This window comes from Cynocephalus volans, chromosome 11, assembly GCF_027409185.1.
Source record: "Cynocephalus volans isolate mCynVol1 chromosome 11, mCynVol1.pri, whole genome shotgun sequence".
In the NCBI taxonomy this organism is placed as follows: Eukaryota; Metazoa; Chordata; class Mammalia; order Dermoptera; family Cynocephalidae; genus Cynocephalus; species Cynocephalus volans.
Window position 1 is genome coordinate 116,524,590 of NC_084470.1, and position 144,179 is coordinate 116,668,768.

Here is a 144,179-nt window from a genome sequence, read left to right on the forward strand (position 1 = left end):
TCACATGATTAGGAGCTGGAAGTATCATTTGTCACTTTACAGGTCAGGAAACTGTGCTGAGGATAGGAGAGAAGGGATTTGCCAAAGGTCAGATCAAATTAGACCCAGAACAAGGGTAGAACCCAGACCCTTGTCTCCAAACCCAGTGCCTCTGCATGCACACTGCCCTGTTCCCCCATGCTGTTCTGCCCATTGTCATAAAGTTTGAAATACTACATAGTTATCTTTTTAATGAGTTTTGCCAATTACCTTTCCTTTAGTAAAAGAAGATAGTTAACTGACTATTGGTATTTGTAGACTTAGCGCCCATCAGATTGCCTAATATGGAATTGACACTAAAAAAGTCCCTGTAATATGTTTACCCATAACTACCCATACAGAGACCCTATTGGGAGTTGAAAAGTAGGGGATCATTTTGATTTAAGTTGGACCTCACGTTTAGCAGGTCTTCCTATCCATTATCTTGCCTAACCCCTATTCAAATACAGCTATACTTTCTGGGATATTTTTGCATTCATAATTCTTGACAGGCAAATCCTCCCACCTAATCTTCGCTTTACTTCTTTGTTTCAGGAGATTATTTAGCATGTGTAATAAAGCAACAAGTCATGTCCTGTGGCTCCAGGCCTGTGGTCCCACGACATACCCAAATCAGCCACGAGCCTCTGCTTCCAATCTCTCCCATGTCCAGAGTGAGATGGGCTGCCCCCTGGGGAGATGGAGTCTATGATCAAATAGGTTTGCTCTTTCTTAATTTCTCCAGGGTTCCCCAGAGAGGGAGCATCCCTGGCTGATGGGCTACAGAGAGTTCTGTGATTAACTTTCAGTGAAGCAAAACCAGGTCAAATCTAGGGAAGAATTGCCCATCAGAGGGTTGCTGAAATATTGGTGAAATATCACTTCTTGCTATTTAATTCATTCAACTGAGATAGGAGAGGCACCTCTTGGGGATGATTTAGGTCAGTGCTATCCAATCTTTCTAGAATGGAGAACACATTTTAATCTAAAAAATTTATAGACTTGCGGATAAAAATACACTCAAGAATGTATTGGTAGAACAGATGCTTAATAGTAGACAGAGACTATGATCTTTAAAGGAGTTTGAATTTAATTAATCACAACCTTATCTATATGATATTTCAAATCCAGGTTACTGCTCTCACTCTGTTTCTGCAGCTCTTTGTGCCTGTATTCACCACTGGACTGGGAGCCCCATGAGGGCGGAGTTGGTCTGGCTTGTTCACTACTTGTTGTATACTCAGAACCCAGCACAGCTTCTGACACAAAGTAGGCACTTTAAGTGTATTAGCAGAATAAATAAATACATTACAAGTGTTAGAATATATGTGTGTGAATCATGCTATTTAGTTAATCTATAGGCACTGATTCATGCAAATTTGCTACTCCCAGGAGATCCCAGGACCCAAAGACTGGAAACCATGGATTTAGATTTATACCTTAGTGTCTAATATTTTGTTCCATTTTCCTCATACAGAGCTTAATGTTCAAGAGACCACAAACATTGGTCTCCGGGTTTAGAGACAAATGGTGACTGAAGGCAGGAGCCTGGAGCAGGTGACCCCACATAGTCCTTTCCAAAATGGAAAGTCCATGAAGAGGACAGAATGCCTGGCTTAAAGAAGGCTGAAACTTCCTGACATGCATGGGGACAGGGATGTTGATGACAGCTTCTCTCAAGAGCCAGCTTCTAACATTTGTAGAAGCAAAAAGTAAACGAATCCCCGGGAGCCTTTAGGCAGTCTGGTTGTTATTTCAACCCCAAACAGGCTCACAAAGGTATTTTGCCTGTTTCCTCTGTCAATCTATTTGTGTGGAGTGTTGATAACTGAAGTGACACACAGTAAATATTCTTTGTCTTGTAAGACGTTTGCTGGGAGTGAGATGAGCAGGGAAATACAGGAGTGGGAAGAAAGAGTGCCTAGTTTAAAATACGTGCGTGTGTATGTGCCTCTCTGAGTGCGCGTGTGAACATTTAATGCTGACATCTCTCTTCCCTCCTTAGACAGCAGCTGCGTCTCCTGATTCTCCTGCTCCTTTCCACCCTCTCCAAACAAAGAGAGAATGATATTCCAGGTGTGAACACATCAGGAGGTTTCCTGTTTAAGATTCAGAAATTCATAGCCCTGAGGAAACGAGTAAAAGAGAGGACAGGAGAGAGCAAGAGAGATGAAAAACAGAGTCTTTGCCACCTGCTATTTAGTGATTAGCTCCCAGATAAGGAAGGCAAAGGCACATTCCAAGAGCTCAGGACTTGCCCAGACAGAGCTCAGAGTAAAGGAGGGTTTGGAAACGCGTGAAGCCAGAAGTTGAAAGGGGAGGCTGGGCTACCGAAAGCATCATCTCTCAATTTTCTCTCAAAGCTCCTCTCTTGGATGGAGTTCTTAAAAACTGCAGCCCTTCACTTCATCTTCTTTTTCATTTACCCTACCTACCCAGCTTTGGTTTATGGAAGGGAATCTTGTGAAGACTAGCCCTTCCACTAACTAGCCGTGTGACCCTGGGCAAATCACTCACCTTCTTAGCTACAGGTTACTGGCTGCTATCTCTTGAGTTTAAATAGCTTAATCCAAAAGCATATGGAAAGCAGCCAACAACCACCACCCCCAGTACAAAAAAGTCTCCTAATGCTGGGCAGGAGGAACCTGGTGAGTTTCTGGGTGAGCAGCCACTGCTCTAGCTCCTACACTCACGCACGCCAGGCTGTTTGACTAAACCACAATGAAAAGCAAGTGCTTATTCATTCGCCTGTTGAGGAGCAGGCGGCTCAATTGTGGTGTTTTCCTTTCTCAGTTAGAAGAGGTGAAAATAATTTCTGTTCAGACTTCCCTTCTGCATGGGGCACCCGTGGCTGCAAACAAGACCCCATGTTCTGAGCAGGGGGGCAGGAGGCTGCGTACTTGTCAGGGGAGCACGGTCTCTTTCCTCATTAGCCTTTCCTGCTCCCTTTGTTTGTATGACTGAGAGTGTCTTGTCCTTGACAACACTGATGTGCTCAATTTTTCCAGCATGGTGAGGTCAGCACACTGCCTTCTAGTCTCCAGAACAGGTAAAAGCCACCAAGCCTTGACAGATACAAGATCAAGTTACTAATTCACCTTGATTTTCATTTTTCATTGTCTCTTTTAAAAAACAAACGTGGGGAAAAAAAAAAAAATGAACGTGGAGCCATGAACAATTACGCAAGTGTAGAAAATAAATACTCTGGCGATTAAAAACTGGAAATCACTAGCTTTGAAATTTCTCCAAAAATATAGCTCCAGATGTCATACAAACTCCAGTCAAACATGGGCTGTAAAACTCAGACTGTAGACATTGCCCTGTAAAGCGTTCACAGATGTAGCAGTAGAAGAAATTCTCACAGCTTGGAAAAGCAAGACTTGTGCTCTTTTCCTTTCTTGCTGTCTTTCTTTTTTTGAGGTGGGGGAGGGAGAAGGGACTGTGCCTCAAACTGTTCATTTCAATATATAATTTGCCTCAAAGAATTTCTGACCTAATTTATTTTCTCACCCACCTAAATCCAATTCAAAAAACTTTTATTGAAACCCGAACAACCTACTTTTGGTTGACGCGTGCTAATAGGTGTGATGTTACCCCTGTCAACTTATAAGATCAACTGCTGAGCTTGGAGACAAACAGGAAAAAGGAAATTAAACTGGAGTTCGAATATGTTTCCTTCTAAATTCTCAGCCATAGCTGGAAGTGTATGGTGCTTAATGAGAAACAAATTGCATTGTGGGATTTTCTCTATTTGAAAAAACAAGTTTTTAAAAAATTAAAGTCGGAAGATGTTTACATCTTAATGTTGAATGCACCCCTAATGCAGAGGTGATATGTCTGCAGGAAAAAACAAATGGTGTCCAAAAGTCTGTTTTTCAACACCTCTGTGCTAGTTCTTGGATTAAACAAATATTTCCAGTGAAAAATGATAAAAAACAGTTGTTTTCGGACCCTGTTTTATTTTTTCCAGGAGACCAGCCTCTCTGCTTTTTCAGCTTCCACGGATAGGTGGATTTCCCTGAGAAACTTAACAACATCATGTCATTTTTAGCTTGAGAGCTGTGTTGTGGGTATCTCATAGACAGGAGGCAATAGGAGAGTGTGGGCTAGCGTGTGCGCGCGCTTCCTTACACGTATGTATACAGAATCGAAGGTGATGTATCACTACTGGACTAAGACTAAAATCCCACTCTACGTCTTTGGATAAATCAGACAATTTGGTCAAATGATTAGCACAACATTTTCTCCTTTTCCCTTTTGATTTGTAGCTAACCAGAAGAATGTAGCCAATTAAGTGTAACATTCTAGGCTTTACTGGCCAGTAGCGTCCATATCAAATATCTCCTCTCTCTGCAGACTACGGCTGTGTCTGTAAGGCACAACCAGAGTTCAGTTGCTTTTTATTTCATTCATTCCTTCGTTCATTCATTCATTCACTTATATAAAAGGGAATAATGAAGTACCAGCTCTGTACCAGGCAGTCTTCTAGGTGCTGAAGATACCACAGAGAATAAGACAGAGAGGTCCCTAACCTCAGGAGGCTTACGTTCTGGTAAGCCAATAAGCAAAATAAGCAAATAAATAAGATAATCTTAGGTCTCAATAATCATCATGCAGATTGAAAAAACAGAGAGATCTGATAGTCAACGGATGTGTGTATAGGAGGTGCTTTTGTTTTTATTTTATTATTTTTTTAAATTTTATTTTGTCGATATACATTGTGGTTGATTATTGTGGCCCCTTACCAAAACCATAGGACGTGCTTTTGGATAGTGATATCAGAGAAAGTCTCTTTTTATAAGGTGATGTGTAAAGACAGCCAGGTGGGGGTGGGTGGCATGCAGGGAAGAGAGTTGCACCCAAAAGAAACAGTGGAGCCATAGCACCTCAGAAGGACGAGTTTAGCTTGGCCAAGAGAGCTGTCCCCGTGCTGCACTGCTACAGAGGGGATTTGCGTGACCCATTTGTAAGCCAAGTGGGAAGTTTTACTCTAATAGGGATGAATGTGAGGATTGGTAGTACTTTATTGAGGAAACCTGAAGTGTTGCTCTCCTTACAGATGGAGAATTTGGAGAATTTTCTGGAGAAGTTGAAAAACTTCAGGGCTCTGTTTCTACTTTTGACAATAACAGATTATGTACATTGGATGAGTCGCTTGTCTTCTTTGATTTTAGTTACTTCTTAAAGTAAGGATGATGAATTCAGTTATATTGAAATTCCCTTCCAGTGCAGGTGATCTCTGATGTCTCCTAAAAACAGAAGCAGTCGCTGCACAGTCCTGCTTGAAACTACACTATTAATATAGATTTACTTACTGTGAGGTTCAAAGCCACACCCTGGGTAAAAACAAGCATATGAACTGTACTAACACTTGGTCAACTCTTCCTAGAGTCTAAAGGAGCCATGTTCAGACACTTGACATCACTTATTCTCTTCAATTTAATCTGCACTATGGCTTTAGTCAGTAGGGAGCCCTGATGATAGGCAACCAATAGAGAGTTCCGTACAGAGAAATGAGGCATCCTGTCCATATGCAACTGTGTGAGAAGCGGCAGGTCTGACCACAGAGAAGGGCCAGACGGGGGACTCAGGGTATCAGCCTTCAGTAATAGATGATCCCTCCTAACAAAGAATGTTGGTTAAATGTAGCTCTTTACTGCGATCTCCTGGCTTCCTGACATGAAAACAGCTTTCTCTGAATCCTGCCATAATATGCAGAGAATCTCATGGCTATTTACCTCTTGGTTGGGTCTGTTGGAGGGTGTTTTATCAGTTCAGGGTGAGAGATATCCCAAAGCCCAGTAAAGGTATAGGACAGGGGTATCATTCATACATATATTTTGAACATCCTTACCAGGTAGAAGACATCTAGAGAGACACATAGTGAATCAGATATAGTCCTTGACCGCAAAGAATCCCCCCACCCCCAAGACTCCTATGCAGATACCTAACACTAACACAAGTCAGAGAGAAAGGAGTGATGGGTGTAATGAAGGGGTTGGTGGGTGAGTGATCCTCATCCTCAGTGATGACTAGGACTTCGAAGTTCAGAGATAGGGGCAAGAAAGGGCATTCTCTGCCAAGGGAACAGAACAAGTAAAAGTCAGCCACAGCACACAGGTTCCAGGAAAAACAACAATTTATCCAGGTTCCAAGGGGAGGAATGCTTAAATGCCAGGAACTTGACACATAGGAAGCCAGAGCTCTGCCCCATTGGAATGCAGCTACTTTCATCCCTGGTGTCTCCAGCTCCCAGTCCAGAAGCACAGCACCTTCCTTCTCTCCTCCCCATGACCCCCAACCACACATACAAGGAACCTACAAGAAGGGCAGGGCTGTCATTTTTAGTCACTAAACTTGCATCATTTGTGATGAGGGAAATATTTTAAAATTGTACCCATTTTGGAGTTCTGATGATTTGCTTTAGAGCTGGAAATCAACTTTAGTAGGATGCCTCATTGTTCCTTTACTGCAATTCCCAAATGCCGTTCAACTTTACATCCTTCCAGACATGCTGCTTCATCTCAGACATAGGTCTTCGTAAATTTCCTTTTTCCTCTCTGATTTTTGTCCCTGGGTTTCTGCAAAGATGGCCACAGGTTTGCATTCCCACCTACCAATCTTTGTCATCCAGATGCCTGTGAGAAACGAAAACACACAATTCCTGACAGCCATCCTGATCTAATCAATTACACATCAGCTTTGTCCCAACTTAATCTACCTTGTCATTCCCATCAATATTCTTTTCATCTCAGCTCTGTGCCAACCAATTGATTCTTGTTTACTCTTCGTATGTAGTTGATGAACACACAGAATTTTCATTAGCTCATTATGTTCTGGTCTACTTAGTTTGTGATCTCTATATTCCTTCTCTTGACAGTGGCACATTGCTAGTTAAACAAAATTCCCTTTGATTATTATACTTGTGGTCATGTAGTAATGATAACTGTAATGAGGAATCACTTTGATCATGTACTGCTTTAATAAAAGACTATCACTTCTTCAACACTGAAGGCAATCTGTGAAGCAAATTATTCCATTTTACAAATGAGAAAACTGAGGCTTAGGGAGATTAGATGACTTGTTTAAAGTCACTCTGTTAGTCACGGATAAGGCTCAAACACAGGAGTATAGAATAGTTGGTGGATATGAAGCATGCTATATTCTGTTCTGGTCCACCTGTGCCTCCCGGAGATCCTCCAAGTCAGAGATTCACAAACTCCAGTGGGTTTCAGAATTACTTGGGGGCTTTTTAAGTTTTGTTTATATTTATTTAACTTTCCTTTAGCTCAAAGATAGGGGCTTTTTAAAAAATGCCGAATGTTTCCCCTCCCAGTATATTCTGATTCTGATGTGATGGAGACCTAGGATTTACATCATTAACACAGACCCCTGATGTTATTGATGGGAGAGGCTGTGTTGAGAAATTGCCAGGCAAAGTAGAGAACAGCCTAAAAATGTCCTCTTTTTTCATTTACTCTTCATTGTATGCAACTTTGAGTTCATTCAGGGAAAGATAGTTTGTATTCTGCTTTAGTTCTTATAAAATATCACTTTAATCTTATTTTAAATGGCTGCATTTCTGGAAGAGAGCATTTTATCTTAAAGAGAATTTCATTTCTGATCATTTCAGATATAGTTCTCTTATTTTAATTCCCCTTTCCCTTCTTTTAATATGACATCATAATCCTTTTTGCATCTAGATTTTGTGTTATATTGGTGTTTTTTCATGGAATATTGCCAGAGCTGGCATTAATGATTGAGATGTCAGAATTGTATTCTAAATGAGAGTAAAATTCAAATAAGAACCCAAATGGAAAATACGCCTATAAATATTTGAAAAGACCTCTTTTTTCGCAGTTTTTTTCCTTTTAGCAAAAGGAAATGTTGATTTATACAGGTATCTTAGGGAATGCATTTCACTGTTATATGTACCATCTTAAGGAATATTCAGATAAATCCTGCTTGTCAGAACTCCAATAGAGGTCAGAGCAGTGGATAAAAAATGAATCCAGCTTTGATTTCCTTATGTAAATGTTTTCTCTAGGAATGTTCATTATGCCAAATGTGATGGTTCTAATAACCACCCAAGATCCATCTAATTCAATTTAATGCCCCACGATCAAAAAAATGCAAAACAACTATGTGAGAGCCAGAGATTAGCTCTATTTCTACAACTAAAGGAAATGAGAAAGGTATTAAAGAGATGGGATCTCAGTCAGAGCTTCAATATCGATCGCATCTCCCTAAAGTTTGATCTCATGTATAGTACATAGCGTGAGATTTGGTATGAAAATACGCTTTTGTAAGGCCCAAGGAAACTGGAATAAATCATGCATATTCATCCCCTGTTTGGTGAGCATATTCCTTCCCACCACTTTCAAATATTTGGGATCAATGCAAAGATCCAGGCTCTGTTCTCTGAAGATTTCAGATCACTGCCTCATCGTAATATTTTCTCATAAGCTATGGTTTTGCCTCCTAGCACATTGAGATAAGATGCTATATTTCGCATAAATATCTTCTCTCCATAGAATACAATGTAAACTGTCTCCTTATATATTTAATTCTTTTGAGAAAACGAAAGAAGCTGTGTCTTGGACAACGCATTTCAAGCCCAGTCAAGTGGAAGACATCTTTTGGTCATCTACATCCCTGCTCATGTCGATACTCCCTTTTCATCCCCCACCTGGCTCTGAAACCATCTTGCAGACTTTATGGGATTCTTTTCGTCACCCTTCCACTTGCTGGCTCCACCCATGGTGAGCTGGTGTATGGGCTTGTGTATTTGCGTTTCCTTTGGGAACAAGGTTCTTCATGCAGAGGCAGGAAACTTGGCATCAGTTAATACATGCTCTGGGTGTGGGGGCTCTGCCAGGCTCTGGGAGCACAGAGAAGCGTGAGATGGGTCCCCCACTCTTTAAAATGATTATCTCTAGTTAGAGGTCATGGGCCTCACAATAAAAATAGCTCCTGTTCATTGAGAGTTAGCTTTGTGCCACCCACGAAGCCGAGTCATTTCCCAAATGTGATTTTCATCTTCACAAGAGCCCTAGGACTAGGTGCTGTTATTTCCATTTTTCAGATGAGGAAATTTGGGCTCCCAGTTGTCCTAGCCCCCGGTGAGTATGTGTCAGAGCCAGCATTAAAACCGTGATCTGTCTGACATCAACACCTTTTCCCTATATGCTACACTGGCTGAAAATATAAATAATAGCCGATGACTGAGGACCAGGAAAGATCAACAGAAAAAGAAATTCATCTCCAGGGTCAGAGGGATTAAAGTAGAAGCTGGAAGGCTTTATCCATTCCGGTGTGGCAGTGCCTCCTCTTTTAATGACTTCCCCTTGCAGGCGAAATTCTCCAGAAGAATGCAGTTGACAGCCCTCGATGCATCATGAATTACGTCCCAGGTGCTCCAACTTCCCACCGCAGTCACACTCTTCTGGGAGCTTTGCAAAAGCCTTCAAAATTAACCCCCTCTCAGCTGACCTTCCTTCTCATTTCCTGCCCCCCATTTGGAATCCAGTGTCATTGGCCCATCTTTGCTCGTTGCTTTGTAAGTGTGCTAAAATATTTTTGGTAAGCAATTGTTAGTTCACATGAGTGTTACTTACACAGAGTCAGGCTCTATTGCTTCTACATAGTTAGTATCTAACAATTCTGCAAACTTTTTGTTTGTTCGTTGGTGGGAGAGAAAAGTCACCTAACCTGTAAGTTCCTTGAAGGCAGGGATGTGGTTCGTTTCTGTATCCTGGACTGTAGCTGAATAGGGTCCAGGACAGGTGCTCATAAAGGTCTGATGAGCTAAAGCAAAGGTGGAGCCGATTGTCCTAAGCTCTGTGACAGGGAAATATAGAAGACCTGCAAATAAATCTCATTTAAGGCAGGAAAGACTTGAGTGTGGAGATCAATTAAGGTAAGTATACATATAAGGATGACATAACACGGAACAAGATAAGATAGCATAAGAGGGTTACCAAGTGCTGGAGCACTTCAGAGGTTAGAGAGATCTCACCTGATTATCTAAATGGGGGTGTCAGAGGGCTTTAGATACCCACTGAAATGATCATAGTCCTTATACCTGGGAGGTACTGGGCTGTTACTCTCAGTAGATGTGGTGGGAGGTATGGCATGTAGAAAATTTTTACTTCATATTTTCCTAGTGAGACTGAGTATTGTTATGATGCATTCATTCCTCTTGTGATTAAAATTAAAAAGAAGGAACTTCGTGGTGAAGCTAGCATGAGACTTGGTTTGCCTTTCCAAACCTGTGGATGGGCTGATGGTAGGAAGAAGAATTCTAGACCGAGGACAGGGCACAAAGAAAAGCCCAGAGAAAGGCAAACACTGAAAAGGTTCAGGGAGCCAGAATCAGGAAGGTTGGGCTGGAGAGCAGGACATGGGCAGGGGCACAGTGGCAGGTCATGCCAGAGGGAAAGTTAAGGCCATGTTGTGCTGGTCAAAGAAGCTGTCACTGAGATCTTTCAACCATGGAGCTTCTTGGGGTCTTCTGAGCTGAGCAAGACGTAATCATGGCCGGGCTTGAGAGAAGTCATCCTGCACTCTGCTCAGACTTGGATATGTGCTGAAGGATCATGAGCCTAATGGCCTGGAGCTCCTCAAGGCCAAGGGCTGATCTCTCCTCCGTGTGCCAGACCATCCGTGCTACCACCCAAAGGAGTGACTCATGATGGGTTTTCCAAGAAATATGACTGGAGCAGAAGGGAGATGGTAGGCATCTTCATAGCACCCTTCCAAGTACCACAGGTTCCCCTCTCTCTTGCTGGTTATGGAAAGTCAAGGTGGACATTGAGGTTTTCTCAGTTTCATGAGGTATTCTTTACTTTGAGAAAATAATGCTTTCTTAAATACATGTGTTCTTGCTCTGCTCCTTTCTATTCCTCTCTCTTCTGTTTAAATGTCTCAAATATAAACACATACACACTTACATATTCAACATAGCACTCGCTCACTATACCCCCTGCCCCTGCTACCCTATTTCTGTTGGGAGCAATAAGGGCAAAAACTCAATTAATTTCTATGAAATATCCATCTATTGTGTTAGCAAGTAACAACTTTTCATCTGCCAGGGTCTCCATCAGCCACCTCCTGTGGCTTTAATCATTTCCTATCATTGTGGTTTGTTCTGTGCTGTGCAGTCTGAATGCCCAACTCCCCCTCCCCTCGCTTTTGTTTTACATTTTTTTTTTTTTTTTTTTGTAACTCTGAAATAAAAATCCATTACGTGGTCCTGGAGCCTAACTCCTTCATGGATGCACTTTTACATTTCAAAGTATTTCTTTGAGTAATCTATTTGTTTTGTCTACTAAAGATTTTTTGAATAAAGAAAACCTAACTGCAAAAAAAGGTTCCTACGTGAATATGATTCTCTTGCTGGATAAGACTGTGAAGGTCTTTGTAATGGTTAATTTTATGTGTCAACTTGGCTAGCCACGGTACCCAGATATTTGGTCAAACATATCTGCATTGGCTGTGAAGGTCTATATTAGATGAGATTAACATTTAAATCAGTAGACTTTGAGTACAGTACCTTGCCCTCCATAATGTGGGTGGGCCTCATTTAATCATTTAAAAACCTTCAGAAAAAGAGAGACCTCCCCCGAGGAAGAGAGAATTCTCCAGGCAGTGGCAGGCCACCTTCAGACTCAAACTGTAACATCAGCTCTTCCCTGAGCCTCCAGCCTGCTACTCTACCCTGCAGATTTTGGATTTGTCAGCCTCCATAATTGCGTGGGCCAATTTTGAAAAACAAATTTCTCTCTCTCTCTCTCTCTCTCTCTCACACACACACACACACACACAAACACACACACACACACATCTTTTTTGGTTCTGTTTCTCTGGAGAACTATTACTAATTGACTAAAATAGTCTTCATGTCCATATTCCATTTTTCCAGAAATTTTACAATTTCTTCTTCCATATAGTTACTGGATATCCACTAGGTGCTGATAAAACAGCTCATCTTTTTTCTTTTTTTGTCTTTTTGTGACCGGCCGCACTGTGCTCAGCCAGTGAGCACACCGGCCATCCTTATATAGGATCCGAACCTGCGGTGGGAGAACTGCTGCGCTCCCAGCGCCGCACTCTCCCGAGTGCACCACGGGGCCGGCCCAAAACAGCTCATCTTTAAATGGACAATACTCCCTTTTGCCTCCTCCGTCTCTCTTCCCTGCATGAAAACCTACATGCATGAGAACTCCAGTCATCACTAACTCTCACCTTGCTTCCTGTCTTCTCCTTTGTTTTTTTTGTCAGTGGAGGAAAGCACAGCTTGGCAGCCACCACCGATAAAATAGACTTTCACATCCTTGAAGACCCCTGTCATCTAGTTGGAATCTTCATGGCTTCTCAGTCTCTCCCTCATGGGTCCCATGCAGCATGCTTGACACATCTTCATTCTCTCCTCTGAGCCTTCTCCACATTCACCATTTGACTTTTTTGGGACATTCGCTTTGATCTCGATGATAAATCTGATGAGACTACACTGTATCCCTGGGATGAAGGAAAGGGTTGGACATTGCCAGGATTTCCCACAGAAGTCTATTCCTGCATGAGGATTACATCAGCCTTAACCATAGGAGTCACTGCCGTTTACCGGTACTGAGTGCCCCCACATGCTAAGGCTCTGCAGTAGGTGGTTTACACCCATCATCTCATTTTACCCTATACATTAGACAGGACAGACTAATTTTCCCCAATATCTTCCCTCCCTTTTAATAAAAAATGGAATCTCTAAGTTTTAGCTGGGCACATGGCCACTAGAAATAAAACTAAACCTTCCAGCCCCCCTTGCATAGAGATGTGGCCATGTGACTCCGTTCTGGCCAGTAGAATACAAGAGGAAGGGTTCTGCAGACCTTCTGAGAGGTGTCCTTAAAGGGATGTGTTCTCCTGCCCACTGGCTGGAACCTGGACAGAGCACCTGGAACCTGAGGTCTTCTTGGACCATGTGGTATAAGTCAGTGTTGGAGGAAGACGGAACAACCAGATAAAAGAAGCCCGAATCCCTGATAATTTGTGGAGCCACCCTACCAGTCCAGAACTATTTGCATCCAGATTATTTTTATTCTCTTTAACGTCTCGTTTAAGTCACTTGGGTTTTAGAGTTTTTGTTGCTTGTAGCTGAATCTAATACTAATTGACATAGCAGGTTCAAATTAGTAGGTTAGATTCCATTGAAAAGAGGAACAACACAAGGCTCAAAGAGCTTAAATAACTCTTAAAATTATGTAGGATGAGAGTTGTAAGTGGTGGAGCTTGGTTCTCTCTGATTCCAAAGCGCACAGCCCAGAGTCTCCTCCTGTTCTACCCTCCTTCCTGCCAGTGAGTACAGGCCTCTAAAATGAACTTCATGTCCTCTTTCGTGGTCTGAAGATTCTTCCACGTGACCAGAGTTTGGTTGAATTGCGGCTGCCCAGAGAGAGTTTCAGAGGCCAATTCTCTGCTTCAAAAGATATTCCAACCAACATTTGTATCCCTGACCATTCAAGAGACCTGGATAAACTTATCCTTTCACTACCCAATATGTTTGCCAAGTAGCTCATTCTTAAAATGCAAGTAGGGTGGATATCTTGCACACCCTGTCAGACCGCTAAGCCTGCCTGTCCAAACAAATCTACTTTGCTGTGACTTTATTCCCCCAGCGTGTTGGTACACATGCTTCTCCCCTTGGGGCTTGGGGCCCAAGCACGTCTGAGAAATTGAATGGCAGCAAGTTTTTCTGCCAAGACTGAAGCAAACATCTCTGGAAACAAGGAAAGGGAGAGCCTTGCAGTGAAGTATCCTGGCTTCTGTGTGGATCTTCTGCCAGAGGATTCCAGAAACTTCCTCCAGATGCACAGATCCTCAAGGTCCCTCAATGCTCAACAACAGTCTATGGCACAGTCAAAAACACAATTTCAGCAGAGAGAAATGTGCCTGCTTTTTGCTTGTGTGGAATTACAGGGATCCCATATACTGGCTCTAGCTTGCTGTGTGACCTTGAAGCAAGAAAATATGTCGTGTTGAAAGGGTACAGGGTTGAGATTCTGAAAGCCTGACTGCTGGCTCTAGCTCCGACACTATGCAGTTCAGTCTTAGGCAAGTCACTTTGCCTCTCCCTATGAACCTCTCAGCTATAAGATCAGGATTCATTCATTCACCCACTTCTCCATCCAGTCATCCATTTATCCATCTAATTCATTATTTATTAAATGTGCAGTGTTCTGGGTTCTGGGCACACAAAGAAGAATAAGACATGTCTTTCCGGCTGAGAGAGTTCACCTACTACCTGACAGGTTACAGTAAATTTCAAACTGTTAATGAAGAAAATCGTACTTTAAAAAGCATAAAACCGTACAAACAGCCAAAGGGTAATTTTTAAGTCACAACTTTGGAACCTCAATTTCTCCTTCTCTAAGGTGGCCACGAACCCCTAAGTGCATACAGGGAGTTAATGGGGAAAGTAGCACAGAATTTGTGAACTGGCTGCTGAGGCCACTAGCAACAGCTGGATCATAGAAGGGGCATGAAACGGTGAATGTGGACCCATCCTAGGAAAGCTATGTGCTGAGAAGTACCTTGAAACTTTCCATCTTCAGGGCCCTTGTCCAACCTCAGTATCTAATAGGAGCCACAGGTCACAGACTTCTATCCTTATGATTGGGAGATGTCTCTGTCAGCTAGGAGAGAAATTTCAATATTTTATTGAAAGCATTTTGCAGTGGGAAATTCTTTTTTTTTTTTTCCTTTTCACTGGTGCCAGCATAATTTAACTATGATTTAATAGCTTCTTTCATTTACTTGTTAAATCACGCCTCTCCATCACCTTCCCTTTGGGTTTTCCCGCCTTGCCGTCCTACAACCTCCCGTTATTTATTAATGCCCCATAATACATGATGGAGGTGGGCAGAAAGCAGTAAGCAGCCATTTCACATTGATTTAGGAGGCTCCTGGTAGTGAAACTGCAAGAGCAGAAGCATGCCCTCTGAGAGTCTCCCCTGTACTTGCTGTTTTGGAACAGAGCCCGATAGTTCTTAGCCATCATCTACGTGGGTCCTCCCCTCCCCTTCCCATCCCATCCCCTTGGCCATTTTCCTGTCCTGAGCAAATTCAAAATACTTGGCTCAAAATGACTGGTGAGTCACAGCTCATGTTTTTTCCAAGTTCCAGCTGCCAGACTGAGCATGCTCCTCAAAGCTGTGCTTAACCTAAAGAGACACTAAGCGGTGATTTGGCTTTTCTTCCAAGGGAGGAGCCCTGTGTGGAATTAGGAGATCCCAGGTCATCTGAATCTTTAGGGAGTCAGTTCTTGAAAGGAAGCCTGAAACAACTAGGTGGACAGTCCTTGCAACAGCCTGGCACATTTTGACTCGTGGGACAACTCTCCCAGGGAATGGAGTTAGACTGAGTAGTCCCAGAGTGCAGATGGGGAGACAGAGGAGTTTCATGACTTACTCAAGGACACAGATGGAGTCTAGAACTTCATTACGATTCTACTCCCCTCAGGCATGGTGAGAGGCACACTATTCACTTTCCCGAACTAGGTTTCCTTTTTCTCATCTCTTGCATTCATGCTATAGACTAAACCAGCACCCTTTCTGTGACTCAGTGGATGAAGTAGGGAGGCTCTGCCCATGACAGAGACAGTGGACACTTGGAGAAGTGCACTGACCAACCCAATATAGTACAGTTAAAGAGTAGCAGAGCCAGAATTAGAGCCAAGCTTCCTTTTTTGACTGTAAACCTTTATCAAGTAGGTTAGTATTTAATCTCTTAGAGCTCTTGGAGATAATATATTTCAAGCTCTTAGCATAGTGTCTGGCACTGAATGCATGTCTGCCGTCCTGTTACTACAGACCACAAAACTGATACAGTGCTTAACAGGAGGGGTGGCGTTTTATGTGGACGGATCCCTGGAATGAGACGTGGGCTTTCACCCTGGCTATCCACATACTGGTTGGATAAACTTGGAGGAGCTGCTTTGCTTTTCTTGGCCTTAGTCTTCTTATCTGTAAAGCAGAAGATTAGGTAAGATAGTCTGAGATACTGTCCTGCTGTAACTTTATACCTGAGACTGCCTTAGTTGAGGTTGAGAATGACTTAGAGCATAGAATAGGGCTGCAGAGTCCTGGTAATGAGTCGCCTGTGTGGAGTAAAGGGGTCATGACACGGTCAACGTGCCTGGAGCTTTATGATTGCTGTATTGGGTGATGGTCAAATCAAACAGTATTTCTTCTGCTTCTTGGCCAGTCTGGCTTCTTACTCCCTCTTCCAGGTCCTAGATGTCACTTGGCATATACTCCACTGTGTCCCCACTGGTTCCCTTTCCAGTTTTTTTGAGAAGCATGGTTGCACTAAAGGCTGGCATGCTTACCGTTTTTCCTTCATCCTTGAGTACACTCACCTGGATTGTCCCTCCAGATGGAAGCAAGAGCCGTGGAACTGGGCATTGCACCCTCAGGACCTGTCCTGATGTTCCCCAGAGGCCTGGGCAGCCATTCTCCATCTGGTGATCTAGAATTAAAGCCCAAGGACAGAAGAGAAGATCTGAGATAAAATAACAGCTGGAATAGTGATTCTGGGCCCTCTGTCTCTCCATGACCTTACCTCCCACACCAGCCTTGCCTTGCAGAGGGTAGCAAATGCAGTCAGTCAGAGACTGGAGCTTTCTGTTTCCTGCTCACCCTCAGTTCTATCCTTTGCAGCAAGCCTGACTTTGTGATGACCTCTGCAATTCTGCCGTGCCCCAGGTTTGCAATGACACGCTCCATTCCTCCAGAAGTTTTCATTCCTGTGGCGCTAAGGCTCGGGGACTTCAGAAGGCTAGGCTGTTCTGTAACTAACATAAATGTGTAATCTGCCTAAGCCTTGACTAATGCATTCTTTGCATTATTAAACACAGATTAAATATATATGGATATTTAAATGTAATGTGTTATTTTCCTAAATCTAGCTTTACTCGCTGTTCCTTTGACTTACTACTTTTCATTGCTCATAATTGTCTCAGGGATCATGAATTACAGGCAGGAAGGAGCTGGAGCTCCCTCAGCACCAAAGGCTTTGCCATCCCATTACATTTGCCCAAGAGATGCAGCAGTGGTTCTCCCGCCCAGAAAATTACTGCTGGGTTCTTTACACGGGAATGTATTTTTTCCCCTTCCTAGACAGTATAAACACTTGCTAGTGATTCAAAGGCTAAGACAGCCAGAGCCTGGCAGACTTGTGGGTTTGTTCCTGTTCTGCAGGGAAGCTTGTGTCTTGGACAAGTCAATGAATAACAAATTCGGACAGACTCTGTGCCTTCACACTGGTGGTACGTTTACCCCTCTTCCTCAGCTGTATAGACAGTCAGTTATTTGTCCTCTATGGGTGCTTGGAGAGCCCCAGTGAATCCTGATTGATTTTCTATTTTAATCATCTAGTTTAGTTGCAAGGTTCCTGCTCAATACCTCAGCCTAATGGCAGAGAAACTGAAACCATCCACCAAAGGGGTATGCTTGAAGCAGAGGCCATTTAACTTATTCAACTCTTGCTCCATTCCTGTCTAAATCACTCCATTCCACTTCTCCAAGGGGCAGGGAGGGGGACTGGTCTTGATTATCTCCAGAGTTTTTGCAGACTCTCATGGTTCTTTCTGCTTTTGAGGAACCAGAACGGGCAATACAGCCAGATACTGCTCTCTACTTAGCTGTGCATTTGTTTTCCCGGCTGCCAATAACATATGCTCCTCTTTGAATCTTGGTTAAAGATATTCCATTGGATTCCAATCATTCAATTGATCAGGAGATTCTGCCTGTGTATCCGGCGTTTATCTGTATCAGTGTATTAGACTGTAAGCCAGTGGTGTTCTGGAGTCATCTCATACTACCTAGCAAGAGCTGACCATGTGCTTTCTTCCCTTCTCCTCGCTCAGTGATTTCCTGATGGTGTCTTAAAAGTCAACAAGTGTGGGAATACTTACATCATGGAAACAGGCAAAATGTAGAAAGCACAGCTTTTCTTCACTTGGAGAACTGGTTGTTAAAGTTTACCAGCATGCCACTGCTGTAAGTTCCCCAAGGGCACTGATCAATTCCTATAGCTCTTTTTATGTATTACTAAGCACATATTGGGGTTTACTGAAAGCTTTTAAGATGAGCACAGGAGACATGTCAAGTCCCAGATTGACTGTAAATAAGTTATAACTTCCATTAAGTGCCACAGTCCTCCAAACTTGCCCCCTTTCTACAGTAGAATATTACTGGTGTTTTTTTTCTTCACTGGGGAGACATGCTTAATCCCATCATCATTCAAGCCTTCCTGAGTGGATTTTCCCTCCACACCACTGCATCAGTCACATCTCCCTGAATTAGGAATCAAGGGGGTTGTTTAAGGAAGGACACTTGTTTTCTATCTTCTCCTGGACAGAGGATAATTACTGATAATCTCCCAACAGAAGAGTTTCTAGAGCAAAGTGACCTAAGACTTGTATGGGAGGGATGAAAATAGCTGATGTTGGGATTTTTGGTGAGGAAGAGTGGTACTTGGCTGGACTGACTGTAACAGGCATCACACTTGTCAGCTGGACTCAGGAAAACCTCAACGAAGAAAAGGAAAAGACCGTGTCTGGTGGTCACGAATGTACAACTTTCACTGTATCTGTCGTACAATCAGCAGCATGTGGAATCTCACATTTCCTGGGCCTCCTGACTTGGAAGTTCTTTGTCATAGTTTAATCTTGGTTGTCCTCCCTAAATGCCTAGACTTAAACCTAAAACATGGTAGGCATTCAATGATTATTTCTTGAATTAGTGAATAGTTGTATTTGACATCCACAGTTCTCAGGGTTTGGAAAATAAATGCAGCCTGTGGTTAGAGAGCACGGAGGGTGTCGAGGGGATGTGTCCTTTCCCTGAACCCTGCTTTACTCCTTATGCTTTAGTCAGAGTGGTAACAAGGACCCTCAAAGGAAAGGAGGTAACTTTCAAGATGTGAGGATACAAACACAAGAGAAAGGTTAAGGTGGGAGGGACAATGGACCTTTGTGCACTGCCAGTTCTAACTCTGTGCCTTTTAGCAAAAATGTCTGCAGCTCAGGTAAGCAGGGAGTTAAGGTCTGAGGAGGATGGAATTTTCCCTGTGGTTGTGCAGACTTGTTTTAACCACAGGAATGAGCACAAGATTCAACTTGCTCCCTCAGCTATTGTCTGGAACTCCTTTCCCTCCAGCCGCCGGCAGCTGAGGTTTTAATGTGACATTTTTCTAAGTATTATGGTTGCTCTCTGGCCTTCCCTTTATAGTTTTTTTGCTTTCCTCCTCCCAGACTCTCACCTCTCTAGCCTTCAAATGCTTTCCAACAAGCGAGCTCTCTCTGTCTGCTAGGCAGGAGAAGACATGTGGGTTTGGTTTTCTTATTTTTTTTTTTTTAAAATGTGTGTCTCTTCTTCCTGAACCCTCATCTTGCAACTCCTCTCTGAAACCACAACGCGCCACCTCACCTCTTCCCAAATCCCAAAGCTGGTGCAGAGATGCTTGTAGGATGGTTAGCTAAATGCATCTGCTGTTCAAGCCATCCTAGCAAGTGTCTTCAACATTCTCATCACTGCAGCAAAAGGAGAGGCACATTTCCCCTCAATTAATTATTGTTGCCAGGCCCCAAGCATTAAGTACCTGCTAAGCCTTACTTAGAGGTCTTATTCTATGGATTTTACTTGAGATTTTCTAGTCTCTGAGTGACTCCCTTTAATGCCCCTACCCAATCCCAGCCCATCTTCATCCATTCATCATTAATATCAGGGAGCTGGGAAAAAGTGAACCCAAAACTGATTGATAGATTGGGGGCAGGAGGAGATGGATTATTTCACAGATCCTCTTCCTCGATTGCCTTGATATTCTCACTGCATCTTTTTCACCTTTTTGCCTGTTTTTTGAGTTCTCCCTGTGTCTGAGGATGACAAATGGCAACAGAAAAGTCAGCATGCCTTGGAACTTCAAGCCAGCCAAAAGCTCGGTGCTCACTTCTCCCTGCCAATATTGCAATGGAAAAGCCTCTCTGCAATTTTTAAAATTTTGTTTTAAAGAAGCATTAGAGAGATTGAAACAGATTTCTTTCCAAAGCACTCCCCTTTGATGAGTGCGAAAAAGGTTAAACAAAAAGCCAAACTTTGGTTTCAAATATAAGACACCTTTATTCTAATTATAATCATAATGATCCAATGTGTTTGGGATTTAATTATTTGGAATTAGAATAAAAAAAGACATCCTGTAATTATTATTGAACTTATCTTGAGGCATAAATCTAATAATTATACACTTTTATATTTCATTCAGTGAGTAATTAAAATAGAAAAAAAATGCTGTGGATTCCTTTCCACCTCTGTAAGGAGAGTTCTAAAATTATAAATGGATTTCAGTGAAAATATCTAGAAATTATTGTGTATAAAATATAATTGTTAACAAAATTAAAATTCATTGTCTTCTCCTCTGGTGATCAGGGTGTTTGAATGGGTGAGAAATGACAGAGTTAGGAGTTGGATCTGAATGAAAAATTTTTCCTCCAAGGAAGTCAGCTCCCTGAGTTTTAGCTTCATTTTTATCATTAGCAGAGAAAGGGAAGCAGGTCCTGTGCAATTTTTATGAGAACTGAATTCTGTTCTCTGATCAGTTTTGGCAAAAAATAGCAGTCCATATGCTTTCCCCTCTTGGAAGTGGATCATAGGCATGAGGTTTGGCAGGAGCAGATACTGTAACATCCAAGCAGAAGGTCTTGGGAGACAGCGTGCTTAAAGGAATATAGTCTGTTCATGGGACTAGGCCCCAAATGTGAGCAAGCCAGACTCATCATCTCTGGACGGGGAAGCGGAGGAGCTGGCTGGTGTGGGAAAATGTCTGTTTATGTGGCATATTCTCTTGGAGCTGTGATGTAAGCTCATTCCCTCACTCACCCTCCCTGGGAACAGAAATTGGGGCATTGGCATTGTTAGGAGGGCAGATAAGAAAGAAAAGGAATGAAGGCTCAGACGAGCTCATCGATCAGTGGCATGGCTGATCTAACTGGGTCTGAATGGGTCAAGGTTGTGTCTCCCCAAGCATCTAAACCCCTTTGACATTCCATGGCCAGGAAGTCTGTAAAATGCTTTTTCCCTGGGGAGGGGCAATGTATTAGATAAAGAAAACCACATATGAATGCTGCCTGAGAACTTGGACTTACAGAGAGAAATTTAGAATCCATGCAGGGAGCTGCCAGGGGAGGTGGAAGAGTGCCCCAAACAACAATAACCGTAACAAGAATAGTAATAATAATAGCAGCTAGGCACTTTACCCACACCTTCCTCATGTAACCTTTATATGGATCCTGTAAGGCAAGTGTTATCTCCCTTCCAAAGAAGAGGTAACTAAGACTGGAGAGGTTAAGCGATTGCTCGGAAGGCACACTTGCTGTCAATGCAGAGGCCAGATTTTCTATCAACCACTGCAGTGTGCAGCAGGGTTCTCAAATAGGGTGCTCCCAGGATCACCCAGACAGCTTCAGAAAGTAAAGATTTTGCATCTTACCCAAATACCTGGCGGACTAGTTAAAGGAAGTGCAACAAAGAAGTTAGAGTTTGATTTTGGGAGCCAGACAACCTGGATTTGTTTACTGCTTGTTAAACCTTGACAAATCATTAAACCTCCTCGAATCTTAATTCCTCGTGTATAAAATGGGTATAATGGGTACCTGCATCACATGGTTATGGGAAAGAGATAATATATAGAAAGTGCTTAGTACAGTGCCAGGCACCCAGTACACACTCAATGAATTCAAGCTATTGATAATTGTTTCATATAAGAACCGTGTTAGACCTTGAAGAATAATGGTACTTTAAATAAATGAAGGGAACCTCAGAGAATACTGCAGGTGAAGGAAAAATGTCACATGCAGATGTGATACTGCTTTATCCTGGTCTTGTTTCCTGTTCCTGCTCCTTAAATTGTCGACATTACTTAAGGTTCTGTTATTGATTCTCTTTTATTTCTACCCTTTGGGCATCTCATCCATTCACATAATTTCCATTATTTCATTAACGTGAATAAACCCCAAAGTTTTATCTTGGGTGCCATTTTCCTAACCTCCATTCCCCTGCTCCTAATTCCTTCTGGATGGGTCCTCGTCCTGGGATCCCCATCCCAGCATGTCAAAAAGTGGTTCTCCACAGTTTTCTGTTTGCTTCAATGGCCCCACCATACTCCAAGTCACCAAGAATAAGTCCTCTTTGACTTCTCCATCCCCTTTCTCACGTCCAATCAAGAAACAATTTGGGTCCATTTTATTGGCTCCAGAATTAAGGCTGTTCTTTTCAATATGGATGATTGCATTGCTTTCTTAACTGCATACCCTCTAAATTGCATACAATCACCAAGTTGATCTTTCTAAAGATAATTCTAATAATATCAGTTCATGCTCAGAGAACTTTGATTTCTGAGGCTTTAAAATTAAAAAAATATTCTATTTTGTTAACAGCTCTGCTGGAGTTTGCTATTTTCTTTTCTCTGGACACAGCCTGATTTTCCCTTTTCTTTGAGTGGCTTAATGCTCCATCTTCCACCAACTTTTCCTGACCATTCCAGGTTGACAAGACCTCTTCTTTCTCTGCATTGCTGAAGCATTAGGTGTCTCTTTTATGATAGTGATATTGTCTTATGTGTTATGGTTTTAACCAATTAATACAAGCATGAGGAAGCTAGAGACCTCTTACTCATCCCACGAGTTATGTCGGTTAATCTGCCAAACAACATCCTTATGTAGGTTAGTTTATTTTCGTTTTTTAGATGAAGAAGCTGAGGCTCAGAACTATTAAGTCAGTATTCCAAAGGTTCCAAATGTACAAAAGGATTAGGTGGAAGAATCAGTTTAAACCCAAGTTCACTTGGTTCCAAAGCCACTATAAAATACTGGTGGGTAAATGGGGTTAAGGGAGGAAGAGGAAGAAGAGATAGGAAGGTTGAATTGATGCTGAGAAAGGCTTTAAGTTAGAGGCAGATGTTGAGTTGGACCTTGATAATTACGCTCTCATGGCATGCTGGGCAGGGGACAGCAAAACAAGGCGTGTAGGGAGGCCCTCGATGACACCTGCTGAGCAAATGGACTGAAAAGCAGGTGTGCACCACTTTCCTACTTCCCTTAGCAATGAGTCTTTATCTCTAGTAGATTCTCCACTCTCACATTTGCATATCTAGGGAGGGAGGAGGCTGTTCAGCCTGGAGTTCCTCTATTCAATGGAAAGTTCTGGAACTCAGATTTTCAGAAAAGTAGAAGTACTTTTATCTCTAAACCTTTAGGATTTCAGAGTGCAGGGAAACCTGTCTGATAAGCAGAGTACCCTCCACACCAGCTTGGCTTTCCCGCTTCTGCCTGGCACCAGCCCCGACTCAGCAGGAAACCTTTGCTGAGTGAGCCCACAGCTACCCCTCCAGGTGAGGAAGGAATGCAGAAATGTGTACCCCTGAGCAGTGGGCAGTAGGCCATGGGCCTTTTGCAATAACTTCTTCAAGTCCTACTTTTCTAAGCCCTTCACTTCCTGATTCCCTTTGGCTTTAGCCTAGAGCAGTGCAGCCAGAGCCAAGAACTCCATGGGCCTGAACCCCATCTCATAGAATCTCTGCCCACACCTCAGTGATCCAAAGAGCAGGGGAAATAAACAACATGGAAAATTAAACTTCTCCACCACAAAAAGCAGGAGCTGCATCATATTTATCTCAACTGAATAGAAAGAAGATGAAGGTTCTCTCTCTCTGAAGACTTCTTACTCCATTTAAAAAATACAATGAATTAGGACCTCATTCATAACGCCAATTAAAGACACGGCTGCCCGGGCTTTGGACACAACTACACAATATGCTTGTTACAGAAAGCCTGATGTCAACCCCACAGGAAGTTGCCTCTTTATGTTTCAAGTGCTGCCTTAACTGAGTCCTTTTAGCAAGTGGCACTAACACACATTTTAGGTAAAACAATCAAGGTGGATTAATAACCCTACCAGAGAATATTTATATAATATTAGGATTGATGAGGCTTGTGATACCATGATACCACGGTTCTTAGCACGAAAGGTAAGGCAGACTCTATAAATAAAAAGATCGATAGATTTAACAACAAAACAATTGAAACCCCTGTGTAAGAAAAACTCAATAAATAAAATTTTAAAAATTTAAAAAGCACCAAACAAAATTATTTGCAGCAAACAACATAGTGTTAACATTCAGATTTATTAAAACATGTTAAGAAAAATATAAGCACTTTAACAGAAAGAAAGGATATAAAGTGTAAGTAACAAAAGAGTTGTAAGTGGAGAATAAATATATGAAAAATGCTCAACGATACTGGTTATCAACGAAATATAAATTAAAATAATAATGGGATTTCAATTCAGTCTATCAGTTGGTAAGGAACTGAACATCTGATGATCCCAGCCAGGGTTCTGATCACACGGGGTAACAGTCTCTGGCTCAGCGGCCGAGGCTGTGAACTGGTACAAACTTCCTGTAGGGCACAGTGGCCGAATGAATTTAAAGCCCTAAAAGCAGCCACAGCCATTGGCCCAGCAATTACATTTCCGGGAACTCACTCTCAGAAAATATCAGACAAATATACAAATATGCATGAATAAGGATGTTGACAATATTTATGTGTACAGGAAACTGGAAACAACCTACGTGTTTGGAAATTATAATACAATATCATAGCAGAACATCATTGTACACTGATTAAAATGCTCATATATAGAGTTATATGTTGACGTGGGAGGATCGTGATATTCTGTTGGAAAGTGAGAAAGGTGTGTTAGAGAATATTTAGTTAGGTTTTCTCTTTTCAAGATCAGAGTAGAAATATTTTGAAAGTGTTTTCTTTTAATGTGCTAATTTTAACTTTCTCGATGTTTTCTAATTTTCCTATAATTTTTAAAATTTGTGCTAAAAAACCCCAACAGAAACATAACATGTGGTAGGCAGAATAGTGGCCCCTTCCCCAAAATGTCCACATCCTAATTCCTGAAACCCGTGAATACGTGAGGTTACATGGCAAAATGGACTTTGTAGCTGTGGTTAAGGTAAGGATCCTGAGATGACAAGATGATCTTGGATTGCCTGGGTGGTCTTAATGTAATCACTATTGTCCTTCTAAGAGGGAGGCAGGAAGGTCAGAGTCATAGAGATCGGAAGATTGTATGCTGCTGATTTTGAAGATGAAAAAAGAGGCCACCAGCCTAGAAATCCAGGGAGCTTCTAGAATCTGGAAAAAACAAGGAAACAAATTCTCCCCTAGAGTCTCTAGAAGGCCACACAGCCCTGCCGACACCTTGATTTCAGCCCAGTGAGACTTCTGATGTAAGAACTATAAGAGCATAAATTTATATTGTTTGAAGCCACTAAGTTTGTGGTAATTTGTTACAACAGCAGGAACAAACTAATATAACACATTTCTCAGACCCATGAAACAACTGCCCGCAGTTGGGCACTGCTGTGTGGAGGGGTGGTGGAAGAGGGTGTGGAAGAGCTTTTGGTTGAGGGATAATCCTTCGTGGGTCACAGTAAGTTAAAGCTGGGGAAAGTGCATAATCATCAGCAGATTGAGATATCCTCCATAAGAAGAATCGCTACTCCTTAAACTTGGCTTCAAGAATATTTTTAGTTGATTAATTGTTTCCTTTCTCTTTAAGCTCTGGGATGTCAGAGATCCACGTTTGCTTTGTCGGTCCCTGTATCCCTAGCACTTAGCACCAAGCGCAGCAGCTGGTCAGCCTGCCATCGTTTGATTTTGAATGAATGGATGAAATACATGAATGGAATTCCAAAAGCTACTGTCTACTCTCTGAAGCACACCTTCCATAGGAAGTGGGAAGTCAGCACCGATTTTCTTCTCTTCTTCTTATGTAGATGCTGTAGAGTTTAAAGAAAGTACGGTCTTTCCTTCACACTGGGATGGTTTTTTTCCCCTAGATTTCAGAAGCCTAGGACTGAGGTTTTAGCATTTGGACACCCACCCACCCACATTTAAAACCACAAATAACCAGGGCACCGAAGGGGTAGTTTAATACTTAGTGTGTGGAGGTATATACATAGGTCTCTGTAAGATCCTGGTTTTAAACATTTTAGGAAGGCCATTAGATGGCCTCTACAAAGAAGAGTTCCAGAATTTCAGTACAGGACTGAGCCCTGGCAAAAAAGTGGTTGCCTACTGTCTTCCAGGCTCAATTGTCCCTTGAGTCCTTAGACTAACTTCTTTCACAAAAGTCTGGAACCCTTGGTGGCATCTGGAGGGAATGCAGTGGGGCTGGATGTCTGTGCTGTCTGTCCATAGAATGTTGTCTGTTCCCTACGGAGTCCTCCAGGTCTGTGTAAGGCACCCACTGGTGTCTTCAGTAGAGAGTTGTCAAATGCCTACTCCCAAATACAGCATCACTCACTCATCTTGGTTTAAATCTTGAAGGGATAGTAGAAGGAAGAACTTCCCTGCAGGTGTTCACCACTTATGGGAGGCAGGCTGCCTCAGAAAGTTGCAGCCTCCTTGCTCAAGAAGTAAGTACTGAGGCAGAGTCGGAAAGAGCCTTGTAAAGAATTCTCTAGCTCTGGATGAAGCTAGATTCTATTCCCAAAGGCTCTGCCAACTCTGTGATCCCGTAATCCTTGTGTATAGGCTGGGTCACATAGGCTTCTACTAAAATGTGGTCACAAAATTAGTTAATGGTGGACCAGTGCGGTTGAAGATATAATTAAAGAGCTTCAAGAATAGATAATGGAAGGGGGGAAAAGAGAGACTAGTTGGCAGAATAAAACCTCCTGTGTCCTAAATCTACAGAAATCCACAGAGGTGCAGAATTGCAAAATCACTCCGTAAGTAACAAGGTGGCCCAAGAGATTTGCTTCTGTTCTTCTAGAGAGCAGGAGGATAGATTAAATGCTCTCTGTAGCTTCTTCCACCATGAATTTGCCACTTCCTTCCCTGGTCCAATTTGTCCTCACTTACCCAAAGCTGGTTATTTCTGCATCTTCTGGTTTTCCCTCTGTGCTCCCATACCAGGGTGTTGGCTGACCCTGTTAACCAGAGGCACAGTCCGGGTGGGAGGAGCAGGGGATTCCTATTTGCATGTTGTGTCTGTGCTCCAGGAGCTGTGCGAGGGTCTTTAGCATTTTTATCTCATGTCATTGAAAGTCATTCGCCATTACCCTCTTCTCTTCATCCACAGGAGGGATTCAGGGAATGAAGGGCATGAAACTGGGTGTTGGCTGCTGGCCTGTTAGCAGCTACAGCTGATTGCTGTGGGAGGGCGGGGGCCTTTTCTTAGGAATTGCACTAGACAATACACTTGACCAGGAGTTTTTTGTTTTTATTATATTAAAATGAAATCTTGGTACTAAGGTGTAGTAGATTCTGGCCTGTGACTTTTCTAGATATATTCAGCAGATTGAGGCTGCTACTTTACGTGGAAGTAACTAAAGGACCAATCCTTATAGTGTACTGATCGTCAGAGGTGACCAGATCCAATTATTCCTCGTGTTTTCTTTTTTTCCATGCATTCCTCTGCTTTCATGCCTACCCACAGAAGCGGGAACTAAAGGCATCAAGCTCAGGATCTAGGAGATTTTCAAACACTTCAGACTTAGGGAAATGTTAAAGAGCCTCCTTCCCATGCAAAACCCCACACTGGATCCATAATTCAAAAAGAAAACTGCAAAATCGAAATTAATAAATGTTTAACTAAATGTCTATAAAACATAACATGTTAACCAGTTCAAAAGCAGCTCAACTCAACACTTAAGTTTCATTAAATTTATTTGGTGTGGGATGTAGGTGCATGTTAACATCTTTGAAGGGATTTTGAATGACACCTCTGAAATAAGCTTGCCTGAGGCCTGGGGAAGCTTTGCAGCGTTCTTCTCTGCAGCTTCGGGAAGGCTCCAGCCCCTACTTTGGCTTCCATGTGCATCAGGCCTTCAGCAGCTTCTCCTGGGCCTGCGTTCTGAACACTGGGTGGCAGCACAGAACTTCCTAAGCTTCTCCAGAGGCTGAATACAAACCTGGGCAATTCCACCTTAAGAAGGGCCATGCACAGAACCATGCAAAAAGTGCAGTAATTCTTGGACGTGGCTAATCTCTATAATTCACCCGATTGCAGATACAAGTGACAGCTGCAATAGGGGTGATGTTCTCTCATTCGCTGTGTCACTGGGATGCTATTTCAAATCTTCCTGAGATTAGAAAAAGGATTACAATTGCCCCAAGGGCCTTGCTGTGTAATTTTTATCAGCCTTGATCTGTGAGTTCCCCCAGGCAGTGCTTGTGCCTGTGTGTGTGTTTGTGTGTGTGTGAACAGCCCATGTTGGGATGTAAGGATCTTGTGGACCACATGGCCCGTGTTTCTTACCACTGGGATTTTATTTCCAGATTTGTCCCTAACTCCAAGACTCTCACCTTCTCACTTTTGTTCATTCCCTCGGACTCAGTGACTCAACACCAGCTTCATGGCTGCACAATCTGTGCAGCTGTGCACAGCCTGGGGCTCAGAAGTTCCCTCTCTGTAGTTCAATGCTTTGCTATCACTGTCTTGAAATTCTGAATCGTTTTTCAGAATAAAGAGGTCTTGCACTTGCACTTTGTACTGGGCTCCTTATGTTACATAACCAGTCTCGCTCTGGGGAAATATGGTCAGAGGTAGATTTCTAAGACTTTGTTCTTTCTCAGCCTCATTTCAGGATCTGGCTTGGCTTAGAATTGAGAAGGCAAAAAGGATGGGCTTTTGGTCAAATGTACTTGGGTGCTGGTTGGGAGCCTGCCACTAATTCCTATGTGACCAGCAGCACATTTGTTAACCTCTGCAAGGCCCCCTCAATCATTAGAAGAGCACAGTTGTTCTTACCTCATTGGGCATGGTGAGCATTAAGGGCGAGGACACCTGCAGAACGGCCTGGCACACTGCAGGTATTTAATAAGCATTGTGTGCCTTTGTCGACTGCATCACTCCTGGAAATCAGCATCAATTCCTCCACATCCTCTTCCTTGTCAAGAGTAGCAAGCCCTAGCTGGAGTTAAAACTTGGTTTTATTTACAATGGAGCAGGTTTGGGGAAAATGTTCTGTCTCCAGCCTAGCTCCCCATGAGTTAAAAGCAGTTTCTTATTCTGTTCAGGTCTCTGTTCCAAGGAAGAGATGCATGGCCAAATTGTGGTTATGATTTCCACTCCATGGGGAAAGCTGGCTATACAGAGCCACCTACTGTTTGGGAAACCCCTAAAGAGAGCTTCTGATTGAAATGCCATCTTCAAGGAATTTCCCTGTACTAATTAGCTTAAAACGTTGCACTTTTTAATGGCTTTTTTCTCCAGGGATCTGTGGACACTTGGCAAACAACCGTCAATCACACTGTACTACTTTGACGTCAGGTGACAACAATGTGTGTTGACACATTCATCTCCCTGCCTAGATGGAGTTGGAAGGCCCTGGGTCTTAGGCCTGCCCCTGCGCAGGACTCTTTTGTTTGGTCTTGAACAACTTTTCTGGACCTCAGCTACTTCATATGTAAATTGAGGTTAATAAGTTCTATTTGGAAATTATTCCTATGAATAAATCCTATAAAGATGAAATAGCCCCTGAATGAAAACACTCTTTAAAGACTAGAAATCATTTCATAATGCAAACGACTGCAATATTACATTTTAGTAGTTAAATTCAACTTTAAAATCCAGTGCTCTACTGAACAATATGCTTTTGTAGGCATTGAAATTTCCTCTTGTTAAGACTGGAGTCAGATGTCCAAGAGGCAAATGGAAAATTCCTTCACACACTGAGATGTTAATTGGCTTTATAATAATGTTCTACGAACAGTCCATTTTCTCATCACTGACAAAATGTTGAGGAGATACCAGAAGTTCAGTAAATTCTCACTGGGACTTTTCAGAACTTTCTTAAGTCAGAGTGACTCTATGTCAGAGTGATTTTTCCTCCTCTGAATTATTCTAAGTTTCAATATCTATCACGTTTATGGGGCATTGAGGTCAGGCGGACTTGGGTTGCAACTTGTGACTTGAAATGTCACCCTGTCTTCTCATCTGGACAGTAAGGTCCTTGAGGGAAGGGATGGGGTAAAAAGACATTTGCCACCACCTACTGAGTGCCGTGCTTTGCATCAATCAATAGGCCCTCCATAGTGACTGCCAGTGGTGAAGAGGATGGCTGAGTTGGTCTGCCACTTCCAACCTTGCAGGCTCTACAAATTACTGAAGTAGTGCCTCTGAGTGGTCTGAGTTAAAGTTTCCCATCCGAAAACATCTTTTCTATACCAGGCTGATGTTAATTTAGCCTTTAGTCTGCAGGGTTCCTTAATCAATGTAGTCATTCCTGGCGATTTAGTCTTAGGAAAGATGTTTGTGACTTGTGTGGGAAAGTTTATCAAAACTATACCCAACCAAAATCTTTCAAAAAAGCCAAAGTACAATTATCCTACTAAAAACCAGGTCTTTCAATGCAAGTATTGAGAGCATAAGTGTGTAAGTTATAAGTAGCTGAAACTTCTCACTATTAAAACTAATTACAGATAAGATCTCAGACTGCTTTGTTTTTAAATTCATTATGCTAAGTATATCTATATGAATTTCGATTTCTATATTCTTGTATTTTTGTATGTTTCTCAACTTTTCTGAGCCTATCACTCCCCACCAACATGCACAGTCCTTTCTATAGACATCATACAAGAAATGAAACTGACATTGTATATTACTGATCATTAAAGATTGATACTATCTCTCATTTAATGAAAGGAGATAGCTATTTACAATATTGATTAAGAGATGAATTTAGTGTGCATCTTGTAAGTTACAGGAAGAATAGGCAATAGACCTCCAGCCCTCTGTTGCTGATTAATCAATTTGTTATAATAATTAAGGCCATGGTCTTTTTTTTATTTTTATTTTTTAAGTGGGTATCTCAAAGGGAGGGCCTGGAATCTCATGGCATTAAATAGCCTCTCAGGCAAAAGGCCAGTTCCTTCTAGCCCCAAATTATGAAGTCTCCATTATTACAACCCTCTCACTCCTAGTCCCAATTGTCTCCTTCCCTGGCAGGAGGAGGCTAACCTTGACCTGCTCCACAACTCTCAAACTCTGCTAGAGGTGGAGCGATGTCATTGAAACCTTTTGCTGGTGAGGGGTAGGGACGGGATCTTTATTTTAGGATGAGGTTTTTCCTGAAGACTATGAAGCTAATGATCCCTAGAAACAGCTTGATTTACTCTCAAGCTTTGAATAATCTACTTGTGGTGGCAAAAGGAGGCACAGTCAGTCACCAAGTCCATTGCTCTGTCTCTGGCTGTATTATAGATAAAAAGTTCCAGAAAGGTGGAATAATAACAATCCCCATGCTTGACAGCACTTTAGTGTTTACCAAGCATTTTACATACATCATTTCATTTACTGCTTTCCCCAAATACTTCAAATTAGTTATTACTATCTCCATTTTACAAAGCAAATTGAAGGTCAGAGAGGTTGTCACATGCTGGAAGCTATGCTGTTGGTAAGTGTCAGAGCCTGGGCTTGGACCTTATCAAATGTTCTTTCTACAACATTACTGCACCAATTTATCTGGGAGGTTTAGGTTTTCTCCCAGGCAAGAAATTTCTGCCACTTCCTTTTAAGTCCAAGGGCCCTCCAAGATGTCTACTTCTGCACCTAAACCTCCCTGCTCCTGTACTTAAACCTACAGGATTAGTTCTCTTCCGATGTAATGCAAATGGGTTTCCATTCTTTAAATAATAATCTTAGGCCAACCTAAAGTTTATAACAGCTGTTCCCCTAATCCTATCTTCTCAAGGCTGAATACTTCAAGCTTCTTTAGCAATTTTTTCCCCACTGGCTTTGGAGTCAACCAGTTTTCTCATTGGACAAGTCATTGAACTGACATAGGTTTTTCTCACCTGCAATAAGGGATGATGTCACATATCTCACAGGATTGTTGTGAGGAGTAAATCAGAAAATCCATGTGAAGAGCGCTTAAGGAATGCACAACAAATCAGTGTACTTAAAAATATTTTTCCCTTTCCTACCTTTCCTTTACCTTCCTCTCCGTCTTATTTGTTGTCCTTGCAGATCCCCCAAGAGAGGGCATACTCCCCCCTTATGGGCATAAATTGGTAGCCTGGCACTTTTCCAGCAAAGGAGCTCTACTTTCGATAAACTTCCCCAAACAAATCATGGAGAGAATCTTAGAAATACTTGAGGGGCTCATCAAAGGTTAGCAGTCTCTCTGCTGACTTGATGCCTTTTATTCTCATATAATCCATGTGCACCAATTATAGGCCTAAAAGATAGCCACGAGGCACCACCTAACAGTATTTGATTTATTAGTTTTATTAAACACAGATGCCTTTAATGTGGGGTTGTTTGTAGTCTATGCTGGATGTCTAGCTACTTTATCGCATCTATTGGCCAATGTATGAATTATGTTCAAAGGACATGGCTTTTGCTTTTTATCACACTTTCTCTCCAACTACCAAGGAAGAGGTCACTTGGGAAACACATCCTTTCATGGCAAGAAAGTAGCCTCGTAGATCAAATGTCTGTTTGTTCTGGAATGGCAAAGCAGCCAGGCCAGGCCTGGAGGAGGGGCCAGATTCACTCAGAAATCCTCATCAATCACTCACCAAATGGGACCCATGGGTGAAGGCTTTGTTGGGAGATGAGTCTAGGGAACAGTTAGTGGAGGGAGGGAGGGAGTGCTGTAGGAGGTGTGGGTTTCAAATCCTGTATTTGCAACATATTAGTTTTGTGACTTTAGAGCAAATTACTGAACCTCTGAGCCTCAGATACCTTATCTCTAAAATGGGGTTAATACTAGATTTCTCCTAGCATACCTGTAAGCACCGAGGAAATAGTCAATGAGTATGAATTCCCTTCCCTTTCCCTTGGCTAATTACAGCCGCAGCTCTGGTCATTAACCTTGAGGGCTGGTGTTGGTGAAGGGGACCATGATGGGAAGGTCAGGAGTCTTTGTTTTGTTGCAGTTTGATGTTTGTATTGTGCCCAGCCCTTAAAAAAATAAAAAATAAAAAGGCTTTTCTACAACTTGTATTAATATTCAACACTTATTTCATTCTTCCATCTTTTCCTATTAAGTTGTATAAAAGCAATGCCCTGTTTTTATCCATTTCTGACTTTCCAACGACACCTGGCACACAGGGCAGTTGGTCAGAAAACATTTTTGAGATAAAGTCAAAGGGACTCTTTTTTGCTCCTCTGTGATCATTTTGGTTTCTATCTGGCCCAGAAGACACAGGAGGAAGGTTCCAAGGATATTCACTGCTGCAATAGCTTTGGAGTTTCAGGCAACGGCCTGGTATTCTGATAAAAACACTGAATGGTGAATTGAGACCAAGGATCCTGGCCTCAAGTTAGTGAGCTTGAGTTCCAGCTCTACATGAACACGGGAAAATTACTTAACCTCTCTGAGCCTTAGTTTTCTCATCTGTAAAATGGGGGTGATAGTAATAATGTCTACCTTACAGGGTTGTGATGCAGATTAAATGAGTGACTACATTTAAGATCTTAGAATCGTGCCTGGTCATAGTGAATGCTGTCTGTGTTCCTTGCTGTTACTCCTCCTCCTACTACTATTACTGACTAGTTGTGTGATGAGTAGGACTAGTTGGGCAGGGCTAAACTCTTCTAGCTATCATATACTGTGACTTTGATGAGTTCAGAGGGAGTAAGAAGCAAGAAAAACTTGTGCACGAGTGGTCTGAATCTGAGTCTCTCTTCTTGGGTGATGGATTCTGAACCAGTGTGTGAGTTCGTAATGGTGACATCACTGAGGATTTAAATCTGGCATGGCATCACTTGCCCCGGAAGTTGCTTTTCCTTTGGGTTGGATGCTGAAGTTACTAGATTAAGTCCTATGATACTCTTAGCAGAGGGCTCTTCTGGCTTACAGAAATCTAAATTCATAAATACTGGGAAAAAAGTTCCAACCCTCTAAAACTGGCAATAAACTTCAAAGATGACAATCAAGGTGGGAATTCCTATTCCACGAATGTTCCAGAAAGTTGAAGATCTTGAGTCCAAGGCTTAAAATTTTGGTTAGAATTCTTCAGGTTATGTTATCCCAAACAGCCTTCTACCTTGAAAGAGGATGAAGCCAAAATAGAAGTGTGGGCTTAGCTCTCATTTCTGGCCTTTAGCACATTATGTCATCAAATACCTGATACTTTGGTAAATATGATGCTATGGGATTGAGTGGTGGGGGCAGGTGGGGTTCACACAGCTTCTTGCTTCCAGCAGCAACTGTCTTCAGGATGGATGTACCTTCAAAGGAATAGCAGAACTTGACACCTGCCATGGAGTTGTGGAATGCGGCCCCAGGAGAAACACACAAAAGAAAGTGGCATTTATAACTTTTGTGGGGTGGGGCATGGGTGGGGGTAAGAGTACAGTAATGTATTGCTGACAAAGGAATGTTTTTCTTCCATCAAAAGTAGAATTAATTGTCTCTATAATATGTGGTATATCCAGATTTGAAGAGCAGCATTTTGTTGGAGTTTTTGTGCTTGGTACATCCACTCCAGATGCCAGAATTATTTAAAATATTAAAATAAATATTTTTCTTTAAAATGAATACATACTATTGTAGAACAGCAATGCATGGAAACATAAAAAAAAATTAAAATTTTTTATCATCTGACTACCGAAGATAAGCAATTAGTATTTCATTAGAATTTTATATATTTCCTATAATTTTTAAACTTGGTTCAAAATGGCACCGAAACATTTTAATTCTCACATTTAAATTGAACAATTAAGCATAAGCATTTCCATGTTATTAGAAGTGTTCATAAAATGATTTTGGTGGCATTATAGTATTCTATTTGTTTCTGTACTTGAATTTGCTAAACCGTAATAATCCTGGCAAACACTTCATGTCATTTTCTGTGTGCCAGCTACTGTTCTAAGTGTTTTAGATACATTAACTTATCTAATTTCCAAAACAACATTATAAGGCTTGTGCCACACTTTACAGAGTAACTGCCAGAAGTCACTCAGCTGCAGAGTGATCAGGCCAAGATTTGAACCAAGGCAGTTAGTACTCGAGGGGCCATTCCTAACTCCTCCACCAACCAGCCACTCTACTTCTGTAGGCCCTCAGATATGGCTATTTTTTATCAGCACCACACTCTCCCGAGTGAGCCACAGGCCGGCCCCTATATGGCTATTTTTTAAAAAAACTGAAAGTGCTATGAAGGAGGTATCCTCTCTTCCTTACATGCGAGACCTTGGGACACTGAACTCAGGCTGGCTCTTGGGGCTGAGGCTGGCTGCAGGGCTGGTGGGGCTGCCCAGCTGGTGGGCAGTGTTTATGTGAGTGACAGAATTCCAGGGGCAAACCCCAGCACGAAAGCCACACCGTGGGTGGCAGAGTCAGAATTAGAACTCTTTCTCTGATTCTTTCCTAGTCTTCCCCCCGCCCCGCACTATTTTGTGTGAAAGACACACACACACACACACACACACACATCTTTCTAGTGAAGAAAGACAATGGAATCTTTTGAAAGATCAATGTCTAGAATGAGCCTTTGTGAGCAGAAACTATGACTTATTAATTACAGCATATTATTTTCTCCCTATTTCCATGTTTATGAACTGGCTTAGAAAGTATTAGGTGTTTTTTGAGCTTTTTGAGTATTGGGAAGAGACTTTTCCCCCTTCTCTTTGCACTGAAGCGTGGGAGTAGAATGACTTACCTAACTGGATGAAAGGTGGGGTGCAGAGAGAAGGGGTGGCTCGATCCCCTCTAGGCCTTTACAATACCAAGGCGTACCTTCCCTCAGCCCCTGCTCCTCTGCAAGAAGCTCTGGATACCCTTCTGTCTCTTGAGCTCTTGGGCCCTCCGGCTTGGTAAGGTGTGAGGCAGCTGGCTTGTACCCCGTCTGCTTTATATGAGCCCTAAGGACTAGGTATGATAGAAAGCTGTAAGAAACCTGATTTTGACCACAGGTCTAAGATTCTCCAGTCCATAGGCAGTGGTGTATGATTAAAAGTCCTTTAAAAACTGAACCTTGATCTTCGTGCATTCGTGTGAGAGTCCCAGCTTCCCTCTGCCCCCGTACCCCCAAACACTGAAGAAAATCTGCTCTTGGCATGCCCAGCTTCTCTCCATCTCTCATTCTCCCTGAAGAATTCTACCTTGAGAGATAAATTACTGAATCTCTCTGGGGTCCAATTCTTGGACTTCTGTGATGTGGAATTTTGGCAAGGAGTGGTGAGAGACGGAGTAAGAGCAAGGATGGGGAAGTTGCATATAAAAGGGCTGAGATTTACTCCTGAATGGAATGAATGAATAGAGGTGGAAGAACGGAGGAAGAGGGAGGAAAGCCAGGAGCTCCCACTGGGGAAAGGATTCAGATCAGCTAGGGTGTGTGAGAGAGACCGAGAATCAAAGGAACGGGAGAGACAATTTTAAGAAGTTTTTACTGGGGGCTATGAATTGGGTTTCTTTGACATTTTTATTGAAAGAAACCTGGAAAATAATAAAATTCTCTGATAGGTTAGATTTCTTTGAATGTGACTCTATTTGTAGAGTGGGCCATGACCTGGCCTCAGTTGTAAAAGGGTTACATAGGTCTTCCCAAACATTAAATATGACTCAATAGATGTGATCAAATGGAAATAGACAAAATGCCCCTAAATATTCTAATCTCTGGGATGAGTAGGCACCTCTGGGTGTCTGTGTGTTTAAGGGCTGGGGGAAGTCCCGTGCTGAACCTCTGCTGTTTTCTGTTAATACTACGCACCTGGACATCCTCACTGTCTTCCTGGTGTCTACTTGTTTGAGATACCAAGATATGCGGGGACAAAACATGTCCTAGAGAAAGAAGATTGAGGGGTACGAGCTCAGTCAAGGACAATGCCCCAATGAGAAGGGAAGGGGAAATTCTGATATCTATCCTTCAGAACCCAGACCCTACAATAACCCCAAACCCTTAGATGAGGGGCTGCAATAAAAGAAGGGGAACAACAAAACAATCTGCTTCACCGGCTGTCACCAGCACGAGGCAACATCTGGGAATGCCAGAGCCCTGCAGCCAGCTCTGGCAGAAGAGGTGACAGGAGATCTGAGGCCTCTCCCCAGGTACCTGCACTTCGTGTCAGGCATCTGTGGTCTCACAGCTACCGTGGAGGAGCTGAGAGCATCAGCAGACACCACCTGGAGTTTGAGATGTTTCTGATACTTGGGGGTCCAGGCACAGAAACTCTGTTTTGTGACTGCTATAGCACAAGCTGATGGAGTCTGGACAACACGGCTTACTTTTATTTTTGCTCTCCTTTTCCACACAAGTAAGAGAAACCTGACATTATCTCACCGGGTACCAGGTAGGAACTTTCAAATAGGGGTCAGCTGCATAGCAAAAAGTTTTGAACAAGTTTGGCAGGAACCCTAGCCAGTAGTTACATCTGCGTTCCTGACATCGGGTCTGTAATATTTGGATTCCAGGCATCAGCAGATGGACCATTTGCCACGTGTCTGCTTTTCCTGGCTCCTGTTTCCCAACAGGCCTTACTAACTTGGATCAAGCAATTAATGGATCTGACTCCTGTGCACTCGGTCCTTTAAGCAGACAGGTATCCCTACATGTGCGGTATTTCGGTTATCATTGTAAGGACGTGGGAGAGTAGAGTAATGTGGTCTTTCTTCTCTAGCCAAGTGTGGTACCTCTCTGCCCACTAAAGCAGGCATGGCTTTGCACTGGAGAAATTGGCACTGATTCTTCAAAAGACTCTCAATGCTATGTGGGCACTTAGTGCATTCTGTGGCAGTTTCTGGAGCCAGAAAATAAACCAAAAATCCATGCCCTTACCTTTAGGAGTTGGATGTCAGGGTCGGAATTGGGGGAAGAGGGGACATTGGCTGTTAGGATGACTTCATTGTAGGAGGTGAATTTTGTTCCAAAGAGTTAGTGGCATGGTTTAGAGGAGAAACAAAGATACCCATGCACAAGTTAAATCTCTGCAAGAACTTCCAGAGCAGACAGCCCTGACAGCAGGCTCCATGGCTCTCTTTGGTTACCTCACGGTGGTGTTAGGTCTTAGATTGTTGAGGCCAAACCTGGTTTTGAAAGGCCGTCCTCCTGTCAGACCATGTGCACAACCAATACGTCCTCATTTGGGTTGGGTGATTATGGAGACCATGATCTTGTGGCCCTAGAGAAGTACCCAGTTGGCCCATGCTACTATTTCCATAAGAAGGAACAACACAAAGTTGAATGGAAGTGCAAACCTAGCAGGCTTTGTGGGCTGTCCACATTACTGCTGACAGTGACCGTCCAGGGGCAACACAGTTTAGGAAAAAGGCTCAGCTCTCTCCAGAGTATGCCAAAGGCAGTTGCTGGAAATCGGTTTCTTTGTACTGTGGTCTTGGGATTCCATTTCTTCCCAGAGACTCAGATCAGAAACAAGGCAATAAACTTCATCCCCAACTCATTGCCCACAGAATAGTTTCAAGATGAATTCGCTTTTAAACCAGGAAAATCAGAACATAGGATAAAGAGGGATTGTGAGAGAGAACTGATTAGCTTAGACTACCTGAAATGTCTGATGAAGAGTTTCAGATTCTAAGATGGTGGAGAGTTGATGCTTCGCTTAGGTTTGGGGGAAATGTAGCCTTCTAGGTTTCTGGGGGAAAAAAAATTCTCAGAATCTCACAAGCAGACTTTATATCAACATTTGGAGTTGTGAGAATGAGTCAGGCAAACATGGACCAAACGTTCCTAGAAAAGCAGAGGGACTGAAAATGGAACTGCAAAGTGTTTGGCAGTTTGGAATTTTGGAATATTATTAGCACCCTCCCACCCCAAATTGACTATTCCTAATTCACTATGTTCGGCTGGTATTTATTTGCCTCTGAGACAAGTGATTCTGAAGCCTATTATGAGAAATATTTCCCTTGAAATGCTTCTTTTCTTTCTTTTTCTTTTCTTTTCTTTTTAAAAAATCCTTGAACGGTAAGTTAGAGAGTTTAGTCCATTTGGAGAGTGATTGTGGTTTTAAATCTTTTCAGACACCTGCCCCCAGATCAAAGCTCTCAAGAAAGGGGCCACTGCTGTAATGGATGAAAAACCTCACTTCCTGACTTCAGCACAGGGCCCCAAGAAGCGCAGGAATCAGGAAATTCAAGAGAGGCTGCTTTTTAAAATCAGATATCCATTCCTAGCCTTGCTGCTCAGATGGGCGGGTTATTGATTTTTTCCCCCTGCCAGAAAATGACTTGTAATCTGAGAACCCGAGGAAACTGTATTTACTTTAACATGTGCACCTAATGCAATTTTGAGTCACTGAGCCTGATGGGCTTATTGTCTCTTTTGTTCTGAGAAGGCGAGAGTCTGGGCAACCTAACGTTGGTGGACGTGATCAAGCCACTCCATTAGCTGGATAGATCATACAGTGACCGCCTGATATGAAGTCCCTGGAGTAGGAGGGAAACTCTGAGACGGTCTGCGAGGGAAGATGTCTGGTTGTGCTGGGAACAGACTCAGAACGGAATCTGAGAGTTGGGCACACCAGCTTCAGGGGCAAAACATGCCATGCATAGCCTGCTCCTAGACTTCCTGCCTCCACCTCTGCAACCGAGCTGTTGACTCAATTAGGCCACCTAGTGGTCTGACGCGGCCATCACCGCGGGCTTTCCCCAGCTGTGGAGCTGGGCGGGGGTGGGGGGGGGATGTAGCAATTTATCTGGGTTTCCTGTTTCCCACCCTCATTTCCACTTTCTGCGTTTTTCCTTTAGGAAACTGAGACCACCGTCTCTACCCCTTCTCAGCTCCTTTGCTCTCTCCACCTGTTTTCTTGGACCTGTATCGATTTCCCTTTTGCATTTGGAAATCACACATTATTGCTATCTACACATTGTCACCGAAACCAATTTGTGCAAACTAACAGGCTTATCAGCGCGGCTGAAATGAGATTAAAACTGCTTCCAATGCAACAGATAAAAACCAGATGAATGAAGCCAGCTAATAAGACATTAAAGATAATGACAGGAATGATGAACTAGCGTGATATATTGAGCAGTTATGAAGGAGTTGGATACCCGGGATCAGGAAACTAATAAAAAGAATCTACCTTTAATTCCCTTTAGTCAGTGAGATATAATCACATCAACATTATGATTTTTTTTTTTTTTTTAGTTATTATTTATCTGTGAGAGCAATATCACACCTTTCCTCCAAATTGCTCAAAGCTTATTAGCAAGAAGAAAGAGAGAGATTGCTTTGGGGGCAGAGCTCATCTCATTTCAGCTCTTTAAGAATAAAGAGGAATGCTTGATGCCCTGTTTGCACGTGCCCGCCGATTATGCAGACTCTCTCTCATCTATGTTTCATCACCGAGACTCACAGCCAGACTGTTCTACATTATACAATCACTCAGTCAATTATTACATTATCAAGTCACATTAAGACGACCTGAAAATTACATTTCTACTGGGTAATATCTCGAGGCTTGGCCATGGTCACTGCCACCTTTGGGTCTGATTCTCTTTATTGTTGCAGGGGGCTTTCTGGCCACCCTCCAGCTGTTTTTTTTCTTCCTACCTTGCTGGGGAAGGAGCATGCAGAGAGAGCTTCATTTATTATTCATGTAGAATTTTTCAGACCTCCCTTTGTGACAGGCCCAGTGCTATGCTCCAGGGGTACAGGTGAGTTAAGAACTTGACTCTGCCCTCAAGGAGCCCACAGTGTGGTGGGGGAGGGAAGGAGAAAGGGGAAGACAAATAAACAAAAACAATAATTAAACAAACCCATGAGATAGTCGCCCTTAAGTATCCGTGGTGGTTTGGTTCCATGAACTCCCTCAGATACCAAAAATCCACGAATGCTTAAGTCCCTGATATAAAATGGCATAGTATTTGCATATAACCTATGCATATCCTCCTGTATACCTTAAACCATCTCTAGATGACTTATAATATCTAATACAATGAACGTGCTATGCAAATAGTCGTTATACTGTATTGTTTAGGGAATAAAGAAAAAAAGGTCTGTATATGTTTAGTACACAGGCAATTTTTTTTTCCCCCAAAAGTTTGGATCCGGGATTGGTTGAACCCACACATGTGGAACCCGTGGATATGAAGGGCGACTGTTTATGATTAATAGGTGGCATCTCAGGTGCCTGGAGGAGGGGTAAGTCTCTGGAAAAGCCAGAGAAGTCTTCCTAAATAAAGGAGGAGCCCTTTGAGGTGGCTGTGAAAGGGAGAGCAGAGTTTTGCCAGAGAGAGAAAAAGCACAGGGCAGAGAGGAAGCATGTGCTTGAACAGCCATGAGGAAGCCTGCGTGTTGTACGGAGAAATGCTTGATGGGGCATGCAGCCTGGGAGACCCTGGCAGAGAAGTCTGGGGACGGTCAAGAAGGATCCTGCATCCCATGCTGACATTTTCACATTTTATCCTAAAAGCTGAGGTGATCCATTAATACTTTGTGAGAGTAGCTACATGATGAAACCTGTGTTTTGAAAACATAACTTTAGTGAAACTGTGATGAGTGAATTAAAGGCAGAAGAAAATAAGTCCTGGAAATCCTGCTAGAGCCACAATGTAGCGAGAAAAACACAGACAGGACCAAGACAGGGATGCATTTATTCCTGAACTCAGCTGCTAACTAGCCATGCCATCTTGGGTAAAATCGTCTCTTGAACCTCAATTTTCCCATCTGTAAAATCCAAGATAACAGTATCTTCTTCCTGAGGTTGTTGGAAAGATGATTAATAATACAAAATAAGGCTCAGGTGTCCAGCACATGATAAGCACATAGCACACAGTAGGGATAATTCTTCATAAGCCCTGTTGTGGAGGGGTGGAAGGGACGGGTGGGATGATGGTTGTTGGTGGGGTGTGTGTGCTGGTGTGTGTATGTGTGTGCTTTACTGTTAGGAAAGTTGATGAGTAAAAAGGTTCTAAATTATCACATTATGTTGAGAACAGAAGGGAATATAAAATTTTAAAAATGCATGTTCAGATGGATATTTCTGTCATTGATGTACTCCGTTGAATGAAATTGCATGGATTAGATATTTTTTGCAATATAAAAGAGAGCCAGGAGGGTACAAATAACACCCAGGGTGGCTGTGAGACTCAAAATTAATTGTGAGATTCCTTGATTATCAGAATATCTACTCCATGAGGATTGGAACATGTTCACTGTTACATCCCTAATGCCTGGAACTCAGCAAAATAAATATGTATTGAATGAATGAATTAGGTATGAATGAGTGCAAAAAACAGTGGAAACATTAATTGGATTACTAGTTAATGGAGTCAAAATATCCAGCTTCCGTCTCTATCTTACCAACTAATATTTTACTCATGAATTCAGTTTTTGACAAAAAGTTTTGAGTCCCTCTAGATATCCTTGGCCTCTGTACATCCAGTGTAGAAAATGAGGTACTTAGGGCCTGCCCGTGGCTCACTTGGGAGAGCGTGGTGCTGACAACACCAAGTCAAGGGTTAAGATCCCCTTACCGGTCATCCTTAAAAAAAAAAATGAGGTACTTACTATGCAGTGGTGAATAATATAGACAGAGCCTTGCACAGAGCTCCCCCTTTTCCACTGCACCTCGCTATCATTCCAGGTGAGATCTTCATAGTGGGTAGACATGCAAAGATGCCAGGTAGAAGGCGGTGTAATGAAATGAAGGAGGATGTGTCTGGGGCCACCTACCCTTGGTTTTGCCCCTTGACGGCATCACTTACTGGCTGTGAAAGTTTGGGTGAGGTACTCAACTTCTTTAAGCTGAGATTTCCTCATCTTTCAAATGAGTCTTTTCAGTAGGCATTAGTAAAATTAGGCATGCAAATCATTTGGTACCTAGTAGGGTCTTCATATTATTTTTTTCTCACCAAAAGATTTCCTTGTAGACAGGATTGATGGCTGTGGAAAGAATTGCTTTTCAAAGAACTTTAACCTTTGCCATCCACATGTGGCTCTTCTCGTCTCCACAATATGTCAGAGAAGACAGTCAACTAACTCAACTTGATTCTGAAAGTAGAAGAATCTACTTTCAATACTTTCTAATATCTTTTGAAAATGCTTGTATTTTTTTTTTTTCTGGTGGGTTATTAACATGCAATCAAGCCCAGATTCAGAAACCTACATGTTTGCAGATAGGGCGGTCCTCTTAAAAATCCTAGGATATGCTCTGATAAATAGAAAAATCTAAAAACAGAACGTTAAAAAACAGCCTTCAGTTTAATAAAACAATCACACTGTTTAAGATACCAAGTGAAAGAGGTGGAAATGTTGATTTCATTATTTTTACACTCTCTAAGTTTTAAAAACGTGTTTAAAAAGCCATTATTTCTGAATTTAACAGAAAATGTGAAGGTTTGGTATTGTTTTTAAACTCCCAATCAAGATGTTCTTCTTGCTGAGCCAATCCTGCACCTGCCCTCTCAGCATCTCACCATTTTACCCTTGCCCATCTACAGAGAAGGTGGATTTTCCTAAAGACTTAACATGTTGATGAATTCCAATTTTTATAACTCATATGTTTGATTCAGAGACCACATTTAGAGATACTTAAAAACGTATCCATATTCTACAAATGATTGTATTTAAAAATATATTTAATTTTACAAAAATCTGTGTGGTTACAGACTGTACATTTTATAAAGTGGACACTTACTGGTGTAGTAAAGGCCTAGAGTCTCCATAAAATTACATTTGCTATTGTGGTAACTTAATTAAGGAAGTATTCTTCCTTAGCTTCTGAGATCTACTGTTTGGAAAAAAAGGTGAGGATTATTTTTCTGCCACACTGTATGGATCCAAGAAGGGAAGTTGCAGTGTTAGGATGGGTTTGAATTACTTTATCTCTTTAGTTTCTTTCTAGCTTGAAATGTATATGTTTCTGAGTTCACGTTTTAAAATCCAGGATGAGGCTGCAGCTAGTGTCTCTCTTATTTTCTGGGCACCCTAAATCAAGAGTGTTTCAAAACAATACAGCCACTGGGGGTAGGAGCTCTGAGAAAAGGTTTCCTTGCTACATCGAGAGAGAAATTTTGTATCATTTAGTTCATGATAAACAAGTCTTGTCCATGAAGTAAGTGTAAAATTGGTAGAGTGAAAGGGAGTACCAAAATAATTTAAATTATATAACTTTTGAAATATGTATTTATTTATTAGCTTACAAATGTGTTTATTAAATGGGAGAATAATGTGAATTAGTTCTATTCAACAACTATTTTAAAAAATAGAAGAATTTCTAAAAAATAAAAGTAATATGTATCATATACATTAAAGTAAAATAACATTTCTTTAAATTGTTTATGTAAACATTGAAAATAGCATAAGTAAATAAGTATTCCTGTTAAATCTTCAAGTGTTTCATTTCTCGGTTGTCTCAGTCTCTAATACTACGACATGGGTATTTTTCTGAAGAAGGAATTTTGGGATATAGCTTATTATTCAATTTTTTTCATAAAATTGATTGCAATCTCCTTCAAAGCTGCATTTTAGGGCTAATAAATTTAGAATTGTTGATAACTTCAAGTGACTTTTCTTTGTAGACAGTACTATTTTTAGTTGAGAAATACCTCAGGCATTGAGGTAGCTGGTAAGTTCAGGGTGTATTCTACTGGATGGAAGATATTCTTGAAATCATTTTAAAATACATAAACATAAATATTTATGTCAAATATTTTTACATGTACTTTTTGCCTCCATTTCTTCAAACATTTTTTCTAAAACAAAACCTATCAATAAATTATCTGCAAAATTTGAAGGCTATCTCAATACAGTTTTATTTCATTACAGAACACAAGTTTATTCTATAATGAAGAGAGCTCTATCACAAGATTCTTCCTAGAGGTCAAGATATCCCAAAATGGAATTATAAATATTAAAATTAAATATTTTAAGCTTTTTGCCTCTTATCACCTAGTTTGTTCAGTTCTTCTTTTGCTTTTATGGAATTAACTTTCATCATTTGAAAGGTTTCAAGATTTTTCTGTCAGTAATTACAATTTGCTATATATTTCAAAAACTGAAGTTGTTTGGAGTTCCACTGATTAAATACTTTGATTAAAGATTTGAAGCTTCCTTCAAACAAAATGCAACCTCAGTTTAGAGGACCGCTTTACAATAAGGTTTAATACCATTTTGGGACGTTTACATTGATCTACAAAGTGGTTCTTTAAAAATGCAAACATTTGAAAAATCTAATGGTGACAGTGTCTGAGTCCAGTGGGGCTGCTACAACAAAATACAACAGACTGGGTGGCTTATAAACAGCACAAATTTATTTCTTGTGGTTCTGGAGGCTGAGAAATCCTAAATCAAGGCACCAGCAGATTTGGTGTCTGATGAGGGCCAGTTACCCTGTTCATAGGTGGATGGCCAAACTCTTGCTGTCCTTACACGGTAAAAGGGCTGAGGAATCTCTCAGTGATCTCTTACATAAGGGCACTAATCCCATTCATGAGGGCTGCACCCTCATAACCTAACCACTTCCCAAAGTCTCCACCTTTTAGTACCATTGCCTTGGTGGTTAGGATTTCAGCATACGAATTTTGGCGAGACACAAACATTCAGTCCACTACAGGCAGCAAAGAGAGAGAGCGTACATTGCCACACTGAAACTTTAAGAAAAATTCAACATAAATTTTGTCACAAAAATGTATAATTTAGCTGCTTTAAAGACAGCTTCTATTTTGACAGGTAGACTATCAAAACTTGTTTGGACACAGTTCAGGGATACTATGTGCAGTACAACCAATTCCAAAAGGAGTTCTGCTTCCTAGGTTTCTTAATTTAATCAGAACAACGTTTTTGCTGTAATACAGTGCTCTACCAAAATTTGTATCATGGAATCACTGTAAATCCAAGTCACTTTATCTTCAAGGTTGGCCTTCTTATCCAGATTAATAATAACATTTACAATGATATTAAATATTTTCCAAGACAGAATGAACTTCTGAAAGTTTTACTTTGGTTTCATGAATTGGATTTAAAAGACATTATTGAAATTAATGGATTCCTATTTAAAGAGTCTCAGGACATTAATATAAAACTGACATCATCTAACTCGTAGTGAAGTTCTCCATTTAATAGAGTCAATACTTTTATGAGCTATCATTCCATCTTTCACACATACACAAGAAAAACTTAGAATCAAGAATGGAATTAGTTTATAAAAATATTCATTGATAGAAATGAAAAGTCGTGCTTCCATCTGTGAATGAAACTTACTGGCTTTTTCAGAATATTTGAGTCTTCTTTCTGTTGAGTATCAGGTAAATGGTAAATTCACACTAATAACTCGTGCAGTTTGCATCTCCATTACCAGCTTTCTTAACACATAGAAATTTAGTATTTAATATATCATTAAATATGCACATTTTGAGATGATTTCTTTGCAAAGGACAGAATAAAACAAAGCATTTCTAAACTATAAAGTACATATATAATTATAGACTTATACCATACAATAAATAATAAACACTCCGGAACAAGAGTGTTCAGACTACTCTTTCTGTGGTCTGTGTTAGGACAGTCAAGCCTATAATGCCTGCACATATTTCATATATTCCAAAAACTCTGATTTATGGTGATTCCCACTGTCTACTTACTGGTGGCCTAACAGCTTCATGCAAACTTGCAGGCCATTGTCCTTGTCACCGCATAACTGGCTGCTGGTACACAGAGTGGCCAACAGTGTGGCAGCAGCAATGACTCTTCCACCACTGCCTGAGACCAGGTGAGTTAGCTGTTTCTAGACACCTGCTCTGAGCCCACTTCTTTTTATCAGTGGGTGCACGCTGTCCTTGAAAGGGAAAGGGAAAGTAAGTTGGACTACCACTTGCCAGATTTAACCATGTGTTAATCAGAACTCTGTCTACTACATACTATTAGACAAGACTCCGGCAGAAGCTAGAGGTACAAAGTGGAAATTAGCAAATTCATCTTACTTCATCTTAATACTTTGTTAAAAAAATTAAAATTCTAGAATAAATGTTAAACTGTGTAGAATCTGAGTCAATAGATACAAACTGGGAGTGTTTTGAGCAAACTAGAATGCATGGTCACCCTAATAATAGGGATTCTTTTCAATTGCGGAAGTTTACTAATTACTCAGTATTGGTAATTTAATAAAGGGTCAGACATTTACAGATGTATTTTATCTACTCAAATAAAAAATTAGCAGGAAAGGGCAAATATTAGACTAGTTATGGTCAAATGCAGTGGTTCTCAGTTTTTTTGTGTACAGGATACAGGCTTGGATACTAAACAAATAAGCCATAATTATGAACCAAAGATGGCTAGAGTAGAGCAGGGTCTCCTGGTGTCTGTTAAGTCATTCATGGTTATAGCCCTGTTCATTTGGTTCCCTTTCAGCACTGTGTTACTTTTTTGGGCTGAGTTGTTTCCTGCCCTGGCTGTTTTTATGCTCTTTTAAATATCCATGAGTCAATATTCTCACAACTTCCCAGCAAATATGCAATATTGCTTTGGTGCCTGCTTACCTATGTGCTATGGCTCTTGCCCCGTACTCTCCTGAAGTTGATCTTCGGTCTGCTTCACTTAGGCCAAAGTCCCACCTGACATGCGTCCTCATAACATCATGCATACCCATTGTAGCAAAACCTATTTTTAGCCATTGATAAAACTTGCTGATATACAGTGAGAAGAACTGTAATTTAGTCTGAATTGATTGGAGCAACCCCAATTCTCATTTCCTTGCCTCCCTGGTCCTACCTAAAGCAAATTTACATCATTGGCAGGGGGTTTACTCACATTCAGAGGGAATTTATCCTATCTCAGATGTCTCCTTAACTTGTAGGGGTAAGGTAAACAGGGGAGGTAAAACTGGCACTAGGATAGTTATCCTAATAACGACTTTTCTGCTAATTCTTCTCAGTATATGAGCACTAAGTTGATATGATGTATTATTGTGATAGCAGCAGTTTTGAGGGAGTTCTTCATACCCTTACCTTTTATAAGTGCTTATACCAAGGTCCCATAGAAGTGGACATATGAATCATTCATTATAACTCTCAACCTTTGTTGTGGAGTCACACCAAATTTATGTACAACCAAGGGCAACCAATATATTGTCATGATTCTGCCACCCCAACTCATCCATCATTCAATATTCAGCATATATCATTGTCTACCTAACACCGGCCAGTCACTGTGCTGGTGCAGGGGGAACAAAAGTGAATAAAATACAACTCCTGACCTCAGGGAGTCTGGATTGGTGGTGGAGAGAGGGAGGAACCAAACATTTTTGTAGAGTGTGCCCATTGCTATAACTGCAGAATATATAAGGAAAATGACTAGATCTGTGGGAGAAGTTTCCATTAGCTTTTCAAAGCATGGATGAATGCCTGGCCTGATAATTTTTCTGTACTTAGTGGATTGGGAATGTTGGATGGAAGAGCATTCCAACCACAGTCAAGAGTGATATGTGAAGTCATATGTGCTTATTCACATAAACAGGTGGGAACAGCTTTTGAGAGTCTAACATGCCATTTCTCTACTTGGGACATTCAGCTTTATCCCACCCATCCTTAATGTGGCTAATTCAATCTCATCTCTCAGCTTACTTTATCCAGTAGTGCTTCCATGACATACAAAGTCTGGTTTCAGTTCCCTTTTTATGTGCTTTCGTTGCATCCTGAACTTTTAACAGTGCAAAAATAAATTCAAATTTCAAGTTCCAAATGCTAATTTCACCTACAAATTCTAAGTTCCTTGAGGATGGGACTAGAAGACCATTTTATTCATGGTTATTGCCTTGCTACTTAGTATAGCCTATGGTATATAATCAACTCTCAATCTTCCTTGAAAAAAATGAATGAACAAATACATGTATGGAGTCAGGCTATAGAAATTAAGAGATAATTTTCTCCCAAAGCTGACCAAGTTCCTTTTCAAATGCTATTAGCCACTGCTTTTTATTTTTTATGGTCCTACTTTCTCGTAAAACTCTGTAATGTTCTCCAAAGGACATTTACAAGTATTTTTCAGATTTTGCTTAAGATGGCAAATTGAGTTCTTTTTTCTCATAAGACCTCATCAAAATGATAGTTTGAAAGTATACAAAAACAATAAACACCTAATAGCAAAAGTATGGGGAAGCAGGTTCATCAGCTAAGGATTTCAGCCAAGCAGGCAGGATGGATGGAAGCACATTAACAGACGAAACAGAGTCGGGGAAGCTGTTTGGGCTTGATCATTTGCAGGACAAGGCTTTATTGGAGGTGAGACTGGCCTGCTGATTAAAACCTGGACAGACTTGCAGCTTGGTGTTGTTAAGTACGGAGGGCAGAAGGAGGAGGAGTAATTGCAAAAAGGAAAATTAATCCAAGATTTATCTGTGGACTACTTTGCTATCTGCTTCCTCCCTCTCCTTTCCTGTCCTGTTCACAGAGTGACAGGTCAACTCACTAGGGAAACACTAGATATTCTCGAAAGATGAATTTTCTGGGATAACCAAGCCTTCTTGGGTGGGAGTGGTGGGCCAGAGTAGAGTCTTTCTTACTCTCGCATTTGTGGAGCTTGCAGTCTGAGTCTGCTGACTCTCCCATTCTAATTCCACGTAGCCTAGAATGAAACTGCTGGTGGATAAACCCACCCATCGACAAAGATATCAGCCTTCCCATCAAGAAAGAGGCCTGTTGGGAGAATCGTGCTTGTAAACACGCAGTAGATGAAATCCACTCCATCTACTCAGAATAGTCAAACCACTCCCCAATTCTTCAATATAAACAAAAAAACAAGGATTTCCAGAACACGAAGAAAACAACAGCATGCATGACAATGGCCAAGATCACTGGGAATAAGAGTTCATAATAAAACTGGCTTTAAAACTGCAAATGAAAACAAAAAAAAAGAACAGTGAAGATAACAAAGAATAGCTGATCCTAGAGGAAAGAGTGACTATTAATGAATAAGAAAGGAAACTATAGCCTGTACAAAGAACAGTCGGGGGACACGACTGAGCTCATGAAAATGAAAAATGTCATTGCTACAACAAAGACTGCTAATGGTCATCAACCGAGTAAAAATTTTGTGCTTCTCCTTCCAAAATATACGGTTATTATGGGGAAGCAGTTGCTTAACCGAGAACTATGTTTTACAGTGCCCCCTCCCCTCCCCTCATTCATTGCATTTGGGTGGACCCAAATGACCATTTTCATCAATGGAATGTGAGCAGAAGAGACATGTGACATTTGTATGTCAAAGCTGTTGAGAATCAGATTTGTTTCCTTTTCCCCCTTCTTCTGACTGAATGCAGGGGACTGTGAGGCTTTTAGGTGATGGCAGAGCCGGACAATGGAAAGAGTCCAAATACCTCAGTCTTCCTAAGGGGAGGAGCTGCCTGCTGAACAGGGACACCTGTGTTTACACAGCTACATTAGCGTTAGCACCACGCTCTCCCAAGTGAGCTAACCGGCCATCCCTATATAGGGATCTGAACCCATGGCCTTGGTGTTATCAGCACCACACTCTCCCGAGTGAGCCACGGGCCAGCCCTTACATTAGCGTGAAGTAAATGTTTATTGTGGTTAGCCACTGAAATTTTGGGGTTTATTCAGTAGCACATAGTGTTGCCCAAACTATTACGACTGGCAAGATTTAATAATCAGTAGAAAGGTGGGAAGATAAGTTGAAGAAATCTCCTAGAATCTAGAACAATTAGGGAGAGAAATAGATAATTTGAGAAAGTATAGATGGCATAAGGAATTGATCCAGAAGCTCTGAACACTAAAAAGGATTTCAGAAAGGGACAATATAGAAAATTGAAGGGAGAAAATTATCAAAGATATACTAGAAAAAAATTTCACAGAGCTAAAGATTGAGTTTTCTTGTTGAAAAGGATCAATGAAGCCTGACTAGGGTAAAACAATAAAGGCCTAAACTTAGACATATACAAAATTTCAGAAGATTAAGATAAAAAAAAAAGATCATAAAAGTCAATGCATGAAAAACGAAGTTATATATAAAGGAAAATAATTAGAGTGTCTTTGGATTTCTAAGCAGCATGACTGGACACCAACAGGCGATGGAGAAATGACCTCATTATTTTGAGGAAAAGCATTTTTCAAACTAGATTTCTAATCTAGACCTAGCCAACTATCAATTGTGAGAGTAAAACGAGGGTATTTTTAGACTTTCAAGAACTTAGAAAATTTATCTCTGTGTATCTTTCCTAAGTCAATTTCCGTGGGATCTAGCAAACAGTGAGTGTGATGTGAACTGAGAGAATCACAGAGATTCTAAAGATTTGAGCCTTGGACTTTTTATTAGGCGAGATGATTAATATGCCTATTTAAATGTGTTTGATCAGGATTTTCTGTCGTTTGTAACTAAAGAATCCAATTCTACCCAGAGGCTTTCTCTAGAAATTAAAAATCATTTTACTAAGACAGGTCTGAGCCACTTGAGTTCTTTTCTACCTTGGGATGACTAGTTTCCAGCCCATCTTGGCCATTCCTTCTGGGATTTGGGACCAGATATTTTATTACTATGTCTTGTTTGGTAGCTTTGATTTCCTATTTCCTGAGCTCAAATATTAGTCCCAATATCCTTAACATTTCTCCCGTGAAGCTTAGAAATCTTCATGCGAAAACTCCCAGTGGACTATGCCACTTTCCAGTCTTCCTGATGTAGTATGCAGAGAGGCTCCTAGATTAACCCCTGCTCAGTGTTTTCCAGAGCTTGCAAAACACTAGTCTCTCAGTGCTTTAGGAAAAAAATGGCTCTGTGGATAATGTTCCTTCCATTTTCCTCACTTGGGGAGTCATGCAACATGTTAGCATGTTAAGAGCTCTCAAAACCCCTGCAGTAAAGAAACCTAACTGATCTTGTTTAACTCAATATCTCCTAAACATAACTGACCAGAGCCCCTCCATCCCCCTTTTTCCTATTGTAGGGGAGAAGTAATATATTTACCTTATCTATTGCTGGGTTCATGGCTGAGACCCCTATAACAAAAGACAGACTGATAAGAGAAAAACATGCAAACTTATTTAATATAAGTTTTACCTAACATGGGAGCTTTCAGAAATGAAAACCCAAATAAACAGAGAAAACTGTATTTTTATGGATACTGGTGCAGAAGAAGATTGGAGGGCAAAAGGATTGATCTAATGATAACAAACTGGGGAAAACTTAGCAAGGCCTGTTTGTTCAGTTCTTCTCTATGTCTCTATATCTTCATTCCTTTCCTCTGGGTATACAGAGGTCCCCCTGGAATGAGGATCTTATGACCTGCTTTAGAGGAAAGTCAGAGAATTCTTTTATGGCCCACTACAGGTGAAGACAGCAGGTGCATGTCAGAGAGAGCCTCCTGCTTTTGCTGTTTTCTCAAATGCCAACATTCCATATTTGGAGGTATTGTGTCCTGAACCCCATCACTGTAATGTCCTTTAACATCCCAAAGAAGTAGTTTTTCCTAGAACACATTTTGACAAATGCTATTCTAGCAATGAACCCAATCTATAGAGTGGTATGGGTGCCCATTGCATGTTTTATCTGTGGCATGATCTTAGATTGTAAGTGACAGCATATGTCGATTCATTCTGTTCCATATCATATTTGGACCAGGCATTCATTGCGTCAGCCCCTGAACCGAGATTCCCTGGGACTGAAACCCACTGCTATTGCTATGGTCAAGCAAAGAGAAGGATGTGGACCCACTCTGTGAACTCAGAGAGCTCTGGGTTTCTTGAGCACTGTATCTGAAGATGTACAAAGATGACATAAAATCATGTCAGAAAACTGCAAACAAATAGAGTGAAAATTACATATGTGCCAAGGGAGCAAGAGTAAATGGGGTGACTAGAACAATATGTATGTGGCAGCTTAATAAATATTTTTGATGTTGACACGATGATGATTCAAAATTGAGGCGCTCAGATGCATGGGGGTGGGGCAGGGTGGGGCGGGGGTGGGGTGCTGGGACTCTGACAATAAGATAATTGACTGTGAGCTTGCTCTTGTGTGAGAAGCTCCTGGTCCTTGCCTTTTGGCTGCTCTCACAGCAGCTGTCCTGCTCTGCCTTTGGCCACAGAAGGAGCGGGAAGGCAATGTGCAGAACATCTGGTTAACGGAGGAGATGGGACACCCTGGTGTTGCCCATTCCTTTGCAGCTGGATTTTTAAAGAGAAGCTAAATTAATTAAATGCAATAGGACTTTCCTTATGGATCAGGTATTTACCATTGTAACACTCACTGGGCACTGAGCGTTTACCACTTGGCTTTTCTATTCGTGTACACATGAAAATCAGCATGCCTGGTGGTTTACAGGATGGCGGAGTCAGACAGACTCATGTTCGAGTCCAGCTCCACCAATTACTTCCTGTAACTAAGCTAGTAATTGGCTAGCCACATACCTTTATTTATTTATTTATTTATTTTTAAAAGATGACAGGTAAGGGGATCTTAACCCTTGACTTGGTGCTATCAGCACCACACTCTCCCAGGGGAGCCACAGGCCAGTCCTCCACATACTTTTATTTGAGTCTCAATGTACTTAGTTATAAAATGAGACTAACATCTTCCTCAGTGCTTATATGAAGATTAAATAAAATAATGCATATAAAATACTTTGTACACTACCAGGCACATAGTACTCAGCAAATAGTAGCTTTTGTTAGTAGTTCATGTGCTATCTGCCAACTATACAGTTCCTTGAGCATGGTCTTTAATCTTTGTACCCCAAGGCATGGAGCCTTGAACACAGTTCACAGCAATTAATTGTTAATTGATAATCTAAGATCATGCAGACGTTGGTTAAGGAAAAATATGGGCTGTTATCCATTTAACCTGGAATATTTAGTCTCCCAGATGAAATTTTGATTATGGTCTAATTTGGTTATATGCTCTAATTAACATTAAATAGTGGCCACATCTATCATTCCTGAAGACTGGCATTGGTGTTTTGCCCCTTATTCTATACAAACAGATCCACTGCTTTGCTTCAGTAATCTAGAATCTGCTTTCTTCCATCCTTTGCTTACCCGCCCTGAGGGGTGTTGGTAAGAATCGAGTGCCCCTCCAGGGGGTAGAGTTCTCCAGGCTCACTCACATTTGCTGAATTGCTGGGACAGCTTGCTCATCTCCTTACTCTGTCGATATAGGCCAGCTTGGGCTGGCTGGAGTATATTAATGAAGAGCTCAAAAGTCAATCCATCACCTTGACAGTCCAACACACCCACAGAACAGGCAATATGTAGAAAAAACACTTTCCAGTGGACTTTTGCATGTCACATAGAGCGGGGCTCTGGGAACTTGCAAAGCAGCTCTCCCTGTCATGTTGATATGCTCAGCCCATAGGGGAGTGGCATGGGAGGTGAGTGGCAGGAAAGGAGCCTTCTTGGGAGTCCTGTGACTCTTCTGCCTGCCAATCACAGCAGCAACGTGGCACCAGCCACCCCCACTCAGCAAGGCTTAATGGATGCATGCTGACTTAAAAACACAGTCCCAGGGAAGGCATTAGCATTTGGAGCTCAGCTGTGTCATCCCAGTTGCCATAGCAATGCTGGGAAATATATTTTGTGTGCAATGGCTATTTCTCCACGCTAATGAAATGGACATTTTTCTTCAGTGAATTGAATCAAAACTAATTGAGAAGTAATCAGCACAGACCCTGAAGTTCAGGGAAATGTAGTCTGACTAGTGCTTTGTAGAAATGCAGAAACCATTAACTATCTTCAAATGAGATTTTTTTAATTAGTGGAATCTTAGCAACCTATTACAGGAGGGTGTGAGTGCTATCACACAAAATCTCCTCATTTGTTTAGTGCTGGGAGGGGAAATTTATTTTCAGTTAATCCAAGTGCTGATAGCATTCTATGGTTTGTTGTGTCCTCTTCCCCAATAAATATCTCAAACTCCCAGATGGGCTTAAATACATATATATATAAAAATATAAAATTCATAATTTGGATTCTCAGATGTTTTCAGAAAGTGGTACATTTTGCTGAGACCAACTGTTCCTGAAGCTTATTGAGCAGTGGAGATGAAAAAGTGATTTTTTCCCCCCTATATCTTAGAGCTAAATCTGTCCAACTTCAAATCTCACTGTGATGGAAGAAACTACACAGAGATGGATGGAAGTCATAGAAGGCCATCGCCTTTGTCCTCAGATGTATTTACAAATTCCTCTTTCATTAATCTAACAGTTCTTTTTATTTCTGTTTGGATCATGGGCATAAACAAAAATACAGGTATAAACTGATCCCCTGTCTACATTAATACTCCCCTTGCAACTATTATAAGTAGATCTTCACCTCCTTTGAATATGAGCCTAAATCACAGCAAAGACACATTTGGTTATGTGCAAATGTGAATTCCTTCATTTCACTGTGGTAGACTGGAAACTTTCCCCTAAATCTTAAAGATGGCTGGTTTGTCAGGTGCTGTCTCACAGGGGGCTGGGGACGGCTAAGTGAGCTCCCAATTTTAGATGTCCTGATTCTCTATTTACGGAGTCCGCTGAGATGTGTCTGAGCTCCCTTCGCCCTCTGAATCTTCTCAGTGTCACCAGGCCTTGGGAAAACAAGAGTGTCAATCCTCTTCCCCTCTGCTCCTGGATCTATGGGAGGGAGGGGGTGGGGTGGGGGCAGTTCCAGAGCCTGGCATGAGTAGCCACAGTGTGGTTGTCTTCTTGAGATTGGGATCAGAGCCAGGTTAAGGCAGGTGGGGTTGGAGGAAACTGCACCCCAACATTTGGCAAATGGATAAACAGATGAGTCATCTCCCTGGGACTCAGAGTCTAATGCTTACAACCAGCACTAAATTCACATTAAAAATTGATGGTGCCATAATTTTTAAGAACAGCCAGACCTGATGGCGCATGTTAGCATTTCCTTGAGGTGAGATAAAGCTGCCTGGAGTCAGTCTCTCAGCTGGGTGGCAGGACAAGGCAGGGGAGTAGGGAGCCGACGGGGAGGGAGAGCAGGGACACACCTCCTCCAAATGCACCTTCCTCTTTTATCGCCTGTGGGTCTCAATATAGGAGAAGATGCACTCTTCTGTCACCATAGCAACTTAAGAGCATCACAGTAGGATTAGGGGGTTGAAAAGCAAGAAATGCCAAGTTTGGAGAAATTAGGGGCAATTGAAAGAGGATGGGCTCTTGCTAGAAATAAACACAATAAGGTGGCAGGGCAATAGAAGAGAGTGGATTTATGGTTTATGACATTCCTAAAATATCTTTATTTAATAATGAAAACTTCATTATCTGGGCCTGGGTTGAAGTGTTGCTGTGGGCCCTCTGAGGATCCCAGCAAAGATCTTTCATCTTGACAGAAGTTCTAAATTACAACATTAGTGTTCTAACTGAGAGGCTGTTATTGCCTATTTGGTCTGTCCAGGGAAATGAGGCACACATTGCTGGAGAGTGGGTTATTGAAATCTAGTAGCTTGGAATATTAAAAATGGGGGCTGGGTTGGGGGGAAGTCTCTCTCTCTCTCTCTCTTTTCCCCCATGAGCTGGGTATAAATTAAGTGATAAACCTGGGATGTTTACTAAAGTTTCATTATTTTTCAGGAAAAAAATTCATCTGTATTATGGCCAAAGCCATTATTATGTTTCATATCATTAAGAAACCAACGTAAGGAGACCCCTAAAGCTAATTTCCAGACCAACTCTATGAACCTATTACGCCTTTATTTTTATCCCACGTGTCTCTGCCTCCTTTTTGGCTGTGCAACCTGACCTCCAAAAAAGTGTTTGGTCTTCAGATGTTTCAAAGATAATTAGGTCTAACCGGCTCCCGGTGTTGGACTAATGGTCAGAACGGATAGCTCTCCAGATCACATTTCAATATCCACTCCTTCTGGCAGGGCAGGAAAATGGCCTACCTGGGCCGGTGGAATCAGAAGAGGGCCACGTGGGTGAGCCCAGGGCTCTGCAGTCTTCTCTCCCTTTCCTCTCTCATTTCTTCCTCCTAATCTCCGCACCTCCCACCAACACAGATAGGTTCACCTTCATTTTCTGACGGCTGTCTCTAAGGCCAGTTTCACAAAAGGGAAGGCAATGGCTTACGTGGTTTAATAATAACAGTAAAAGAATGGGTTTACTATGTGCTAGACAATTTGTTAAGTGCTTTCAATGTATCATTGCATTTAAGCTTTATGCTTGTCTTACTGGTTGGTACTGCTATTATCACCACTTTCAGCTGAGGAAGCTGGAGTCAGATTAAGTAACTGAGCCAAGACCACACGGTTACATTACAGCACTGGGTCTTGAACCCATCTCTTTTCATTCAAAAGCCCAGACATGCTGCTCTTAACCGTTATACTGTTTTGTCTCCTACCTATGGTAGGCTAAAAGTTTCCTCCTACCGAACTACCCCATATCTCCACCCCTCACCCATCAAGCCTTGCCTTAAGGTGAACCCAATACTAGCCACTTATTTGCTTTGAGGAAGAGATTGGAGGCTCTTTGTGAAATGGAAATGTATTCTCTGGGAATAGAGTAGCAAGTGTACTGCCTAACCTTGGTCAGTGATGACCCATCACCTGTTGAGTGGGACTGCACAACTATTTAGTTCTGCCAGAAATACTAAATGAAATGCATTACTGAAAATGCCTTAAAGCTATGGTACCACACAAGGCCATATCCTTACATGTGAGTTACCATGTTGATCATCTGAAATGATTTTCACCAATCTACATGTAGATTAGCAGATAGCAGGGTCCTGAAGGATTACAAAGTGAGTCAGGTCAGTGTTGCTGGAGAAAGAGATCAAGAAAAGCCCTCAGCCTGTGGCACAGCTTGGGAGACTGGGCCAGAGAGAGGCAATTCAGACGGCATCCTGGGCAAGCAGAGAAATGGGCACCAGGGGTGTGTGTGTGTGCGTGTGTGTGCATGTGCTCATGCAAAGGATGGGCATGGATTGTGGAAAGCAGGGGGATAGAGGGTAAAAAGAATAAAGGTGGTGGCATCTGACAGCAAGAAATGGGCACACTGAGAATAAAACTTTCCGTTTTTATTAAGGACAGGCCCTTAATAGGAGGTGTCTCATCTGGTAGCTTCTAAACCTAGCCAAGGTTCAGAAGGAAGGCTTAAGAATCTTCCAGTGAACTAGTGAAGACTCTAATTTCGTTTGCTACTCTATCCCCAGGGAATATATTTTCATTTTAGAAGGGGTCTCCAATGCCTGGGTAAGGCCCAGGTATTCATACTTTTTAAACGGCTTTCTGGGTGACATTCACTGAGTTCTCAGCCACAGGGTCCATGAGGACACTCTGCACCACTCTTTCACTCATTCACCTTTCCCTCCCCTGCTCCCCATCAAACTGCACCTGCTGAACTGTTACTCATCCCGCAGCTCTCAGGACAAGCATCCCATCCCAGGGGTGCCTTCCCTGACCTTATCTAGGTCCGGCTTCTTTGTTATGCACTTGAGAGAGACAAGTTCTTTTCCCTATCTCAATTTATAATTGTATACTGAGAGGATGAAACTCCATGAATATGAAGCAGGGACTATGTTTCAAGAAACACCAATCTCTTTCCATCATCTAGAACAGGCCAGATCATGGTTGGTGATTAACAATGTATATAATTTTTATCATTTTCCTTAACATGGTTTTCCTAGACATTAGGCACTTAATATTGGAAGTTCAATCCAAGGGAAACAACAGTGAGGACAAAATGGAACTGAGGCAGTGAAGGAGGGAGAGCAAATACATGATGAAGCATGGCCGAACTGGCCATGGCTTTGTAACAAGTGCAACTAGTAGCTGGTCTCTAGTATACCTTCAGAAAGGCCTTAGGAATTACTATCTCTGGAAGGAAAGGAAGGAGAAGAACTTATACATTTCCCATTGGTCAAAATCCAACGCATGAGGCATGACCTTCCCTGCACTTCTTGGTAGTGTCTCTGGCAGGGTCAGAGCTCTCATGGGTCCAGGCTTGTATTTGCAGGCACGCTAGTGTCTCTGCCTGTTAGTGCTGCCTGAGGGGCCCCTCAATTTGTTGCAACAGTGATGGTAGTAGCAGCAGCACTGGGCTCTATGACTATGTGCACAGCAAAAGCTGTTATTGGGGGCACTCTGGCTGCAAAATGAGGCAAGTGTGTGGATCAAGGGTCCAGCTCATAGTTGGATGAATGAATGGATCCAGTCCATTTCCCTGTTGCAGGCAGTTTATCTGCAAGTGAACTTCCCAGGGTCAAGACTGATAAGAGGATGAAGGTGATAACCACTGTGATGGTGATGATGAGCTAATTATGACTGTGATGGTAAAGGTTTCATTGTCTTCACATGGTGTCATATATAGAGCTTTAAACTGTATCATATACACAGAAAGAATGCCCAAATACCTAGTCTGAGAGAGATTTAGGGCAAGAATCACTCATTCCTAGGATCACCATTGTAACCAAGCCCTCATCACTCCTGTCCTGGATCACCTCAAAAGGGTCCTAGACAGGTCTCACTTCCTCCATCTCTTCTCTCCTGTTCATCTTCCTGCCTCTTGATCTTCCCAGAACAATGTTTTCACTGTGTAAATCCTTTGTTCTCTTTTTGATTCTACACAAACTTGAAAAGCCTCTACCTGTCAGCCAAGACCCTTCACCATTAGACCCACATTCCCTACTCAACTTGATTTCCAAGGATATCCTCTTTAATTGTCTGGCTTCTTCATTGTCCGGTGAATATGCCTTTGTTCATTTTCCCTCTTTAGAATGCAACAAACTCTCTCTTCACCACCTGTATGAATGCTTTCTATCCTTCAAGATACAACTCAAGTTTCACATGCACCATAAAGCTATGTGGTATGAGTTGAATTTTTGCCCCCCATCCAAAAGATGTTGAAGTCCTAACCACTCAGTACATATGTATGTAACCTTATTTGGAAATACGATCTTTGCAGTTGATCAAGTTAAGAAAAAATTGTTAAGGTGGATGGGATGGCTGGCCCCAAATTCCTGGTCCCAGACTCATGCTATTTGCAGCAAGTATGCTGAGTTCTAGTCAGCCAAGAGGTACCTGCATTTTAACTCTGAAATTCTCTTGGTTCCAGCTCCCAAAAAGATCTCAAGTGGATTAATAAGCTCCTGATAGACCTTCCAAAACATGAGTTCTTAGCATCAAAGACCTGATAGGTATTCCAAGAGCTTTTGCAGCAGGAGAACTGGCCAGTGAATATGTGTCTGTACTTGGAGATGGCCTCTCTTCTTGATGGTCATATCAGTGGGGCCATCCAAAGAGAGTTGGGAAGTGAAGCAAAGAAAACTAAATCATGTATTTTAAGAGAAGGCAGGAGTGCAGCAGGGACCTCAGCCCCACCACTGCCACAAACACCACTTCCATGAGGTTGACCACCACAGCCATTGCCACCCACAGCCACTGCCACCACAAGGATGGCTTTCCACCACAAGGATGGCTTTCCACCACAGTAGCATCCAAGGCCACTGTGCAGGTGGAACTCCACACACTCAACTGCATTGACATGAGGAGATCACCAGAGGAGCCCAGAAAAAGAGGAGGATGTCACTCTCCTCAAAACCTACTCCAGAGTAAGAGAAGCAGCAACTGCTCTACCAGATGACCAGACATAAATGTAGAGACACTAGAAATATGGAACTACAAGAAAATATGACACTACCAGAAGAATACAGTAATTCTCAAGTACTAGACTCCAGATGGCAGGAAACCCTTCAAATGACTGAAAAGGAATCCCAGGCTGCAATCTTAAGAAAACTTAATGAAATATGAGAAGACTCAGAAAATGTAATGAAATGAGAAAAAGTATCCAGTGACGGAGGAAATTTAAAAAGAGATTAATACCTTAAAAAAGAATGTAGCAGAACTCCTGGAACTGAAGGATTCCTTCAATGAAGTAAAAAAGACAACCAAGAGCTGAAGCAGCAGGTTATAGCAAGCAGAAGAAAGAATTTCTGATCTTGAAGATAGTCTTTCAAAATAACCCAGGTGGACAAAAAGAAAAAAAGTATTAAAAAATGAAGAAAATCTAAGAGAGCTAGCAGATAGCCTTAGGCACACAAACATCTGAATCATAGGTATTCCAGAATAGGAGGAGAAGGAAAAAGCATTGGAAATCTATTTAAAGAAATAATAGTGGAAAACTTCCCAAGTATAGGGAGAGACATGACCCTCTGATCCAGGAGGCTCAAAGATCCTCAAACAGATTCAATCCAAAGAGATCATCTCCAAGCCACATTATAGTCAAACCAGCAAAGCTCAAAGACAAAGAGAGAATCTTAAAAACAGCAAGAGAAAAGCATCAAGTCACCTATAAGGGAGTCCCCATCAGACTAACAGCAGACTTCTCAGCAGAAACTCTACAGGCCAGAAGAAAATAGGATGATACATTCAAAATACTAAAAGAAAAAAACTGTGAGTCAAGAATACTAGACCCAGCAAGGCTATCCTTCAGAAATGAAGGAGAATAGTGTATTTCCCATACAAACAAGAACTGCAGGAGTTCACCGTCACATGACCCGACCTGCAAGAAATCCTCAAGGGAGTCCTGCATTTGGAATCTGAAAAATAATAATCAGTACCACGAATACACAAAAACCAAAATCCACTAGTAGAATCAAAATGCAAATAAGAAAGAGAAAGAAGCTAAATCTCACCATCTCAAAAAACCAACAAACATCAAAGACAAACAATAAAAGGGGAAAGAAAGGAACAAAAGATATTTAAAACATCTGAAGGAAAACTGACAAAAAACAGGAGTAGAACAATATCTTTCAATAACAACCGTAAATGTAAATGGATTAAACTCCCCACTCAAAAGACAGTACTTACTGTTTGGATTGAAAAGCTAGACCCAACTATATACTGTCTTCAAGAGACTCACCTCACCTGTAAAGACACACACAGACTAATAGGAGGGATGGAAAAAGATATACCATGCAAATGGAAACCCAAAATGAGCAGGAGTAGCTATTCTTACATAGGAGAAAATAGTGTTTAAACCAAAAATCATAACAAGAGACAAAGAAGACCATTATGCAATGATAAAGGGATCTATCCAGCAAGAAGACATAACAATCATAAATATATGTACACCTAACACTGTAGAACCCAGGTATATAAAGCAAACACTATTAGATGTAAAGAAAGAGATAGACCCTGATACAATAATACTTGTGGACTTAAACACCCCTCTCTCAGCATTGGACATATTATCTCAGCAACAAATCAACAGAGAAACACAGGATTTAAACCACACTTTAGACTAATTGGACCTAGGAGCTATCTACAGAATATTTCATCCAACAACTACAGAACATATATTGTTCTCAGCAGCACATGGTACATTCTCCAGGATAGACCACATGTTATGTAACAAATCAAATCTCAAGAAATTAAAAAAATTAAAATCATTTCAAGTATCAGGCCACAACAAATTAAAACTAGAAATTAATAACAAGTGAAACTCTGAAAACTATACAAATATATGGAAATTAAACAACACGCTCCCAAAATACCTATGGTTCTAAGAAGAAATTAAACGGGAAATCAAAATATTTCTTGAAACTAATGAAAATAGACACATCATACCAAAACCTGTGGGATACTGCAGAAGCAGTACTATGAGGAAAGTTTATGGCAATAAATGCTTACACCAAAAGAATAGAAAGATTTCAAATAAACAACTTAATGCTACACCTCAAAAAACCAGACAAAAGAAGAACAATCCAATCCCACATTTAATAGATAGAAAGAAATAAGGTCAGAGCAGAACTAAATGAAATAGAGACCTCAAACATGATGCAAAATATCAATGAAATGAAAAGTTGTTTTTTGGGGGAAGAGAAACAAAATAGACAAGCCAATAGCCAGGCTAACTTAAAAAAGAAGTGAGAAGACCCAAATAACAAAACTCAGTGATGAAAAAGGAGACATATAATGGATACCACAGAAATACAAAAAGTCATTGGAGACTATTATAAACAACTATGCATCAACAAATTTGAAAATCTGAAAGAAATGGATACATTTCTGGACACATACAAACTACCAAGACTGAACCAAGAAGAAACAGAAATCTGAACAGACCAATAAAAAGCAATGAGAATGAAAGAGTAATCAGCAGTCTCCCAACAAAGAGAAGCCCATGACTGAATGTCTTTACTACTGAATTCTAACAAACCTTTAGAGGAATTAATACCAATTCTCTTCAAATAATGAAACATAATCCATTCTCCCAAACTCCTTCTACGGGGCCAGCATTACCCTGACACCAAAACCAGACAAGGATACAACAATAAAAGGAAACTACAGCCCAATATCTCTGATGAACATAGACACAAAAACCAACAAAATATTAGCAATCAGAATACAGCAAAACATCAAAACAATTATATGCCATGATCAAGTGGGATTTATCTTAGGGAGGCGAGGATAGTTCAACATATGCGAATCAATAAATGTGATATAACACATCAGCAAAATCAAGGACAAAAACCATGTGATTATCTCAATAGATGCAGAAAAAGCATTTGACAAAATTCATCATCCTTTCATGATACAGACTCTCAGCAAATTAGGTACATAAGGATAGTATTCAACACAGTAAAAACCATCTACAATAAACCCACCACCAATATCACCCTGAATGAGGAAAAGCTTTCCCCATTTTAAGAATGGGAAAAAAACAAGGATGCCCAGTCTAATACTCCTATGTAACGTAGTATTGGAAGTACTAGCCTGAGCAATCAGGCAACAGAAAGAAATAAAGGGCATCCAGATTGGAAAAGACAAGGTCAAACTGTCTCTGCTTGCAGATGACATGATCCTATGTATAGAAAAACCTAAAGACTCTACCAAAAAATTTTTAGAGCTGATAAACAATTCAGTAAAGTTGGAGGATACAAAATCAACACACAAAAATCAGTAGCATTGTTATGCTCCAATAATGAACAAGCAGAAAAAGAAATCAAGAAAGCAAGTCCATTTACAATAGTCACCAAAAATATAAAATACCTAGGAATCAATTTAACCAAGGAAGTGAAAGATATCTACAATAAGAACTACAAATCACTGCTGAGACAAATTAAAGAGAGCACAAAAATATGAAAAGACAATCCATGCTCTTGGATCGGAAGGATTAACATTGTGAAAATGTCCTGGCTACCCAAAACAATCTACAGATTCAATGCAATCCCCATCAAAATACCAATGATACTCTTCACAAAAATAGATAAAAACAATCCTAACATTCATTTGGAACACAAAACCCTGACTAGCCAAAGCAATCCTGAACAACAACAACAAAAATAAATAAATAAAGCCAGAAAATAACACTACCTGACTTCAAATTATACCACAAACCTACAATAACCAAAATATGGTACTTGCATAAAAATAGACACTCAGACCAATGGGACAGAATAGAGAACCCAGAAATCAACCCATGTACTTATAGCCAACTGATCTTCAACAAAGGCACCAAGAACATAAGTTGGGGAAAAGACTGCCTCTTCAATAAATGGTGCTGGGAAAACTGTACATCCATATGTAGAAGAATGAAACTAGACCCATACCTCTTGCCATATACCAAAATCAACTCAAAGTGGATTAAAGACTTAAATTTAAGACCTGAAACTATAAAACTCCTAAAATAAAACATAGGGGAAACACTTCAGGATGTAGGACTGGGCCACAACTTTGTGAATAAGACCCCAAAAGCACAAGCAACAAAAGGAAAAATAAATGGGATTATATCAAACTAAAAACCTTCTGCAAAGCAAAAGAAACAAGTAACAGAGTGAAAAAACAACCCACAGAATGGGAGAAAATATTGGCAAACTATGTATTTGAGAAGGGATTAATATCCAGAATATAAAAGGAACTCAAACAACCTAACTGAAAACAAAACAAAACAAGACAAGTAACCCAATTAAAAAACGGGCAAAGGAGCTGAATGGGCATTTCTCAAAGGAAGATATACAAATGGCCAACAGACATATGAAAAGATTCTCAGTATCACTAAGCATCAGGGAAATGCAAATCAAAACCACTTTGAGGTATCATCACAGCCCAGTTAGACTGGCTATTATCGAAAAGACAGAGAATAACAAATGCTGGTGAGGATGTGGAGAAAGGGGAATTCTTCTACACTGTTAGTGGGAGTGTAAATTAGCACAGCCATTATGGAAAACAGTATGGAGGTTTCTCAAACAACTACACATAGAACTGCCATATGATCCAGCAATCCCACTTCTGGGTATATATCCAGAGGAATGGAAATCATCACGTTGAAGGGACACCTGCACTCCTATGTTCACTGCAGCTCTACTTACAATAGCCAAGGGTTGGAACTAATCTAAATATCCATCATCAGTTGACTGGGTGAGGAAAATGTGGTATATTTACACAATAGAATACTACTCTGCCATAAAAAATAATGAAATTCTGCCATTTGCAGCAACATGGATGAACTTGGAGAAAATTATGTTAAGTAAAATAAACCAGGCACATAAAGAGAAATGTCCTCACTCATTAAGTGGGAACTAAACAAACACAGAAATTAAAAAAGAAAGATATAACAATCATAATAATTTGTTGAACTTTCAAATGGAGAGAAGGAACTGGGACCACCACAGGTGGGGAAGAGGGAGGGAGAGGGGGATTAGTGTGAAATTGGTAAAGGATCACAAAATAGGATTACATTGTGTAATGTTGAATATACTAATTATCCTAATTTGAGCATCACCTATTGCACACAGGTATTGATATTCAATGCTCTACCCCACAGATATGTACAATCAACTATGTCTCAATAAAAAATAAAGTATTTTAAGACTGCCCTCTGGAAATAATCCTGACTACTTACAAGCTAGGCACTAGGCTTGCCATGAGAATGCTTGGGTGATTCAGCAGGGCATTACAGCTACATCTTCCCAGGAGGCTCAGACAACTGCCTACTCCTGGCGATAGTGTCTGACCCACGGCAGATCTGGAGAACCTGGTCAAGTGGGCCATTGTAGCTATTCAGTGAGGCCTGAGGAAAGGACCCTGATGACACTCCCAGAGCAGCGGCCTCTGCAGGGCAGGAGCTGCCCTGGCTCTTTTCTGCTCAGGCCCTCCTGTGCACTTCATGCGCACCTCTCCAACCTGCCCCAAGGAAAAATTTTCCTTTTCTTCTTTCTGTTACGTCTCCTGAGCTCTGGTCCTGCCTGCTGAAGACCATGCAGCATGAGTTACAAGCTGACTGTCCAGTCTGTCCAGTCCTGAGGTGGCTTGCTGAGAGAAACACTAACCAGGCTGTTGTCAATGCCAAGGAGAACAATCCTCACAGAAGACGACACCTGCCTGAGTGAGGCTGATGCAGGGTGGGCACTGAGCTTCTTCAGAGGGAAGAGAGGGGCCAGCCATGCAGGGGGCATGACCCAAACTGCCGGCGTCTTCAGGAATGTGTGGGTGACTCCTTATTGCCCCAAATCTCAAAACCATTTTGATACAATACCAGATTCTTTGCAGGAAATTTAACCTTTTTTTTTTTCTTTCTTTGAGGAATCATCAATAGGAAAGTAGAAGTGGCAGAATGGTAGGAAGGATTTTTCAAGGTCTGGAGAATGACTTGAGGTTCAGTCATGCGTTTCCAACTACGTCTTCATATCCAGCCTTTGCCATCAGCCTCCCCCAGGAAGAGACACAGATATAGGTGGGGGTGTACAAGGCTGTCAGTCCTGAAAGGGGGTCTTCTCTCAGGGGCCCAAATTAGGAGGCTTGTCTTGTGACACCCTCAGCCTCTAGGAGTCTCAGATTTCCCATTAGTCATTTATTTGCTCCATGGGTGCCTTAATTTCCTTGTAGACCAGGAGGTAGAAGGTTGATAGAGACCTGGACTCCACCCTCCCCTGAGCATAAAGGTCCTCAGTTAATAAGGTTGGCTTCTGCAAGCATTTATAATGCTGTGCAACCTGGTAAATCTTTGCAACCTACTGGGCCCCAGAATGCCCAGGGCTATATTTTTATTGTTCTCTCTTCTTTGAAAGTGAGAGAGCCATGTTCTATGAAGTGGAGAGTTGGGATGAGTCACTATGAGTGACAGGAATAGTAGAGAGACTTCTGCCGTTTAGGATACATTTATGTATCCTAGCGTAAATGACTTTAGAAAACTAAGAATCATCTAATTTTTTTCTAAGTTAAATCTGTAGTAATATAGGGGTGTACCTGAAAAGACGAATTTCTAAGAGCAAGTCTGATAATATAGGTTGGCTTTGGAGTTGAATTCTTATCTCTGTTTTCAGGTGGGATACAAATATGTTAAACTGTTAAAACAGACTGCTATGATCTTAATGTTTGTGTCCTCCCAAAATTCATATATTGAAACATAATCCCCAAGATGATAGCATTAAGAGGTGGGTCTTTGGGAGGTGATTAGGTCATGGGGGTGGAGCTCTCATGAATGTTATTAGTGACCTTATAAGAGAGGCCAGAGGGAGCTCATTTGCCTCTTGCACCAGCTAGAAGCTGTCAGCTATGAGGCTCCTCGTCAGACACCAAATCTGCAGGCACCTTGATCTTGAACTACCCAGCCTCCAGAACTGTGAGCAATAAATTTCTGTTGTTTATAAACCGTACAGTCCAAGGTATTTTGTTACGGCATCCCAAATGGACTAAGACACAGACCTATCAAGTTTTCCATGACGGTTAAGTGAAAGGAGTATATGAAAATCATGGCACAACCCCGAGAGTGAGAGTTTCCTTAAATTTTTCACCCTAGTCACCTCCCTTGCCCAGCCCCACTGAAAAATACCAGCAGGATGCTTGGTGTAGAGCAGATAATGAGTAATCAGATTCCCACCTTCTCCTTTCTTCAATCTCAATTGATTAAATTGATGAGATTCATTTACACTCTCCTCTCTGTACCATCCCAGACCTTTCAAAGTTCCCATTCTACTTACCTAGATCTCAAAGTGTAATGCACAGTCAGGGTTGCACCCAGCTGAAGCTCACATAAGGGTGGAGAGAGTGAGGCTTTTGGACTTTCAAAAGAGCCCAGGGAATTGCAAAATTTTAAGATGAGCTCTAGAAAGCCATCCATCTTGCTTCTCTGGCAGGATGAGTAGCCAGGTGGCAGATTTTAGTCATGGTCCCAGGAGCAAATGCAGTTTTAAATAAAACTTTTAGAGTATAATTCAGGTGCTTAAGAACCTTAAATTGAGAGAATAATCAGAGATTCTTTTTTTTTAATTGTAACGTAGTTGATTGCATGTATCTTTGGGGTACAGAGTTGAATATCAATACCTGTCTGCAATATGTGATGCTCAAATCAGGGTAATCAGTGTATTCAACATTGTACAATGTAATTATTTTTTGTGGCCCTTGCCAGTTCCTCCCTCACCCGCCTCCCTCTTTCCCACCTCAGTTCTGTTCTCTCCTTTTGAAAGTTCAACTTATTATTGTGATTGTTTATTTATTTATTTTGTTTTATTTATTTTTTGGCTCCCACTTTTCAATGAGGACATGTGGTATTTCTCTTTCTGTGCCTGACTTATTTCATTTTACATGATTTTCTCTACATTCATCCATGTTGCTACAAATGGTAGTATTTCATTCTTTTTTATGGCAGAATAGTATTCCATTTTGTATATATACCACATTTTCCTTATCCAGTCGTCTGACTAGAGAGTCTTGAGAAGAGTACAAAGTACAACTTAGGTCCTTAAGAAGTCTTGGGTTAGGGGAGGTAGACTTTTCAGACACCTTGTGGGAGGGGGTCCCATTAGAATGAGCCCCTCCCCAGAATGACTCAGGAGAACCAGACTGCCTGTGTTTAAATTTGGGCTTACCACTCACTTTGTGACTTTGGACATGTTGTATGACCTTTCTATGTCTACGATTCTTCATCTGTAAGATGGGGGTAATATAGAATTGACTTCACAGAGGATGTGAGGAATGCATGTGAGGTACCAACACAGTATACATAGTAAGCTCTCAGTAAAAGTTATTCAGTGACATTATCATTATGTCAGTGTCCACATGGAAGAGCAGAGCTATAATGCAGCTCTCTAGAAATTCTGTATAGCAGTCTCTTGCTTTATGCACACGTCATGGGTAATAGGGTGATTTCGCTTTGCAAGAGAATGCAACACAGGAGACCTTTAAACAACATGCCCTCCACTACCTTAAAATATGACTCACTTCTTCAATCTAATTTACACCCTTTATTTAGAAGCACACCTTTTGTGTAGAGCAGCACATAGCTGCAATATATATTAACAGCATCCACCGTAGAAACTCAAGTTGACAGGCAGAAACTGAAAGAGCTAATATTAGAGGAGTTGCCAACCATGCGCTAAGGGCTCTACTTACATTATTTTATCAATTCTTTTAAAGAGCCATGTAAGGAGTCTATTCTTGTACCCCTTTTGTAGATGAAGACATCAAAACGAAAAGGACTAAAGGGGCACGAAAATCAAGTACAATGTATTTTGAGAAGTAAAATAAAATAAAATTAAATTAAAAAAAAAAACAACAACAACTAAAAGGACTAAAATTTTCCAAGGTCAAAAAGCTGGTAGGTAGAGCTGTGATTTGAATAAATTTCCATCTATGCTGTTTTGTTAGACCACAGAAGTCTTGGTAAGAAAGAACTTTATTTCTTTTCGTAGTCTTTTCTGGTCTCCCCCTTGTGACCATACTTTGGTTAACCAATCCTGGTCTCCCTGAACTGTCACCCAAATGACCCTCCATGCTTCTCCAAGCAGAAAAATGAGCCTCGTCAGCTCAGGGACACACTCTTTCAGGGGGTGGGAGAAGGTTGTGACGAACAACAGGGAGCAGGGATACAGAGCGGTGTTGCTGCTTCATTAAATTAGCCCGAGGTGATGGTATAGCCTGAAATGGGAACACATCCATTCATGCTGTTATTATTGTCAAGGACACGAATGGCCCATTGAGGATTGATGAGAATAAACTGTCCGTATGCTACAAACCATAAGGAAACGATTGATAGGAAAAACCTCAACGAGGAACTTTGGGTGGGTTGATAATGCATCCTCCACGATAAAAGACACACACACCGTAAAAGGGATGTACGGTTGGCATCTGGTTAATCAATGAACTGTGAAGGGACTGAGGCAATAAAGTGAGCAGGTTTCACATTAATATTATAATATGATGTGTTTATAGGATGGGGACATTCCAAAGTGATTGCAGCAGCAATGTATAGGAACTGTTTTAATTGAGTTTGTGTTCTGCAACAGAAGCACAGACTTCATTCATCACTCAAAGAAGAGGGTCATAAGAGGGGAAGGTTTTGAACTTGTTTTCCCCTGTAAGGGCCTTTGGTTTTTACCAGATGTAACCTCTACAGTGCATTAAATGTTAGCCATTGACTATTTAGCCAGTTAGGCTGTTTAGGAAGACACAAGCCTTGGCTGCTCTATAACGGCAGAATGATAAAATAAAGTATGCAGATCTTAATACCTTCCTGAAGCCATAGCCTGTTCTGATTCACCAGGGATCTAGCTCTGCCTGTATGATCTATGGTGTTAGGGACAGAATGGAGCTGGATATAGCATTATACCCATGGAGAAAATCCCGGGAAGAACAGATGTAATACAGGCTCAAGGATGATTTGCTGCTGAGAAGGGATCCATTAGCTCTGGAAAGGGTTAGAGGGGCAAGGTTCACAGCATAAGTGTGCCGATACATGCCAGAGAATGTCAGGAAGGGCTGTCAAGGCTGACGCGAAGGGGAACTTCCCACCTGGAAAATGCTCCTCCTGACAGCAAAATGGTCCAAGTGAAATCAAATGGTTTGCAAAAATGTGTAGGGAATCACCAATGTTTTGTGTTTGGGATGTAAAATTATTCAGTGATTGGGCCTTATGCATAGCCTTTGGATGGCTTATGAGTATTGATCTTGGGATCTTGTTGGGGCTTACCGGGTTGGCCCTCAGTCCCACTCATCAAAAATGAGATATTCTCTCTGTGCTTGTTCAGATGAATGGAGCAGGACCCTCCCCCAATAGCTACTACCCTGTGCTGTCAAGCTCTGACGTGTCTTGGAGAGTAATCCTGCACCAGACTCCTTTGTTAGTCTCTGCCAGAAGAATGTCCTGTGGGTGGGGATTGGGTGGAGGGAGTTCACATTTACTTTACTTCATACTTCCATAGGTGAGGAGCGAATTTCTTTGCACATCCCAGGAGGAATCAGTATGGACGGAATATTTCTGGTCCTTCTGCCACCCCTTCATTTGTGCCTCTTCATGGAAGAAGGAGTGATTTACCTGATTGAGGAGAGTGATGTTCACACTCCTTCCCTGTCCCCTGTCCTCTGTCCTCCTCTCCTCTCACCTCCTCTCTTCCTTCCCCTTCTCTCTTTCTATCTTGACTTCCCTTGAGCAGAGAGTACATTTCCTCTGCCTTTATTTCCATGAGGGCATCCCATCCGGCCTCTGTTGTCCATTGTCATTTAAGCTGACAGTCTCCGGGTCCTGGGAGACCTCACTAAGTCAGATACAGCCCCCTTCCCCATATCTTTATTCTCTTCCTCTCTGATGGCTTCTCATCCCTGATTTGTTTGCATATTCGATTATATTTAGTCACAAAACAACAACCCACCCTGCATTGTACATTCCCTTCCTTGTTATCTAATCATCCCTTCTCTTTGCACTGAAGCGCCTAGAAAACTAAACTCACGTGTTGTCTCTTGTGCTTTCATTCCCAGCCCCTGTTCAGCCCATGGCAACCGGCCTTTGTGTCCACTGCAGGCAAACTGCTCTCAAGATCACAAATGACCCCTTATTTATACTCCCAAGGAAATCTTACTTCTATTCTTGGCTGAGTTTGAACCTATTGATCTCTGGTCTCCTTTAGCGTCTCTGTTCTTCCTTTTTCTCTGGAAGCAGGTTTGTGCTTGGGCCCTCTTATACAAGTCTCTCATGAGTTCAACTATGTCATGCTAGTGACACTTCATGTCGCCACCTTCTTGCTGCAGGACATCCTGTCCGGATCACTGTGGCAGCCTCCCAAGCATCTCCCTACCTTCACTCTGTTCCCACCAATGCATCCTTGGCCTTGCAGCCACAGACTTCTCTAAAATACAACACTGGTTATGACAGTCCGGTCCTTACATTTCTCCAACGGTTCCCATCGTGTTTGTGTGCTGGCTAGCCCGTGCCTACCAGTCACTGAGTTGTGTGTTCATGTGCTAACCAGTTTTAGGGCACCTACTCTGTGCCCTAAAACTGGGTTCTGGGAATACAATGATGACCTAGATAGAATCAGTCCTCCGCACAGAGCTTATTTATAGTCAGTGGTGGAGATGGTTAATTCAGTAATTACAGTAACAGGTAATACGTTCCAAGCTGGAAGAAGTTCAAGGTATCATGGGATCAGACAGCAGAGCCTCTTCACCTGGAGTGCAAGGGCAGGGAAGGCTGCCCAGGACAACCAGGTTTAAACTAGGAAAGAAAAAAATATCTATTTCACAAAATTGCCAATCATCCTTGCAATTTCTACCTCTTGGTCTCTCTTTGCACACCTCTTCCCCAACCTCCGGCCCTCCAGCTCTGAGGAAGGTCTTAGAGGTTCCTAAGAAGGCCATGCACTTCTTTGGTCTTTCTCATAAGTTAATTGCTTCCCATCCTTTAAAGCTCTTGTCATCAGGTAGTTGACAAAGGGCAGTGTTCTAGGTAGTTAGCGCTGGAGTATAGCAGATCAGGATTCAGTCCAGCTGTGCCCCTGAGCTGTGCATTCATGGGCAAGTTACCTATCTTCACTGAGCCTCATTTAAGAGGGATAATAACAGTACTTACTTCGGGGATTCGAAGGGACCTAAGTTTCGAACAAATTGAAAACGACAACAAAATCGTAAAGCAGATGAGAGCCTGAACATCCCTTTCACTAGTGATGAAGCTGGTACTAAAGAATATGGTTACTGTACTTCATTGATTCTGCGATGTGCTTTCTGTTCATATTTAACAGCTTTGAACTGAGGATGCATTTCACCATCAATGGCATCTTACAACTGCTGCTGTTCAGTGAGTGGCAGTCATGACATAGTTGGTAGAGCCTGCATACACGCGAACTTGTGTTATTCTTGGTGGCAAGGCCAGGCCGTTGCATCTCCTGATGTTTCCATCAGTACATTATTAAGGATCATTTAGAAAGGGATATAAGTCCTGGTTGTTGTCTCAAAACCTTCCTTTGGTAACTTCTAAAAAATAAAATGCTAGCCAATAGAATGGATGTCTGCAGCTTGGAAGAAAATTCCAGAGTCATATCAGTCCAAAGCTACATCTTGCAAAGATGGAAAAGAGGAAAACATTTTGTTGTAAATCATGGAAGTACATGACTGAGTCAAATGCAATTCAAAATAGTCAGACTCTGAATGTAAATTTTTAGAAATATATTAGCCAATTTATTTTCCTTTTTATGTATACAAAAGAGTGATAGGTCATAAATATGTATGACTAAAAGAAGCAATCTTATTCAATAAACATTAAAAATTTCAAAGTGATAGAATGGAATGCATTGCTTAATTGTCAGTGTTGTTCTTTGTGGCACATAAAATAGTGTTGCCACCTTCCATTGCTGGTACCTTCTATGAGATGAAATACAGCGTATCTGCAAGCAAGCGGGCTTCTAAATCCTGAACTGTAGAGCTAGGTTGACTTATCCATTAGGGAAGGGAGCTGGCTTCTTCAGTCTGTAGAGGCAGAGCACAATTGTTCCTCCTGTGGGAAGTCTGTTCCCAAGAAAAGGGAAACAGAAGAAGCAGGTGGATCATGCATACCTAATGTTTTCTTCCAGACTCACAGATCAGACTGTCAGTCCTTCCTGAGACGTGGAGGAGAGAGGTCAGGAGCATTACCTATGTGGAGTTCCCTGCACATGGAGGGGACGTCAAAAGAGGGAAGCGTCTACCGGTAATTATCACACAGGTTTGGTGTGAAAGTAAAATAAAATGGGAAGTTACAATATTGTTCAATTGTCTCCCAACTTTCAGTGTTGCCAATGGGAAGTTTGATGCCAGTTTGATTCTTGTTGTTCTATCAATGACCTATTTTATTTTGCTTCCCCACCCTTTGGAGAACATTTTTTCTCACTTAAGCCTAGTATTCTGAAATTTCAAAAAGATCCATTTAGGTGTGCGTCTTTATTTTTCATTTAAACTGCTTCAGATTTTATTGGCACTTAAAGTTTGTGACTGTCTCTGCTCAATTCTGGGAAATTGTCTTCTGTTATTGATTTGATCCTCTCCTCTCCTTTTTTTCTCTCTTTCAAACTTCTGGAACTCCTTAGTGCTGGATCTCCTGGGCTGAATGGCTATGTCTTTTATATTTCTATCTCTTTTCAGTTTTTAATTTTTATATTTTTTGAGACTATCCAATTCTTTAATTTCCAATAGTTTTCTTATTATTTCTTTTTCGTAACAACTTGTTCTTGTTCTATAGCTGCAATATTTTCCTGACTCTATCTGGAGACTTCTGGCCAGGCCGGAGGAAGTCAGAAATGTGAAGCAAAACAGGGTTGGTGCTGCTGTGGTGGACAATGAATTCTACTGAATGCTCCTGAAGGCTTCCCCTGGCCGTGTGATGGTTTCTGGTATCATGGCTTCCTGGGGCAACACATCTTGCGATGGCAACTTCAAAAGCTACTGCTTTCTGATGCTCCTCCTCTTCAGGGAGATCTGAGTTAGGAAGTTCCACAGACTTTCTTGGCACCCCCTGCTTTCCAGGATCAGAGCGTTTATTGACTGAGTAGCTACTTTGTGCTTGAGTCTCTACTCTCTCCCTGGCATTGTTCCAGCACCTGGCACATTGCCTGCATTTAATAAATGCTTTTTGATCGCACGATTTCATTTAAATGAATTTCAATAGTTATTCATTAAATACCTCCCATCTCTATGTCCAGCAGTATACAAAGCACTGTGTGTCGTGAAAAACAAGAGCAAGAGTGTCCACATTAAAAGAGTGCAAGTCACAGACAATGCCATCGCAGAATTTAGAGTTTAGTGGGGCTGTAAATTGTTACCACATGGGACAAAATTCGAGAGCAATACAAGACAGTATTCTCTTAGGTGTCAAAATGCAGACTTCAGACTGCGTGCTGAACTACTCAGAGAAGGGGACTGTCGCTGGATGTTGGAGTATTAGGGGCAGGCTTCAGGGAGGAAGAGACCTTTGAAGGGACCATCACATCAGGGCCAGCAGTGGCAGAGCTGCATATGCATGACAACATGCAAGCCTGACCTTTACTCCCTCGTCAGTCACATGGTCACACAGTGCTATTTACTTCACATCTTCTTCTTCTAGCTTACAGAGAATAGCAGGTAAATTCCAGGGCATTAAGTATGCTTTGTCACTTCCTGCTTGGATTCAATACTAAAATGAGTGGTTATCATCTGCCCAGCAGTCTTTTGACCTGTGACAGCAGTGGCTTTGTGGGAATCTGTCAGTTCTCTTTTCTCCCCTCCTGCTCTCTGCTCATTTCCCAGGCTGCATACAAGCCCATTGATTGCCATCTCTCCAATTTGTATTCCTATGACGCCTTGCTATTTTCCTTCCTTGTTTCCCTTTTCTGCATAATGGCAGGTGGCAGTCACTTGGACAGGGCTCAAACCACTGCTATTTCTCCTTCTGCATAGAGTTCTTATATTATTCCAACCAAAGCTATTAAATGTTGCTGTTGACATTTTCTTTTTGGCCACATGACAATAACAACATTCAGATCTCTAGCCAAACACCTGCTCAGGAAATATGTTACTGAGGAACATGCAGCCTTCCTTGTCTCTGTCATTCTCATCCCTCGCCCCTGGGCGACACTGCCTTCCTCCACAGCATGGCTTCAAAGTTCACTCTTCTTAGCCTGCTGCTCACAGTCTTCCGTAGTCTGATCCATGCCTGCTTTGCCACAGTGCTTCTCCCCTGTGTACCTTCTTACATTTGGACAGCAACGTCTACCACAGGGCTAACGCAGGAACCGGGTCAGGACCAGAACCAAGGTCTTTGATTTCTAGAACGAGGATTCCCGTTCACTGTACAGCCTGCCTTCAGTCTTCCTTTCCAGCCTATGGGATATCTTTTCCTGATAAGATCCTAGAGCATATACTGAGTACGCCTCTGTATTAGTCCATTTCTGTTGCTTATAGCAAAATATGTGGAACTGGGTAATTTATAAGAAAACAAAATTTATTGCTTACAGTTTCTGAGGCCACGAAGTCCAAAGTCCATCTGGTGGTGGTGACAGTGACCCAGGGGTCTCACATTGCAAGATGGTGGAAGCAGAGAGAGAAGAGAGAGAGAGACAGACTTTTCTCTTAAAGCCCCCAGAACCACGCCCCTGACCACCATTTTTAATCCATTCACCACTGCATGGTCCTAGAATCCAATCACCTCTTCAAGGCTCCACCTTTCAATTACCATAATAGGATTTCCCACCCTCTTAACGGTCACAGTGGGGGCTAAGTTTCGAATACATGAAACTTGGGGGACACAATTCAAAGTTCAATAAGTTTTGGGGGGACATAATTCAATCCACTAGAGCTTCTCAAGTAACATTTATTCAAGTAGTCCTCTGCATTCTTGCTTAACTTTGTCTAGGGTTGATATTCAGCTGGTATTGTCCTGTGTGGTTATGTCTGTCATTAAAATAACAAAATATTTCTATGGTGGTTAGTAAAGAATTGTTACTCTAAATCCCTAAGTAAACTGCCCCCACCATCATCCTGGCTACACTGGCCCCTTCTTTGGTACCTCCCCAGACCTCCTTATGATCTAATTATTAAAGCTTAACACCTGGCACACAAGGAGTGTCTATTCTGTCTAGTTCAATGGTTGGTGTTCGTTCTCACTGTGGATGCACACATCATATGGGTTGTGAGAAATTTTGAACATCAGTCAGGATGTTGTACGGGTGTCATCTAAATGCCTGCAGGGCTCATCAATTGGTATGACAAACAAGATGACACTAATATGTATGCCCAGCTGGAGGGCCTCTACTTGCAAAGTTACTGAATCCCAGCAATCTCTGTTCAAACTTCTCTTGCCCCACTCTCCTAAGCCAGATGGTGGGAGGTCTCGGGCCTCAGCCATATCACCCCCAGCACATGCAGCCAGCCCAGCGATGACCATAGAGCTGCCACAGGAAGCTCCTCAGGCTCTCATGAGCTGGGGTAGTTGGGGGCTGCGGGCCTGGGTCACACCCCCCGACACATGAAACCAGGCCAGCAATGACCGAGCTACTGCTGGAAGACCCCTGGTCTCCCCTGTGGGAATGAGAGGGGTGCCACAGGCCTCAGTCCCACCCCTCCTCCTTCCTCCTTCTTCCATCACATTTCCTCCCTCTTTCCCCCTCCCTCTCCCTCCCAGCTGCTCTGCAACAACATCCCAGAATGTAAAAAAAATAATATTAATAAAATTACATTTTATTAAAAACAAACAAAAACAAACAAACAAACTTCTCTTGCCCCAGTAGAGCTCTGAGCACAGGGACTGGCCTTCCTGCACCACTGCTCCTGCCACTGCCCTTGCTCTCTTCTCAGCCACAGCTTTATGAGGCTCTGCAACAGCTGCCATTGCTGGTGCATTCCCCAGTTGCTGCACACCTGCCTTCACCAATCAGGAGCAATGCTGACTGACTGTGCTGCTGCTATCAAGCACCTCCTGCCACAATCTCATCATTCTGCTTGAGATGCTGCCCATATAGTGAATACATCCCATGCTTTAACCACTGGCATTCCCCCATGTGGCTGCAAACAGTCGTTCTGTGTTGGAGTGGTTGCATTCACCCATGCTGCAGCCCTATCCATTGCTGCCCACCCTGAGTTGCTAACTGATAGTGCCTCCTGTTCCAGGTCCCCAGTTGTCACCTCTCAGTTCCTGGAAGGTAAATAACTCCTTTTCTGTGTTCTACTTTTTTTGAGGGTCCCGACAGCAATGTTGCTTGGGACCCTTGGATTTTAATGTTCATACACAGCTTTCGTTTTCTCAGAATATATGTGTGCTTCCAGGAGGCTAAACTGAGCAGGTAAATGGCTACATGCTATAGTAGAACCCATTCTTTTCTCCAGCCCCATGCCACGTTGCTAAATCTACCTCATCAAGTCAGATGTATTATTTCTTCTCTTTCCAGGCATAGATCCACACTCCTACATTGTAGTTTGGCCTTCCTCAGATTCTTTTCAAGCTCACCCCAGTCTTTCAGAAAAGCCTGTTTCTCTCTGGATTCCCAATACTGAGAATTGAGGCATTTTTCTACAGGGAGGTCCTAATTCCCATGTGAATTAGTCAGTGAAAGTGATCACTGAGAAGAGAGAAGTCACAGCCTCTCAGAAGCAATTTCTGCTTAGATTCAGCAGGACCCCTCTCACCACTTTCATATCTAATAACTTTCTTGAGGGACAGAAGGTGCCTTTTTTCCTTTATATTCTCCAATATCAGCTAGCATAGGACTAGGCACTTTGCAGACACTTAATATAACTCTGTTGAGTGAATGCACAAATGGATTCATTTCTCTGATAGGCATCATCGCTGCAGCTTACACTGGAGGCTTCTTATTCTGCTGTGTCATGAGGCTTCATGGATTGTGTTTTGTTATAAGCAGCAGAAATGCACTAATAAGGATCTCACGAGCTTCTTGAAATTATAAGCAAAGATTCTGTATATGTGAGGGTATTTTTTTTGAAAGGGAGAGTCTGTAGCTTTTTTCCATCCAGATTTTCAAACAAGTCTATCCCCTCTACCTTTAAGGATTCTTTAAAGGTAGATCTTGAGGATCTTGAAGGGGTTCTGTGGCTCAGATGAGACTTTGTTTTACTCAGTGTCTCAGTGTCTGACCAAGTCTGGAAGACGGTGGAAGTAGGTGACTAGGTAGGAACATTCTAATAGACCCTTATCCTTTAAGAGTTCTCCAGGGTTGCTCTTAGAAGAAAGGACTCAGAATGCTTTGCCTACTTACTGGCCAGGTCCAGCACCCTCCTGTCTTGGTCTGAGCTTTCTGATGTAGAATCTTCTTTGTGACTGCTGTCCCTTGTCCACTTAGCAGTCCACTGACTCATGTCTGTTTCCTGGTCTATCTGTGTCCCACTGATCAGTGTTGTCATGCACTTTTCAAACAGGTTGTTTGTGCTTGCTGCTTAGGTCACGAAAGATCATCTATTTTTGGCAATCAATGGAAGGCCCCTAAACACATGATTGAGTCCTTTCCTTCAGAGTTATACTGAGAGGGGCACTGAGCAAAAAAAAAAAAAAAAAAAAAAAAGAGCCACGTTAATGACATCTCGAATTGGAAAAATATTGAGATTATCTTTTTGAAGTCTTAAAATCCTAAAATCAGGCTACTCTGCATCTGTGATGCTTTCACTAAGCTAGGACATTGTAGACGTCAGGTATTCAGAGTGAGAATGGGGATGGGTCTTCAACTGTGGAGCATTTCATCAAACTGATGTAATTACAGTGCTTTTTAACATGAGAACGAGCTTCTCCAACATGTGAAGTATCATGACCCGGCATTACCTTACCCTTTCAAAACAGCAAATGACAGTTTACTTTTAGGGCAACTAAAAACAGTACAAGCACCCCCAAGCATTTCAGGAGCTGAAATGATCACAACTTTCCTCTTGCAACAAACCTTCAATTGGTTAGACACTCATAAGACATTTTACTGTCTTTGTATTTCACTATTTGTGGGAGAGGTAGATCAAAAGAAAAAAAGAGGGGCAGGTATTGTAGCTAAAGGGCTCAGCAGGAGGGAGCCCTTAGATGGGGCCTTCCTCCTTTTCTCCAAGAGGGTGCTATCAGGATCATAAATTACTAACCCTGAGGAATCAGCTTGTCTCTTAAAGGCTATTAAAGGGACCAAGATGAGCAGGATTCCAAAATGAGCTTTGAGGATTACTCTGCCAGGTGGAAGGTGACTGCCCATGGGGGGAAAGAGAAATTGGCTCCTACTATATCATTTTGGAACTGTCCAAAGTTAATCCCCAGACTGATTTAAGCAGGAGGAATTTGAGATAGTAAGGGGCAATTGGCTATTGCCTTTTCCTGATAACAGCAGGTGTAGGTGTTCTCAACAGCAGCCGCTTATGCTAGGTATGGGGAATTTCAGAGGTGGGAGACTTGGACATGGGCATGATAATAAAGGAGTGATGTGGGTGGGAATCTGGAGGAGGATGGAAAAGATTTGGGGAATGCAAGTATGGTTTCAGTTTCCAAACAGAGCTGCCTCTCTGAGACTAAGTCTTGGGAAGAAAGATCAGGCTTGCTGTTGTTAGCAGAGAACTATAGCTTCAGGGGCAGATGTCACTCTTCAAAGGCAGCAGCCAATTTTCTCCCTGGATTAAGGAGAAGATTCATGAGGTCAATGGTATGGGCTGTGCAACCCACTCAGAGGCTGTCCCGGAAGCATCAGTCAAGTCCAGGACCAAGAGTCCAATCTTGACCACTGGCAAATATCTATTTTAGGTTGACCCCATCCTCACTTGCTGGAGGCAGGAAATGTTATTCAATGTGTCAGGAAACTTATTAAACTACTAGATGGCAATTTTTTAAAGTTAACTTTTTTTTAAGAAAAACACAGCCTTGGCTTATGAGCTCTGAGAGGGTGTTGGAATCTCTCTCTGACAGGTGAAAAGCTCTAACACAGACCTTTGGCCGAACAGATGAGTTAGGGACATCGTGGGTTCTTACTGGGACAGTTATAATATCCCTGACTGGTCTCATCCTCTGAATTCTCCCCACATCAGTCCCTCCTCCACGTGGCTGTCAGTGTGTACTTTCTAAAACAGCATAATAATGAAATGCCTTTGCTTAAAAACCTCCAGGCCTTCCTGGTTTCTATCACAGATACAATCCTAGTTCCTCAGCATGCCTATTACCTTATTCTAATCCAATTCTAGCTTTCTTTTCCAGCCTCATCTTATATCATCTCCTATCACTCCTATCACCCTGTACGACTTATGACAGCCAGTAGAAGCCACTTCTTTTTCTGTGGACGTGCTCTCCTCTTCCAGTCCTGTGCTCCTGATGGTCTCTCTCAGCAGAATCCCTTCTCCACCCTTACTCTGGCAAGTGGATGCCCAAAACCAGTTCCAATGTTACCTCATTTGAAAAGTCTCCTCTGGTACCCCCCTCTCCCCACACTTCCTAATTCAGGCAGATTTCGTGGTCTCCTCCACTGTTCTCCCAACACATATTTCATGGATTTCTGCTAGAGCATGTCCACGTGCTGTACAAATTGTACTGTAAGTCTTTGTTTACATGTCCATCTTCTCCACCAAACTGGGAGACTATTGTCGTCCATTTTTTTGTACAGTACCTAGCAGAGGTGCTCAGGAAATATTGCAAGAAAAAATGAACAAAAGCTTGAAAAAGTGTAGAAAAGAATAGAGCATAGGTCTAGCATTTATAGATTTAAAAAAAGGCCTATAAAAGGTTATGCAGTTCCCTGCCCCCATCTCCATCTTCCTCCTCCCACCCTCTGCAGGCAATTTGCACCTAAACTGTCCTTTACTTTTCTGTCCCATCATGTCTTGTTGCCCTCAATTGCTGTAGTCTGATGTTGACCCTGCATGACAAGCAGATCAACTCCTAATCTGCCAGAGCCCCAGTTTTTCTTGGATGCTGGCAAGCTCCTGACAGAACCTGAGGAGAGGAAAGCTGTCAGGCCTCACTTGTCAGCTCTACAAGCAGCCAGTCCAAAGCTTAATTTGCACCTTGAAATCCCCCGAGGCCATCGTGGCTCTGATTGCCGGTTTAGGTCCCTTCAATAGTTTCTCTTCGGGGATAAGTAGGATGGAGGGGTGGAAGGTGAGAAATATTACCATTCTATTCTTACATCTCCAAAAAGCAGTGATAGAGGAGGGGTGGGGACAGAGGGGCACAGGCAGGGAAATAAGAAACGAGAAATGAATAGACTGGCTTTAAGTTTCACGTCAAATTGGAGTACTGATGGGGAAATCGAGTTGGGAAACATTAAAAAAAACCCACAAAGATGAGTCAGTATAAACAGCACCATCCAAAAGGTGGCAGAAGACCCACCCAGGGAGAAGCTGTGAGTGCTAAGCTTGACTGAAGTGGTAATAAAGCAGGCAGCGAAAGCAAAGAGATCTCCCCCGTCTGCTGGCTTTCTATCGCTTAATCAAAACTGACTCCAACTACTGCAGCTGTAAAAAAGTGTTCCCAACCTTCCATTAATTTCCATACAATAACCCTCTAATGGGGGAGCTGTTCAGGGGAGGAGGGCAATCAATCTGGCCTAATGACACACCCGAGACCTGGGGAAAATGCAAACTTGGAGCAATTTCATGGCAGGTGAAACCTTGGAAAGCATTACCATTTTTCTAAGTTAATTTGTTCCCTTGATATGTTTGAAATCTGTATTTGTACTTTAAAGGTCTAAAATGCAAGATGATTAAAAAATATAACCGGATTTTTGTAAACCCTTCGGCAGTAGCAGGTGATGCATTAGCTGTCTCCCTCCTTCCTCTCCCCTGTGAGCAGGGACCACTTTGCCTTCTTTTATCCTCTGCTGTCATCCGAGGCGATGAGGCGACTGTCGAGTCTGTTTTGTTTACTATTTCAGGTTTTACCCTGGCTTCGCTGGGCTGGAGCCCTTCTGTGCTCTGGGTGGAACCAATCCAGGAAATTGCAGCCAGACAGGCAGGATTTCCAGAGAGGGTCCCAGATCTCCGAGGAGGAGGAGCAAGGAAATCCCATTCCTGGATTGGTTGCTGAGTAACTGCGATGTCTTCCTTGTCTCTAGCTCTTCCTCCCCATCTGGCTTTTCTTCCCATCCAGGTCAAGAAAGGTCCAGAGAAAAAGAAAAAAAACTGGCACTTGGCCTCATTTGGTCCCACGATTTCTCCGTTTCACTAGCTCTCCCCGGGCCTTGAAGCTGGTCAGGATTTGCAGCCTGAAACTGGCCTCCAGAGGTGCACTGAAGACCTTCCTAGATGTCCTTGGCAATTCCCTTTCCTCTTGGAACTTGTCCTAGAGAATAAGAGGAAAAGTACCCTCTGCTCCACTAAAATACATACACAGTCTCTCTTTCCTACAAATATCCACTTGGAAGAAAATGATAATGTATAGATTTCTGCTCCTTCGTCTGCTATCTTGCCAAAAGTCTTGGAGACTAACCCTATTTATGAATATGCAGATTACTTCCTTCCCTCCCCTCTACTTTAATTTGGGGAACTTCACTCTGAAAGAGCCCTTTCTAGACCCTTGGGGATCTCTCCTCCTGTTCTTCAGGTGGCTTTTCCCATTTCACAAACAGAAACACATTGGGAGCCCTGGTTGTCTCTCATTGACGGGGCATTCAAACAGCCAGAACCTCAAAAGTTCTTCCAGCCTTTAGAAATAAAGTGACATTTCCTTTCTTTTAACATTAAGATTTACAAATTAATCCAAACACTCTCTGGGAAATGCATTTGCCATCACATTCAAAGATTTGAAGATAACACACTCAAGGACCAGCTCGAAGGCTCACTGATGGTTCTTAGAGTTTGAGTTTTGTGCTGCTCAACTGTTATGTGCTCAGGGATGAGCTGCCCCAGAAAGAAAGATGATCTGCTAGGGCCAGGAGCTAGGAGACTGTTTTTTCCTTGAGCCATCATTAATTAGCTCTTTGGGGTTTTAATTCCTTGCTCAGAAAGAGGAAATTAATGGTTGTCAAGTTGATCAAGGGCCCCAACTACTGGGCTCTGAGCTCCATGGCTGCCTTCATGCTCAGGCTACACCTCCCACAGGTGGCTCCCAGCCAGTGGCTGAGTTTGGCAGGGATACTAAGGCAGACCAAACCCTGGTAGATACCAGATTCCTTTGATTTTGCCTTCACCATTCCCTGATGTCCCTGCTGAACTGTCCTGAGACCGTATGATGGTCTAGGACATGTCAACCCAACCTTCCTTCCTGTCTCCTTTATTTGAAAGTCTCAGGCTCATATGCTCTCCCTGTCTCCCTGGCTTCCTTTCTATTTTCTCTTACAGGAATTTCCTCTAATAAAATTACTGTACCATGTTTAATCTCACCTTGGTGTCTGCTTTTCAGAGGACCTGGACTAACACACATAGTCACAGGCCCCAGAGAACCATACCTCCTGAAAGATGAGAATTCAAATGGGTTAAATTCCGTCAGCCTCCAGGAGTTCAGATAGCATTATTCATTTTGCATTTAAAGGTAACATCCGAAGTGCAAGATGGGGTCCAGTGAACCTGTTGAACTCCTAGATATTTCTCAGTTTTGGAAACTTCTCTCTGTGTGTAGAATTCACTTTATTCCAGAGATGTGTTGCCTCTCTACTGCTCACCGTGTGATCTGTGTATAGCACTTTAGGTAACAGGAGTTGACATTTATTGTTAAACCTGCCTCTTGAATCACTCTGAGGGAGACTGTAAATGTCTCAGATGTGCTTCCATAAAGAGACTTACCATGGCAATGTTATCTATATGTGCAATCATGATTCTCCTGTTCTTTTCTAAAGATTACGCATGCTGGAAAGAGGTGGCAACCATCTTTAGTGAAGTGGGGTGAACAGTTAATTCATACAAGCATTGTAGCATCATAATAACATTATTGTGGATGAGCGTCTGTGGCCAACTTTATTTATTAGGAACTCTTTCCTAGATCAAGAGTTGAAATAAGCTGACAGATTCCAGTAACTATAGTAGGTCTTCCATCTGGGGTAGTTTGGTGTACACAAGTTTTAACACTGTCATTTCACTTTTTGCATACTACACATAACCCCATTTTGCTTCATATCCTATAGGAGAAATTCACCAATTACTTCTAGTTCCTCTGTATATCTCTTTTAATATTCTTCCATTTATTACCATTTGTATGAAACAGGACACATAGAGCTGTAGGTCCAATTTCTGTGTTTTTCTTTTATACGTTTTCCTGGAAAAAAATAAAGCCAGGTTTTGTTGGAATAGGTAGTATTTTATTTTGTAGCAGAAGCCAATATTTGACCAGAATATTCAATCAGAGAAGTTTTATCCATTTATGACTTCTTCCATCCTTCTAGACAGAAGGCTTTTGAAATAGTTTACTTCTTTATGAGATGGAAGAATTGAAAAACAACTTTCTTCTTTTTTCTTTTTATTATAGAAGTATTACAGGTTTGATTTGTAGGTTCTAAAATATTAGCAGAAAATAACCTCATTGGCTCACTCACTGAGAACATCGTGATCGCTAGTCTCTAAGTTTATTTATCTGTGAGGCAGGTCTGAGACCCCATGCACTCGTTTGTTCTTTCTTTCACAATTATTTGTGTACATATGATTCAACAAATGTTTATGGAGTTCTTGTCATATGCTAAGTGCTGGGGACACTGGAGTGAACACAGTGGACAAAATTTCTAGCCTCATTGAGCTTATTCTTGTTGAGTACACAGACAATAAACAAATAAATAAATACACAATCTTGTGAAACCAATAGCATTTCCGATGGATTAACTATGGGATGTTAGAAAAAGAAAGGAGTCAAGGATGAGTGCAGGGAATTTAGCTTAAACTAAATTTACAGAAAAGAAGAACACCAGGGGAGAAGCAGATTTGGTGGCAGGCAGACTGGGAGGTGGGTCAAGAACCCTGTTTTGGACATGTTAATTGTGAGATGCCTATGAGATATCCTGGTAGAAATTTCATGGAGGAAGTTGGTATATAAGTCTGGAGTTCACTTCCAGCCCAGATATTTTTCTGGGAGTTGTGGTGTCTACCTGTGCTGGAGGTTTCAAGATGGCGGCGGCTGCGGCAGCTGGCGCGGAGTAGCTGAGGTGGAAAAGGTGGCCACTGGGCCTCAGGCAGCCGGGAAGCTTGTGGACCTTCCTCTGGCCATCTCTTAAGGGAGGACTGCTGCTGCTGGCCGGTCGTGGGGGCTCAACGCCACTTTGCCCCCGGCAGGAGAGGCTGCCTCATTTACAGGCAACAGCTTTGAAGTGTGGAGCAGGAAAAGAACTGATTCTTAGCTGCAAAAGCGAGTCTTGAAACAGGGAACACGGCGCCAGGGCTGCTGTGGATGCAGCCAGGATCCCGGAGGCTGGGGCCGCACTGAAGGCGGCCAGCTGCCCTATTCAGGATTCGAGGTTTCAGGCCGGCATTAAAGAAGATTCCTGGGAGCGCCCGAGCGGCGCCGCGACTGAACAGCCCGAGGCGGCAGCGCCGAGAACACGGAAGGCAACAAACCAGAGACAGAGCCAGCGCCCGACCTGGCACAGCACTGTGAGTGATCCCTGGCACAGCTCTGTTCGGGCGGTGGATGCCCACGCGGCTCCTGCCTGCACCACCAGGCCACTCACTGCCCCGGTGCTGCCTCCATTTTCCCAGGTGCGGGCAGCTCCGCCCTGCTCGGCCATCACTGAGCCCATTTGCTTGGCCTGGCACGGGGCTTTCCGGACCCTGCGGGCTGGCCTCCTCTCCCACTCCCTCCGCGGTTCTCTGGCGGGGCTGGGGGTGTGGGGCGTCCCGACCAGTGTTGAGAGGGCTAGGAAGTACGGGCGGGCCGACTGTCACTACACAACACCCTGGACTCCGGCCCCGGTAAACTTCCTGTTACTGGGAGGCAGATACCATCTCTGCGACCACCAGTTTGGAAAAAAGCCTAACGAATTTCTGGTTGGGAATAGTGTGGTAGGAGAGTTCCCAGGTCCGCTTGAACCTGCCGGAGAGCAGGCTGCAGGCAGGCACTAGACTTGGTTTATACCGGGGGGATACAAAGGTGAACAAGACCCGAGAAAGATCTACACAGTGCTACAAAGGCACCCAGAGAGACCGGTCGTCTGTGCCTAGCAGAAACCTGGTAGACTTCCTGGGCGAGGCGGTGCTGAGCAGGGTCTTGAAGGCCCAGCTGATAGACGAGGGGTGCAGAAGACACACCCCAGCCCAGCACAGTGTGCACAGAAGGGGGAGACGTGCGGCCAGGGAGGTGGAGACTCGACAGAAACCACACACCCGGTGGGGTCGCCACTGCACGATCTAACAGCCTGGGCCAGAGCTCACGGAACGGGGAGAAGTCCTGTACAGAAAGTGAAAGCTCAACAGAGATCACACACCCTGTGGTACGTGATCCACCAGCCCAGCAGAGTACAAGCTGACCAGAAAGGTGGCTCCCCGGAGAAGCCCAAGACCCGAGGCAACCACACACACAAGACACTAGAGGCCAACTGAGCAGTCACGGCGGGAGCCATACCAAATTGGCAACCACAGCAACATCCTAGTTAGTCATTAGTCTCAAACCGGTGGACTGTGAAACCCCCTGCCACAATGAATAAACACCAAAAAAAAGATACCAGAAATACAAAAAATCAAGAAAGTACACCACCAAAAGTTAATAAATCTCATACTCTAGATCCTATAGAACAAGAAGCCCTTGAAATAACTGACAAGGAATTTCGAGTGATAATTCTAAGGAAACTGAATGAGATACAAGAAAACTCAGCTAGACATCATGATGAAATGAGGAAAAGTATACAGGATCTGAAAGAGGAAATATACAAGGAAATCAATGTCCTGAAAAAAAATGTAGCAGAACTTGCTGAACTGAAGAAGTTATTCAGCGAAATAAAAAACACAATGGAGAGTTTAACCAGCAGGCTTGTCGAAGTTGAAGAGAGAACCTCTGAACTTGAAGATGGGCTGTTTGAAATAACACAAGCAGACAAAAAGAAAGAAAAAAGAATCAAGAACATGGAAGAAAATCTGAGAGAGATATCAGACAACCTCAAGCGCTCAAATATCCGAGTCATGGGTATTCCAGAAGGGGAGGAAAATGGAGATTCCATTGAAAACATATTCAACAAAATAGTGGCAGAAAACTTCCCAGGTATAGGAAAAATCACAGATCTTCAGATCCAGGAAGCTCAACGATCTCCAAACGTATTCAACCCAAAAAGGCCTTCTCCAAGACATGTCATAGTCAAATTGGCAAAACTCAGAGACAAAGAGAGAATCTTAAAAGCTGCAAGAGAGAAGCGTCAAATCACCTATAAGGGAGCCCCAATCAGGTTAACATCAGACTTTTCATCACAAACCCTAAAAGCTAGAAAGGAATGGGATGATATTTTCAAAATACTAAGAGACAAAGATTGCCAGCCAAGAATACTCTACCCTGCAAGGCTATCCTTCCGAAATGAGGGGCAAATAGTATATTTCTCAGACAAACAAAAACTGCGGGAGTTCACTACCACAAGACCACCCTTACAAGAAATCCTCAAGGGAGTACTGGGTTTGGTTCCTGAAAAATAACTACCACTGCCATAAAAACCTAAGAAAAATCTAAACCCGCTAGTACAATAAAAATGGCATTCATGAAGAGAAAACAAGCTAACAAAAACACTATCTACAACCTAAGGAACCAACAAACAAAGAAACCAAACAGTAAATCAGAAAGCAAGGAACAAAAGACACCTAAGACAACCAAACAACCAATAAAATGCTAGGAATAAATCAACACCTTTCAATAACAACTCTTAATGTTAAAGGCTTAAATTCCCCAATTAAAAGACACAGACTGGCTGACTGGATCAAAAAGCAGGACCCAACTATATGCTGCCTACAAGAGACCCACCTCACCCATAAAGATTCACACAGACTAAGAGTGAAAGGATGGAAAAAGATTTACCATGCAAACAGAAAAGAAAAACGAGCTGGAGTGGCTATTCTTATATCTGACAAAATAGACTTTAAACTAAAAACCATAAAAAGAGACAATGAGGGACACTACTTAATGATAAAAGGACTGATCCATCAAGAAGACATAACAATCATAAATATGTACGCACCCAATGTTGGAGCAGCCAGATTTATAAAACAAACTCTATTAGACCTAAAGAAGGAAATAGACACTAATACCATAATAGCAGGGGACCTGAACACTCCACTGTCAATATTAGACAGATCATCTAGGCAAAGAATCAGTAGAGAAACACAAGATCTAAACAAGACTCTAGACCAATTGGAATTGGCAGATATCTACAGAACATTCCACCCAACAACCTCAGAATATTCATTCTTCTCATCAGCACATGGATCATTCTCCAGGATAGATCACATATTAGGTCACAAATCAAGTCTCAATAAATTCAAAAAAATTGGAATTATCCCATGTATCTTCTCAGACCACAATGGATTAAAACTAGAAATTAATAACAAACAAAACTCTGGAAACTATACAAACACATGGAAATTAAACAGCATTCTACTTAATGACATATGGGTCCAAGAAGAAATCAAGCAGGAAATCAAAAAGTTTATTGAAACTAATGAAAACAATGATACATCATACCAAAACCTGTGGGATACTGCAAAAGCAGTATTGAGGGGAAAATTTATTGCATTAAATGCTCACTTCAGAAGAATGGAAAGATGGCAAGTGAACAACCTAACACTTCACCTTAAAGAACTAGAAAAACAAGAACAATTCAATCCTAAAGTTAGCAGACGGAAAGAAATCATTAAGATCAGAGCAGAACTGAATGAAATTGAAAACCAAAAAACAATTCAAAAGATCAACGAATCAAAAAGTTGGTTTTTTGAAAAGATAAATAAAATTGACAAACCATTAGTATGGCTAACAAAAAAAAGAAGAGAGAAGACTCAAATAACAAAAATTAGAAATGAAAAAGGTGATATTACAACTGATTCATCTGAAATACAAGGAATCATTCGAGACTACTATAAACAACTATACGCCAACAAATTTGAAAATCTGGAGGAAATGGATAAATTTCTGGACACACACAAGCTCCCAAAACTGAACCGTGAAGACGTAGAAAATGTGAACAGACCAATAACAATAAAGGAGATTGAAGCTGTTATCAGAAGGCTCCCAACAAAGAAAAGCCCAGGACCAGATGGATTCACAGCAGAATTTTACCAAACATTCAAAGAGGAATTGACACCGATTCTTTACAAACTATTCCAAAAGATTGAAACGGACGCAAATCTCCCAAACTCATTCTATGAAGCAAACATCATCCTGATACCAAAACCAGGTAAAGATATAACCAAAAAAGAAAACTACAGGCCGATATCCTTGAGGAATATAGATGCAAAAATCCTCACTAAAATACTAGCAAACAGAATACAGCAACACATACGAAAAATTATTCATCACGATCAAGTGGGATTCATCCCAGGGATGCAAGGTTGGTTCAACATACGCAAATCAATAAATGTGATACACCCTATTAATAAACTCAAACACAAGGACCATATGATCATCTCTATAGATGCTGAAAAAGCATTTGATAAAGTTCAGCACTCATTCATGACAAAGACCCTCTATAAGTTAGGTATAGAGGGAAAGTATCTCAACATAATTAAAGCCATATATGCCAAACCCACTGCCAATATCATCCTGAATGGGGAAAAGCTGAAAGCTTTTCCTTTAAGAACAGGAACTAGACAAGGATGCCCACTCTCACCACTCCTATTCAACATAGTGTTGGAAGTACTAGCCAGAGCAATCAGAGAAGAGAAGGAAATAAAGGGCATCCAGATTGGAAAAGATGAAGTCAAACTGTCCCTGTTTGCAGATGACATGATCCTATATATCGAACAGCCTAAAACCTCTACAAAAAAACTCTTGGAATTGATAAATGATTTCAGCACAGTAGCAGGATACAAAATCAACACACAAAAATCAGTAGCATTTCTTTTCTCCAATAGTGAACATGCAGAACGAGAAATCAAGAAAGCCTGCCCATTTACAATAGCCACCAAAAAAATAAAATACTTAGGAATTGAGTTAACCAAGGAGGTGAAAAATCTCTATAATGAGAACTACAAACCACTGCTGAGAGAAATTAGAGAGGATACAAGAAGATGGAAAGATATTCCATGCTCTTGGATTGGAAGAATCAACATAGTGAAAATGTCCATACTACCCAAAGTGATATACAAATTCAATGCAATCCCCATCAAAATTCCAAAGACATTTTTCTCAGAAATGGAAAAAACTATTCAGACATTTATATGGAACAATAAAAGACCACGCATAGCCAAAGCAATGCTCAGCAAAAAAAATAAAGCTGGAGGCATAACACTACCTGACTTCAAGCTATACTACAAAGCTATAATAACCAAAACAGTATGGTACTGGCATAAAAACAGACACATTGACCAATGGAATAGAATAGAGAATCCAGAAATCAACCCACACACTTACTGCCATCTGATCTTTGACAAAGGCACCAAGCCTATTCACTGGGGAAGGGACTGCCTCTTCAGCAAGTGGTGCTGGGATAACTGGATATCGATATGCAGGAGAATGAAACTAGATCCATACCTCTCACCGTATACTAAAATCAACTCAAAATGGATTAAGGATTTAAATATACACCCTGAGACAATAAAACTTCTTAAAGAAAACATAGGAGAAACACTTCAGGAAATAGGACTGGGCACAGACTTCATGAATACGACCCCAAAAGCAAGGGCAACCAAAGGAAAAATAAACAAATGGGATTATATCAAACTAAAAAGCTTCTGCACAGCAAAAGAAACAATTAAAAGAGTTAAAAGACAACCAACAGAGTGGGAGAAAATATTTGCAAAATATACATCTGACAAAGGATTAATATCCAGAATATATAAGGAACTCAAACAACTTTACAAGAAGAAAACAAGCAACCCAATTAAAAAATGGGCAAAAGAGCTAAGTAGGCATTTCTCTAAGGAAGATATCCAAATGGCCAACAGACATATGAAAAAATGCTCAACATCACTCAGCATCCGGGAAATGCAAATCAAAACCACATTGAGATACCATCTAACCCCAGTTAGGATGGCTAAAATCCAAAAGACTATGAACGATAAATGCTGGCGAGGCTGCGGAGAAAAAGGAACTCTCATACATTGTTGGTGGGACTGCAAAATGGTGCAGCCTCTATGGAAAATGGTATGGAGGTTCCTCAAACAATTGCGGATATATCTACCATACGACCCAGCTATCCCACTGCTGGGAATATACCCAGAGGAAAGGAAATCATCAAGTCGAAGGTATACCTGTTCCCCAATGTTCATGGCAGCACTCTTTACAATAGCCAAGAGTTGGAACTAGCCCAAATGTCCATCATCAGATGAGTGGATATGGAAAATGTGGTACATCTACACAATGGAATACTACTCAGCTATAAAAACGAATGAAATACTGCCATTTGCAACAACATGGATGGACCTTGAGAGAATTATATTAAGTGAAACAAGTCAGGCACAGAAAGAGAAATACCACATGTTCTCACTTATTGGAGGGAGCTAAAAATTAATATATAAATTCACACACACACATACACACACACACACACAAACCGGGGGGGGGGGAAGAAGATATAACAACCACAATTATTGAAGTTGATTCAACAAGCAAACAGAAAGGACATTGTTGGGGGGGAGGGGGGAGGGAGAAGGGAGGGAGGTTTTGGTGATGGGGAGCAATAATCAGGTACAATGTATATCGACAAAATAAAATTTAACAAAAAAATAATAAAAAAAAAAAAAAAAAAAAGTCTGGAGTTCAGGGTAGAGACTGAGATCAAGGGTACATGTTGGGTGTGGTACTTAAAGCTTTGGGGCTAGATGAGAATTTCAGGAATGTGTTGATGGAGAAGCTGAGCATTCCAAAAACTAAACTCTGGGGCTTCCCAACATTCAAGAATCAGGCAGAGGAAACAGATTCATCACAGGAGGCACTTACCATGTGCCAGGCACCGAGCTCAGTGCTGAAGATACAAAGAAGAGGAGACATTAGCGATAAACTCTTTGAGGGCAGAAGATGTGTTTTATTCTCTTTAGATTCCGAGACCTAGAACAGTACTAACCACACAGGAATCTATTAACAACAGAAAATTGAATGTGGGGACACGCAGAGTCCAGTGATAAACCAAGGATTCTGATTAATCCAGTTCTGTGCATATGAGATCCTATTTGAAAAAAAAATAAAGTTCACAGTTCAGTGGGATCACAGTGTGATTGTTTCTCCAACGGAATTTTGTACAAAATGTTTTGTGAACATAAGGGAGGCACAGCTATGTCTGACCAGGACTATCACCAGAGAATCACCAAGAATGAATGGATTCTCACCAGGCAGATGAGGCTGAGGGGGGGCATTTGTCAAATTACTGAAGTTCAACAATTTTGTTGTACAATTTGGTGTCACTGTGTTTCCTGGGTGGAGTGAAATTCTCTACTGCAAACTTCCTGTATTTCCCAACTTTGGCTTCATGCTTGGCCCATATTCCACTACGGATATGTTTACCTCTTTTAAAAATTGATTTAAACAAACATTTATTGAGTGCCTTCCTTATGCATTCCTCCCTATCTTCAAGAAGCTTTCAAACAATGAAACAAAAAATAGATGTTTACAGTCAACTATAAGCCAAGCCTAGAAAAAACAAAACAAAACAAAAAAACCCCATTCCAAACAGAGGTATAAAGATGTGTTACAGGCATGCATTGTAATAAAGCAATGGTTCTGAGAAAGGATTTAGGAAGGCTGCAGAGAGGCAGTAACAGTGAGCAGACAAGTGGGATTTTATAGGAAAAGGGAGTGAAGTGTTTTTCAGGTTGAAGAAATAGCATGAGCAGGCATAAAGGTAATAAAATGTTTAGTCTGGGAAGAGCAGTGAAGTGTGACTGTCAGTGTTTGGAGGGATAGTCTAGGAGACTGGCTAAAGTGATATTTGTAGAAAAGTTCTAAAGGACTTGGGATACCATGCTGGGGAGTTTGGACTTTACTTTGCAGACAACAGAGATGCTCTCTCGCAAAGGAGAGAGCCTTTTTGGGAAACTTCCCAAATATCAAATCGATAGGAGAAAACTCTGGGTAAAGTTGGGAAAATTTGTTATAAAGAGAAATATATAAGAGAAAATCCTTTCTCTACTAGAAAGGATTTTCATACATCATAATCACATCTTTTAAAGTCTTAAGTCTTGCTTCTCATCCATTAGTTTGGGAATGTTAGGCTAATATTTTTACTTCTGTGACCCCATAATACTCTCAGTGATATTCCCATATCCAAGACAGAAAAGCAAACCCTTAGCCTGACCATAGGACCTCTGAGTAAATATGGTGTGTTGATGACACACTCCTTTACCCAAGCTCCGTGAAACAACCATAAAGGAACAAAAGAACAAAGTGATCAGGGAGAGGGACAACAGAGAACAAATGTCAGTTCCAGGTTTGTTCACTTATGTTTCCCTAGAATCTGACATATAGTAGGTAAACAATTTTGGAATCATTGAAAAATTGAATAAAAGAAGTGAATAAACTCTTTTGTAAGATGGAGCACTGATGATGGAGTGAGAACTGGATGTGGCAGAGAAGAGGTGGGTACAACATACGCACCTGCAGAAGGGGAAATAACGACACTAGGAAAGACCATGCTGTTTTTTTTTTTTTTTTTCCCCTGTCCTGTTGCCTCTCCAGGGCTGGAGTGTGTAATCCCGTTGCTGTCATTAATCCTGTTGCAGTTCACCCTTATCCAATTCTGTATGCTCCTTAGATCCAGAAGCAGGCATGTTATGTCCTTGTGGCTCTGTTCTGCCCAGTTAGATATTGTCATCTCTACCCAAGAAGAATGCATTGGATCCAGTTAAAAGTGTCATGTTCAGTCTCGCCTGCAGAGAGAGTAAAGCATTTCAAACTGGGTGTCCTGAAGCCTGCCCTATGAGCTTTACTGTCAGCAGGAAACCACCCTTACCTTTAGCTTCTGTGTCCTTAAATTGAAGGAAGTTGTTGCTGGTCACTCAGGACAATGTTTTCTCTTATTTCTCATTATTTCCCTACAAAATCTTAAAAATACGGCTCTTCTCTGAGAGTTATAGCAGTAAATCCTGTACAAAACGCACATGATTATCTATTTGTAGAAGAGGCTGGAAAGTTATTCTGCAAATGGGTAGCTGAGTGATATGGGGACAATAATGGAGAGGAGGCTGTGGTGGGTTGGGATTGAGTGCAATTGAGAGAATAAAACCTGATGAAATGAATCAGTTTCTTCCTGAAGAGACCATATCATGGTGCTTAAGCATATGACCTCAGGAATAGAGATCTGGATTTAAGTTGCTTCCAGCCTCGGGTGACCTTGTGTAACCACCTATCCTCCAGGGAAATCACTTTCTTCTTCAATGCAATGGAGATCATTGCTATGTCACTGGAGTTGTGTGCAAATTTAACGAGGTAGTATCTGCAGTGTTTAGAATAGTACTATGTGGCACATATAACAATTGAGTCTGCATGAAGCTGAAAAGAGGACACCAAAGGACCAAAATTTGTCATTGTTAATCTAACACATCCAAAGGACAAATACTTTGAATGTGAAGGAAATGAGCATTCAGGTCCTTGGAGAACTGAACTCATATGGGAAGGTGCAGTTCATCAGGATTTCTCCTATGGACTCCAGTAGCTATCCTTCAAGGCTGCCATTTCCCACTCTGTATATTCATCAGAGCAACACTGTGCTAAGTAATTTAGCTTCCAAGTTTTCTGCTGCCTGGAGGAGCAAGCTCTAAATACTGGGTTCCAGTATTCTGGTAACTTAGCAAAGGGTATTCCCATTCTAAACATGTGAACGGCAATTTTGATCTACAGTCTAGCTTCTTGTGAGTTTAGTTTACATAAATCCCTGTCTAATCTTGGTCCTGTGTAGGATGAACTCAATAAGTGAGCCCTCCTGTGTGCAGCGATAATTTTTCCCACAATGTCTCCATTTTGTCCCCCTCCTTTTCTCTTCCAGGGATGATCTCTTATGTCCACAGGACACCGGTTTCTCTCTGTAGATTCTTCCACTGGTTTCTCTCTGTAGATTCTCTGTAGATTTACCTTGCCCGATTCTGGGGCCAGCCAGCCCCTCTCTGGTGCCTGGGCCCCTGCTCGGCACCATGTCCCTTACCAATACTGGGGAAGCAGCTGTTTTCAGGGCGTTTTGGCTATGGAGGAATCAGTGATCCAAAAAGACACACTGAGCCCAAATACGCCTAATGTCTGATTTTCCCAGAGGACAAAGGTATTTAGCTACTGCTTTTCTACCCACTCGCCTTAAGGGGCTAATTTCTTCTAGAATTGAGGTAGTTTCCCTTTTACTGGGAAGGAGTTACAGTTCCTCCCACTGACCATCTAGCCAGCAAATTAGCAAATTTAGCTCTAGCAAATTTTTCCCAAAATTTTCATTTTACTTTCTTATGTGAATAAATGTGATTTTCCTAGAAGGTCTGAAATTAACTGTGTAGAAAACAACAAATCCCCCTACTTCTCTGAGGCATTGGGCATTGATCTCTGTCTCCAGCCGGTTAGTTCTCTTAGACCTACTAGAATTAGTTGCAGGTACTGGAATTTTATTTCCTAATAGGTTTTTCTCAGAGTGAGTCAGCCTCTTCCGTTGTCCTGTTTCCCTTCAGCACACTCAGTTTTCGACTACCTTGGACCCAAAATGCTTATTCTTATTATTTTCTCGCTAGCCACCATGTAGGTATAACATTTGATCCACTTCTGGATTCTTCCTCTTCCATCCTGCTTTCGAAGTATTATTTACATGCAATAAAATTTATCCATTTTAGGGACATAGTTTTGTGAATTTTTGTAATTATATAAAATTGCATAAACCATCATTACGATCAAGATGGAGCAGATTCTTTTCTCTAAAAAGTTTCCTTTTTTTCCCACTGCTTTTAAAAAGTGGCTAATGTCCTTGGAAGGACCATTTATTTCATACATAAAGATCCATTAAAGTGAGGCATTCTAGGGGAATATTATTTAAAAGCTTTACTCGGGGTGACAAGTTGAAAGTCTTGACATTGGGAGACTTCCAGGTCTGATGTTTCAGTTGTATCTCTGAGCTTTTTTCTCTCAGCTAAAGGCCACATTTGCCATCTACGTCTGCTGTCAATGTAGAATATCTCCACAGATGACAGGTGCCTTGGACAAAGACTAACCCAGTGGCCTCATCCTCTTCTCATCCTTGCCAGCTGCTGTTTTAACAGTTCTTGGTCAGCCTCAGAATTCACCCACTGATGTCCAGTCTTTCCCTAGCTAATGAGCTGAATGAAGTGTCACAGATCTTAGCAGCTTTGGGAAACTGTGCCATCCGAAAGGTCATAAGGTTCTTTTTAGTTCTTCATGGGGTCTCTTTCACTCTATTCAGCATTCCAGGTCTTCATCAAGCACATGGAAGTGTTCTTTGTTTTTTCCATGCTTGTTTTATTGCAACCTGCTTCTGTCCATTATGATCATGTGTAACCTTAAAGTAATTATGCCTCATTGGATCTTCATTTCCATCCATCCACCCACCCACCCACCCACCCATCCATCCATCCATCCATCCATCCATCCACTCATTAGTGAACAAGCATCCGATACGTGGGAATATGTGTCTCACATACGCCAGGCAGCAGAAAGCATCGCCCTTTACAATATTGTCTAATTTGGTCCTTAAAACAACACTGATTTTACATTTGGAGAAACTAGGTGGCTTGCCTAAGGAAACTGATGGCCAGTAAATGATAGTGCTGCAACTCAAAATCTCATTCTGCCTGACTGCCAAGATTATTCTCCTTCATGAGTTGGTTGTATTTTGTGTGTGTTTGTGTGTGTGTGTTTGTGTGTGTGTGTGTGATACTCCAGTGCAAATATTCAGTAGGGATTAGGCTCTATGAGTCTGAAGTTCAATTGAGAGGACTGGGACAAAGATAGAGATTCAAGAGTCATTAACATCTGGATGATCCTGGAAGTTATGCACATAGATGGGATTGCCAATAGAGAGTGGAGAACCGAGATCAAAAGAGGTGATCCGACGAGAACCATAGCCCAGACTCTGCTTCTAACATTTTACGCTACTTTGGACTCCACATGTTTATACGATTGCTTGTCTCTGTCAGCTGTTCTTCATGTTATTACAGAAAAACATGATCACAGCTTTTTCCCTTGGCATCCTTCTGTTGCTCCAAGGGACAAATGGTTTAAAAGCTCGGGGCTCTGCTTCCACTCACTCAAGGAAAGGGAGAGGATGCCTCCTGGGAACCCGTCCTTCACGCACCCTGGCTATGTCTCAGGCTCGAGTCTGCCTTACCAGCCCCGCACTCGTGCACTTCTCCACTGTGGGGCTGTCGTATGCATTATCTCTCTTCCTATTGTTTTTCTCCACTGCTCAAGGAACCTTTTCCTGACCTAAAGGAAAGCATACGTCTCCTCCCTGATTTAACCTAGTCAAGACTGGAATTTATGACAGGGTTCAATTATTCTTGGAAACAATGTGTGGGAACCCCAAAACAGACATGAATGCATTTATAAAGTGCAGATTTTGGATCCTAGTTTTGTTTATAATCTAGCCAAAGACTTGCTTATCTGTTTTTCCTTACAGAGTCTGTCCCCAGTCGCATACCTGTTCTTTCTCAACACTGCTTGCCAAACCTCACCTAGATTCCATTTTTAGAATAATTGGGATTCTCCTTCCAACTTGCTCCTGTGGGAGGCCTAGATTTATTCTTTATTGGGTTAATGAGAAACTTCTAGTTGCACACCATTTTCACATTTGTAGATCATACTTCCAACACCTTTGACCCACTAATTAGCCTGTTCATCCCACCCACATAGACAACACAGATCAGAGATGGCTGGATGTTTTTATTACCCCCAAGGAGGGCCAGGGCCATGCAGATCCCCAGCCCTGGAACTATGTCATATTCATAATTAATATCCATTCTGAGGAAGAACTCAGTAAAATAGACAATAGAACATAGGAATAGGTTTGCATTTTCTTAGGAAGTCTTGGGTTAGATATTTAGGAGAACTTTTTGATGTGGAGGACAAGTGAAACTTTTTAACACAAGGGGATTGTGACAGTTCTTGTCATTATTTTGATTTTTTAAAGAAAACAAATCACTTTCCAAAGATATTTTAAATACCATCCTGCCCGGAGGAAGGGCAAAGGGCTTAATGACTTCTCAATGTTTTTCATACCCCAAGGATTTTATAGCCACTCATCCGGAAAATGTGTTCCCTGAGTAAACATCAGTTAGCTGTACTTTTCCAGGTGAGAACTTGAAGACCCTATTTCTGGGTAAATGTACAAATTTCAGTGATACATTGTTATTCTTCATTATGAACCATGACATCATCTCTCACATGCTAGAATCTTCTATTACCAATATAAGCAAATGTCCATTTCCCCTCAACATCTGGTGATACCCAGGCAACTTTTTTTTTTTTGACCGGTAAGGTGATCGCAACCCTCGGCACAGTGTGGTCTGCACCATGCTCAGCCAGTGAGCGCACCAGCCATCCCTATATGGGCTCCTAACCCGTGGCCTCGGCGCTACCAGCACCGCACTCTCCTGAGCGAGCCATGGGGCCGGCCCAACCCAGGCAACTTTTGAGTGAGTCAGGAGGTTCAGTTCTAGTTATGCACCTGGGTTGTGCTTGGTCATGAGCACCTGGGAGACATGACTGAGACTTTGTTTATTCTGGCTCAGGAGGAAGCAAAAGGTGTTGGTGGTTTAAAAGCTCTACATGAGGGACTGGGAGACTTGAATTTGGGCCTGGCTCAGCCCCTGATGCGCTGTGGCACAAGTTTTTGTGCCTCCTTGGGCCTCATGGCATAGAGGTTACGAGTGCAGATGCTGGAGTGAACGTGGGTCTAGCTTTTATTAACTCAATGGTCTTGCACAAGCTACTTAAACCCTTTAAACTCTGTTTGCAGCTTGGCCTTTTGTAGAATTTTGACAATACTTTATAGAAGCATGGTAAAGATTATATGAGACAATTATGTATATTACATGTTCGATCACTTGGTATAATAGTAGGTGTTCACTACATATTAGATATAGTCATCAGCTTAGTTTTCTTACTTGTAGAATAAGGAGACTGGGTGCAGGCAGAATGTCCTTTTCAGTTTTGGGTGTCTATGAGTCAAATGTTATTTTGTCTGTAGTGACATCTATTTCCCCCTTCTCCCATCTCCTTCATGGGGTCCCCACAACTTCCCCCAACCTCGAGGCTAATTATATTGCCTGCTGTGCTGACTTTTCTCTTTCCCATAGCACGGGCTCCTCCCACGCCACTCGCTTCTCCACTTGGTGGTCCTGTGTTTGATGAAGGGTCCTGTCAGGTCTACAAGTGTACATCCTCCTCCTCCCCGGCCATTAATCCTGTCAAGTGCTGAGCGATGGCGTTGCCAAACCGTCCTCTCCTGTGAGCAATCTGCGAGACTGCCTGACATTCCTAAGTTCCGGAGCTGTTTTTTCCCCTGAAACAAAGTCATCTCACAACTTTTACATTATAGATCATCCCAGAGCTTTATTTTCACCATCACTGAGCTGGAAAGAGGACTAAGATATCCCATATTTCCCTCCTCCTCAAAATCAGGCATCTCAAATAAAACCCCATCTGATTCTCATCTTTTCCATTTGCTGTCCTAGTGCTCAAATGAAAACAAGAATTTGCCTTTTGATTTTCACTCCTTTGTCAATTTTCCAGTGGCTGCCAACCCAAGAGCAGCGGGGACAGGCTTCAGCAGCTCTTCATGGGCAAGTATGTGATGGTGGCAGCTCTGTCACCAGGCAGACGGGGATGCTTGGGTGTTCTCTCAGTGCCAGTTTTGCTAATGCCCCAGGACTAGTTTGAATAAGCAGCTTTTGGAACAGTAAAGTCTGCGAGGCAGGCTGGGAACTAAACTATTCTAAATAGCACATATGGGTGCACGTATAGGTGGGAGGCAAGAACTTCAGAAGCCAGGTTTGACTTTCCAGCTCCTCTCAGGCTTCCCTGTGCTTTCAGGATAATTTAGTCCTGCAATGACTGTAAGGATGTAATCTGATGCCCTATTTTATGGAAAGGTGCTAATGATTTATTGTGTTGACCCTGTCAAGAGCATTTGCCATTTGAATGAAGACCACATGAAAAGCGTGTTTAACCTCCAATATGCTACTCTAATAATGGAATTGAAGGCAACCTATTAGCTGACTGAGGAAAATATATTTGCTCTGGAGTATCTCTCTGGTGTTTGTCAAATCTCAAATCACACATGTAAGGTAGTCTGTGACTGTAATTATATTTCAACCTGATTACACACACACACACACACACACACACACACACACACACACACACACACACAGGCATGCCTTGGGTGGGGTTTCCTTCTCAGTGTGCTGCTTCCTGATGTGTCTGGACTGACATTACAGTGACCCAGACTGACAAGAGCTCATTCTATTACAGATTTGTTATTAAGCTTGCTCTTCTTTCCCTTTGAATTTTTGAGATTCTGGTTTATATTCTACTCGGCTCTTCACTGAAAAAAAGGAGAAATTTATTTGGCAGGTGCATTTCATTGTTTTAAAATTAAATTGAGTTTATCCTTTTGTCTTTCTCCCTCTGAACCGTCTACTTATATACGTTTTCACTGTCTCTATTTCTTACTTTACTTTGTTTCTTTCAACCTCTCCCTCTCTCTTTCTCTCTCTCTTTCACACACACACACACACACACACACACACACACACACACACACACACACAGAGTCACCTCCTTGGTTGGATCTCTTTGGTCTTTGTATACATAATTCCTCCTTCCCTGCACTATAAGTTTGGACATTCAAGTGATACGACATCATTTGATGAGCTATTTGGTGACTATGATGTCACGGGAGGCAATTGCTGTCTATGGCTGGAAAGGGCAATCCAGGGATCCTGAGATTCTTTCTGTTTCCTCTCCTTTGCTTAGACATACAAGTTCATTTGTGCTTGGCAATTTCACTTAAGGGTTTATTGACTCCTACCTTGGGACTTATTCTAACGGAGAGTAACTACTTGTATGCTTGATAGAAAACTTTGGCTAACCAGATTAAATTACTTAGCTTGGTAATGTGAAAAGGTAGAGGTAACTCAGATTTTTTAGGGCCTGAAGCTAACATAAGAAAAAGAATATAAAATTACAAATAAGAAATTATATTTGGGGCCTTAAAAGAGACCCATGCAAATAAAAGGCCCTGAAGGTTAAGTTTCATGATTTTATGATAAATTTATTTCTTCTGGAGTGAGGTCCTCATTACAAGACACTGAAATATGTTGCCTCTCCTCAATATTGTTTGCTTTGTCATAGTTCTTTAAGATGCCCTTAATTATCCAACTGGCATGTACCCACTTACACTTAAAGATAAGACACAGCTGCCATTTGCTTTTGAGACTGTTGTTCAGACCACCCCACAGTTGCCACACCAGCCCTCCCATCACATTAGTGTCTGGCTCATGAGTTTTCTTTTTTAAAAATTAGTTAATCAATTATTATTATTTGTTTACATTCTAAGATGTTGTTGCAGAGCAATTGGGGTGGAGGGGGAAAGAGGAAGGGGCAGGAGGTGTGTTCAAAGCCCGTGGCATGCCCCCATTCCAGCAGAAGAGCTCAGGAGGCTTCTGGCAGCAGCTCAGTCGTGGCTGGACTGGATGCAGATGTCGGGCGGGGGGGGGGGCGGGGGGGTGTTGTGCCTGAGGCCCTTGGCCCTGGCTCATGAGTTTGGTTCTAGCCTTTGGTGCCAGGTCTTGGCCTTCCCTTCTATTTGTCCTCAGGTCCTATCACTTCCAGCCCCTCTCTTTCTGAAATTAAATTGCCTGCATTTCCTATAGACTTAGTTAGAAATTCCCTGTTGTACTCTCAGCCCTGAGGAATCCAAACTACATTGCCTGGGGGCAAGGTTTAGATAGGCTGGTCCTGGTTGTCTGGTTAGATGTCAGAGGAGAGATTTTAGACAGTTACACAGTGTTATTTCTATCCATACTGAGTCCAGGCCAAGCCCTTGAACGGGCTCCATCTGTTTCTTTAGGCACACGTCAGCGTCTTCCACACTAATAGAGAAAAACATTATTGTTTTCCCCTTGCCAAACTTTGCAATCTTACGTGATGCAAGAGCAAAACACCTCCTGTGGGATTACTGCAATATCAGAGCTGTACCCAAGGGGCTCTGGGAGCACAGACGTAGGGAACTCAGCCCACCCTAAGGATTCAGGATGGCTTCCATGAGGAGGTCCCAGAAGACCATAAACACCAAGTCAACCAGTTTGAGCTTTGTCTTCAGGAAAATGCAATTCACTAAAGGATGTTAAGCAGGGTGGGGTCTTCACCAGCTTTTCCTTTCAAGCATCTCCTCCTAACAGATCACAAAATATGGTTTGGAGGAAGCCATACTAGGGCCATTGGAAATAGTTGGCCAGCCACTATGATCCAAGAGAGAAGAGAAGTTAGCAGGGCAGGAGAGGAAGCAAAGGAGACAGAGAAGAGGTGAAGGTTTAAAACATATTTAGAAAATAAACAGAACAGAATAATTCAGAGCTTGAAATTCTAGCTGCAGATACTGGCCTGCCACATCTCTACACAAGGACCACATCTTTCCTGCTCATCTTGATTCTCCTGCATCCTTTTCCCAGCTAGGATAGAAAGAAGGTAGGTGAGAGATGGTGTGATTCACCTTTTGTGAGATGAGCTATGTTCATTTGGTAAGTTATGTTACCAAATATAGCTCATGGCAGATCAGAGGGGAGTGGAGGAAATTCCATTTAGCGGGACCTCAAATCTTAATTGGCTATAGACCTGGGTTCAGCAGCCATCAAGGGGGTGGGGTGGGGGGGCTCCCCGACTGCCTTCTGGACTCAGACGTTGTCCCTGGGCTTGCTTTCTCTCTCAGGATACTGATTTAAGAGGGTGGCCTTGCCTTCCCCTGGTGTTTATGATGGGTGAGACAGGGCTCTTGAGGCTGCGAAGCACTGTAATTCACAGAGCTCACAGCTTCTGCTGGGAGAAGCTCAGATATATAAAGCCTGGCCTGGAAAGCAAGGCCTCTTGGATTCTAATCAGACAGGGCTGATTCCTTTCCTTCCAGTGGCTTTTAAGACCCATCCTTGCCTGAGATGACAAAGTTCCTCATTGTCTACCAAAAGGTAAAAATCCAGAAGAGGCAATTCAATTTCACAGGTCATAAAGTTATACGTCCACTTCTTGCCCTTCCTCTTCTTGTTTATTATGGCAGAAAACTTCTGAGTTCACCATCTATATTTTGTCAGTGGATAGAAATTCTTTCATCCTACATGTTTCTCCCACCTCCTGCCACCCTCTCTCCTCACCTTGGCCTTGCTCATGTCTCCCTCTATTCCTTACCTAAGAGGCCCTTAAATCAAGGCTCACCACTCCCTGGCTGGTGGACGCAATCTGCCTGGTGCTGAGGCTGGGTTGCATTCCACCCCAGATTTTATGATTAACATGTCACTTTCTTTTTTCATTTCAGCACATATCTATCTCTCTAGCCATTCTTCTAGTGATCCATCAATACATCTTATTCTTTATGCATTTCATAGTAAGTTGCAGACTTCTCTATACTGAGATACATAGAGGTGTAGCGTCTTTTGCTCATTGGTGGCGAATGCTGAAGCTAGAACGTCATGTAGTCTGGGAGACAGAGGTGACTGGTCTGAGTTGTGGACAGCTGATAAGGGAGGATCCAGTGCCTCAGAGAGAAGGACATGGAGAGGCATAGAGGAAAACACAGGCATGCGACTGCTGTGGGACAAGCGATGCAGAGAGAAACTGCTTCAGTTCGGAAGATTTCCAGGACTCAGCTGTATTTCCCATGGGACCCAACTGTGCTTATTTTTAATTTTTAATTTTTGGACATAATGAGACTTCTGGGGTCCCTTAAAAAGCCTCTTTTTACTTGAGTTCTTTTCTTAGCTGGCAACTTAAAGATTGCCACTTTGAGCACCATGCCGATTTCAGCATATACTCACTGGGCTCCTACCACGGCCAAGTGACTGTGTTAGACACTCTGAGGACACAGTTCCCTCTGCCTGAATGCCCTGGCCCCCGTGACCTGCTCTTCCTTTAATGACCACATCCCTGATTGGCCAAAGCAGAAGGAATCAACTTCTCATTTGTGCTCCTAGAGACTTTTACACACACTTGTACTGTACCGATTTCAACATTGTGCCCTCACTAATATTTTATGTATCTTAATCCTCTGCAGACTTTGGTGACAAGGCAATTGATGTTTAGTCATTTTTGTATCACTATGCACTAACAAACTATTTGATACGCAGTAGGCCTACAGAAAACATAGTAAGTAAGGTTGACGTATATTTTATTCCATTGATATGAATGAACTGGAAAGCCCTGTGGACCTGTTCTGTTAGAAGATTGTGGTAGATGCAGAAGGGCTCAGATCAACCTGCAAGAGAGAAGCTCCCATGAGGAACATCATGACCCGACAGTGTCCCGCTGCAGTGTTTTGGGGTTCTGCCGTGATATTCGAGCTGAGGACATATACTCCTCCAGCAGCTCCAGCCAACAACTGAGCACAGGGTATGTGTGTGGGTCAGGGGGATAGGACTTAGCCATTTCTGCCCAACATGGGGCTGGCCACAACTTTTCCTGAGCTACACTGCAGTCTTCTGAGGCTCTGCCTACTCAGTCCTCCTTCCTTCCCACCCAATCCTCCTTCCTTCCTTCTCTCTTTTCAGAGATAAAGAATGTGCTCTGTAGTCTGCAGACCACCCCTGCTTACTCCTGCTCCTTCACCCCTCTATCTTTCATTGGTATTATCCCCAATAAATCTCCTGCATTTCTAACCCTGTCTTGATGTCTGTTTCTTTTATTTAATTTTTTAATTTAATGTTTAGATCGAAAATTATTTTCTCAACATAGAAAGAAAGGAAAACATCCCAAATTAATTTTAAAATCAATTGATAAGGAACGAATTCAACACCCAAAGATTAACATCCTTAATGCAAAAAGAACTCTTAAAAATGAATTAGAAAAGTCTAAGGAGAAATTTAGTGAAGGACATGAACAAATATGTCACACACCTCAAAGGAACACATGTGGCTAATAAGTATATTCTAAGGTGTTGTGAGGGCAGGCAGGTTGGTGGCCGGGGCTGGCCCATGGTTGCTGGCCTTTTTGCGGTCAGTTGTAGGCAGGGCTGAGGCCCATGGCCCAGATGTCTGCTTCTCTGAGAACCCAAAATGACAAAGTAGTTATTGGAAGGGGTCCAAGAAGGCAAGTGGTAAGATGGGGTTTGGAGATTGAATCCCTGAATGCCATCTGGCTGTGGTATTTTGTTCACAGACAGTTTTTCAATAAGGTAATTGATAAAACTGTCGTTAGTTATGGCTTTGGAAAATGTCTGAGTGGAAGGAAATGCCCTTTCTAGTGTGCTAACTCAAGCTTTGGAAAAGTAAAGGAGAACAACGCACACAGGACAGTGGAATTGGCTGGTTATCACTCGATTACCTTGACCCCCTACATGGGACAACAAATACCTGAAGGTAGTTAAGAAACAGCTAAAAATTAAGCATGTTGGCCAGAGAGCTTCTTTGGTACCTTCAAAAGAGATTATTATCTCCTGCAGTGAATGAACGATTGGAAACAGCTGAGGAGTGAATGCAGGCTCCAAAAGCGAGAGTCACAGAGCTTCAAATTTTGAATTCTCAGCCAAAGGTGGTGTGCTAAGGTCCCTGGTTGGGAAAACCTCAGATCCTGAAATATGGTTACAGGGACAACTGGGTGGTTGTCATAGGGACTGTGTATCTGTAGACCCCTCCAAACTCTCAGTCTGTAAAGCTTGCTTACCCCTCCCTAATAAGAGCTAGCATTTCTCCTTTTTGGGAAGACACCACAGAGCTCTTTTTCCCACAAGGCAGCAGGTGGCCACATCAGGAGTTGCCTGAACCTCAATTTTCTGGTTGCCAGGGTTAAATCCCGGCGTAACCTACCTGGGGAAGTGTCAAGCCTCATAAAGAAGGAAAGGGACTATATTTCATAGAAAATCCAAGAATTAGCCAGCCTTTACTGAGAGAAGCAGGAGGAGTATCCATGGAAATGAATATTGAAGGTGCTCGGGGACAAAGAAGCGTTTACTGACTTGGGGAACTGTTTTAGGATACGGTTTTACATCCTGGAAAAGGTTTTAGGGTTTGAGACAGACTCACTGCTAGAATGACTCTTAGAAATGTGTAGAAACCAAGAGCCCATGCTGAGCAAAACAGAAATGCGTGAGTTGCTGTAAAAGATGGTGTAGAATGGTTGGAAGGCTCAGGGTCAGGGAAGTGAGTGTGCTGGAATGGATATATTACTGGAGTCCAGAAGACTATGTTCCAGGGGAAAACCAGGAGGACACTCTATTCATGAGGGCCATCAAGAATGTGCTGAGAGCGGGGCATAGCATCACTAATGATTTCAGTGGTAGTTCTCCTCTGTAGGTGAGGGCTGACGATAGAAGTGGCTGTCATGAAACTTGGCTTATTAATGCAATGGCAATGATGGAGTCCCAATGGAATAGAGGCCTGGTGGGAGTTCTTAACCTTCAGAAGCTTGAGAGCCTCAATTCTATAATGATTGGTAATGTTAGATGGGCAGCCAATGGGAGTTGACTTGCAGGGAGTTAAGGAGGTGGTTAACAGCACCTGGAATCCGAGGGGCAAGACAGATGACAACCAAGGAGGAAGCTTCTAAATGTATATGATTGAAATAGAGCAAGAATGGGAAAGCAAGAGGCTGGGACAGTTGTACTAACAAAATGTCATAACCCCTTGCTCAGTTTCTGGATCTGAGACAATTTTCAGACCGAAACCTATGGAGTAAAAGAGTTGGCCAAATCTATGGAGTAAGGACACCGTAATGTCACAGCAAATAGATACTGTGAAGATTCCTCCAGGAATCTTTTCCAAAGGGATCTTTGGGCATTTACCTGAATGACTGTATACTGGGGAAAAAAGAGGATTAACCAAACATTTTGAAGACTATTGGACAGAGTCTGAGTTGATATTGATATCCAGAGATCCAGGGTTTTATCCTGGCCTCCATATTAGAACGAGGGCATACAGAGAGCAGGAAGTAAAGGGACACAGGAAACAAATGGGACACAGGATTAAATAAATAGCTTATACTGGGTCCGTTTATTGAGTCTTCAAGTGTGTAACTAGGATTGAAATACTTGGCAGTTAGATTAACCTACATGCTGGATCCTTGGCCTGGAGGGTAAGAGCTACTATTGTACAGAATGCCAACTGGAAGCTTTGGAAGCTGCCACTCACCCACCCACAGCCAAGAATAATACCACATTCTAGAAGGCAATGGCAGAGACGAGTGCCATCATTAAAGATCTAAAGGATGCAGGATGGGTGGTTCCTGTCACAGTTCCATTTAATTTGCCCGTGGACCTCAAAGAATCCAGATGAATACCTGAAAATGACTGTAGTCTAGCACAAGCTCATCCAAGTAATAGCCCTGATTGCATTTGTCATGCCAGATGTGGTGTTGTAGCCCATAATTTGGCAAATTTATTTTTTACTAATCAAGAAAGAAGACCAGGGATTGTTCACATTTATGTAGAATGAGCAAAAACATTCCTTTTCAGTTTTATCTCAAGGCTTTACTAACTTTCCAGAGCTCATTTAAAACATAATCTAAAGAGATCTGGACCATCTGGACATATTGCAGAATATCATATTGATCCAATACATCTTTGATGTCATTCTGATCAGACAGGGTAAGCAAAAGTGACTACCGTGTTGGAGGCCTTGGAAATATGATGCCCTTTGGAGTATACAAGATAAACCCTACAAAGATAAAGCAAACTTTTTCTTTCTAAAAGTTTTTAGAGGTCCAGTGATCAGGAGTGTGCCAAGAATCCTCTCCAAAGTAAAAACGAATTTTTTATCTTGCACCTCAACGACAAATAAGGAAGCACAATGTCTTGTAGGTCTCCTTGGTTCCACACCTAGAAATTCCTCCTCAAGCCATATCTTAGGTGACATGGAAGGATTCCAGCTTTGACTGGGGGCTGACAGGAAGTGGCTCTGCAGGAAGTCCAGACTGTGGTGTAAATAGTGCTTGGACCCTATGATCTATCAGACCCTGTGATGTTGAAGGTATCAGTAGTAGGAAAAGATACAGTGTAGAATTTATGGCAAGCCCCAGGGGGAGAATCACAATACAGGTCCCTGAGATTCTGGAGTAAGGCCATGCTATTTACAGAAGAGCATTACACACCTTTTGAAAAAGAAGGTCCTGGCATGCTATCGGGCCCTGGTAGCTATGAAATGCTGGACCATGGGACACCAAATGAACATACACCCAGAACTGCCCATCATAAACTGAGTTCAATCAGACCTCCCGAGTCATAAAGTTAGGTGAGCCTAGCAGCAGTCATCATAAGAAGGAAGTGGTATAGCCAAGACTGAGCCCAAGCAGGACAACTGAGCTGTGTGAGCAGGTAGCCTAGACCTCCTCACAACCTACCACGGTTGTGCCAACGCACCTCCTCCATCTCTGCTCCACGTCTCTCATTCATTTGGGATGACCGGGTTACCTGGGATTCGTTATTATGGTGGTGGCAGAAGTTCAAGATGCCAAGTTCTACCATCCTGGCACATTTTAAACCTAGACGAGGAGGCAGAGGGTAGTGATTCTCTGCTGAACAACAACCCAAACTATTCCACTCTGAGCTCTTGATCACGGATATTCAGGTCCCTCCCACATACAAAATATACTCACCCCTTCCCAAGATCCTCCAAAATCTCATCAAATTATGAAGAAGGCTCAAATTCTAGGATCTTCCAATTTATATCAAGTTGGGCACGTGCCTCTTGATCTAGAGATTTATGTACTAAAAATGACAAGTTAATTGCCCATCACACACCCAACATTAAATGGTTGAACAAGGACAGCGCGACCACAATAGATCCTTTCATTAAAAAGGGGAAGAATAAGGAAACAGAGAAGCCGATGATCTTTAGCATCTGGAAATGTTGCTACATTTCCCTGCCTTGAGGGTGAGAAATGTTCTTTATCAGGCCCTAATTCTGCTCCTTGGGAGTGGTGTTCTGGTCTGCTGTTGTCCATAGCTCTTGGTTTCAAAGGCCATAACAACAATTTTCTTTCTTTTTTTTTTTTTGTCTTTTTTTTTCGTGACCGGCACCCAGCCAGGGAGTGCACCGGCCATTCCTATATAGGATCCGAACCCGCGGCGGGAGCATCGCCGCGCGACCAGCGCCGCACTCTCCCGAGTGCCCCACGGGCTCGGACCAACAATTTTCTTTTTGAGACACACCTTTCTTCCTACTCCCTACTCCAACTTGACTACTGGTATTTTGTAAACGTCAGACTTCTATAAGGCTGCATGACTAGATTCTCTAGAAACCCTTTTATTCAGATAGAAAGGTCTAGAGAACAATTTCATCCACTAAAAGGTTTTAATAAAGGGTGTTACAGCCTCGGTCTCAAGTTGAGAAGGGACTGTGTCTTACTGGCAGCACCCTAGATTGGGTCTTTCCTCTAAAATTCTGTCATCATGGTCACATTTCGATTTGATAAGAAAGAGTTATACTTTTCCAACCCTGAAAGTTCTGGAATTTTTAGCCTCTCTATATTTCCTCTTAATTCTGTTTATACCAAAGCCAATTATTTTCTGAACTCATACCTCTCTTGTAGTATCTTATCAATTACAGTCAGCAGAAGCCAGCTCATATTTCACATTTCATCTCAAAATTCCTCACTCAACTCAACTGATTCAAGGTATGTTTTTGGTCTTCCAGATTATCATGGGAAAAATTTACCAAATGTTTCACCATCATACAGCGCAGGTCCCATGCATGTTCTTCCCATGGCAATGTCAAAAGCCCAAGCAAACAAGCCCTGTTGCACAGACACGTTTTAGACCTTTGTGCATGTCATATTTGCTAGCATCCCATTGGATGAATCAAGTCACATGGCCAATCCCAACTCACAACAGTGGAGTCAGAAAGTGTCTTCTCACAGTGGCAAGGGGTGGAGTGAATATTATCTGAATGATAGTCTGAGCTATCATAGGTATGCTAATTTAGGGAAGTTTTATTAGACATTTAAATACAGTACTTGGATGGACATATGAGTTTGGATTTCCAGACAGAAGTCATGGCCACAGATAAAAATTTTGAAGTTTGTAGTATATAGAAGATATATTAAGCCACAACAGAGGCTTAGATTGCAAAGGGAGTACGTGAAGATAAAGAAGAAATGAGGTTTAAGTACTGAGCACTGGGGCACTCTGGCTTTGGAAGGTTGATAAGAGGAGGAACTAGCAAAGGAGACAGGGAGAAGGTGATCAGTCAGGTAAGGGCCAACCCAGGACAGCATGGGGTCTGGGGATACTAACAGAATTCATCTAAAAAAGAACTTAGGGGAAAACTTTAAGCCTTCAATGCTTATGTTAGAAAAGAAAACAGTTGTTGGAAATTAATAAGATCCAGCTTTAAAAAGTTAGAAAAGAGAATAACAAAATAAACCTAAACAAAAGAGTACAGGAAGAATAATACAGATAAAAACAGACACCAACGTAGGAGAAGCGGGGATGCAATAGCCAGGATTAAGAGCACCAAATGCGTGTTCTTTGAAAAGACTAATTGACACAGCTATGGTGAGACTAACCCATCCAAAAGAAAGAGGTGCAAATAACTGGTATTAGAAACAGAAAAGAGGGCAAAACTACAAATGCTACAAAGATAAAAAGGATAATAAAAAATATTATGATCGATTTTATGCCAATAAACTTGAAAACAGATGAACAATGTCCCATCGAATGAGTCATCAAATCTGAATCCAGGAACATAGAAAATTGGCTAGTTCTTTAGCAATAAAAATATTAAATCTATAGTAAATTTTATCCATAAAAATACTACCAAGCCCCCAAAGTTTTTTCTTTTCTGCTGAATTGCATTATTCAAAGAAGAAATATTTCCATGCTTCTCTAAACTATTGCAGAAAATAGTAAAAAGAGAACACCCATCAACTCATTTGTGAGGTCAGCAAGATGTTGATACTAATAACTGAACAACAGCACAATAAATAATTATTATATGTCAATATCTCTTGCGAACATAGATGCTGTTGTTTTAAACAAGGTATTAGCAAATAACATCCAGATGATATGTGATGACCAGATCTTGGGTTAGGTCTCTGTAGTGCAAGATTAGTTTAACGTTAGACTATCAATTACTGTAATTCAATGCGTTGACAAATTAAAGGAAAAAAATTTTAATTTCAATAGATGCAGAAAAATGTCTTATGTAATTCTACACATATCCATTATTTAAATTTCTTAGAAAACTAGAATAAGGAGGAAGTTTTTTCAACAGTTAAATGAAATCCACAAGAAACTTAAAGTAATTGTGATATTTAGTGGTGAGATGTTGAAAATATTCTTGACGAAATGGTCAAGACAAGGGTGTTTATTCTTAGCACTCGTATTCGACAGTGCACTGAAAGTCCTAGCCACGTGAAAAACAAGATGTAAAAAAAAGTATAAGAGTGAGAAAAGAAGAAACAAAACTGTGATTTTTCACAGTTATGTTATTGCATAGGTAGAAAACCTTCAATGATCTAATTTATTTGAATAAAGAAGAGAGTTAAGCAAGGATGTTAGATATAAAATCAATATACAAAAAGTAATTGCATTTCTATGGCTAGCAACAAACACTGAGAAAATGTAATTTTTAAAACACATCATTTGTTCTGACTTCTAATAACAATAGAGCAACTTGGCTGAACTAACCTTTCCTTGGATAACAATTAGAATTATTCAATTCTAAAAATTTTTTTTTTCTGTATTTTCTAATTGTTTTAGAGGAATAAGAGAGTTACCGAAAGCAGAAAGAAACTAATGGAGAATCAACACTTGAAAGACGGACTGTAAAGAAGAGATTTTAGCTGTGGTGCTCTCCAATAAAGCAAATCACATTGGGCAGAAAGCCAGAGTCTTACTGGCTTAATGTGTTAGAGAACAGAATTTGGGACTTATGAAAAAAGGTAGAAAGTTAGGTGAGAAATCCTGGAAGGTGGAGATGCACAGAGGGGTAAACCCCAATATCTGCACATAAAATCTACCCCCAATTTTTGGCTGGGGGGTATGACAAGTAGAAAAAAACACAAAAACAAAAACAAAAAATAGAGAAAGCAGAAAGAACTGAGGAGAGATTTAAGCTTTTGTCTATTGCAGGAGAGACAAAATTTGAAATTTCAGTCCAGTTTAGTTAAATAAAAATCATTCTTCAGGGGAAAATAACATAATCCAGACTCTATACAATTTCTATAATGTCCAGTATCAATAAATTATCAATAGACATGTGAAAGAAATAGAAAAATGTGACTCATAACTGAGAATAAAGTAAGTTAATGGACCCCAACTCCAAGATGTTGCAGATGCTGCGATTAGGACACAGAGACTTTAAAGCCGTTGTTATGAATGTATCCAAGAACTCAGAGGAAGATATATTCATCATGAACAGATGGGGAATATAATTAGAGAAATAAAACCTATAAAAATCACAAAATGGAAATTTTAGAGCTGAAAAGTATCATAACTGAAATGAAAAATTCACTGAGTAGGTTTAACAGCAGATTGGAAATGGCAGAAGGAGTCAGTAAACATAAAGCTAGAACAATAGAAATTACACACCCTGAGAAGTGGAGAGAAAAATATTGAATAAAAACAAATGAAGCTTCAGAGACGTGTATGGCAATATTAAGCAGTGTAATATATGTGTAATTGGAGACCTAGAAGAGATAGAGAATGGGGCAGAAAAAAATGTTTGAAGACATATTGAATGAAAACTACCAAGACAGGGAAGAAAAGTAAAAAATATACCCACGATTATAGATTCTACTGATTTTTGACAAAGACATCAAAGCAATTCACTGAAAAAAGGAAAATCTTTTCAAATACTGTGCTAGGACAACTGAATATTTATGGGTGTAAAAAAAAAAAAAACACCTCAAACTTTTACCTAACCATACAAAACAATTAACTAATAGATCTAAAATTAAAAGCTAAAACTATAAAGATTTTGAAAAAACCTACCTGAAGTCAAAACAAAATTTTAGACAGACATTGAAAATAACAATTATAAAGAAAGTAACTGATAAATTGGATACCAAGATTAAAAACATTTTTTCATCAAAATAAACTGTTTTGCAATGAATAGGCAAGGCACAGACTGGAGAAATATATTACCTTATGCATCGACAAACCATTCAGTGAAACTAGATTAAAATAAGAAAATTTATCTTTCAAAGGAAAACATAAAGTTAGGGAGACAAGATACAAATTCCATGACAGTATTTTTAACACACATGATTGTTAAATACTTAGTATCCAGAATCTATAAAGAACATCTTAAGAACAGCCCAAATACCCATAAAAATGAAAAAACTACAAGAAGACAAAGATAAATAATTCAGTAGGAATGTAGACAATCACTTCTCAGAAGTAACAAATTAGAAAAAAAAAAACACCCCAAAAAACAAAAACATTCAGCCTTTTTATTAGGAAAATGCTAATTGAAACTATAATGAAATATTTTACATTCAATAGTTTGGCAAAAATTAAAACGTTTGAGCATATCAAGTTTGACAAGAATATGAGTCAATCAGAACTCTTATTAAATAGTACGTATTAGTGAAAATTGGTACCAATGATTTTTGAAATCTTGTGATTACCTAGTTCACTTAAAAATATATATAGCATTTGATCTAGCAACTCTATTTCTCGATTTATACCTAGAGGAACTCTGCACATACCACCAGGAGACATGAATAAGATTGTTCACCCTAGCTCTCCTTGTGACAACAAAATATCAGAAACAATCCAAGTGTCTATTAACAACGGAGTGGATAAGTACGTTGTTGAATAAGTGGAATACCACATGCCAGTGAAAATAAATGAACTATAGCAACATGCAACAACATGATAAATCTCAGAAATATGAAACTGAACACACAAAAAAGCAAGGCACGGAAACATGCAATCTAATTTCATTTATGTAAAGTTAAAAAACATGTGAGACTAAATAATATATTGTTTAGAAATTAGAATATTTGTTATAAAATAATTTTTAAAAAGCCAGGGATTTATAAACAGAAAATACAGGAAAGTGGGTAAGATTGGCGATAGCCACAAAGACCGCTCCATGGGTATTGGAAATGCTCTATCTCTTAAACAGGGCAGGTGGATACTAGTAAGTATACACAAGAATAGATAAATATACACATACATATATATGTGTAAATTTATACTAATTTAACCATGAATATAAAATGAAAATGCGTATCTCTCTTCTGGTAACGTCTGTTGACCTCATGATGCCACAATCCTGGCAGTGGGAAACAGGTCGTGTGAACCCCAGCTCCACAGAAGGGCACAGGTTACACCCCGTTCTCATACCTCAGCCCTATTTCCTTTTCCACCTCACAGCCTCCACTCTCCCTTATCAACATAAAAACACACCCTATGATGAAGTACTCTGGCATTATCAGGAAAAATTATAAGCATAAACTTAAAAATTAACTTAACCTTTTCCCTCCAAGTGATTGTTTTGAGGTATGTTTATTTTCAAGGCTCTCACCAGTGGTTGTGTTGGTCATGCTAGGAACTGGCCAGTCAACATTTGAAAACTCGTACTGGGGTTGAGGCTTTTGACTTCTATACCCCTTAGCACCATAAGGGTTTTCCTTCTTTTTTTTTCTTTCTGTCAATGTACTTTTATTTTTCTAGGATTTCATGCAAATGTAATAATACAGTACAGATTGTTTTTTGTTGGAATACTTGCAATTAGCATAATGTACTTGATATTCACCCAAGTTTGTGTATATATTAATTGTTTGTTCTTTACATTGCTGAGTAATAGTCCATAATAGGAGTAAACTCCTGGTAAATCGATCTATTCTCCGGGGACGGGCATTTGAGTTGTTTCTGGTTTTAGGCTATCAACATTCACATGCTTGACTCTGTGTAGACAAACATGTCTATTTCTCTTGGATAACAAATAGGAATGGACTTAAGGGTCTTCTTTAAAGTACAGCCTTGATAGATAAGATCTACATGGTAAAACAGAGTAAATAAACTGATAAAGCTACCAGTTATATTATTAAGAATGTTCTAAGGTCAAAGGAAATGCAAGTTATTGCTAACTATCCCTATTTCATAGATAAGGAGATGCAGGTGTTAGAGGATATAGAGGCATTGTCCTGGATAATAAATGGGAGAGGAACGTAGATTAAGTTATGCTGACAGCAGAGAGCGGACCCTTAAATAGGGTTGGTACAGATCATCCAAGTTTATGTCTTCTTAATAATTCTCTCTGTCTCTCTCTTTCTCTCTCTCACTGGATGTTCGAAGTAAACAGAACAAGAACAGCACGCACCACTGCTTGTGCCCTGCTACAGAGAGTTGTGAAAACAGTCGGCAGGGGTGCCAGGGGGGTGGTAGAAAGCGACAGGAAACTACCAAGAGTGAGAAAAGAGGATTGTTCAACCACTCCTTTTCTTTTGTTCTCTTAATCTAGGACCTTCAAACAGAAGGAACAGAGCAAACATTGCTAAGGAAGAATGAAATCCCAAGAAAGGTAGGAGCATACCAGAGAGAACCTGATGCCGTGAACGAGTCCCGGTCCCCAGATTCGATAACCCCCTGGAGTTCCGAGAGAACTTGGGATGGTTTTTACCAAGCTGTTGTCCTGCATCGAAGACCAAAAATACCAACTACCCACGCTTGAGAAGTGGGAGAACTGCTTTACTAGACGTTCTCGAGAAAACTCAGGTGTTATTCGTTGACTGCAAGCTGAATGTGCGTCAGGCATAATAAGAAACTCCAAAGCGACTAACGGAAGCTTATGCTGTGCTAATAGAAGTGTGAGACTGAGACAAAGGAAGTTTGGTCCCACTCTGTTCATTTCTGGTATTTCAAGAGACACATTGAGAGGCTTGAGTGTGCTCAAAAAAGATTAAATATATTTCTGGGAGTAATGAAGAAAATGCCACAAGAGGAATAGGTGCTGGCGGTGTTTAAAATTATGAAAAAAACAAGCCTTAGCCCTGAAAAGGAGCCCAATGGTTGTCTTCCAACATTTCAAGAATGGTGAAGGGTAAGAGTGATGAAACTTAACCTGCATAGCTTCAGAGAGAAGAACAAAAAACGATGTTTAGACATTGCAGGAAAGGAAATTTCACTCAATATGAGAAACTAAAGATCTCTTAGATTTATATAATGTTGCATAATCCACAAATATTTTCATGTGCACATCTCACTTTAGGAAGAACTCCTGAACAATTGGTGGTCAAATGAGTTTCCAGGTATCTATAGGTAGCGAATAATGAATCACATTAGACTAGATGAACTTGGAGATTGTTTCCAACTCAGACTGTGAATCAACCTAAGGATGCTTCCAAGCCAGCTTCTAAATTGAGAGAAAACAGGGAACAAAAGCAAAAGCACCTGCACCAATTCATCCTTGCCTGTCTCAGCTTATATATTTTGGGGAAGAAAATGTGAAAATGTAAGTCTTTGTTCACCATATGAAGAACTGGCTGAGTCAGGCATCTCAGTTCTTCAGGTATTCAAGGGGATATTGGCTGCCTTTCTCTCGGGGGATTTCTGCTGTGGGTAGGAAGATGGAGCACATGACCTTGAAGTGCCTTCTAACAACAAGATTGTGTGCAAGTCTATTTCACACTTGATTTTGCTACTTTCTAAACTGGCTTTGAGGAAGTCATTTTCGCTCGCTAGGCCCCGATCGTCTTTCCTATTACATAAGAGTACGGGACTCTGTGATCTCTAAGATTTTTACAGAAGTCACATTTTACAATTATAAGATTTTATAAAGGATCCGTGGAAGCTCCATTCTTCCACATTCTATTGAAAAATAATTGATCCTCTCTTCTGGGCCTGATGAGATCGTGGTGGCAGTGCAGTTTTTGAATCTTTTCAGAACCCCTTTAGAAAATCAAATAGAAAGTAGGATAGTGTAAGAAAATATGTATGAATTATATATTTTAAAATACTGTGTGATAGAAAACCCCTCCAAACCCTAGAGTACTGGTAACTGAAATCAAAACCACATACAGCAATGTTACCTAAAGACAATCAGCTGTGGAGTGTTGGAGGCAGTTAAGGTTGAGCAGGGCAGGACCACTGGGTGGCTCAGAGGGTGGGAGGTGGGGGATATAGGGAGATAGGATGGTAGAAACTAGAGGTTATTATGTGCTCTGGGTTTCAAGTGAAAGCAAAAGCCCACACACTGCATCACCAAGAGTCTCAACTGTGCTGTAGTAGAGCAAACCCTTGACGCTCTCCAAGGTATCCAGTCAATATCCCTTTCCAGAAGTGTAGAGTCTCCTCCCAAGGGAAAATTCTAGATTTGTCTAGTAGAAAAATCTCCCTCCCCAATGCAGAAATCCCCAGAGAGAAAGGCAGTCAATATCCCCTTGAATACCTGAAGAACTGAGATGCCTGACTCAGCCAGTTCCCCATGTGATGAACAGAGACTTAACGTTTTCACATTTTCTTCCCCAAAATATATAAGCTGAGACAGGCAAGGATGAATTGGTGCAGGTGCTATTGCTTTTGTTCCCTGTTTTTTCTCAATTTAGAAGCTGGCTTGGAAGCACCCTTAGATTGATTCACAGTCTGAGCTGGAAACAATCTTTAAGCTCATCTAGCCTAATGTGATTCATTAGTCACTGCCTAAAGATACCTAGAAACTGATTTGATCACCAATTGTTCAGGAGTTCTTCCTAAAGTGAGATGATGCACATGAAAATATTTGTGGGTTATGTAACATTATATAAATCTAAGAGATTGTTAGATTTCTTGTATTAAAAATTAAGCAGTGACACTGGACAGTTGACATGGTTAGGGTGGGGGGAGGGGACAGTGGGCCCAAAGTAGTCAGATCCCAGGATGTGACATAACACCAAAACATTTCATCTAAATGTGAGAGCTCTGGGAAACACAGGGCTAAAGGCAGAAAACCTTCTTGTCCAGGCTTAGGATTAGGAGACAATGAAACGTATTTCGAGTTTTTCACAATGACAAGGGCAAAGGAAGCCTGGGCTATAAAGTTGAGAGAGCTACCACCCTAATCCATCCCTGGTCCCCACTGACCCCAGGACCTTTCCCTAATAGTCTAGGAAAAGCCATCTCACTTAACACGAGACATGTAGAAAAAAATATAGTCTAAAATAATACAAAGTTATCATAAGGAAAAAAGATAATAATGAAACAAATAACACTAGGAATAACACCAAAAAATTTGGACACAAAGCGGATGAAAACTATAACATGCAGTAGCAAATGAGAGAAATTAAGGAAACAATAGACACTGAAAGAACAGTACACGCTAGAAATAAAAAAAAAATAGTTAAATAGCCAGTGGCTAAGAACTGAGAACTCACAGAAGTCAGGAAAGAGTTATTAATGAAAAAGAAACCCAGAAATAAAGACTAATAAGTAGAAATACAGGAGAGAAAAGACACTATGGAAAGTATAGTAAGAAAATCACAAAATTAAAAAAAAAAAAAAAAAGAAAATCACAAAATTGAAAAGGAAAAATGAAGGCATCCAAACAGACAGAAAAGAAAAGATAAAAAGGATTTGACAGAAAATGAGAAGTATAAAGATAGGCAAAGATAATAAAGAAATAATTAAAAAAAAATGACAGAAAACCAGAGTTAAAACTGTAAATCAGGAAGTTTCCTGAAATAAAAGAATCTTTAAAATCTACATATTTATTTTAACTGGAAAAATCAACCCATTACAGTCAACACCAGGGAAATCTTAGTAAAATGACTGGACTTTAAAGATAAGAAAAAATTCTTTGGGAATTCGGACAAAAAGACCAAGTCATTTTAAGGGAAAGAAAAATCAGACTGGAATCAGACTTCTCAACAGTAACATTTTCTGCTAGAAGACAACAGAAATAGTTTAGAGGCTCAAGAAAAGAAGATGGGAGCCAAAGACTGTACGAACTGAAACTAAAAAGTCCAGAGTCATGAACTGCAAGATCTTGTGGAATGTTAATTTCGTAAGTTCTTCCTGAGAAATATACTACAGAATAAGCTTTTGACCATCAAGAAATAATTCTAAAAGATTCAGTATAAGTTCTTGGGGGTAAGCGTGAGTATATTTAACTGTAGAACAACTTAAAATTGGAGTTAAGGGTCAAAAAGAGTACATTAATGACATTTGCTCTGACAGTGCCAAAGAGTAAAACAAACAAAAATGGAAAGAGAAGGGTGAGAATAAATTGAAAGAGAAATAATTTACAGATTGCCTGGTATGCACTGGGTGGGAGAGAGAGGATATCATTTGAGGCTGATTATTGAAGTAGTTGAAATTTGACTTATCTTAAAATTTATCATTAAGTTAATACTAGTGACAACTTAGTGGGAGGGAGAAAGGGGAGGAGAGAAGAGGTGATTATTAGTTATTACATAAGAAATTAGAATATCAAATAATGATAACTATTAGAACACAAATAAAAACTTTTCTAAATGTTAAAAGAAACAAAAATAAAACAAATTACAAAGTAAAAGACTTTGTATGTGAAGCATGTATGTTTATGGACATAAGAAGTCATACATATATAAGTTGTACATATTTACTTAAAATATGAAATCAGCATTTTTGCAAGTCATAAACAGTAGACTCAGCAATTTCACATGATTTAACAAAGAAATAACATATAAAAATATGACAGAACTGAGAAAAATTGTTGATTATATCAATAAATATAAATGGTCTTTACTGACTATATGAGTCTGTTTTTGTGTTGCTATTGCAGAACACCTGAGACTGGATGATTTATAAAGAAAAGAGGTTTGTTTGGCTCACGATTCTGGGACAGCTGCATCTGGCGTGGGCTTCAGGCTGCTTCTGCTTATGGAGGGGGCAGGGCAACCGGCAGGTGCACGGAGATCACGTGGGGAGAGGAAGCAAGAGAGAGGGAGGGGAGGTGCCAGAGTCCTTTTAATAACTTCTCATTACCCCACCCCCCTCATTAATCTATTCATGAGGGATCTGCCCCCACGACGGAAACACCTCCCAACACTGCCACATTGGGGATCAGATTTCAGCATGTGCTTTGAGGGGACAACATACCCAAATCATATCACTCACTTTTAAAAGAAAGATCTTTTCTGATTTTTCTTTTCTTTCTTTTTTTTTTTTAAGCAGCTGGCCAGCATGGGGATCAGAACCCATAACCTTGGTATTTTAAGGCTGCACTCTAACCAACTGAGCTAACCAGCCAGCTCACGTTTTCTGATTTTAACAAAGCAAAATCCAACTCCATGCTGTCATTTAAAACATACCTAGAAAAAAAATGTAAATCAGAAAGGCTAAGAATAAAAATACAGATAAACATATATTGGTTAAGTCAAAATAAAAAGAAAGCAGAGAACATAATTTGAATGTCAGAAAAATACAGATTTCATGACCACAAACACTGAAATAGATAAAGGCCATCTTATAAACCTAAAGAGTACAATGTACAGTGAAGATAGAATAATTATTAATATCTATTTAGAAAGTAAAATTGCAACTTTTATAAGCATAAAATACAGGAGATGAAAGAGGGGATGGACAGACACTAATTAGATTTTTATCAGGCCTCTTTTAAGACAAGAGGACTTAAAAAAATTAAGAATATAGAAGAGCTAAGAAAAATCAACGATGAGGTGGACTTAGCTGTTTATTGACTCTGAATTCCAGTAACAATTGGATTATTATTAGTGCATTTGGGTCATTTACAGACATTTACCACATATTAAAACATGGACAAACCTTAGTTAATTTTAGAAAATGGAAATAATAGACCAACTTTTTTTGTCCAAAAAAATGCAGTTAAACCAGACAAAATTAACAAATGATCAAAATCCTCTTAAAAAGACTCAGTGGTAAAAGGGAAGATACAAACAAAACTGCAAAATTTCTAGAAGTATATATAATAATTTAGATACTATGCATTTGGAATGCTCAAAAGAACCAGTAAAAGAGACCATTTTAAACAATAATAGAATTTAGTAAAATAGGATACAAAATCAACTGATAGAAATTAATAATCTTGTTAGATACAACAATAACTAGAAGTTTTAATGGAGGAGTGACTCTATTTACAACAACAACAACAAAAACAACCTAGACATACACTTAACCAAATGTGCAAAACTTATATCTAGAAAGCTTTCATACATTTTTAAAAGACACAAAAGTAGATATAAACAAATTGAAAGCTATACCATCAAAAAAGATGGGAAAAGGGATAGATGTAGTAAGTATGGTAAAATTTTGACAATTGTTGAATACAGGTGAAGAGAATATCAAATTAATATATAAATTCACACACACACATACACACACACACACACAAACCGGGGGGGGGGGAAGAAGATATAACAACCACAATTATTTGAAGTTGATACAACAAGCAAACAGAAAGGACATTGTTGGGGGGGAGGGGGGGAGGGAGAAGGGAGGGAGGTTTTGGTGATGGGGAGCAATAATCAGCTACAATGTATATCGACATAATAAAATTAAAAAAAAAAAAATTTATTATACTAGTTGTTAGGTCCCAGGAACTGAGAGCCTGACTTTTAGAAAGTCCCTGTCCTCCAGTTTCCTTTCTCTAAGTTTCTGTTTCCCTAAGTCTCTGTTCCCATGAGCGGGCTGTACCCAGAACGGAACACTGGCACTGTTTTCCTAGGTTAGGTCAGATGCTAATCTTAACCCTGTAAAAGAAGACACACAACTGTCTCTCGGTGCTGGTGCCATTTTTTGGCTCAGCTGGCAGGTCTGCTTGCCACTTGCTAATAAAGTCTTTTTCTATCCTTTGTCCAGCTAGCGTCTCCTTCCTCGGCCACCTTACGCTATTCTCTCTATGTTTTTGTATTTTTGAAAATTTTATAATAAATTAGTTTCAAATATGTAATTCTGGTATTAAGATAAAGATATTTATGTTCTAGCTCCATGATATCAATGCACACCTAGATAATTATGAGTTAATTAAAATGATTTGATTACATTTTTACATTCAGACTTAGTTAGGGTAAATCTCTTTGAAATCTCTACTTATTAGAAAATTAATTGCACATGAATATTTCGGATACTTTATAAAGGGATAGCTGTTTTTCTCTCCCCGACTCTGGCTGTGATGCCAATGAGGAATCCTATTTCTCCTCCCTTCTGCTTCCGAAGACTATGTAGGGTAAACTGAGAGCAGAAAGATGATCACACAGACCGCCAGAGTCACTGGTAGACGTGCTGCAAATTCTCAGGATGGAAGGGACCATGGCAGACTATCTTACCCCTACTTTGGCTTCTGGATGGGGCCACGAGGATCCCAAGTAAGTCTTGTGTCTGTTCTCCTCTGAGCTGCTACCACTGAAAAGGTAAACTTGCTCAGATAATCTTCAAAGACAAATTCAGACCACATGCCATACTTATTCTCACTGAAAATTCCAGATGAACGATTTGATTCTTTCTTGGAGACAATGCTCGCTATTCTTAAAAGAATAAATACCAATGTGTTATCATCATCTTCAACAAAACAACACAAAACAAGACATACACTGACTTCTCAGTTCCTCTTGGGAAAAAGCTCTGTCTCCCCACCCTGGGGTCCTGGCCCCGCACCCATCCTCACCCTCCAGGGTGCAGCTCCAACAGCTCTTCTCTATTGATATTGTCTATTATAACCCTGCTGATTTTCTGCAATCCAAACAAACAAACATCATAAAACCTAATATTTGTCTAATGTTGTTTAGTTCATAGAACCTCGTTTTAAAATATGTTTCTCAATGAACCCCAACAAAAGCCTTCTGAGCCTGGCATCGTTTATCTTTGTTTTTTAAAAAGGGCAAAGTAGTGCTGGAGGAGCCGGAGCTTTGTCCATCATCATAAAGCTAGAAAAATTCTGACAAAGCCAGAATTTTGATTTTGGCCCATCCTACAACAATATGCTATCACTGAAGTGTATACTCATTTTCCGCCCTTTAGAACATTCTGAATTGGACCTCTTTATTTTGCTACCAGATTCCTTTCTTCAAGAAACCCTGTCTTCCTCCCCATCCAAGTCCCTCAAAATTCTACCCATCTTTCAAGGGATGGGTGCAAATTTCTTCTTGATCCCTTGAAGCTTCTGTGCTGTCTTTCTCGCCTCTGACCCAGCAGAGGGCCATGTGTTTGGGGCGCTTGTCCTGTTCTGCCTGTGTGGTGTTACTCTATGGGCACTCGACTTGCTGACAGAGCCTATATCTTACTCATCCTTCTGTCCCTTCCAAGTTGCATGAACAGTGACACATAGTAGGTGTTATCCTTAACAAATGTTTGGGGAACTACATGGCATTTTGCTGACTATACTTTAAATACTTGCCTTCTCTCTAAAAGAGTTCTTTCCTTATAATAAAAATGTTAAGGAGAAACCATTTTTGTGATAAGTGGACAGATTCATGCAAAGTGTAAAAATAAAATAATACTGCTAATAGTCATAATCAGTGACATAATAATAATGGTAATCTTATAACCTTGAATTATAAGGTTCTTCCCTTTTAGATTGTCATAATTCATACCAATCTCGTTTATTTTCCCAATATGCCTGTAAGCCAGGCAAGAGGTTTTCAGTATACGGCTAAGAATGGAAACTTGAGAATGGGAACTTGGGACTCACTGTTGTGTTTGGGTGCCAACCCTTCCACTTATTGGAACAAGTTATTTTACCTCCTGAAATCATAGTCACCTTTCCATTCTTTGCAAAATCGAGATAATAAAATGACAACATTTGTAAATTTATTGTGATGAATAAATGAGATTAAACAGGGGAAGTTCTTGGTACAGCATTTAGTGCATACTAAGCACTCATTAAATGGTATCAATAATTATTGTTCTAAGTGACATGAATGAAATGTAAAACCCAGATGGTTGAGTGACTTGCTTGGGATGGTATTGTGAAATCTAACTAGAGCTTGAGTTTTTGCTTCCTGGGTGACCTCATCATCTCCCACCCTATCCCAATTCCTATGTCCCTCTCTGTCCTCTATCCACCTTAACCCCCGTATAATGAAGGATCTGGCTGGGCTTTGTTCTCGACTCCTGGGAGGAATCCTGTACACCTTGAAATTTCCCAAATAAAAGAAGTGTCTGCTTGGTAGGACCTTGATATTTTGTGCATAATGGGGCTCTAGGTAGTTTGTGTTAAGGAAAAGACTCAGGATGAATTCTGGCCATGACAGAAAGACCAGCCATGAGAAGAGAGGGCCAGGGCTTCGAGCCACCTGGATACCAGACCAACCTCCAGGGAGGGGAGCAGAACATTGGAAATTGAGCCACACAACCAATGGTTGAATTGATCATGCCTGCATCATGAGGCCCCAGTAAAAACTGCAGACACAGAAGCTCAGCTGAGCTTCCTTGGTTGGTAATACTCTGTCACCCATCAGTGTGTCAGGAGGGTGATGCATCCAGACTCCATGGGGAGAGGACAAAGAAAGCTTTGCATTTGGGACCCTCCTGACGTTGCCACGTGTGTCTCTTATTGGCTGGTTCTGATTGATTTGTGTCCTTTTGCTATAATACAACCATAATCATAAGTATAGTGCTTTCCTGAGATCTGTGAGTTGTTCTAGAAAATTATGAAGCTTGAGGGGATAGTGGATATCCCTGAATTTGTAGTTAGTTGGTCAGAAGCAAGGAAGGCCTGGGGACTCCAAAATTTGCAACTGGTTTCTGAAGTGAGACTGTTTTGTGAAGGACTTTGCTCTTAATCTGTGAGGTTTGACCTGGCTCCAGGTAGCTGGTATCAGAAATTATTGCAGTCCCCTTCACCACAGGACCTCAACAGGGACATCAGGTGCATACGTTGCAGTCTCTGAGTCAAATATGAGATTTGTTTAAAATCTATAATATTTCTATTTCTGGCTGTTCATTTTGGATGCAGGTGTTGAGATGAGATCACATTGATCCTATATATCTGATTATTTAGGTAACAATCATATTGAAGTTAAAAAAGCAACAACAACCCTGTACGAAATTATCTGTATCTGGTACTAACCTATCACATACTCTTTTCTTTCCAAAAACCCTTTTCCAGTCTTTAAACAAATTAATTCATCTGCACAGTGAGAGGAGGAAACCAAACAGAGGCCTCCACCACGAGGGACAAGAGGGGGACATTCATAAGGCCAGCTGGAGTGCATATGTTGTGGCTTTTGACACTCTGCTGGGGGAATATCTCTCCCGCCAACAGTATGGAAATCATAATTAGCACCCTGTTGCTACCCAGGGCTTCAAACCCACCCAAATCTATTTGCAGCGTTTCACAACTTACTGAGAACAGCATCTCTCCCATTTAGGTAGCGGCCTCCTGTCTGCTGTCTGCTCTGTTGGCCTTAATATATGTCGATAGATTCTTCTTCTGTGAGGCAGAGCCCAAGTTCATTAGAATCATGTGTTCTGTTTCGAAACCTCTCTTAATCTCCCTAGGTGCTCTTTGGGCTTTTCCAGTTGTATTCACTAACCTTGGACGTGATATTTAGGAACAATGCTAATGTTCTTAAATTGCTTGCAGCCTCCTCTCCTGGATTATACCAGCAGGCAAAAGAAAGAAATACCAATGAAGCCCCAAGAGCCGTCTTGCCAATGCTCTTTTCCTCAAACCAGGGAATGTCTAACTGTGAACCCAAATGGAAAAGAAGCAGGAAGTTGCTCTGATGTGTTATGCATAGTGACTCTTTTTTCAGAGGCATCTAATCTTTTGGAGTGGGCATTAGGTAATGCTTTCAAATGTAGTATTAAGGGCCAAAAATAAATAAAAAAGAAAAGACGCTTCATACATTTTGGATAATAACATGTTGACACTTTAAAATACTCATCCTAAAAGGTATTTGTTATTCATTATGGACAGTGCTTTCCATTAACCTCTTCTCCGAAAGGACTACAGATAAACCTTTCTCTTCCAAAAGCTAGCCTCAGCCTGGATCCTGAACTTGCTTGGATATTGGGGTGACTTAGGGTGCTACAGTAGAACAGTGGTAAATAGAAACATTGGCTGCCTCCAGCAGGGGAACTAAATAGCTTGAAGACAGGAGTAAAAGGTAGATATTTTGCTATTAAACTTGTGTTTTGTACCATGTGAATATATTACCAATTCAAAACACAAATAAAAGATATAGTTTTTTTTTTTAAGGTAAGAAAAATGGTGCAGCCCCTATGGAGATAGAATGGCAATTTCTCAAAAATCAAACATAGAATTATGATATAACCCAGCAATTCCTCTTCTGGTTATACACCCAAAAGATTTGAAAGCAGAGACTCAGGTATTTTTACACCACACCCACATTCATAGCAGCATTATTTACTACAGCCAAAAACTGGGAGCAACCCAGGGTCCATCAGTAGATGAATGGGGAAACAAAAATGTGGTGTAGACATACAATGGAATATTATACAGCCTTAAAAAGGAAGAAAATTCTGACACATGCTACAGAATGGATGAACCTTAAAAACATCATGCCAAGTAAAAGAAGCCAGTCACAAAATGACAAATATTGTGATTCCACTTAGATGAGAGACCTAGAGTAGTCAGATTCATAGAGAGAAAATAGAATGATGGTTGCCAGGGGCTGGGGCAGGGGGCAATGGGACTTATTGTTTAATGGGTTAAGTTTCAGTTTGGGAAGATGAAAAAGTCCTGGATATGGATGATGGCAGTGGTTTCAGAGCAAGGCGAATGTGCTTAATGCCACAAAACTATACCCTTAAGAGAATGATAAATTTTATGTTACAAGTTAAAGGACAGGACTGCTGTTTCTTCAGATGCCAGCTGCAAGTGGTGTCCCAGGCTATCCACATTTCTGCCCAGTAAATTTGGGATTTCTCACAACCTCTTCAGGTTTGACAATTTGCAAGAATGACCCACAGAACTCAGAAAAGCACTGTGCTTACAATTACTGTATTATTATAAAGGATACAAATGAACAGCCAGATGAAGAGATATATAGAGCAAAGTCTCGGAGGGTCTGTCCCCATGGAGTTAGGGTGTGCCTCCTGGTCACTGACATGTTCATCAGTTTTTATAATTGGGTCTCATTAAGTACACATGATTGATTACATTATTGATCATGTGACTGAATTCAATATCCTCCCATCCTATACTCTGAGGGTGGACCTGTAAGTTCCAACTCTTTAAATCATGTGTTTGCTCTTTCTGGAATGGACATTCCCTCCCTTGAAACCAAGAGCCCACTGTGAACCACCCTGTTAATATAAACTCAGGTACAATCAGAAGGGGCTCTTTGTGAATAATGACACACTCCTATCACTCAGGAAATTTAAATCCCAAGGGTTTTTGAAGTTCTGTGCCAGGAAATAGGAACAAAAACTAGATATATTCTTTATTACATCACAGGTAACAACAACTCTATTTTGATTTCTCCAGTTAATGCTTATGAAATGGTCACATAATTGTCGGTATTCTACCAAGGATAGGAAAAAATCAGTTTTTCTAGCTCTCAACAAAGAGGTGTTAAGAAATCATGGCCTCGGCAAAGCCACGCTTTGCTGTTGGATTAAGATCTGCAAGCTAAAGTGTAATGTAACTCTATCCTCTGTCTCCCTGGCTAATGACCAGCCATGGGACATGGTAAGTAGTCCCTAAATTCAGCCCTTTGAGCCTGAATCCCTACTGGTGTGCTCTCGGACCACCTTCCCTCTGATACCTCTTTAAGCATCAAGCACTTGCTTAATGCAATGTTTTCATCTGTTCTTTTCCCTTTTTCTTGGTCAGTGGATTAGCCAAGATTGATTTTTCTGCATGGCTGGGAAGGCCTAAGGTTAAAAGATAAAAAGGTAGAATCTTTTAAGATGTAATTTAGATTTTTCTCCCTGGCATTAGTTCTGATATCAACCACAGAATCACTTTAATGTTCCAGAAACACCTGGGCCCCAACTACAGCTGCCAGGGCAGGGTGAACCTGGGCTTCCTGCACAACATAGCTGGGGTGGTCCAGGTGGATCTGCTGCTCCTGCCGTCTCCCTCTCCACCTCCCTCTCTCGTTCTCTTTCTCCCTGCCTTCTTCCCAGTTTTTTTTTCCTCCCTCGATCCTTTTTCTTTCTGATTCTGTTTGCAAAATGCAACTAGACAGCACACATGTTTATTCTACTCTATTGTCTTTCAGTTCAGTATATACTTGTTTATCTTTTGCAAACTTAAAGAGCTCAAGGGAGAACTGTTTCTGAGTCTACCACGTGACGAAAAGAACCAATCGATTTGGCCAGAAAAGCTGTCAATTCAGTGGAACATCACTGGCAGGAGTGGTGTTGTGGACAGAGCAGGCACCTGATGGATTCAGTTTTCCACTTTTTGCCAGGTTTCCCTTTGGCAGTGAATAGACTTTGTCCAAATGCTATGCCGGGTGTGATCAATTAACCCACAGCACCCCGGGTGGGTGTCGTTCCACTCCCCCTTGGAGTGTGTGCAGTGATCCTCTCTATGTTAAGTAACAATGGTGGTTTCACAAATGCCATCTAGTAAGGTCTGGGGACCCCCTGGGGCCTGAGGCAGAGTAGAAGGGACAATGGTGGGGAGGAGGTGACGTGATGCTGGGGGTGGTGTTGGGAATGGAAACTGATATTCAATGAATGGGGCTAAGCAGGAGCACAAAGGGAGAGAATATTTGAGAAAGTAAGAGAGAGACCTTGACAGCACGACCATTTCGAGCTGAGCAGGGCTTAAGACGGTCGTGGAGGCCAGGTTCTCACACTGTTCTCAACACGCCAGCTTGAGACATCTTAAGCACTTGTGGCCCCAGGAAGGGACAACGTGACATCATGACATCGTGACATTGTGTTTACATAGGATGTGGGGGCAAGAGACAGGGGTCCCCGCCCTGCACTGACACCACTCTGCCCCTCCCTTCCTCCCTTCCTTCCATCATCTTTCTTTCTCCGTGTAATTATTGCTAAGATTGTAAGGGACACTTGAGTAATATTTACATGGGTCTCAGCCACACTCAGAGCTGAATTTAAAGAGTCGGCTTCAATCCAGCCGGCCAGCGAGAAAGCTTCCAAATGCCGGGATAGGATTTCAAAAAGCTCGCTGGACGGTAATCCCTCATCCCCAGCCCTCCGCTGCCATGGGTCAGTAGGTGGGGCTGGGGAGAGCGTTTGGAGGGTTTACCAAACCACAACGAACCTGCAACGAAGGAAGAAACAGACCCTCAGACAAACTGTGCACAAGAGGGAAGGACTGCAGAACTGAGAGAAGAGAAAAATCTGGATTAGTCATCGTTCTCCTCATTGCAGGTAAGAGAAACCCATTTTGACCAAGTTGAAGTGAGGAGGAAGTTTATCAGTCGATCTGATCAAAAAGCTGAGGATGACTCGCGCGTGAGGCACCCGTGTGCGGCACCCGTGTGCAGTCTGCCCTCCTGTGCCGGCCTCGTCTTCCAGCACGCTCTCGCCCATGGTGGCAAGACAGTGGCTGGAAAATTCAGGGTGGGCTCCCATTGGGTCAATCTGGGCCATCTTCCCTCTCTGGACTAGTTAGGGTGGCCAGGGGGACAGGATGCGCTCACTGACCATGCCTCGGCCGGGCGCTCACTCCTGGAGCCAGGAGTGGGGTGGGCCCTACCCACAGGACACAGTCTGAGAGTCAGCAAGGAGTGATTCCACTAGGAAAAACAGGAGCCTGTTTTACCGAAGAGGAAAGATGCTGGCAGGCGAAAGCAACAGATGTCCACCCCAGGGGCCAACAAGAAGACAAAGTCATAAAATCGAGCCAAGTACGGTTATGCATCGGTTTCCGGAGCCCACCAGGATTGGGTCAGATCTATATGAAGACTCAAAGCCTAAATGACAATTGCCCAGACCACATTCTGTACTAGGGTCTCTTGTTGGATAATGGTGCAGGACCTCCCTGGCCTGCTCCCTGGTACTCTTGAAAGAAACTTTCCCTTTTCAGGCCCGACCCCAGACACCCTATTCCAGAAGGGAATCTCTTTACAGACTTCCAGAATGTCCTCTGTCTTTTTCTTTTTCATCCTCCCTAGCTCCGGTCTTATATCCACACCCACTCTAACCCACTCCCTGCACACCTACACGTTTTTCTATTGATGCCACATAGGAAGCAGAAAGGATCACTTACATTGTCATTCTGGTGAAAGTCCCCATTGAAACAGACTCTTCGTCTTACAGACACACAGTAGATACCTGAGGAATCAGTGGGGAAAAAAAGTGGCTCAGCATAACATGGAGAAAAACAAAGACAGGAGAGAGTAAGACAAAGGAAAGGCACATTACGTGTTGCATTTACCAAAAATTTAAAAAAGAGAGAAGGAAGGGCATACTCATTAGAAGAGCAATCTTTACTTGAACAGTTCACAGAATTAGTGGTCTCACCCATATGCCAAACGCTGACAAAGCAAACACACCAGTCTGAGCACAGACAGGGAGAGTGGAGCTGCAGGCTGGGGTGCTGAGAGGGCTAATTGTCAAAGCTCTGGCTCCATCCTGTTGATATCAATCCTGGCAGGGCACTGTGGCTGCTGCCAGTGGAGAGGAAAAAATTACCCAGGCTGACGCCTCCAAATAATTGATAATTTGCCTAAATGAACAAATCAAGTAAGATTTAATTGTTGGCGGGGATTGCCATCTGGGAAGAGCAAAGTATATAACTGCTTAAGCATTACATATGGCTTTCCACCCATCCCCCTGCCCTCCGCCTTTCTTTTTCTAAACTAATTGTTTAATGACATTGATGGGAATAGACTTGTGACATTATAAATGACACTTATGACAGAACTGTCAGTTGATGACAACTCACTGACAGCTCTGGTGAGAAATTAATGGTTTAGATGCTTTATGATTTGCTCATTTAATGTCACAAATAAAGCCTTGTGATCTAACCACACATCTCTTCCCTACAAGCTCCCTGGTCCCTCCCCAGAGACAGTTTGGTTGTTTTCCTGGCTCTGGGATGGGGGCTGGCTAGGTGGGTTCTAGGGCAAATTTTTGGAATAGTTGGTGTTAGCTCACCTGCAGGGAGAGGGTAGAAATTCCCTGGGGAAACGTGCACCTGAGCAGAGTCCAAATTTAGTTTTCTCACTTGCCACTTGTTTAAGGAAGCTTTCAAGGGGAAAGAGCTAACCTGTTGGGACTGATGCTAATAAAGACAGAAAGCTAAGAAAGCAGCGAGGCTATTTTTAGCTGGGTAATAGGGAGTAAATGGGGCCACCCTGTGATATGCTAAGATATGCCTGTGCTCATTCCTGCCTGGCACTCCCACTCTCTCTGCTGGGCAGACATCTGTTAATTGCTTTCTGTTGGACTTCACTTTGACATGTGGAGAAATGGAAGGAGACTGCCTAACCAATTTAAAAAAAAAATTTTTCTAAACGATGTCTCTGTGGAGTTTTGGGGCCAGGGAGGAAAGGAAGCGAGGTGAGTTTGCAGCTTGCTCTACTCGGGTTTGCTAAAACCTTCAACACAGTATGCCTGTGGCACTTTGGCCTGGATTTTATTGAAAACCTTGTGTGGAGCTCCAGACAATCAGAGTCACTGAAGGTTTTTCTTCCACTTGCATTGGCCTATGGTACATTTAATTAAACACATGCTTATCTCTCTACCCACCTTTCCATACATTTTGCTAATCTTGTAAATAGATTCTTAGAAAATAATAAAATAAACTTTCCAGTTTATAACAAAAAATGTTCTTCATCTCGTTGTGCATGCATTGATGCTTTCTTGATGAGGCAACTCCTGTCACCGAGCAGCGGGAAGCTAAAAATCAAACTTCAGTGGGTGAAGATGGTAGTTTCACGAGCATGTCATCTTTTCTCTGCCTTTTCTTTCCTTTAGGCGTCTGTTGGCTGGCGCTTGTATTTAATTCCATTTGGGTAGGTTGACCTGCGCGGTGTAGTGCAATCAGTGGCCACTGGGTGGCGACAAAGGACCTCCTTGCCTGATGGGATGCAGGCAGTGACTGATACAGGTGAAATGGACCTGCCTGCTGTTATCCCTGTATCCATAACTGTTTATGAGATGCTAGCCACCTGGCAGACACCATCGTAAGTGCTACTTATACACTAACGTATTTATCTTTGTCACAATCCTGTGAGTCTTAAAGAGGTTAAGGAACTAACTTGCCCAAGGTCACATATCTGGTAGTTGGCAGAACTGGAATTTTGCCCCGGCTCTGACTGATGACAAGGGCTGTATACTTAGGCACTGCACTCTATCATACCATTAAGAAAATACCCTTCTAGTTCAGGGAGGAAGTTGAATGGCCAAAACTAATGCCTTGTCCTCATTGAGCTCTGAAGCTTTCTTTATCACCATAAGAAGGAAAAGGGTTCAGAAGGAGCAAACTTGTAAAGAATCTTAGAGCTGCAAAATTCTTGGCCATCTCATCTAGGCTCACATCCAATACAGGAGTCTTCCTGGCACAGCCCTGAAAGAGGATCACGTGGTCTGTGCTAAACTACTTCTGGGACCAGGTTGCCAAATGAAGGTGGCCTGGATTCCTGGTCTAACTTCCCGTGGTCACCTTCCTTTCCAAGAAGAGAAATTCAGAGGGAGGGGACAAAAATGTTCACAGCCCCCATCCATCAAAGCAATTCTAGGGAACAATATGGATATTATGTGTGAACTTGACTGGCCATGGGGTGCCTAGACATCCGGTCAAATGTTATTCTGGGTTTGTCTGTGAAGGTGTTTCTGATTAAAATTTGAATGGGTAGACTGAGTAGCAGATTGCCCTCTCTAATGTGTGTGGGACTCATCCAATCAGCTGAAGGCTTAGATAGAACAAAAAGGCTGACTCTCCCTGGGTAAGAGCGAGCTCCTCCTGCCTGACTGCTTTTGAGCTGGGATATCTGGTTTTTTTTTCCTTCCTTTGGACTCAGACTGAAACATCAGCTCTTCCTGGATCTCAAGACTGCTGGCAGTGGGACTGGATCTTACATCATTGGCTCCCCTGGGTCTCCAGCTTACTTACTGCAGATCTTGGGACTTAGTCTCTGTAGTCATATGAGTCAATTCCTTATAATAAACATAAACACACACATACACATAGTCCATTAGTCTGTTTCTCTGGAGAACCCGAATACAAAGTTTCAACGAAAAAGAAGAATCTAAATGGAAAAGCAATAACACCTGTGTCCTTGTAATATGTAGTGCAGTGGTTAAGCATGAGGGGCTCTGGGGTCAGACGTCCTGGCTTTAATGCCGGCTTTGCTCCCTCCTGGTTATTTGTTCTAGATAGCCTCAGTGTTCTCATCTTTATAATGGGGAGGATTATAAATGAGATGATGCAGATACAATTCTTAGCACAGTGCTTAAAAATTATTAAGTGTCTACTACTTGTATTAGGCATACATTGCTTCCCACCAATCAGTCACCAAGCAATCTTGACGAATAACTTATGCTACCTTTTTCATAAATAAAAAAAAATCTGGAGGGGAACAGATGAATAATTCCCCTCCTTCTTCTTGGAAGGGATGTGTGAGGTCAAAATGCATTTATAAAGGAGATAAAGCCTTGATGAGGAAAAATGCCCAAAAGTGCCTGGGGAGGTCATTTTTATAGAGCTGTGTGACAAGACTGAGTCAAGGGAGTGAAAGCAACTGGACAGCGACTGAGGCCAGGGCTCAGTCATTTGGTCAGGAAACATCTCTGAGGGAGAGCAGAGGGGTCTGCCCAGGAGGGCCCCACCAGTGGAGACAGCAGTTATTTCTCGGTCACAACTCTTGGTTTATTCAGACAGGAAAGCAGAGTGGAATGCAGATTGCCAGGGAAAGGCATTCGTAGGACATCATGGACATAACTTTGTTCCTTGATTGATTGGCCAGCCCTTGGGGCCTCCCTGAGTTTTAAAACTTAGCAAGAAAGAGGTCTCAGTGGTGTGGCTGTAATATTCTTTTAGAGGTACCTGCACCAGGTAAATAGCATCTGATGCGGGAGACTCAAAGGTGAATGTTGAACTTCTCAGCGAGCGAGTCCCCTCCCCCTCTGCCCTACCCCGCCCACGCTCACTCCACTCATGTTTGTCAGTCTCCTGACTTCGGCTGACGCCTCTCCAAAGGGAGCTAGAACATCTTACTCACCTACGCAACCCAACGATAGGCCATTTCCACACAGGTGTCCATCCGTCATCTAGAATTCCACATTTTAAAGTCTAACCCTTTTATTTTAATCATTAGCATTGCAGTGTGATCCCAAATCACGTTTTTGTCTGAGCTATGACCCCCTGCACCTCCAGGATCCTAGGCTAGACAGTTGGAAATTGTCTTTAACTCACCTGTCCCCTTCATCAGCCCCTGCCACGGTGTGCTTCCAAATGGCTCCCTTCCCTCCCCATTTCTACAGCTCAGGCACTTAAATTCTGCACACCCGGATGCCTTCAACAACCCACCGGGGGTCTTCCTGTTTCTCATCTATCAGTTTGTCAAATAAATCTTTTAAAGGTCTCCTTGGTTCTCACCCCTCCTCTCCTGCCGACTCCGCAGGTACTTCCTCCTGCCTCCTCCCCAGACATGAACTCCTCTGCCTGGTTGCATATTAGGCCCCTTTTATTCTATTCAATCACTTCTTCATATTTCTCGACTAAAGCCATCAGGCTGTCCTCCCCCTCCGCTAGGCTCCCTCCAGCCTCCCCGCCTCTGCCCGTGCATTCAGCAGGTGTGTCATCAGCTCATATTCTCTGCCTGTCCCACTGCCCATCCCTTATGGCCCTCCAAACCACTCTCCTGCTTACCTGCATTCTGATCCCATTTCTTTTTTATAATAAGTTTTAATTACACAAGTGGTATAATTGACACGTCCTTTAAAAATGAACTTTATAGACAAGGCTAAGGTCCTCTTTGACCATGTCCTCCAATTCTGGTCCTTCCCCCTTGCCCAAGTAGCATATATACATTTTATTTAGGTATTTTAGCAACAATAAGAAAACACTAGCATCATAGAGAATATGTAGCATTTATATTGTATGTGCCCATTTTTAAATATAAAGGGCATCATACATTTATATTTTGTAAAATTGTTGGACATCGGTGCATGTCTACCCACCTGGATGAGCCTCACAGTGGTTAACCGGTGCATACTATCCTATAACATCACCATTTACATGCCTCTTGGATGGGCGCGAGATCATTCCAGGGATTAGGTTTACAAACACTGCTTCACACAACAACCTGCAGAACACCTCCTTTTGCATGCGTGTGAATTGATTTCGCTTTTGCTGATTTATTTTCTTCTAAGAATCTCACAGTAAGATTAGAAACAAGCTAATATTTGTTGAATGATTCCTAAGCCAGACACTGACGTAGGCATTTGTACAACAAACCTTGAGCTAGGTGTTATCATTCCCTATTTCACAGTGACAAAAAGGAGGTGTTAAGAGGTAAAGTGAGTCAGGCTTGAAATCACATTAAAGCTCTCTCTCCTACCAGACCCTTGTGCTGGGTTCTTTCTTCCAACCGTGCCATGGATCTCATGACGACAGAAACTACATACCATACTTCTTTTTGTCCTGATTACACCATAAATCTCAATAAAACTTGATTGATTGTTTGGAAGACAAATTAGCACTATTGTCTTAACTAGCAGGATATTTTATTTAGGTATTTTAGCAACAATAAGAAAATGCTAGCATCATAGAGTAACTGGTTAAAATATTATTAGAAGTTAATTCACATTTTAGCAGATAATTCCTAATTAATTTGCTGTAGTTATCTTGTTAAATGTCAATTAAATTTCCCCACATCCCTTACAGGTTTCTGCTATTCATAAAATGTAATTATGCAGCTATTGCTCATGTACTCTTTATTGCTTATACAATCTACCAGTTAAATACAAGTCAAAAAGATTTATCTTCCAAGTTCTTAATAACATCACTAAATGTTCTAATTAATAATCAATAACAATTTGCATAATTAATTGGAGAAAGAAGCTTAATGAGATGGTGCCTTGCAGCTAGCCAAGCTGAAGCTGAAACTTTTATCTCCTGTAGCAATCCTAGCGCAGAGTGGAAGAATTTATTTGAGTAACTCAGATTTCTTTAGGGCACAGAGAACTGCTGGGCTTAGTGCTAATGATGGGAGCTCAAATGATTGTGTGGGAAATCCTTATTTACATCGTTTCTTAACAGTATGTAATATAAGTGTCTCCACGGAATGTAGCTCACTTGTTGGATAGGAATTTTCACTGACGCGAGCTCAGCTGAACAAAAATAAGTTTCTTCATTTTCCTAAAAAGCAATTTAATTTTCTCAATCTGAGTCCTCATGCCACCTGGTGCAGAAACTTAATCCAGTCACTTTCAGGTAAATTTAGTCTCACGTAGTATCTTCTCAGGAAAATAGGGTTAGAATTCAGTTACATTCTAGATTTCAAAAAATCCTCCAGGATGGTCAGTTGGCTCACTTGTTTAGAACATGGCCTTGTAACAACAAGGTCAATGTCCGCATGCAAAACAAACAAACAAACAAACCAAAAAACCCAATCCCTCCCTTTCAGATTTTTTCTCCTCCCCTCCTCCTCAGCACTGATTTTTAGCTGGGAGAAGGGTGATTTTACAATGGCCCCCCCCACCATGGAGTCACAGATGGGGGCTGTTCATTCCTCAGGGTCCAGCTGTCTTGGTGTTACTCTGTCATCCTTTGAGATGTAGCATGAATATCTGGTCTTCAAGGGAGCCCCTTTCACCCTGTCCCCAATACAAGGTGTTCAATCATCCCCATCCTATCCCAACCTCATTTGCTGAAGTTTTTTTGGTTTTACTGGAGCCTCCGTCATCCAGGCTCATGGGGTTACTTTCCATTTTCCTTGATCAGACTCCCTGGTTCCTGTGCATCCACCAGCCCTTTCACAGCTTTTCCTCACCCTTCCCATGAGCTTGGAGATCATGAGCATCTGAGTCTTTCTGTGACCTGGAAAGACTAAGGGGCAGGCAGCAATCCTCATTGTGCCCCAACATACCCCTATAGCATCTCTGCTTTGTTGTCCACATGCCCAAAGGCACAAAGGTCACTTAAAATAATTCTGAAGACTGCTTCTCCAGGTGGGTCGAGTAAGACATAGATCTCCTTCCGAATCCTGGAAATCAGTGGTTCTTATTCTACTCTCCTCTTCCAAATAATCTGGGGCATGACACAAACGCAGACCTGTATCTCTGCTTCCTGGATTCTCCTGACTCTTTTCTTCCTCTCCTTTACATAGAGGGGAGGCAGTTAAGGCAGAAATGGTTCCACTGAGGCAAACTCCTTTTCTTACATTTTCTTACAGCAGAAATCTCCACACTTAGAAGTTGACAATGTGGCATCATTGCTCTCTTGCTCTGGGGTTAAAGGTGGCCCCTTGTCAACAGGTGGAACAGGGGAGGTCACAGGGAGGTGAGGTAACATCTCAAAGTATTATTCTATCACTCAATTATCACATCAGAACCAAGGATGGGATGCTGGGACATGCGGAGTCACCCAGTGCTCACTCCAAAGAGGATCAGCCAAAACACAGAAGCAGGGAGGAAAAGTGAGGTTCTTGAGGGTTCTGTGAAGTGGAATTCAGCCAGGTGTATAGTCAGTTCATCTTGCCTGAAGTCAGGAGGATGGGTGAGTGGATCCCTCAAAGGGAGTTTCAGTCTCAGGCAAGTTTCCTGTAAAGCACAGAAAAGGTGCTTCTCTGATTTTTAAAAAAATATTATTATTATTATTATTAATTCTCTGGCTTTACTTAAAAAAAATGTCTATATGCCTGGGGCTGAGAGCTGCACATTCTAAGAGTTTTCAAAGAAGAAAAAAAAAAAGAAAAGAAAAAGAAAAAAAGGATTTAAAATAAAATTCCTTCATTGTTCATTGAACTACAAATTGCAGTTGGTGAAAAAAAATAACACTTTGATTTGGAAGAAGAAACCTGCCCAATCCGAGCACGTCATGAGCCTCTTAACATAGCCGCCTCTCTTCAGATAACACTGCCAGAACAGCCACACATCAGATCAACCTGAAATATTATCATCCCACTAAAAGGACGATTGCTTGTCATTTTTTTATGAAGCATCTGCCCCTTTCTGTTATCAACAACAAGAAGGTTTACCCCTTCTTTCCTGCTCATTCTTCCTCCTGGCTCTTATCACAGGGGAATTGCTTTTCCACTATGACCCTTCTCACAGAGAAGATCTGCTTCTTGTGTCCAGGATAACAGAGTAAGATGAAACAGGAGGAGTCTATCTCACAAGCTCTGAGTGGACTGCCAATCAGTTCAGCACCAGTACACTGGACAGCAGCCTGGGAAGCCCCACTGGAGATCATCTTGCCCATCTTCTGTCTTCTGGCAAGATGCTGTTCAACTCAACCAAGAGAGGTCCCTCCCTCACCCTGACAGTCTCTAGGGAAGGCCACTTCTTAGCTTCCTGCTATTGGCCATGACAATGTCTTATATTTGGAATGCTTTCTATCTAATTGGAAGGCTTCCTGCCTCCTTTTGCTTTCCTTCCTCCTCACAAGGCTTGCCCATGAAAAAATTATAAGAGAGACAAAGATTGTTTTTGGTGCCTTCTCTTCCCTCCACCACACCCTTTAATGCATCCTCTGCTCTTTCCATCTTCCAGGACTTTCTGGGTTTTAATTGTCATAGAGGAAAATAGATGGATACATTTTTTTTTTTTCTAAGACATTGGTTCCTTGCAAGATGAGCCCTGTGAGAAAAGAGCAATGCTTAATACAAAATGTTGAATTATTAATGATGGCATTTCAGAAACCTCTGAAAGGGAGATTGGGGTTAACATGAACTTTGCCCACATCCCTCAAATAATGTCATGCATGTAAGATCAGCCGTGCCTATTGAGTCAAGGCAGCCAGCATGAACTTTGGGAGACATGCATTTAGCTCTCCTTATTAGCTATGCTACTTGGTCAACTTATTAAAGTTCTCTGAGCCTCATTTTCCCTATCTGCAAGATGGGGGTAATCAGCCTGCCGAGTATGTTTGTGCTTGATACAAATGGGCTATTATTATTGCCATCTATGCTTACTTTTCATTGATTCAATCAAAAGATTTTCAGACAGGCTAGTGGGATTCTAAAAAGTGCCAGTGGGGAGCAGTTGCTCTTTCTACTGATGTATTCGATAATATTATTATGTAACTAACAAATATCTTTTTCTCTCCCAGGATGACATAGTGTGAGATGTAGCGAAGCAAGAGAGGCACAGGAAAATGAGAGGTCTGGAGGTTATGAGACAGGACAGCTCCTGTCCTCTGCCTGTCCTAAATATTTTGTGGTTCTTATTAACTAGCATGAATGGCAGCAAGGGCTGGGAGTTGCATTGAACTCGTGTAACACCTCACATCTTCATATTTTATATTTCCCATGATTGACCCATTTGCAGCCGCTTTCACTCTAAGGTAGAGGTTTCCTTAGCATAGTCAAGTACATAGACAAGTTGTGATTTGGTGAAACCTGGAAGAATTGTGAACTGTAGCAAAAATAGCCAACTAAGGGACAGCTAAGACATATTTCCCTTTCCCCTTGATATCAGTGGAAATGTGCATCTTCACATCACAGAAATAATCAACTGCTGTATATGTTTTCCCCTTTTTATGATTTTTATTGGTATAGCAACATTATTCAAGCTAGCTCTTCCATCTCCCAGGCCAATTCCTTTTGCATCTGTGTTTACATCGATGCTATTCAAACAATGATCCTCTACTTCCCCTGTCAGTTTCCATCATGCATTTCACATATTATGAACTTATTTAAACAAAAATAATCCTCTCCAGGTATACTTTTTTTCCCATCTGTTTCTCCCCTGCCCTACACTACCAATTCTCATTTCAAAGCAACATTGTAATATCATTTATTGTTACAAATGATATTTTTCTTATAGTTTCCATTTGTTCAGATATAGTGTTCTGTTTCCCAGACTCAGGAATACCTGTTATAAATACTCCAGTCTTTTCTAAATCAACTGTCTGTGCACCTATTCACACACAGATATGTTAAGACCATGAAAGATAATTTATTCTCATCATCTGCTCACCACACATTTGGATGTCCCTCCAAGACTCATGTTGAAATTTAATTGCCATTGTAAGAATGTTGAGAGGTGGGAGCTTTAAGAGGTAAGGAGGTCATGAGGACTCTGCCCTCATGAATGGATTAATGCCACTATGGAGGGAGTCCATAGGGAGTGGGTTAGTTATCATGGGAGCTCATCCCACTTTTATTCACCCTGTCTCCTGTGCTTCCTAGCGAGGTGATGTCATCTGCCATATTATGACGCAGCAAAAGCACCCTCACCAGACACAGCCCCTCAGTCTTGAACCTCTCTGTCTCCAGAACCCTAAGCCAAATAAATCTCTTTTCTTTGTAAATTACCCAGTCCATAGTATTCTTTTATAGCGGCAGAAAATGGACTAAGACAGCCTGCAAAGGATGCATGTTCGTCCTTCCTCTGTCAGCCTTGCCCAGATGAAAGACCCAGAGCCTCCTGCATGCTCCAAGGCTGGCGGTGGGAGATCGGCTGATTGGGAGATTTTTGAAGAGAAATAAGCCTTTTCAGTCTTTGAAAAAATATTTGTGGAACCCACACTCCAATAGACAACTTCCAGAGGTCATTGAACCCTGCGTGGAGTTTCTAACTCAGCATTTATAAATGGGCCATACTTCTTTCTCTGAAAAGACAGTTTGGGCAAATTAATATTATCTCACAGAACACTTATCCTTGAAATAAGAGATGCTTTAATGATTTGGAGGTTATTTTCAAGGGTTCATGGGCTGCGTTAGAATCTCTTGCATTCAGGAAGAATGTTGCTAAGGTGTTCATCCTCTGTCTGACTTCAGTCTTTTCTGGTGCCTTGAAGCCCAATACTGCTGAGGTGGACTTTAAACCTGCCTCATATCCTTGCTCCACTTTCTCCAAGCAAAACAAAGCAAGACACTTCCAATTGCCTTACACCTGTGATGGTTTTATAAGTGAGGAAGAGCTTATAAGTCTCTTTTACAGTTCATTACTTATTTAGTCAGAGGAAATTGCCCTCTGGGGAATGGTTAGAATTAACAAGGAGTAAAATCTTTTGAGGTGGAAAACACTCTCTGAGTCTTACAGAAAACAAAACAAAACTCCCAAACCTACTCCCTAATACGATGCCCCATCAGAGAATAACCATCTTTTTCTTTACTCAACTTGCCCCCTGTGAGTTTTGTACCAGTTTGGTTTCTGCACTCCTGATGTTTTTTCTATTTCCCTCAAGTGGGTCAGGTCTGGTTTCAGTTCCATGAAAGGATAAACGTTCCAAAATCTTGAACATCCAAAGGTAAAATGTACTGCCTTGAATTGCAGTCACTGGAAGTTATTGTGCAGTCTCTCGGAGGGGTTAGGTCAAGCAAGTCAGCCTCAGAAGGGGACTGGACCCTTGTTGCTATGAGAGGCTACTATACTGGTGTTTACAACTAGTTCATCACCATCACAAAACATTATAGACATGACTTTTGCAGTCATCACTGCCATAATCTTTGTTTCCTAAATCCTACTCTGCTCCTCTGGTTCATCCTGGCCTCTTCTGGCTTGAAATGGCCTCTTCAAAGCCTCTGAGGTCTCTAAGCTTGACTTTTTAAAATCTAGGTGACTCATGTTGCTTCTTTTTCCAGTATTGATTACATTGTGGCAGCTACTTTCCACTATCCTGATCAAATTTCACTGACTTTAAATTTTTGCTACAAGCTGTCTTCACAGATATTGCAAACAAAGAGTGGGTGAGAGTTGGGGGGATAGAGAAAGGAGTTGGTCAGATTTGCTCAAATAATGCACCTAGAAAATAAATGCCCTAGGGTTATTTTCTGAAAGACACGCAGGTGAGAAGTGTGTGACTGAGAGATGACTTGTCCCAGCAGGTGCCCTGTGGTGCCTGGCTGTGCCCTGAAGACATGGGCAGATTTATTTGATCATGTGATGTCTGTGGGGTGACGGTAACCATTAGCTTTAAGTAGACAGAGCATGAGTGCTGGGGCATACATGTTTGAGTGTGGAGGGGAGATGAGGAGAGAGAGAGAGAAGTTGTATATAATAACTTGAGGAGAGAGAATGGAGCTAAGCAATTCAATAACTCTGTCTTAATTTCAGCTCCAATGGTGCAAGGGCAAGACGCTGAGATTAGCCTTCAATCCAGTTTATTTGTTGCTATCTAAATTACAATTAATTTTTTTGTCAACTTGATCCATTTGCATGCAAGGTGGCTAGCTCTAATCTACTCTGATAATGAGTTGGGTAAGCAGGTTGAAAATTTCTTACTCCTCCCTAAAGGCTCATGATGTGGAAAGGAAGGATAATAAGGCAACCTTTTCATGATTAAACAAGGAAGAAAATTACATCATGTTTTTGTTCTTCTTGGTTTTTTTTTTTTTTTTTTTTCATCTCTCACAACTTTGGATGCTGAACTAGGCTTGGCAAAGACATGGCCTGGAGAAGATGGGTGACTTGTTTCTTGGAATTCAAACTCCTCTTTATTACTGAAGCCTTAGTAATGCTGTCCAGCCAATTTCTGCATTAAACAAACACAAATTGAAGGAGAGAGACATTATTTAATTTCTACATGCCCCACGTTCATTAATAACCTAGATTTTCCTGAACCTAAATCTCATAGACAACTTATTCATCTTTTTTTGTTTAAATGTTTGATTCTTTTCTAAGGTTTACTCTCAGAGATATTTAATTCTTTCAGCTAACTGAGGAGGGCATGAGCAGGAACATGGCTGAAATTATACACTCTCCTTGTAAAAATTCAATAATGCCCCATTCAGTTCCAATCTATTTCATTTGGTTCTGTCCCATTCTGTCCCATTCTAAAAATCACTGGAGTCAGATCTGGAACTTAATGCCCTCTTTGAATGCCTGGATCAGTTACCAAGACTCTATTTTGATGGTCTGGGTTAGATCTCTGAAAGGGTTTAATTCCTTTAACCATCCCATTAGCAACCCCTTCCCCCATCCCTTGCAGACACTGAACAAAGAGTAAATGGGATATGCTCACTTACGAGGCCAGGATCTGGGTGAATGGCCAGTGCTGCTCCATTCATCATGAGAAGCAATTAATAGGACGAAGAGCCAGACTAAGAGAAAATTTGAAATAGGTAAAATTTATTAAGCTCCCTTTTCCTCAACATTTTCCTTCCCATATGTGGCCCCTTATTAACTTCCCTTTCTCTTTTCTAGCCCCCCAGGCCACTCATACTACTTTCTCGCTATTCAGGATGTGTGTACGTATCTGCCTGTGCAGCACCATGGTGAAAGCCCACCCCTTCCTTCTCATTCAGACAGAGTTACAGACCCCAGCTCTCTAGTCTCCTAGGTAAACACTAGTTAACTGGTACGCTAAACTGTACTGAAGAATAGAAGCTTAATAC

General features: G+C 41.5%; 1 long non-coding RNA gene across 1 annotated transcript; it reads right to left on the reverse strand.

The window, feature by feature from the left end:
- Positions 1–6,167: 6,167 nt before the first annotated feature.
- LOC134391348 (uncharacterized) lies at positions 6,168–120,722 on the reverse strand. Its single transcript, XR_010024939.1, has 4 exons — positions 120,634–120,722; positions 16,430–16,539; positions 14,604–14,705; positions 6,168–6,656 (listed from the first exon to the last, which is right to left on the reverse strand). It is a non-coding gene; the product is annotated as an uncharacterized LOC134391348 (long non-coding RNA).
- Between the last annotated feature and the right edge of the window lie 23,457 nt (positions 120,723–144,179).